At 42.6% G+C, this 124,603-nt stretch overlaps 5 protein-coding genes across 11 annotated transcripts in view; 1 reads left to right on the plus strand and 4 right to left on the minus strand.

Moving 5' to 3' along the window:
• Positions 1 to 8,454: 8,454 nt before the first annotated feature.
• Positions 8,455 to 25,982, plus strand: scamp5a (secretory carrier membrane protein 5a). 2 transcript variants are annotated; one of them, XM_084061116.1, is made up of 7 exons: positions 8,455 to 8,595; positions 12,160 to 12,218; positions 12,632 to 12,751; positions 18,900 to 19,056; positions 19,848 to 19,949; positions 21,359 to 21,476; positions 22,592 to 25,982. In XM_084061116.1, exons 2-7 carry the CDS (start codon positions 12,212 to 12,214, stop codon positions 22,793 to 22,795), a joined length of 708 nt encoding a protein of 235 aa, XP_083917242.1. In that variant the 5' UTR covers positions 8,455 to 8,595; positions 12,160 to 12,211; the 3' UTR covers positions 22,796 to 25,982. The 2 variants fall into 2 exon arrangements, with proteins under 2 accessions (XP_083917242.1, XP_083917243.1); XM_084061117.1 differs by lacking the exon at positions 8,455 to 8,595 and having other exon boundaries at positions 12,146 to 12,218.
• A 3,531-nt stretch (positions 25,983 to 29,513) lies between these two features.
• LOC311046790 (disintegrin and metalloproteinase domain-containing protein 10-like) lies at positions 29,514 to 71,224 on the minus strand. 3 transcript variants are annotated; one of them, XR_014600928.1, is made up of 17 exons: positions 71,083 to 71,224; positions 62,737 to 62,887; positions 57,090 to 57,208; positions 55,665 to 55,823; positions 53,527 to 53,663; positions 52,468 to 52,611; positions 50,742 to 50,834; positions 48,940 to 49,123; positions 48,327 to 48,490; positions 46,984 to 47,167; positions 45,330 to 45,480; positions 44,563 to 44,746; positions 43,617 to 43,725; positions 42,499 to 42,719; positions 41,414 to 41,540; positions 39,919 to 41,273; positions 29,514 to 31,211 (listed from the first exon to the last, which is right to left on the minus strand). XR_014600928.1 is itself a non-coding variant. In XM_084059351.1 (16 exons), the coding sequence occupies exons 1-16, from the start codon at positions 71,135 to 71,137 to the stop codon at positions 41,044 to 41,046; spliced, it is 2,412 nt and encodes an 803-aa protein (XP_083915477.1). In that variant the 5' UTR covers positions 71,138 to 71,224; the 3' UTR covers positions 38,203 to 41,043. The 3 variants fall into 3 exon arrangements, 2 of the variants coding, with proteins under 2 accessions (XP_083915477.1, XP_083915478.1); XM_084059351.1 differs by lacking the exon at positions 29,514 to 31,211 and having other exon boundaries at positions 38,203 to 41,273; XM_084059352.1 differs by lacking the exons at positions 29,514 to 31,211; positions 62,737 to 62,887; positions 71,083 to 71,224 and adding an exon at positions 62,666 to 62,682 and having other exon boundaries at positions 38,203 to 41,273.
• Positions 71,225 to 72,316: 1,092 nt separating this feature from the next.
• On the minus strand, positions 72,317 to 99,007 carry fan1 (FANCD2 and FANCI associated nuclease 1). 3 transcript variants are annotated; one of them, XR_014601041.1, is made up of 15 exons: positions 98,766 to 99,007; positions 93,949 to 95,319; positions 93,533 to 93,673; positions 92,625 to 92,826; positions 83,765 to 84,001; positions 83,560 to 83,691; positions 83,211 to 83,319; positions 81,689 to 81,808; positions 81,338 to 81,502; positions 80,056 to 80,209; positions 78,921 to 79,024; positions 78,548 to 78,742; positions 77,443 to 77,571; positions 73,972 to 74,494; positions 72,317 to 73,260 (listed from the first exon to the last, which is right to left on the minus strand). XR_014601041.1 is itself a non-coding variant. In XM_084060532.1 (14 exons), the coding sequence occupies exons 2-14, from the start codon at positions 95,264 to 95,266 to the stop codon at positions 74,357 to 74,359; spliced, it is 3,144 nt and encodes a 1,047-aa protein (XP_083916658.1). In that variant the 5' UTR covers positions 95,267 to 95,319; positions 98,766 to 99,007; the 3' UTR covers positions 72,317 to 74,356. The 3 variants fall into 3 exon arrangements, 1 of the variants encoding a protein (XP_083916658.1); XR_014601042.1 differs by lacking the exon at positions 98,766 to 99,007 and having other exon boundaries at positions 93,949 to 95,323; XM_084060532.1 differs by having other exon boundaries at positions 72,317 to 74,494.
• LOC311047886 (integrator complex subunit 2-like) lies at positions 88,223 to 92,059 on the minus strand (the record flags this gene model as incomplete). The annotated part of the gene is made up of 2 exons (XM_084060835.1): positions 88,223 to 88,894; positions 89,084 to 92,059. The coding sequence occupies 2 exons, from the start codon at positions 92,057 to 92,059 to the stop codon at positions 88,223 to 88,225; spliced, it is 3,648 nt and encodes a 1,215-aa protein (XP_083916961.1).
• Positions 99,008 to 119,321: 20,314 nt separating the features above from the next.
• Positions 119,322 to 124,603, minus strand: part of duox2 (dual oxidase 2) — a 10,318-nt gene continuing 5,036 nt past the window's right edge. The window contains exons 5-8 of one of the 2 annotated variants that reach the window (XM_084059272.1): positions 121,443 to 121,650; positions 120,766 to 120,980; positions 120,374 to 120,567; positions 119,322 to 120,229 (exon numbers count right to left, since the gene is read on the minus strand). In XM_084059272.1, coding sequence (XP_083915398.1) covers positions 120,218 to 120,229; positions 120,374 to 120,567; positions 120,766 to 120,980; positions 121,443 to 121,650 — 629 coding nt within the window. In that variant the 3' untranslated portion in view covers positions 119,322 to 120,217. Of the gene's footprint in view, positions 120,230 to 120,337; positions 120,568 to 120,765; positions 120,981 to 121,442; positions 121,651 to 124,603 lie in introns of both variants that reach the window. The other variant, XM_084059273.1, reaches the window with a different exon arrangement.

Raw genomic sequence — 124,603 nt, forward strand, 5'->3', positions numbered from 1 at the left:
TGCGAGAGAAACAAGCAACATCTATGAAACAAGCCCAAAAGGAGCAACAATAATAAGGCCACGTGACCAGAGACCTTTAAACCAGAGTGTAGAAGAGGTTGTATATTATAGTATATATTATAGTATATCATATATTATATATAGTTATATGTATTATATTATATCATATTCTATATATATTATATCATATTCTATATATATTATATCATATATTATATTATATCATATTCTATGTATATTATATCATATATTATATTATATATAGTACACATGTTGTCATCCTGAAACAAAAGAATAGAATAAAACAGAAGTCAGGATGCCTCTAATTCTATTCTATGGACTGTGTCGCCCTCTAGTGGACAAACTCTATTTATGGATATTTAGTCCATTTAATAATTTTAGAAAGAGCATCATCATCATAAGATGATGATTTGTATTATTAGTTCCTCCTACACTCGTTGGTTTGTTAGTTTGTTTCTGCATAAAGCAGCTACTAGCTGCTAGCTAGCATCTAGCTACATAAACAGACACACGTCACACATGACGTCAGCAAACCATGGCTAGAAGAATTATTGACAACTACATTTCCCATACTACACTACGCCATGGGTAGCTATGAGGACTACATTTTGGGGAACTTCATTTCCCATCCATCATGCTGTATATCACTATCACGCATCATGCATAGATAGACAGATAGCTAGAAGAACTACATTATAATATGGGGAGAGCCTCAAAATTATTTGTGAATCCAATTCCAAGATGCACAAATATTCCTTGATTTGCAAATGTGTTTCCATGATTTACAATGTGTTTTGCAATCTACAAACACAAATTATTTATTTGTGACTTTTGTAAATATGAATTTGCAATTTTTACAAAAGATAATTATACTTGTGTGTGCATTTATCATTAAATATCATTTGTAAATCGTCAATTCTGTGTGTGAATTGTTGAATGTGCATTTGTGAGTAGACCAACACACGCATACATTCCTTTTTCCTGTTACATCATTTTGAGACAAACGTCACACTTTTTTAAGAACATTTTTACAAATGTAGTTTCCTATAGACCCCTTAACAGACGACGTCATACTGGCTGCGTGCAGCCAGTATGCGCGCAACGAAACCCATTATATCAGGTCTCGTTAGGACGCGTCTCACTAGCCAACACACACAAGAGGGGGTTGGGGTGTGCTGAAACCAGTGCACCCCGAAACAGGTTGGGAATTGATTGCGTGAAACAATCACCTGTGCGTCCAGGCTCAATGTTAGTAAACAAATAATTGGTCTATGTGCAAACTTACTTGTAACTTGTAAGTTAGTATTTAAATACATGTGCTATGCTTTGTACAAATATATGACTATTTGTAAATATATCATTTGCAATTTGTAGAAATAATGTATACTTGCAGGCGCATTTATCATAAAATATCATTTGTAAATCTAATTATGCGTGTGAATTGTTGAATCTGCATTTGTGAGTACACCAACACACGCATTCAGTTTTGAGACAAGCTTCACACTTGTCTCAAATTCACTCACAACCTGCAGTTCCACACGTGTACATAGACTGCCCCACCCCCACCCCATGGCAATTACAGCCAGGTGGGCACTGCCTCTAATCAGTTAAACAGGAGGCATTTGGGGGTAAAAGTTGGGAAGCTGACTATTTTACATAATTCAAGGGTGCTGAATCTGAGTAACATGGTTCCCAAACGAATGTTATCGTTTTTAACCTTCCAATTTGCGTAAACAAATGGCTGCCAAATGCCAATGTTGAACAATTTCTTCAATAACTAAATATTTCTGCAAACTAAATATGCACATTAGAGGCCACAATTACAGAAAACTGTTTAGTAAAGAAGTGGTCCATACGCACCCCCCTTATTTTCTGTTCTTTTCTACTTATAGTATCTGTATTTTTGTGTGCACTTCAGATATTTGATATTAATTTAATCAGTTGCAGGTGTTCATGCTACATACATACATATATACATATATACATACATACATACATACATACATACATACATACATACATACATACATACATACATACATACATACATACATGCGTACTGTACATACAGTACATACAATACATACATACGGTCAGCACCAAACTTGGAACAAACTAGTCAGGGCCATCAGAATAGTCACACTAGGGGCCTCTACCGTGGATCCCGGTGGCCACAGGCACAGTGTTGCTCCAATCCTCACCAAACATGGCACTACATCAGTGTTACAGCAGTGTCTAACATTTCAAATGTTAGACACCATAACAACTCTGGACTGGATTTGAACACCACATAGCAGGCTGAAAATCGAGTCATCTATATTTTCCAATGCTGGATGGTTTGGTTATATTGTAAAGCACATGCCTGCTTATGTCAGCTTGTGCTGGCATGCTAGACTGCATTAGCTAGCAAGCTCTCACTTAACTTGTGCTGATGATTTGGTCAATATCTGTGTTTCTAGTGTCGGCTTAAAGCTGTATGCACTATGTAACTTTCCTTTTCTTTATTACCATTGAGCTAATAGAGCCTGCCTGCTTGCTCAGGGAATAAAATGAATCTTGACCATCAGGTCAAAATTTGTGTCAGATCCTGTGTCTAGGTGAGACATAACCTTTGACACGATCTAAATGTCTCAGAAGAGCAGCAGGCAACCACCCCAATTGTATAGTTTGTAAGTTATATTGTGAGCAGAGGTGGACGAAGTACTCGACCCTAGTACTCGAGTAAGAGTACAGAAACTCCTTGGTCAAATTTACTCCACTATAAGTAAAAGTAGCTCAGTCAAAATGTTACTCTGTAGTAAAAAAGTCATTGCTTTTAAATATACTTAAGTATTCCAAAGTACATGCTTTGAAAAATACTTAAGGTACAAGTAAAAGTAAAAGTACATTTCTTCATTTTTAGATCAATGAATTGCTGTAATGTTTTCACAATGAATTTATAGGACCTTGTAACTCTTGTTTCAGATAAGTACTGTAACTCAGCACTGAAACCAGCACAGCACTGCATGCACTGATGTGCTTGTAGAACCACTATGTTATACAAAGCCTGCAGAAACACCATATAAAAACATAGAAAAGACTGAGGAACCAGAACTAAATACTTCTACTCCTATACACCCATACAAGATGTAACAAAGATAGAGGCGAGCGGAGGGGGAAGACAGAAACACGGCCAGTATGAGAGCAGAAGTTAGGCCAATTGCATTTTAGGGAAGACAAGAAAATAGCCAACCTAAAGGACAAACCGCACCAAGAAAATGAGTCGCAACCCCTTGCAACAAAACCGTTTTAAGGTCAACCGCACCAATGCAACTCCTTGCAACTGCCATTGGGGGAAATGGTTGCAAGACAAGTAGTTGCAAGTAGTTCCATGTTGCAAGGAGTTGCATGGCGAATCATTGGTGTGGATGTGGAGTGGGCTTAAAAGTAAGTAAGAGTAATAAGTAGCAAACAAATCTAATACTCAAGTAAAGTACGGATCCTCAGAATCTGTACTCAAGTACAGTACTCAAGTACATTTACTCCGTTACTGTCCACCACTGATTGTGAGTAGAAATCATGGAAACACATTTGCAAATCAAGGAATATTTGTGCATCTTGGTATTGGACTTACAAATAATTTTGAGACAAATCTCTCCTGATAGCATTTGGGGGTAAAAGTTGGGAAGCTGACTATTTTACATAATTCAAAGGTGCTGAATCTGAGTAACATGACCCATAACTCGGTGCCCATTGCTCTGATCATCAGTGCAATGTTGTCAATGAACCCCATGTTGTTAATTATCATTCATATAGCTATTAACTATATTTAACTATTTGCCATAACTCTAATAGACATTCATTCAGAAACCCATGACATTCTATTGCATACCATTTATTCCCATGTCAAAAGTGCCATTCTCAGACTCCCTAAATGGTTCTTTTTCCATCTACACCAAATCTGTAAAAAAATAATAATCAAAGAATAGCAGATCTACAAGCTCACAAAGTCGCATTGAAACACATTATGAGCTTGTAGATCTGCAATTTTTGATGAATGTTCCCCCCAGAATAGGGATGCTGGGGTTCAAGTGGTTAAATGTCAAGTATAAAGTTATTTTCAATCAGTCATAATGGGAATGGATATTATAATGGGAACGGATGTTCTATAAAGTGAACTAGATTTAACCACTTAAACTCTATATGGTTGGCCGGAGGCAGTGTTTCTCCTAGCCAGAAGCTGAAGGTGTGGGGGAGGATGCGTGGCGTGCCAAAAAATTTTGGGTTCTCAAAATACATATTTGTGCTCAAACACGAAGACATAGTACATGTGCACAGTAATGAGCAGGAAAATATCTGTATAGTTTACATATGAATTGTCTCCAGATTTAGGAAAATATACTTTTATTAGACCAAGTAGTATAGACAAACTGTCATACATAACAAAAAAGACAGTGGTGGAGGAAGTACGCACACTTCTTATTTAACACATTACCTGCCAATCACAGATATGTCCATTTAAAAAAAAAAAAAAATAATTGTTGTTGAAAAAATCATACTGTGGCAGCCAGATTTAAGGCGTGGCGGCCCACCACTGCTTAATGCATATAGGGGAAACATTGGGAGGCCCTTAAGGCTTTATACTAGTATCTTTTCCCTGTTATCTAGTATTTTTTTCCCCCAGTTTTTGTGTTAAAGAGGCGCAATGTAACTTTTCTTAATGAATAGAATTTAATTTTGTCCAATCTACTCACAATCAGTGGTGGACAGTAACGGAGTAAATGTACTTGAGTACTGTACTTGAGTACAGATTCTGAGGATCCATACTTTACTTGAGTATTAGATGTTTTTGCTACTTATTACTCTTACTTACTTTTAAGCCCACTCCACATCCACACCAATGATTCGCCATGCAACTCCTTGCAACATGGAACTACTTGCAACTACTTGTCTTGCAACCATTTCCCCCAATGGTAGTTGCAAGGAGTTGCATTGGTGCGGTTGACCTTAAAACGGTTTTGTTGCAAGGAGTTGCGACTCATTTTCTTGGTGCGGTTTGTCCTTTAGGTTGGCTATTTTCTTGTCTTCCCTAAAATGCAATTGGCCTAACTTCTGCTCTCATACTGGCCGTGTTTCTGTCTTCCCCCTCCGCTCGCCTCTATCTTTGTTACATCTTGTATGGGTGTATAGGAGTAGAAGTATTTAGTTCTGGTTCCTCAGTCTTTTCTATGTTTTTATATGGTGTTTCTGCAGGCTTTGTATAACATAGTGGTTCTACAAGCACATCAGTGCATGCAGTGCTGTGCTGGTTTCAGTGCTGAGTTACAGTACTTATCTGAAACAAGAGTTACAAGGTCCTATAAATTCATTGTGAAAACATTACAGCAATTCATTGATCTAAAAATGAAGAGATGTACTTTTACTTTTACTTGTACCTTAAGTATTTTTCAAAGCATGTACTTTGGAATACTTAAGTATATTTAAAAGCAATGACTTTTTTACTACTTGAGTAACATTTTGACTGAGCTACTTTTACTTATAGTGGAGTAAATTTGACCAAGGAGTTTCTGTACTCTTACTCGAGTACTGGGGTCGAGTACTTCGTCCACCTCTGCTCACAATATAACTTATACAATTGGGGTGGGTGCATTTCTCCTTTCCGACATGTCGCCTTTCCGACGTTGACGAACCCTATACCTAACCCTAACCCTAACCCTAACCGCACGCGGAAGCCACTAGTCGGAGTGGTGAGATGTCGGAATGGAGAGTGAACACCAATTGGGGTGGTTGCCTGCTGCTCTTCTGAGACATTTAGATCGTGTCAAAGGTTATGTCTCACCTAGACACAGGATCTGACACAAATTTTTACCTGATGGTCAAGATTCAATTTATTCCCTGAGCAAGCAGGCAGGCTCTATTAGCTCAATGGTAATAAAGAAAAAGAAAGTTACATAGTGCATGCAGCTTTAAGCCGACACTAGAAACACAGATATTGACCAAATCATCAGCACAAGTTAAGTGAGAGCTTGCTAGCTAATGCAGTCTAGCATGCCAGCACAAGCTGACATAAGCAGGCATGTGCTTTACAATATAACCAAACCATCCAGCATTGGAAAATATAGATGACTCAATGTTCAGCTTGCTATGTGGCGTTCAAATCCAGTCCAGAGTTGTTATGGTGTCTAACATTTGAAATGTTAGACACTGCTGTAACACTGATGTAGTGCCATGTTTGGTGAGGATTGGAGCAACACTGTGCCTGTGGCCCCCGGGATCCACGGTAGAGGCCCCTAGTGTGACTATTCTGATGGCCCTGACTAGTTTGTTGACGTTTGGTGCTGACCGTATGTTGAAGTTTGGTGCTGACCGTATGTATGTATTGTATGTACTGTATGTACAGTACGCATGTATGTATGTATGTATGTATGTATGTATGTATGTATGTATGTATGTATGTATGTATGTATGTAGCATGAACACCTGCAACTGATTAAATTAATATCAAATGTCTGAAGTGCACACAAAAATACAGATACAGTAAGTAGAAAAGAACAGAAAATAAGGGGGGGTGCGTATGGACCACTTTTGTACTAAACAGTTTTCTGTAATTGTGGCCTCTAATGTGCATATTTAGTTTGCAGAAATATTTAGTTATTGAAGAAATTGTTCAACATTGGCATTTGGCAGCCATTTGTTTACGCAAATTGGATGGTTAAAAACGATAACATTCGTTTGGGAACCATGTTACTCAGATTCAGCACCCTTGAATTATGTAAAATAGTCAGCTTCCCAACTTTTACCCCCAAATGCCTCCTGTTTAACTGATTAGAGGCAGTGCCCACCTGGCTGTAATTGCCATGGGGTGGGGGTGGGGGTGGGGCAGTCTATGCACACTTGTGGATCTGCAGGTTGTGAGTGAATTTGAGACAAGTGTGAAGCTCAAAACTGAATGCGTGTGTTGGTGTACTCACAAATGCAGATTCAACAATTCACACGCATAATTAGATTTACAAATGATATTTTATGATAAATGCGCCTGCAAGTATACATTATTTCTACAAATTGCAAATGATATATTTACAAATAGTCATATATTTGTACAAATCATAGCACATGTATTTAAATACTAACTTACAAGTTACAAGTAAGTTTGCACATAGGAAACTACATTTGTAAAAATGTTCTTAAAAAAGCGTGACGTTTGTCTCAAAATGATGTAACAGGAAAAAGGAATGTATGCGTGTGTTGGTCTACTCACAAATGCACATTCAACAATTCACACACAGAATTGACGATTTACAAATGATATTTAATGATAAATGCACACACAAGTATGATTATACTTTGTAAAAATTGCAAATTCATATTTACATAAGTCACAAATAAATAATTTGTGTTTGTAGATTGCAAAACACATTTGTAAATCATGGAAACACATTTGCAAATCAAGGAATATTTGTGCATCTTGGAATTGGATTCACAAATAATTTTGAGACAAATCTCTCCCCATATTTTATAAAGGACTACATTTCCCGAACACCAAGTGTCATGCTTCACACAGAACGCCACGTGAACACTTCCGTTTTCTCTTCAAAATAAAACACATGTCAAGCCCTATGGTCAAGCCTCACACACAACGCCACGCGAGCGCTTCCGCTCTTTTTTCAAAATACCATTTTAATTCTTAAATACTATTCAACAACGGTGTCTCGCGCCGAAAATAGCCGACCTACAAGCTCACAATGCGTCTCATTGTGAGCTTGTAGATTTATTAATGTAGAATTAGTGTCATGCTGCGTTCATCTGGTTTTTAAGTGATTTATTGACTTCCACTTATATTTACTCGGTTTGTCCACATGAGGGCGACAAAGACCCTTGAATACAGACAGATGAACGGAGTCAGAAGAGCTGGACCAAAACCATCAAGATTGAGCACTTGGTTTTACATTTTTGGCAGTTTTAGATTTTTATAGTTATATGGTTATAATATATGGTTATATGGTTATATAGGTATACTATTGTTATAATATAATATATGGTTATATTATGGTCAGCAGCACCATATATGGTCATCTCAGCACCATGGAGAGCAGCCGTGAGGCCGGAAGGGGCGGGGCTATGTGACAGACGCAACGAGCTATATGGATGTTACACCGAAACCTATGACATAATAATTCTTGTGACGCCAGGGAGTCACTATTTTGTAATATTAACACATGTTACCATTTAAAGCTGGAATGAAAATATGATCCTTTTCACTATTTTCATATTTTATAATATCCTGATTTAAATCATACATTATAGTAACAGCCTGATTTAAATCATATATTATAATAACAGCTGATTTAAAGAGAAAGCAGGAGGTCCATCCTGGGTTTAGAAGCCCTGGCGTCACATAATTCGATAGGTCACCATTACGGTGTAACACCTTGACTGGCAGACTTTGCGCATCACGTGACTTTTACTCCCAACCGCTCGGTGAAGAAAGAGAGATTTATCAGATTTATGTTTTATTTTATATTTACTAACGATTATTAATGGAATGCAATCAAGAGAAGCAGAAGCACTGATTGATTGAATCTCGGACATTAAAGGGTAAGAATATTATTTTTCACACACAGCTGGATTCATAGATTAAACAGATGATTAATAATGATTAATAGTAATAATTGTTATATTCGTGCCTGTTATTCTATAGGTTCAGTCAGCGTTGATGAATTATTACATATTAGAAAAAATATAACATTAAGATGCTTCTCCTGTTTGAAGGACGCCTCCATTATGTTCATATTATTATTATTAATCATATTTAATCATCATTATTGCTGCATCACCGCCTCCTGAGAACAGAAAAACACAACAGTCTATAAATATATATGATATAAAAACACTAAGATCTACAATATGTTTATATTAATGTATGGATGGATGTGGAGATCAGATGTCCTTCATAGCAGCTTCACCTCCTCTTCCTTTCTTTCATTCATTCATTCATTCTTTATATAGATCATATAGAGATGAGAGATGAATAAAATACATGGTTTTCATTATAAAGAACACATTAATGTTCATATAAATACATCAACACGAAATACTCGGTGAAAACAGCATTATAGCCTACATGAGGCTATGGGGGGGGGGGTCTGAAGGCCTTCTACTATTATTATTATTATAGCCTATAGGAGTGATGCTTTAACACTGATCATATTATTATTATTATATTATAGGAGGCTATGGGGGGGGGGGGGGGGTGAAGGCCATTGTTCTACACCTTCATGCTTTTACACTGTTATTATTATTATGATTATATTATATTATATTATATTATATCATATTATATTATTATAGGAGGCTATGGGGGGGGGGGGGGGGGGCGATGCTTTAACACTGATCATAATATTATTGTTCATATTAATAGAATGTTTCTATTATATCAAACAACACCAGGTTCCAGAGAAGGATTAGGCATCAGTGTGTGATCTGTGTGTGTGTGTGTGTGTGTGTGTGTGTGTGTGTGTGTGTGTGTGTGTGTGTGTGTGTGTGTGTGTGTGTGTGTGTATATATATATAATATCTATATCTATATCTATCTATCTATATGTGTGTGTATATATATATATATATATATATATATATATATATATATATATATATATATATATATATATATATATATATATATATATATATATATATATATATATATATATATATTTAGAGAGAGAGAGAGAGAGAGAGAGAGAGAGAGAGAGATGTATTGATATGAGGCCTAGAGGTGGATTAAAGCTGGTCTCATGTAGCTACTGAGATCATCAATCTCCAAGGTTTTTCAATCCAAGGACCCCTTAGGTGTGAGAGAGATGAAACAGGGACCCCCACTACATATTGTATAGATGAGAGAGAGATGAAGCAGGGACCCCCACTACATATTGTATATATGAGAGAGAGATGAAGCAGGGACCCCCACTACATATTGTAGAGATGAGAGAGAGATGAAGCAGGGACCCCCAGTACATATTTTATAGATGAGAGATGAAGCAGGGACCCCCACTACATATTGTAGAGATGAGAGATGAAGCAGGGATCTCCACTACATATTGTAGAGATGAGAGATGAAGCAGGGACCCCCACTACATATTGTAGAGATGAGAGATGAAGCAGGGATCTCCACTACATATTGTAGAGATGAGAGAGAGATGAAGCAGGGACCCCCACTACATATTGTAGAGATGAGAGATGAAGCAGGGACCCCCACTACATATTGTAGAGATGAGAGAGAGATGAAGCAGGGACCCCCACTACATATTGTAGAGATGAGAGATGAAGCAGGGACCCCCACTACATATTGTAGAGATGAGAGAGAGATGAAGCAGGGACCCCCACTACATATTGTAGAGATGAGAGAGAGATGAAGCAGGGACCCCCACTACATATTGTAGAGATGAGAGAGAGATGAAGCAGGGACCCCCACTACATATTGTATAACAATGTGTTGCAGATTAAACCTCTTCATAGATTTCATAGATAGATTTATAGATAGTTTGACAGACACTGTCATTGTGTAACATTGTGTTGGATTCATATGTGTATTTTCAGACAGTTAGGCGACTCTCCACTAAACAGACTACAACAGACTGGTAGTCTGTTGTAGTCTGACTGTGGACTGTAACAGACTACAACAGACTGTAACAGACTACAACAGACTACAACAGACTACAACAGACTACAACAGACTGTAACAGACTACAACAGACTACAACAGACTGTAACAGACTACAACAGACTACAACAGACTACAACAGACTACAACAGACTACAACAGACTACAACAGACTGTAACAGACTACAACAGACTACAACAGACTGTAACAGACTACAACAGACTACAACAGACTGGTAGTCTGTGGTAGTGTTGGCAAAAGTTGGCGTTCAGCAGAAGCCGATGTTGTGCTACTGCCTTAGAGCTGGCAGGCTGGCCTGCGAGATCTAGCCAGTGTTGCCAGTGCTGCTTATTATAAGCGAATTTGGGCTTGTTTTCCTGCAAGTCGCTTAAATATTCATAGTTGCAGGTTGCTTTTGTTTGGGCTTGTTTCTGAAGTGTAGTTGCTTATTTGGGCTTGCTTTCAATATTCTTTTTGAAAATATCTGATTTAATGGGGCTCAAGTGGTGAAACTGGTCGCTTCTTTTGGGCTTGTTTTCAGACCTCGTTGCTTGTTTAACTCAAGCATTTTTGCGTATATCGTAGCCTACTGCTTTGCTTTGGAGTTGATCGATTGGTAAGGGTTGAGAATATGGTATCTAGTTCAAATGTGCGACGGGCAAATTATTTCGGCTTGCTTCTGCACCAGTAGTAACAGACGAGAGGTCCACTAGGAGCCTGTCTGATGAAACAAGCTCAACAGCCAATCAGGGTGCTCTACAGAGCTTCACCCCCCTCTCTCCCCCCCCCCCCCCATTCTACCAGTCGGCCCAAAGACTGAACATGCTCGGTTTCTCTGAGTCGGGTCGATAGAGGTCCGACTTGACGGAACGCGTTATCCGACAACAATTTGTCGGCAGCAGACGCTTTCCAACGCTTTCGGACGCCGAGTCACCACTTAAACCCTCAATGCTTAGAACACGTGTACTTGGTCTGCTCTTTTTTGGGCGGTGCAACCGCCCCTATATGTGAGGTTTGGACATCGACCCAATTGCACCCCCCCAACCCTGCGCTGTGATTGGCCACCATTGTACCCCCCTAACCCTGCACCATGATTGGCCACCATGACTCTATTCAGGACTGTGATTGGCTAGAAACACATGACACATGTGCATAGCCCTATACATAGGACTATGCACTTAAAAAAAACACTTTTATGTTTTTTTTTTAAGTGAATCACTTCCATCACTGTGATGACCACTGTGATCACACCGCCCACTTCACACTGGGTGTGATTTTTACCTCTACACTAAACTTCCTTCCAAAAATAGCCAATCTACAAGCTTGTAGATCTGCTATTTTCGGCTAATGTTCCCCTCAGAATAGCAATGCTATTTTTGGAGGACCTCCTGTAGTAACTCCGAGGACCCCCTAGGGGTCCCGGACCCCCTGTTGAAGACCCCTGCATTAAGCCATAGGTGATTGATGTTGTGTTTGTTTTTACATTTTGTTCTGTTTAGGTGTGGATAATAAAGCTGTGTCTGTTTTGAAGAGACTGACTGACTGACTGCCATGGCAGGTAATAAATTACCTTATTATAACCTTATTATAACCTTCATAACCTTATTATAACCTTATTACAACCTTATTATTACCTTACTTACTGTAAATAATTAATAAACTTATGAGGCATGTATCATTTTTGATTAAACTCTCATTTTATTGATTCCAGGTTGCTTGTGCTCTATGAGCTTGGGTTGTTGTTGCTACATAAATATGTTATTACATAGATATATTATTTTACAGTTATATGTTATTACACGGTTATATTTATTACATAGATATATTATTTTACAGTTATATGTTATTACATAGTTATATGTTATTACAGTTATATTCCATTACATAGTTATATTTTATTACATAGTTATATCTTATTATATAGTTATTACATATTTTAAGAAGTGTAACTGTGGTTGTTTTTTTGGACAGAAAATAACTTCCCTCCCCTGCCGAGGTTCATCCCTCTGAGACCATGTTTCTACCAAGACTTTAATGAGATCCCCGACCAGCACCGTGGTCTATGCAAGAAGATCTACTACCTATGGATATGTGAGTTATAGATCTACTACCATATGGATATGTGAGTTATAGATCTACTCCCTATGGATATGTGTGAGTTATAGATCTACTACCATATATTGTCTGTCCTTTTGACAAACGTTTCAGGGACGGTGTGTAAAGCAAACCTCTTTAAATTGTGATGTTAACCCTTCCACTGCTATGTGGACAATATAACCAGAGCCATTCAGAGAGAGAGTTCCGTCACGCTTTGATCTCACCACAAAGCGGGCTGCTATGGGCTGTAGTTCATTTATATTATAACTCTATGGGCTGTAGTTCATTTACATTATAACTCTATGGGCTGTAGTTCATTTATATTATAACTCTATGGGCTGTAGTTCATTTATATTATAACTCTATGGGCTGTAGTTCATTTACATTATAACTCTATGGGCTGTAGTTCATTTACATTATAACTCTACTAGAGTTTCGGGGGGCTACGCCCCCCTCAACCCCAGCCGCGCACGGGGCCCAGCGTGGTCGTGTGTATGTTGGGGGACCCAAATCGCCGGAGTGAAACTGTGGAAAAGTTTTTTTGAAAAAGGGAAAAATTTGAAGAAATAATATTTGTTATGTTTCAGGGGGTCCACAGGGGGTCCGCGGACCCCCTGATGGTCCACTGACCCCCTGTGGAGTGTTGGGACGCGCGGGGACACCCCTGGAACATTGCGGACCATTTAGGTGTTTTTTTTTTTTTCATGAAGGTGGTTGCTTGTTTCTGGCGCAGGCTGTGCAAACCTGGCAACCCAGCGCATGCTGCCGCACGTTTAAGTGGCGTAGCGTCATGAGGGTCAGTGGGGCCGTGGCTCGGTCAGTGAAGACCCTGTAGTGCGGATGATATGTGGCATAGAGGGGCAGATTGTAAATCCACAGAGGAAACATCCGTGGGCTACCATTGGTTCAGCGATGTGTGCGGTCGCCCTGCGGCCCCTCCTCCTCCACCAATGTGCAGTATTGAGAGCCGTGACGTCACAACAATTGGAGCGATGGGCACTGCACTGTGGTTGGTTAGGGTACACCTAGGGCCCAGGTAGAACCCAGTTAAAGCCTGCATGGGCAAACCCAGTTAGGACCCGCCTTGGTCCAACATAAACATGGCTAGTTGGGGCCCACCTAAGGGCCAGGTAGAAGCAACTTATAGCCTGCATGGGCATCGCAGTTGGGACTGAAGTGGATGCCGCTGACATTGCTGACATGGGGTCCATATGGTTTAGCCCACCTTGAAACCATATGGGAACTACGCTGGCATGCTGGCTGTAATGCAAACGCTGCATCATACCTGCAGTGTGTAGTTTGATGTTGTGTGTGTAGCAGATATACCTGCAGTGTGTAGATGAATGTCCATAGGAAAGTCAATGCCCAGCAGTGTTTTTTTTCCCCCAGCAGAGTTTCTAGTGTCTCTGTGTCTCTCTGGAAGAGGTTGCACATGAACTCTGCAGCCGCACTGAGGCGCTCCAACACAAACACTCTGACATTAAGCTGCTTCACACAACAAACATCAGCACCACGCTGCTGTTTGTCCAAAAGACACAATATCTCCTCTCCCACCGACGTCATGTGTTCATTTATCGACAGCCGTACAGACTCCTTTTGACACATTTTACGTCGTTTATCCAGCTCTCACTGACTCTCCACATCGGGCTGTTCTTTTGCTGCGATCAAGTCAACGATGTGAGAGATTAGCTATCACAGACGGACGGACAGGGGGTGAAACATAGTCTTGCGCCATGCCTTTCGGCCTGGCGGAGACAATAAAAAACCGAAAGTAAAGGAAATGGCCATTTCTGCAACAGAAGTAGTCAATAAACTATGCTATGAAAACATGGGCCACATTGGCAAAGAATGTAAGAAAGAGGCAATTATGTAGAAAATAGCCGATCTCCAAGCTTACAAAGCCTGTCAACGTGAGGCGTTTCGAGCTTGTAGATCGGCTATTTGCACAATATTTACTTGTGGAACGGAGTCAAACAGAATGGGGGGGTCCCAGATCAAGTACGTGTGTTTGGGGGGGGGGGGGGGGGGGGGGGGGGGGGGGGGGGCGGCGTGAAAGGGTTGATAAACACTGCTCTAATCGGAGCGAAATTATCTGAAATTACTACATCATGCCCATAATGCAGGCTAACATGCGTTGCACGGGGCGGTCCTGCCATTACGTTAGTTACTGTAGTTGCTGTGGCGCTACATAGTTCTCCAGAAGACACACACAAACATACACCATGTACAATGGACGAACTGAGCAGCAATATAGACATTCACCACACGAACGTGCATTGTTGACAAAGTGATTGCACAGCCGCTGCAGGCATGACAACCAGGTTAGCGTTAGCGACATGGCAGCTATCACAGCGCCCTGTCCGTCGTGCTGCAACTGCCTGTGATGGCTACAGCAGTAACAGCAAGCTGTCTGCGATGCCATTGTCTGGAGACTGCTGTTAGCGTGACACGACCAATGAGAGTGAGCGCTGTAGTTGTTGCTAAGATACGGTGGCGTCTCTGGCCCATAGCTTGTAGATCTCTCACACATGATTGGCGTAGGCTGCGTTGCCAGGTCTGACTTTGTGTCTAAGCAATGGTCGGCTTATTTTTGCGCGCCTTTGGGTTCGTTTGCATTGTGCGCACGGCAGCGCTTGTTTAGCGTACGTCAGCGCGACGTGGCAACGGACGTGGCAACGTGAAAGGTGATTGGCTGGTGAAAAGAAACACCCGACGTTACACCAGAAATGGTGCCTGGAGAAAATGGTGACCAAAAAAAAAGTTTGGAAAAAAAGGAAAAAACTCCCGCAGCGGCTGGCTGCTGTTGTGGTGATGAGGTGGTGCGCACGGTAAACGGTACGAAGCTGGCTCCCCTTCCGTTTTGTCCGACATTTGGTGAGTAGAATTAATTATGTTGCGCGGTGGAAACGGTGTAGTGAGCAGTGAGATGTCCCCTACGCGAGGCGTAAATTCCGCGCGGCCGGCGTGGCGAGTCAGTAGGCGACATGTGGTCTGGCGGTGCGTTGTTTATTCGATAACAGAGCTGTGGGGTGTCACCACCGAGGGTGCGGAAGTTGCTCGCCATTTATATAGTTAGATGGGCTGTTTGTTCATTTATATTATAACTCTATGGGCTGTAGTTCATTTATATTATAACTCTATGGGCTGTAGTTCATTTACATTATAACTCTATGGGCTGTAGTTCATTTATATTATAACTCTATGGGCTGTAGTTCCAAACATTAGAACTGTCTCATTGAGACAGACAGAGCATTTCCGCATTCCATTCTTACAATGGGAGTCTATGCTAGTGTCGTCACTCTCATATTAGATCACACTGAATATTCTGTGTCACTTTGTTTTACCCAAAATATTATGGGCTCCATGGTAAACATTACATTCTGGTAGAGCAAGGTTTTCAGGTTCTGAAATCATGACACAATCCCTGCTGAATATTTTCCTTTCTTGCTGTTAGCGCTATAATAGATTGTGTTGTATATTCACTGGGACATTTTAAAGACTTTGTTGGGGACAAATAGTTTATTTCCAATTTGTTTTGAACACATACTATTGTTATCAGCTAAGAGATCCCAGCTCTCAGAAACCGTTGTTTAGTAATATGATATATATATATATGATTTGTCATGCTATATCTGATGAACCTGCTGTTTGAATTCTCATCCTATTCATCTCTGTTGTTTGTATTCAATAGACAAATATATTTTAGTTAAACTATAACTACAAAATGTGTTACATTTTCACCTATAGGTTCTACCACTTGAACTTAAATGTAAGTCCTGCAGTAGTAGTAGTAGTAATACATTATTAGATTAGATTAGATTAGTAGCAGTAGTAATGCATTATTAGATTTGATTAGATTAGATTAGTAGCAGTAGTAATACATTATTAGATTATATTAGATTAGATTTGTAGCAGTAGTAGTGATAAATGATTAGATAGTCCTAGAATAGACACTAATACAGTAATATTAAATACAGTAGTAGTAATACAGTACATGATTAGATAGTCATAGAATAGACACTAATACAGTAATATTAAATACAGTAGTAGTAGTAAATTATTAGATAGTCGTAGAAAGACACTTTCTGATTTAAATGAACGATAGTAGTTTTAGAGTAGAAGTTGTTATTTTGGCCTAGATTAGTAAAACAGATCAATAGTGAATTGACATTTAACCACATGAACTCTAGCGTCCCTATTACGGGACAAAGTGAAAATAACTGATCTACAAGCTCAAGCGTTGTGAACTTATATAGGGCTCAGTTCTGTTTCTGCCTTCAATTCAATTCTTCTGGTTTGAATCTTCATGTTTGTCTTTGATGATGTGTTTCTGTTGGACCGTGAATAGATAGATAACAGATAATTGTCTCCGCCAGGCCGAAAGGAATGGCCGAGACTATGTTTTGCACCCTGTCCGCCCAGCCGAGTCCGCAAATCATGAACACAGCGTCTGATTTCCGCAAAACTTTGCACGCACATACCCACTAGGCCAAGTAAGAAATGCCACCCTTTTCACATTGGTCTGTTATAGCGCCACCAGCAGGTCTAATTTAGCAAAACACATTTTTGGAACAAAATGCCTCAAATCATGAATGCATTGTCCGATTGCCGTGAAAGGCCTAAGAAGAAATGGCACCAGGAGGCCACAATAACCTACCTGACCTGGCGGGGTTACATGTCGCCTTTCCGACATGTCGCCTTTCCGACGTTAACGAACCCTATACCTAACCCTAACCCTAACCCCACGCGGAAGCCACTAGTCGGAGTAGTGAGATGTCGGAATGGAAGGCGGTTACCCCTGGCGGAGACTTTCGGGCGCAGGGAAGCTGAAGGCACCATATACTGGCAAAATGCACGTATTTCCCACCTCCCCAGCTGGCCACAGAACATTTATATATATTATGATCGCGTGTCAGACCGTTGGTAAACACAAAGGGTCCAGAGAAAAGAAAATATAACCGGACAGTTTGTTAGACCATGTGAAAACTACGGTGTCTAGCCAAAACCAGGGCAAAGCCAGTTAACTCGAGATAGAGCCGTTTGCAGGAAACAAATAAACAGTAGGTGGACAGAAGCGGAAATCTTCGGATGACGTTATGTGAGTGGAAAGTGAACCTGATGAAAGGAGTGACAGAGACTTTCATAAAACAATAAAAAAATGAATCGGACGGGAATTCCCGTCCGTGGCAATGAAAGAGTTAATGGCTGACATATATAGGTTTGAAGTGCTCATGTGGCCTATTATAGTCACTTCTTTTGGGCTTGTATTCTTAGACCCTCGCAAATTCTGGCAACCGCAACAGCACACTGTGGGGATTTAACATGGACATGTTAGTGGCAGCGGTGGCCTAGTGGTTAGAGGGGCGGCCTTGATACCGGAAGGTCCCTAGTTCGATTCCCCAATTCATCACATCAATCATGAATCACCGCTGAATAGCCCTTGAGCAAGGCTTCCATGCAGGGTCCGGCTGGAAACAAGCTTCGTGCTTAGTCCGACACCCTGGGTAAACAACAAACTTTGCTTTGCTTTGCTTTACATCAAACACCTGGTTTCTAAGCTCTGGCCTTTGATTGCCTTTCAATAAAACCACATTTGATAGACATATATCACCTACATTTTACTGATTAGAGAGAATTTTATATTTTTGTAATCAGAAGTGTGTAATTTGGAGAGCATTGCATTGCATGACGCACAAATTGTCTTCTTTAAAATAGACTATAATCTTATATAAACACAATTGACACAATGAATTGACGCTCTCCCTTCTGCTTATTATAGGAAAATAATAATCACAGAGATTTGTTGCGAATGAGGAGAGAGAAGGAGCCTTTGGATGTTGTGCCGCGCTGTGCGCCCTGGCCGTCTCCAGACATCCATTGCAGACACGCTCTACCAAACCAAGTTGGCATTGCGGGCAAAATAGCAATTTTGGGGATAATGCAACAACACGCCCACGGCCACACCTCCAGGCGCAAATAGTGGAGTCGGCATAATGAATAGCTGGTATACAGGGCGCGAAATAGCATTTAGAGACAGTGCCAGCTGCCTTATCCGTAATTCACGGGTAATGGGACGAAATTCACTTCTAGTGGTCAGCGGGTGCGGGTTTAGCAGTGCCAAAAATGTGTTTTTGTTCCACAGTGAATAGTGCCACGTTGGCGGTGAATCTCATTGGCTGCCTGGCGTGGATGTGTGGTGGGGGTGGAGCCACCAACTTTGGTATGGCCATCCTGTGGCTGATCCTGTTCACGCCTTGTTCCTACGTCTGTTGGTTCAGACCCATCTACAAGGCCTTTAAGTGAGTAACTATTATAACTAGTACATTTACTTCTACTAACTCTACTTACTGCTGGTTCAGACCCATCTACAAGGCCTTTAAGTGACTAACTATGGACAATTTAGGCATTTTAGATTTAGACAGACAGTGTAGTGTCTCAGTAAACTATAGGATCATAGAATACAGAGACACAGTGTAGTGTCTCCGTAAACTATAGGATCATAGAACACAGAGAGACAGTGTAGTGTCTCAGTAAACTATAGGATCATAGAACACAGAGAGACAGTGTAGTGTTTCAGTACACTTTAGGATCATAGAATGTAGAGAGACAGTGTAGTGTCTCAGTAAACTATAGGATCATAGAATACAGAGAGACAGTGTAGTGTCTCAGTAAACTATAGGATCACAGAATACAGAGAGACAGTGTAGTGTCTCAGTAAACTATAGGATCACAGAATACAGAGAGACAGTGTAGTGTCTCAGTAAACTATAGGATCATAGAATACAGAGAGACAGTGTAGTGTCTCAGTAAACTATAGGATCACAGGTAAACCAAGAACCTAGCATCAGTCTAAACAATATACTATCAAAATAATAATGTGTACATTGAAACTATAGAAACTATAGGTTACCAGGTAAACAATGAACCTAGTATCAGTCTAAATAACATGCATCATCTAAATACAACATTTCAATTAGTGCATGGAGTATAAATTAAGCTTAAGCTCAGTTTATCATTGTATGATGTGATACTAGTCTGTGTTTGTCTCTTCTACTATTAACTACATGGTGTTAATATTATGTCTTTCTAGGACGGACAGTTCCTTTAACTACATGGCGTTCTTCTTCGTCTTCATGGCCCAGGTTGTGATCAGTATTATCCAGTGTGTGGGCATACCTGGCTGGGGAGTGTGGTAAGACGACGACTTCTTCTTCTTCTTCTTCTTCTTCTTCTTCTTCTTCTTCTTCTTCTTCTTCTTCTTCTTCTTCTTCTTCTTCTTCTGCTGCTTCTTCTTAGTTCTGGCAGGGGAGTGTGGTAAGACATGACCATAGATATATATAAAGGCTATATGGCTCAAGGGGGCGTCGCAAGCGCAGCTCAACCGCGGCCATCTTGGGACGGTCATTCATAACATTATGTCTATGGTGCATGTACTTTGAAATAACCATAGCGTGCTCAATTTTCATCCGATTTTCAAACGGTTTGGTGTTTTGTAAACACCAAAGATGTAGTTATGATACTACTGAAAATCGGATGAAAATTGAGCACGCTATGGTTATTTCAAAGTGCATGCACCATAGACATAATGTTATGAATGACCGTCGCAAGATGGCCGCCATGTGGCAGCGTCGTACTCCATTGGCCAGCAGCGCGGGTGAGTCATTTAGTGTTTATATATATCTATGAGACATGACCACTTTATTCTTTTGTTGAAATCGGTATTTAAAGGGTAAATGAATTCACTTTCTGTTTAAAACTCACAAACAATTTGCCTTCAGAAAAATCGCATACTGCAGGACAAAGCCTCCTTAAAACTTAGTAATGTGTCCACGTTCCAATATCCTGTTTTCTTTGCACGTCCCTTCACAGGTAGGATAAGGAAGTGACGCTACGCAGAGTAGACATAGAAACATACAGATTATAGTATTTACATGTAAATGAACGTACCAGTCATAATGCCAGTGTGGTTGCTATAGCTGTGATTCTCTGTCTAATAAGAACTGTCTGGCTCTCTACCACCTGAGTCCTGCTAATTACTGCACCTGTGCTGCTATATATAAACACCGTGTGCTGTCCATCTAAAGCCCGCCACCTAGTGTCCACTAATTACACTACATAATAACAAATAATAAGCCAACATCATAAATGTCTCTACAGCTTTAAGTCTGGAGTAATGTCTCTACAGCTTTAAGTCTGGAGTAATGTCTCTACAGCTTTAAGTCTGGAGTAATGTCTCTACAGCTTTAAGTCTGGAGTAATGTCTCTACAGCTTTAAGTCTGGAGTAATGTCTTTACAGCTTTAAGTCTGGAGTAAAGTCTCTACAGCTTTAAGTCTGGAGTAAAGTCTCTACAGCTTTAAGTCTGGAGTAATGTATCTACAGCTTTAAGTCTGGAGAAATGTCTACTGAGGTTAAATCATTCAATGAAAATGGGAATTTGGGCAAACAAGACCATGACTGAATAAACTGTTGTTGTTGTTGTTGTTGTTGTTATTGTTGTTGTTGTTGTTGTTGTTGTTGTTGTTGTTGTTGTTGTTGTTGTTGTTATTATTGTTGTTGTTGCTATGACAATAACGTTCCACCATCACTGTTTCTTCATCAGTGGCTGGCTGGCCACCATCACCTTCTTCAGCACCAACGTAGGCTCTGCTGTGGTGATGCTGATCCCCACCGTGATGTTCACCGCTGTGGCTACGCTGTCCTTCATCGCCCTCACTAAGGTTCTTACTCTGTCCTTTAATGACATATACTGTCCTTCATCGCCCTCACTAAGGTTCTTACTCTGTCCTTTAATGACATATACTGTCCTTCATCGCCCTCACTAAGGTTCTTACTCTGTCCTTTAATGACATATACTGTCCTTCATCGCCCTCACTAAGGTTCTTAATGTCCTTTAACTACCCTTAGGTCTCTCCCAGTACAACAGTATCAGACTGTGGTTCTACTGGTCAGCTCCACCCAGGTTTTAATGTGTGTCTATGTGTTCAGGGCGTTGCTGGAAATGAGCACTTGTGCTCAGCTACTACCCTGGGTAAATAAAGAACTACAAACAAAAATAAGAAAGACGAAAGCAAAGTGACGCTCAACACTGGGCGTCAAACAACATTGTCAAAGCATAAACAATGTGTACATGAGGGCTGGAATGCCTTAACATTATAGCTGTCTTTTCCATGTTTGCCTTTGTCCATCGAGATAGAACTGTTTGGTTGTGCAATCATTGAAATCTGGCGTGTGACATATAGGCTACTGATATATACATATATACTGATGTGTATGTACAACTAAGATAGGCTGCGTCAATAGGAGGAAGGATTATGTGCAGGATATAGATCCGAGGGGATTAAATTAATTGACCACATTTTATTACAAGATTTATTGTAAAAGACAAATCCTCTCTCTCAAGTATGATCCAGTGATCCAGTGATTACCCTCCTCTCCCAGGCCCAGGGTTGTCTGCCCCCTGTGGGTGAATACTGCAATAGCAGTGAATCAAATGAACATGAATGGTGTGATCAGGAATGAAAGCAAAAACGAATCTCATCATGACAGAACATTATATACATAACATTATATACTAAACACACATTAAACCACTTCAGCCCCATATACATTTCGGCCATTTGAAAATAGCCGATCTGCTATTTTCAAAAGATTTTTATACATTTGAAAACTTGTGAAATGGGACATTCTGCATAATGAGTACTTTCTACTTTGAAGTACCATTTGATACCAGTACTTCTGTACTTTTACTCAATTAAATTTCGAATTCCGGACTTATACTGTAAATGGCTCTGGATTAAGAGCGTCTGCTAAACGCCTACATTGTAAACTACAGGTTCATAACTTCTACCGCGGCGGTGGAGGCAGCATGTCCAAGGCTCAGGAGGAGTGGACCACCGGAGCCTGGAAGAACCCTCACGTTCAGCAGGCGGCCCAACAGGCGGCCATGGGAGCGGCGCAGGGAGCCGTGAACCAGCAGAACCAGAACCAACAGCAGTACTCTGCTGCTCCCACCTACAACTACGACGAACCCATGTAATGTAGGACCAAGAGAGAGAGGGACGACCAAGAACACGATACATCATCATACCAACCACCCAGTCGTTAAAGCGGGAGGATTACTTACTTTTATAGGAGCTGGTTGTTAATACTTACAGACCTATACCTGGTCCATGTCAGTGTACAGTATATAGAGACATATAGAATGTAGCTCCTTCATCTTGAATTAGCTTCTATAGGCCACATTATACTGACTTATATCACGTTTTTGGTTTAATAATGACTTTACTACGATAGGTTCTCAAGGTTAAAGGGTAACGCTCTGGAAAAGTAAACAGGGATGATTTACACGGTCGCTTATGAACATTGTCTTTGACTGCCACGGTTCACAATTTGATAAATGTTTAGTAACACGACAAGTAACGTTTAAGGGAATCCCCCGTTAAGCCCATAAGGTGATAAATAGATGCATTGTCCCTTTAACATGTGGTCAAGAACCTGGCCTGAACTTTATGAAAAGAAATGAAATGTTTTGTGTAGCTAACGTGAGAAAACAAAACATCCAAGTAAAAAAATGTGAGACGGATATTTAAACGACTTCAAAGCAGTGGCCGGTTAAAACTTTATCACAAAGTTTCAATCCTGACATTAATAACCGATATAGTTATGTCTGTTTCCCTCCTAAGATCCTCAGTGTTTAAATTGTACCTTTATGTTTTAACACTCCAAATGTCCATCATTGTCGACCTGTAGGGATGTTTTGTTTGCAGTTATGGACCAGATATGGTCATTTGTTGTTACAGTAAGTCCATATAGTCCAAATATATATAAAAATACATAAGGTGTTTATTGGGTAAAAACATCAAATCTAAAGTTGTACAGTACAGTCAGTGGTTCTCAAAGTGGGTTGCAGGGACCCCCATGGGGTCCTTAAGGGGGTTCCAGAGGGTCCCCAGCTAAATGTTTGATATAGGGACCAAATGGACCCTTACAGGTCTGTAATTGGGGGTTCTGGATGTGTTTCCATATTGTGGCTTGGGTTAAAGGGATAGCTCACCCCCAAGATGACTTTTTTTCTATGGATTAGTCACCCCATGGAGACTTGAATTCATGGATATTTTTTTGTTTTTGTCTCATTCTTAAGACAATAATTTGATGCCGCCGCCGGTCATCACATTATTGTCTTAGGAATGAGACAAAAACTAAAAAATATCCATGAATTCAAGTCTCCATGGGGCGACTAATCCATTGAAGTCATTTTGGGGGTGAACTATCCCTTAAAGTTACGTTTCTCAGAACCTGATTGGTTCTGCTCAGGAGGTTTGAACTAACCATACGTTCTGGAAACACAGAACTTTATAAGAAATGTAAAAGTTTGAGAATCACTGACCGACTCACAGAATACCCAAATATCTGTGGAGTGTCAGGAGTATATTATTATACATATATATCATATATGTATATATTTTATACATAATGAAACATGTGTCATTGTACTGTAGGTGGTCTTTAGTATCGTACCATAATGGTTGTTTCTCCTACTATTCCTACACCACTACTTGTACCAGGAGAGGGAATACTTTGTGTGGCTGTTGGTGTAATTTCATGACTAGATGTGATAACAGTACTTATGAGAAAGAAAAGAAACAGAGTATCTATTAAATTATTTCTTTAATGAGCTGAAAACCCTCTAAATCTGTTTAGAGACGATGTAATGTTTTCAAGAAAAAAAGAAAGTCTCATGTCACTTGAGTCACACGACAAGTGACAACTTGTTCAACTTTTAGGGGGTTATTACAGTAATACAGTGTTAAGATAATTATGTATCTGGATGCTTGTTGTCTCGTCTGATTGTGATGATGTGATATTTATTCAGTTTGACTTTTCAATTGTTTTTTGTACAGACCAATTCTTTTTTATGTGTGGGCGAGTCTGAAGTATAATGTGTTCCTCTGTGTCTTCCCATGGCTGTTTTATTGTATTATTTTATGGCTGTTGGTTAAATCCATCAATGAAAACCTTTATTTTATTATTTTAAGGCTGTTGGTTGAATCCATTATAAAAAACCTTTATTTTGACAAACTGAAACAATGTTCACTGAGGGAACGTTAATGAGCAATAAATACTGTAAGAATAAGGATCAAAAGGGTTCATGTTGCTGGCCAGAACTTCTGGGAGCTTAGATGAACGTTGCACAGGCTTTAGACACAGAAAAGGTTTTAGACGCAGGTTTTCTCTCCTAAAGGAACAAACAACACTAAAAGCATCATTTTATGTCCTGTCAAACTGTCCAGATGTTACAAACCAGCAAACGTACTGTTGACCTTCCTGTTGTTGACCTCATGTTGTTGACCTCATGACCTCATGTTGTTGACCTCATGACCTCATGTTGTTGACCTCATGACCTCATGTCCAGCAACGCTTTCATGTACGTCCAGTGGGCGGGGCCTATATGAGTTCAAAAATATTTAAATCCCCATCAGTGGATCACATTTTGGGGTATTTCAACCCCCCCCAAAAAAACAGGATTGGTATCACTTCTATATCTGATCTGTGATCATAGAATTATGTCAACAACAAATATAAGTGTGATTAATCACATCTTTGAACACCATAAATCCACTCAGATGAGGATTCAACATTTTGAACTCATGTGCCCCGACGATCAGAGATCTCACTGGCTCCTAAGGTCAGAGATCTGTTAAGGTCAGAGATCTGTTAACCTCTGGCTCCTAAGGTGAACAAAAAAACTGAAAGTTAAGCGTTAGTCTCTGGTGAATGTTGGATCAGTCCAAATGTTGTCATATTATGTACATATGACTCAGTACTGTCATATTAACATCATATTATGTACATATGACTCAGTACTGTCATATTAACATCATATTATGTACATACAGTATGACACAGTACTGTTATATTTCTCAGTATGTTGAGCTGAGCCCATCCGTCCTGGTTCCTGTTCTCGTAGGCTACTTCCTGTACGTCGGTTCATATTTATCATCCTGTACTATAGTATATAAGGTAGATATAAATACATTTTATTTTTACTTATGATAATTACTTATGGTGAAGTCAATTATATTGCCATGGAAAACTCATTCAAATACAATATCTGAGGAGGCTGTGGCCTTTGTGAGTATAATGATGTAAAAGAGGAATACATTTTGTGTATTATAACGTTTTGTATTATTTGGTCCGACCCTAATATTAAAGAGTTATTGTTGCTTCTGTGTTTATTTGATGAGCATTGATTTGACTAAATACGTTTCTTTCACATGCCATTATATATGGCTTTTGGGAAGATTATATTAACTTGGTAGCAAACAAGTTAGCCTTCAGTAAACTTCTATTCTACCGTATTCCTATACATTTACTGCAGCATTAAGACACACTTTATGAAGTATAATCTGTGTATACTTCATGTTTTTACATCTACTGTTAAATTAATCTGCACAATGTAAGATAACTGAAGGCCATATTGATACTAAAACAGTTGAAAGTTTGATTGAAAATCAGATTTCTACTCAAATACAGAGCAGTTATTTTACATGCTAAGCAGGAATCTCTAAGCCAAGGCATAGGTCTTCAACAGGGGGCCGGGGACCACTAAGGGGGTCCTCAGAGTTACTACAGGAGGGCCACCAAATCCTTGTGTGATAATCTAGGAAGCCATCTATGAAAAAGTTTAATCCCAAATTTCTAAAATAATGTAGTTGGGGTCCCTGCTTCATCTCTCTCTCTCTCAGCTAAGGGGTCCTTGGCCTGAAAAATGTTGAAGACCAACTACGTTAAGGTCTATAATGTCAGGTGAGCAGATCCTTGAACATTCATATTTGAGCCAAACCTAGAATATTATATTAACTGTTTGGTATTTGGTAGTGTGGAATGGGACAGTAAGCCTATGCCAGGCGATACCTGCTGACAAATAGACATTTTTAATAGTCCAAACCCAAACTTAAATAAGACTGAAACTGGTGAAACATGTAATATTCTTAAAATGATTTATTCATAAACTTGATGCATGTTTACAAATTACTGTACAAGGTAAAAATGTCATCTTTAAATGGAAAATGAAAATTTAAACCAAAACCAAAGCATGTCAGATGGTGGCAAACTTTGATCATCTGGTCAACCATGTGTCTGTGAGGGATAAACTATAGATCTACCTTTACATGAAGAAATGATAGATCTACCTTTTCATGAAGAAATGATAGATCTACCTTTTCATGAAGAAACTATAGATCTACCTTTTCATGAAGAAATTATAGATCTACCTTTTCATGACTGTCCAGTTAAACAGAAGACATTGTAGATCTAAGGAGCCCTCTAAACCAGTGGTTCTCAAACTGTGGGTCGAACCCCAGGAAGGTCCCAAGATGATTCAACACTCAACAGTAAACAAACCAACATACAGCATAAGTGACAAGTTAAGGACTTTTCAGACCTTTTCAATAACTCCAAATTAACAGTTTTTAAGTTGCTTGATTCAGTATTTAGATATTTGATCAGACACGCCCCCTTCCTATACAAACCCATTGTAACTTCAAAATCATGGTTAAAACCCATTTTAACCATGATAGATTAATCGGAAACACCCGTCCTTGGTTCAGGTGACTGATATTGTCCTTCTAATACCGTAATACGTGAGGAAACCGTGTTTTTAGATAATTTTTTTCATTTCTTTTACATTTTTTGGGGGGGGAGTGAAAAAAAATTAATACAATCCATTTTTTTTTTAATGGAAAAATGAATTGAAAAAACACGGACCCCTCGCGTATTAGGTTTGTTTCCTGCGCTCCAAACTAGCATTCTTTTTCTTTTTCTCAATCACAATCAGTACAACATCGTAGGTGCAAGGTTTCGCTTGACTTGAGACCATTTTTGGCGTTCTTGGAGAAGGGGCAGGTACTCTCAATAGCAATATAGCAATATACTGAGTCTGCAATGTACAGCTCTGCTGTCTGGAACAGCCCTACAGGCAGTAACGGCTGTTTTTTCATCAACAACAGGTGATTTGGCGTCAGGGGCTGAAGATCACTGGGATCATCTGACAATGTTGTGATGGGCCTGCTGTTAATGATGGCTTCAGCTTCACATAACACTGTCTGGAGTCACGTTCGTGAAGGGGGGTTGGTCGGCAGCACTCTGTCGGGCGGCAAGTTGGACATCTTTTGTTCCCCAACTTTTCCATGGTGTCTGCTATAGACAACGCACTCCGTTGTCTAAGAAGACAAGGAGTCTTCTTATTGCAGAGTTCGCTTTGGGAATCCAGAAACTTTGTCGTAATTCTGAAAGCATGTAATTTCGGCCGGAGTGTCCAATCCTCTCATGGATGTCTTGCAAGATGAGAGAGCAGCAATGTGCATGTCTTTAGACAGAATGACAGGATGCATAGCGAACAGTGAATCACTACTCTAGCTGTATAGTGAATCACCACTCTAGGAGCTGAATCACTACTCTAGGAGCTGTATAGTGAATCACTACTCTAAGAGCTGTATAGTAAATCACTACTCTAAGAGCTGTATTGAAGCCGACTTCACCCATTTTCAACTCTTCATATAATTGGTCCTCACTAATTCTCATTATAATATATAATGATATGATTTTTGTCTACTTGGTCTGTGTCTCAGAGGAGGGCTGTGGACAGTTCAGAAACCTGCCTACCAGTGACATCATCGATGAGGAATCCAAGCTAACAAAAAACTACAGCCTTTCTAGTTCTGGAAAGTTAGCATGCTATAATGGAAGCTATTGTTCTCGCCTTAATACAAATCTAAATAAAAAACTGTGAAATCTTGTTTAAAAAAAGAAAAAAAACCTGCCTAACGATGATGTCACAGGGAGGTGGGTTCCTGAACTGTCCACAGACACAGTAGATAAAATGGTACCATTCTATTATAATGAGCGTTAGTGAGGACCAATTATATGAAAATCGGTTTAAAATGGGTGAAGTGGTCCTTTAAGAGGAAAAGCATTTTTATTTTTTGTCACATATGAACATCTTTGAACAATTTACTCTGGAATTAGATACAAAAACATAAAACAAGACGTATCAAAAATGTAATTTCATTTTCAAATGAAATGCTAATTTCTCCAAGTACTGTACAAGTTTTACAACGTGAACCCCCCCCCCTTTGTACACCATATATGGACACAATATGAGCTCCTTCACCTTTAATCCCAACAGGTAAAACCATGGGCTTCAATTAGTGGTTATTTATTTATTCTTCAATATCAACAAAATAAGTTGGACATCTTTTGTTCCCCAACTTTTCCATGGTGTCTGCTATAGACAACGCACTCCGTTGTCTAAGAAGACAAGGAGTCTTCTTATTGCAGAGTTCGCTTTGGGAATCCAGAAACTTTGTCGTAATTCTGAAAGCATGTAATTTCGGCCGGAGTGTCCAATCCTCTCATGGATGTCTTGCAAGATGAGAGAGCAGCAATGTGCATGTCTTTAGACAGAATGACAGGATGCATAGCGAACAGTGAATCACTACTCTAGCTGTATAGTGAATCACCACTCTAGGAGCTGAATCACAACTCTAGGAGCTGTATAGTGAATCACTACTCTAAGAGCTGTATAGTAAATCACTACTCTAAGAGCTGTATAGTGAATCACTACTCTAAGAGCTGTATAGTAAATCACTACTCTAAGAGCTGTATTGAACACAGTAAGCAAGGATCTCTTTTTGAACGAGTCTTTAATTAATGCATTTCAAGTACTCCAAAAAATTACATCTCTTTGCACAATACAATTTAAAATGTATTTTTTATTTTTTTATTTTCTTTAGTAAAAATGTTCAAAGTGAACAAAAATGTGCGATACTGTATAGAACACAGTGAACAGTAGTGTTTTCGGGGCCTACGTCACCTACAACATTTTCAACTCAATTTGGACATTTCAGTGAAGCACGTTTATCTAAAAACCTTTTTTTTCTCTTTTCTTTTTTTTACCAAGACTACGAAATGAAAACAAAGTAAAATGTACAGGCATTATTCTTCATCTCTTCTAGCCAAACCAAACCATGCCACAAGATAACACAGACAGAAAATGAATATGTAACATTAACTCCACCACACTCACCATGATTTGCTTCTTTTTTAACCATTGATGATGATGATGAAGATGAACTCCATTTCAACGAGCACACAGAAATGAAATAACTTAAAAGCCGACTTCACCCATTTTCAACTCTTCATATTATTGGTCCTCACTAATTCTCATTATAATATAATGATATGATTTTTGTCTACTTGGTCTGTGTCTCAGAGGAGGGCTGTGGACAGTTCAGAAACCTGCCTACCAGTGACATCATCGATGAGGAATCCAAGCTAACAAAAAACTACAGCCTTTCTAGTTCTGGAAAGTTAGCATGCTATAATGGAAGCTATTGTTCTCGCCTTAATACAAATCTAAATAAAAAACTGTGAAATCTTGTTTAAAAAAAAAAAAAAACCTGCCTAACGATGATGTCACAGGGAGGTGGGTTCCTGGACTGTCCACAGACACAGTAGATACAATGGTACCATTCTATTATAATGAGCGTTAGTGAGGACCAATTATATGAAGATCGGTTTAAAATGGGTGAAGTGGTCCTTTAAGAGGAAAAGCATTTTTATTTTTTGTCACATATGAACATCTTTGAACAATTTACTCTGGAATTAGATACAAAAACATAAAACAAGACGTATCAAAAATGTAATTTCATTTTCAAATGAAATGCTAATTTCTCCAAGTACTGTACAAGTTTTACAACGTGAACCCCCCCCCCCTTTGTACACCATATATGGATACAATATGAGCTCCTTCACCTTTAATCCCAACAGGTAAAACCATGGGCTTCAATTAGTGGTTATTATTTATTCTTCAATATCAACAAAATAAATCTAAACAAATCAAGAAGACAATAGCGGGTCCCTTTTCCTCTAAACAGTATCTAGTGTTTTTTTACACCTTTTCCTCTAAACAGTATCTAGTGTTTTTTACACCTTTTCCTCTAAACAGTATCTAGTGTTTTTTACACATTCCTTTTTTAACCAAACGATAAAAAGACAACGAGTGACAACCTGCTTCAACCAATCACATGATTCTGCTTCACCGTTCTCAATGTAGGGTCCGGGGCTCCGGGCAGGGACGCCGATTTATGTGCGCGGCCGTGGGGGCTAAACTCGAACTGCACTAGCCCCGCCTGACATCTGAGATAGAGTGGGGGCTGATCAATGTGGTGGGGCCGTGGGGGCTTTGACCCCAACGCCCCCCCACGCTATCGGCACCTATGGGTCCGGGGACCACTGGGGGTCCAAATGGTCCCTTACAGGTCTGTAACTATGAGGGTACAAACAGAACCAAATGGACCCTTACAGGTCTGTAACTCTGAGAGTGTACACATGGAACCAAATGGACCCTTACAGGTCTGTAACTATGAGGGTACAAACAGAACCAAATGGACCTGTTTTTTACACCCCACATTGAGAACCAGTATTTTCTTCAGGAGCTCCGTGTGATTGGACCAGGTGGACGTCAATCACAAACTGGACCTCGTAGTCACGGAGACCCTTTTCCTTTTGCGTTGTTAAAGAAGTCCTGAGAGCACTAAAAAGAACTCCACGTTTTACAGTAGAAGTCCTGAGAGCACTAAAAAGAACTCTACGTTTTACAGTAGAAGTCCTGAGAGCACTAAAAAGAACTCTACGTTTTACAGTAGAAGTCCTGAGAGCACTAAAAAGAACTCTACGTTTTACAGTAGAAGTCCTGAGAGCACTAAAAAGAACTCTACGTTTTACAGTAGAAGAAATAGTGTCTTGTTGTTTTTCTTCATTTTTACGATACATTTAAATCTGTACAGTCACATGCACAAGACTGTCTGCATCTTTAACTGGTCCAAACTCTGTGTGTGTGTGTGTGTGTGTGTGTGTGTGTGTGTGTGTGTGTGTGTGTGTGTGTGTGTGTGTGTGTGTGTGTGTGTGTGTGTGTGTGTGTGTGATCTACCTTTTCATGACTGTCCAGTTAAACAGAAGACATTATAGATCTAAGGAGCCCTCTAAACCAGTGGTTCTCAAACTGTGGGTCGAACCCCAGGAAGGTCCCAAGATGATTCAACAGTAAACAAACCAACATACAGCATAAGTGACAAGTTAAGGACTTTTCAGACCTTTTCAATAACTCCAAAATAACAGTTTTTAAGTTGCTTGATTCAGTATTTAGATATTTGATCAGACACGCCCCCTTCCTATACAAACCCATTGTAACTTCAAAATCATGGTTAAAACCCATTTTAACCATGATAGATTAATCGGAAACACCCGTCCTTGGTTCTGGTGACTGATATTGTCCTTCTAATACGTGAGGAAACCGTGTTTTTAGATTATTTTTTTCATTTCTTTTACATTTTTTTGGGGGGGGAAGTGAAAAAAAATTAAATGAATTGAAAAAACACGGACCCCTCGCGTATTAGGTTTGTTTCCTGCGCTCCAAACTAGCATTCTTTTTCTTTTTCTCAATCACAATCAGTACAACATCGTAGGTGCAAGGTTTCGCTTGACTTGAGACCATTTTTGGCGTTCTTGGAGAAGGGGCAGGTACCCTCAATAGCAATATACTGAGTCTGCCTCCAACGTCGACGAGCGTACAGCTCTGCTGTCTGGAACAGCCCTACAGGCAGTAACGGCTGTTTTTAGCGGTGCCAACCGCTCTACGTTTGACTCTGTCTGCGTGTCCGTGGGTCCGTCCGTTTGTGTGAGCACGGGATGAGCACGGCAAAGAAGCAAACAGCTATAACTTCAGTTTGCAGCATGCCACCAAGTCCAAATTTGGTATGTGGACTTAGACCACCAATAGGGACGAGCATGCATTGATGACGTTATCAAAGAGGGGTCCAGGGACGCCCAGCGCCCGTATGAGCACGGGATTTTAAACAGCTATAACTCCAGTTTGCAGCATGCCACCAAGTCCACATTTGGTATGTGGACTTAGACCACCAATAGGCACGAGCATGAATTGATGAAGTTATCAAAGAGGGGTCCAGGGACCCCCAGCGCCCGTATGAGCACGGGATGAGCACGGGATTTTAAACAGCTATAACTCAACAGCAGTGTGTAAATTCAACAGCTGAAGGAACCCTGTATTCTGCCTGAGTCACCTAGAGACAGTTTGAGTATATTTTCTTATAATAGCAGGTTGCTTTAAGTAGCTGTACTTTGTTCTAAAGTGTCAGTGTTGTGTAGTTTGTATAGTTGTAGTGTTGTGTAGTTGTATAGTTGCTTTAGCTTCTAACTAGTTGTTATTTAGCTTGCTCTATTGCTCAGCTGACAGCCTATTAAAGGCACTTTGAACTGAAGACTTGTATAATTAGGGGAGGGGCATTCACTCCTGGCAGGTGATTAGCAATCAGTTGAAGTGGCTTTAAATACTAGCTTTGAAAGCGGCAGCTTTCAAGCGGCCAGTCGAACTAAGGGCAGCTGCAGGCGACTTTGTCAAAGCGCGACTTAGTCAATGTAAGACCTGGACCATTGAGTGCTTCTTCTATATATAGGGGTGTGATAGATATAGTAGTGTGTTTATGTTTAGTGATCTATAATGTGCTTTCTCCCTATTCCTGTCCTCTCCTCTTCCTGGCGGTCGCAAAAACACTGGGTTACACCCAGATGTCGCGAGACCGCTAATCTAATATATCCTACTATTTCAACTCACGTCAAGCAAGTGGTAACAGGGGGGCTCTGGAATTGCCGCTCGGCTGTGGTGGAAGGCAAAGCTGCTTTCATCACAGGCTACGCATCCGGGCTCTCCCTTAACTTCCTTGCCCTGACTGAGACTTGGATCCCACCAGAAAACACTGCTACACCCGCGGCTCTGTCAGATGTGTTCTCTTTCTCTCACACTCCCAGAGGCGTGCGGATAGGTGGTGGTGCTGGTCTCCTAATTTCCAGAAAATGGAAATACTCTCCTGTCTCACTGTCACAATTCTCTCCTAACTCTTTTGAATATCACATGGTCACGGTTTCTCATCCAGTCAAGCTCACCATTGCAGTTGTTTATCGCCCACCGGGCCATGCTGGTGGCTTCCTGGAGGAACTCGACCATCTAGTCTCTCACTTCCCGGTCGACGGCTCTGGAATCATCCTTCTGGGTGACTTCAACCTCCCGACCGAGAAGCAGCTAGACCCACTACTGTCGTTTCTCGCCGCCTTCGACATAGTCCTTTCCCCATCTCCCCCTACCCACGAGAAGGGCAACCAACTGGACCTGATCTTCACCAGAGGCTGCTCTACTGCTAACCTGTCCATCACTCCTCCTCCCAGTGAAAACGGTAAGAAACTCTCTGATCACTACCTCATGTCTTACTCTCTCTCTCTCTCCTCCCCCCCCCCACAGCCCCTCCCTACCCACATGATTTCCTCACGTCGCAACCTTCGCTCACTATCCTCCTCTGATCTTTCCTCCTCTGTCCTCTCTGCTCTCCCTGCCCCCGAATCCTTTGCCCTACTATCCCCCGACACTGCCACTGATCTTCTTTTCTCTACTCTATCCTCTTCCCTGGACCATCTCTGTCCCCTCACCACCAGGCCTGCACGCCAAACTCCACCTGCACCCTGGTTGTCGGACTCAGTGCGTACTGAGAGACGGAGCCTAAGAGCAGCTGAGCGTAAATGGAGAAATGGCAACCTCCCGGAGGACCTCCTTACCTTCCAATCTCTCCTTTCTACCTTTTCCTCCTCTCTATCAGCTGCTAAAGCTGCTTTCTTCTGCACTAAAATTCAGGCTTCTGCTTCTAACCCTAAAAAACTCTTTGAAACTTTCTCCTCTCTCTTGCAACCACCTCCCCCTCCTCCCTCCTCGTCCCTCGTCCCTGACGATTTCGCCAACTTCTTTGACAAGAAGGTGAACGATATCCGATCCTCATTCCCTCCTCCCCCGGCTGGTGCCCTGCGCACTACCCACACCCGTCCCTCTTCCACCCTCCCCTCTCTAGTTTCATCTACTCCTCTCTCCCCCCCCTCCACCTCTCTATCCCACTTTTCTCCCCTTTCTCCTAACGAGGTCCTTCTCCTTGTTACCTCTAGCCGCCCCACCTCATGCTCTCTGGACCCTGTCCCATCCCCTCTGCTGCAGTCCACTGCACCTGAACTTCTTCCCTTCTTAACCCACCTTATTAACACCTCTCTGACATCTGGTTACTTTCCCTCTACTTTCAAGACTGCCAGAGTCACCCCCCTCCTCAAGAAACCGACACTTGACCCCTCTGAAGTCAAGAACTACAGGCCGGTTTCCCTTCTATCCTTCCTATCTAAAACTCTCGAACGTGCTGTGTTCAAACAACTGTCCTCGTATCTCCACCAGAACAACCTCCTGGACTCCAACCAGTCTGGGTTCAAAGTGGGTCACTCGACAGAGACTGCCCTCCTGGCAGTGGCGGAGTCACTCCATGCCGCTAGAGCGAACTCTCTCTCCTCTGTCCTGATACTCCTGGACCTGTCTGCAGCGTTCGACACAGTGAACCATCAGATCCTCCTCTCCACCCTCGAGGGGATGGGTGTCTCAGGCTCTGCACTCTCCCTGTTTGCATCCTACCTGACGGGTCGCTCCTACCAGGTGATGCTGGGAGGGTCTGTGTCTGAACCACACAGGCTCACTACTGGGGTTCCCCAAGGCTCGGTTCTGGGTCCTCTTCTCTTCTCTCTCTACACTACATCTCTTGGTGCTGTCATCCGCTCCCATGGCTTTTCCTACCACTGCTATGCCGATGACACCCAGCTGATCCTCTCATTCCCCCCCTCTGACACACAAGTGGAGGCACGCATTGCTGCTTGCCTGGCTGACATCTCGGAGTGGATGTCGACGAACCACCTGAAGCTCAACCTGGACAAGACCGAGCTGATGTTCATCCCGGGGAAGGGCTGTCCTCACCGAGACATGGCCATCACCATTGAGAACGCTGTGGTGACGTCAACTCGGACTGCGAAGAATCTGGGTGTGACCCTGGACGATCAACTGTCGTTCTCGGCTAACATCGCATCAGTGACACGGTCCTGCAGATTCCTCCTCTACAACATCAGGAGAATTCGGCCCTTCCTCACGGAGAAGGCAGCCCAGGTGCTCATCCAGGCTCTTGTCATCTCCCGCCTGGACTACTGCAACTCCCTCCTGGCTGGCGCTCCGGCATCTGCCATTAGACCCCTGGAGCTTGTTCAGAAAGCTGCGGCTCGTCTGGTGTTCAACCGCCCCAAGTTCTCTCACACAACTATCCTTCTCCGTTCCCTGCACTGGCTCCCCGTAGCGGCTCGAATTCAGTTTAAAACCCTGGTGCTAGCCTATAGGGCAGTGAAAGGAACAGCTCCCTCTTACCTCCGGGTATTGGTCAATGCCCACAACCCTTCCCGACCACTCCGGTCGGCCACCAAGGGGCGACTGACTCCCCCGCCACTCAACGGTCCTTCTGGTCGATCGACACGGTCACGACTTTTTTCTGTTCTGGCCCCACAGTGGTGGAATGAACTTCCCACTGATATCAGGACAGCAGAGTCACTGCCCATCTTTCGCCGCAGGCTGAAAACCCACCTCTTCAGGAAACACTACCCTTCCTCTTTGCCTGGCCTACTTGTTGTTAACTAGTTTAGGAACTATTGTTGTATTGGATTGATTAGCTCGTGCTCATTTGATTTGGCTATTTTATCTCATGTGCTTGAAAGTAGATAGCTGATATATTGCACTTTTACCTTAGCGCTAGGTATACTCTTGGTTGCTTGTTTTTACAGGAAATACACTTAAGACCTCTGGTGATTAGTAGTTTCGTTCCCTACCTATGTTGAATACACTTATTGTAAGTCGCTTTGGATAAAAGCGTCTGCTAAATGACTGTAATGTAATGTAATGTAATGTAACTCCAGTTTGCAGCATGCCACCAAGTCCACATTTGGTATGTGGACTTAGACCACCAATAGGGACCAGCATGAATTTCTGAAGCCCCGCCCCCTCTGTCTTCCCATTGGCTGGCCTTCAAACAGCCATAACTCAAGTTCGCAGCATGCTATGGAGTACAAATTTTGTACATGGACTAAAGCCAGCAATAGGGACTAACTGTCATTACTTAAGCCCCGCCCCCTCTGTCTGCCCATTGGCTGGGCTTTAAACAGCCATCATTCCAGTTTGCAGCATGCTACCAAGTACAAATTTGGTAAGTGGACTCAATCCACCAATAGGGACGAACTGAAATGAGTTAAAGGAGAATTCCGGTCATTTTAAGTGTTATGTTTGATGTGTGTCAAATCACTTACCAACGTAGAAATGAAAATCGCGTTACTCGACAGATCCCCCTGTCAACCCCCACCGTTGGCATGATACTCCTATCGTGGATAGCCCAAATTCGCCTATTTTAACAAATGCAAAGTCTGTTTTTTTGCTTCTAGTACTCATTGTTGAGTCCCATGATAATGTAACAGGCGCTAAAACTCCCGACAAGCTAACGGCTAATAACAGAACGAGCTAATGCTGGTTGCTGGTTTCTCTCCCGACCTGGCAACCTGGGGCTGCCATGCAGAGATAAGCAGCCCCAGCGTTAGCTCGTTCTGTTATTAGCCGTTAGCTTGTCGGGAGTTTTAGCGCCTGTTACGTTATCATGGGACTCCACAATGAGTACTAGGAGAAAAAAAACAGACTTTACATTTGTTAAAATAGGCGAATTTGGGCTATCCACGATAGGAGTATCATGGCAACGGTGGGGGTTGACAGGGGGATCTGTCGAGTAACGCGATTTTCATTTCTACGTTGGTAAGTGATTTGACACACATCAAACATAACACTTAAAATGACCGGAATTCTCCTTTAAGGCCCGCCCCAAAGGCACCGCTTCCTTCACACAGGGTGTGATTTTTTCATCAACAACAGGTGATTTGGCGTCAGGGGCTGAAGATCACTGGGATCATCTGACAATGTTGTGATGGGCCTGCTGTTAATGATGGCTTCAGCTTCACATAACACTGTCTGGAGTCACGTTCGTGAAGGGGGGTTGGTCGGCAGCACTCTGTCGGGCGGCAAGTTGGACATATTTTGTTCCCCAACTTTTCCATGGTGTCTGCTATAGACAACGCACTCCGTTGTCTAAGAAGACAAGGAGTCTTCTTATTGCAGAGTTCGCTTTGGGAATCCAGAAACTTTGACGTAATTCTGAAAGCATGTAATTTCGGCCGGAGTGTCCAATCCTCTCATGGATGTCTTGCAAGATGAGAGAGCAGCAATGTGCATGTCTTTAGACAGAATGACAAGATGCATAGCGAACAGTGAATCACTACTCTAGCTGTATAGTGAATCACTACTCTAGGTGCTGAATCACTAGGAGCTGTATAGTGAATCACTACTCTAAGAGCTGTATACAGTAGTAAATCACTACTCTAAGAGGCTAGAGCTGTATTGAGCTACAAACACAGTAAGCAAGGATCTCTTTTTGAACGAGTCTTTAATTAATGCATTTCAAGTACTCCAAAAAATTACATCTCTTTGCACAATACAATTTAAAATGTATTTTTTTATTTTTTATTTTCTTTAGTAAAAATGTTCAAAGTGAACAAAAATGTGCGATACTGTATAGAACACAGTGAACAGTAGTGTTTTCGGGGCCTACGTCACCTACAACATTTTCAACTCAATTTGGACATTTCAGTGAAGCACGTTTATCTAAAAACCTTTTTTTTCTCTTTTCTTTTTTTACCAAGACTACGAAATGAAAACAAAGTAAAATGTACAGGCATTATTCTTCATCTCTTCTAGCCAAACCAAACCATGCCACAAGATAACACAGACAGGAAATGAATATGTAACATTAACTCCACCACACTCACCATGATTTGCTTCTTTTTTAACCATCGATGATGATGATGAAGATGAACTCCATTTCAACGAGCACACAGAAATGAAATAACTTAAAAGCCGACTTCACCCATTTTCAACTCTTCATATAATTGGTCCTCACTAATTCTCATTATAATATAATGATATGATTTTTGTCTACTTGGTCTGTGTCTCAGAGGAGGGCTGTGGACAGTTCAGAAACCTGCCTACCAGTGACATCATCGATGAGGAATCCAAGCTAACAAAAAACTACAGCCTTTCTAGTTCTGGAAAGTTAGCATGCTATAATGGAAGCTATTGTTCTCGCCTTAATACAAATCTAAATAAAAAACAGTGAAATCTTGTTTAAAAAAAGAAAAAAAAACCTGCCTAACGATGATGTCACAGGCCTAACAGATGTCCTGAACTGTCCACAGACACAGTAGATAAAATGGTACCATTCTATAATAATGAGCGTTAGTGAGGACCAATTATATGAAGATCGGTTTAAAATGGGTGAAGTGGTCCTTTAAGAGGAAAAGCATTTTTATTTTTTGTCACATATGAACATCTTTGAACAATTTACTCTGGAATTAGATACAAAAACATAAAACAAGACGTATCAAAAATGTAATTTCATTTTCAAATGAAATGCTAATTTCTCCAAGTACTGTACAAGTTTTACAACGTGAACCCCCCCCCCCCTTTGTACACCATATATGGATACAATATGAGCTCCTTCACCTTTAATCCCAACAGGTAAAACCATGGGCTTCAATTAGTGGTTATTTATTTATTCTTCAATATCAACAAAATAAATCTAAACAAATCAAGAAGACAATAGCGGGTCCCTTTTCCTCTAAACAGTATCTAGTGTTTTTTACACCTTTTCCTCTAAACAGTATCTAGTGTTTTTTACACCTTTTCCTCTAAACAGTATCTAGTGTTTTTTACACATTCCTTTTTTAACCAAACGATAAAAAGACAACGAGTGACAACCTGCTTCAACCAATCACATGATTCTGCTTCACCGTTCTCAATGTAGGGTCCGGGGCTCCGGGCAGGGACGCCGATTTATGTGCGCGGCCGTGGGGGCCAAACTCGAACCGCACTAGCCCCGCCTGACATCTGAGATTGATGTGGGGGCTGATCAATGTGGTGGGGCCGTGGGGGCTTTGACCCCGACCCCCCGCCACGCTATCGGCACCTATGGGTCCGGGGACCACTGGGGGTCCAAATGGTCCCTTACAGGTCTGCAACTATGAGGGTACAAACAGAACCAAACGGACCCTTACAGGTCTGTAACTCTGAGAGTGTACACATGGAACCAAATGGACCCTTACAGGTCTGTAACTATGAGGGTACAAACAGAACCAAATGGACCCGTTTTTTACACCCCACATTGAGAACCAGTATTTTCTTCAGGAGCTCCGTGTGATTGGACCAGGTGGACGTCAATCACAAACTGGACCTCGTAGTCACGGAGACCCTTTTCCTTTTGCGTTGTTAAAGAAGTCCTGAGAGCACTAAAAAGAACTCCACGTTTTACAGTAGAAGTCCTGAGAGCACTAAAAAGAACTCCACGTTTTACAGTAGAAGTCCTGAGAGCACTAAAAAGAACTCTACGTTTTACAGTAGAAGTCCTGAGAGCACTAAAAAGAACTCTACGTTTTACAGTAGAAGTCCTGAGAGCACTAAAAAGAACTCCACGTTTTACAGTAGAAGAAATAGTGTTTTGTTGTTTTTCTTCATTTTTACGATACATTTAAATCTGTACAGTCACATGCACAAGACTGTCTGCATCTTTAACTGGTCCAAACTCTCTCTGTGTGTGTGTGTGTGTGTGTGTGTGTGTGTGTGTGTGTGTGTGTGTGTGTGTGTGTGTGTGTACATTATAGATTCTCTCATTCATTCCTGGGCTTTTTTAAGAAATGGAAAAAAACTAAACAAAACAAAACACAGAAACATTTTCTTTTTCTCACCAGCAGGAGGCAGCCATGAGCGTGAAAAGTAAAAAGACGTCAAACACTCTAAAGCAAGTGGTCCTTATGGGGACCCTCAGGGTTCCTTGAATCCAAAGTGACCCTTAACAGGTCTGTTAACTATGAGAGAGTACATATGGAACCACATGGACCCGTAAGGGTTCATTTTAACGGTTCCATGTGGTTCCATCTGAACGCTCTCAGAGCTATGGGGGGGGGGGGGGGGGGGGCTACGCTTCCTGAACTCCTTGGCACTCCTTCAGAATGGAGGGAGGGGAGAGAAGATAAAAAGATGGCCGCCGACCACGCTTAGAGCCAATCAGAGTAGCTGCTACACGTGGGCGGCGGTCAAACACAAGATGGCCGACTTGTTGTTGGGCTTCAGTCTTTGGATGGAGTGACGTTTATTTATCCCACTGTAGGCACAAGGAGGAGGAGCCAAGGCATTGGGGGAGGGGGGGGGGCGTGTAGGGAGGGGTGTCAGCGCCTCAGCTGTCCCATCTGATAGTTCTCTCTGGGCTGCCGGTGTCTCTGAGGCTGGCTGGGTCTCTGAGGTCCGCTGGGCCTCTGGTTCTGGTTCTGGCTCTGTCTCTGGGGAGGGGGGCCGCCGGCCCCGTGCCGCTGCCCCCCGCCGTGACCCCCGTGACCCCCGTGGGGGGGCTGCACCTGGGCGGCGGCCGCCTGCTGAGCTCGCCGCCTCTTCAGAGTTCCTGTGGAGAGAGACGGTGGATCAGTAGAGATCTAGAGGATCATTAGAGATCCAGTGTGGAGAGACAGGGAGGAGGGGGTAGTTTATTAACACACTCGCCTGGCAGGGGCTTAGGAGGGGGTAGTTTATCAATACACTCACCTGGCAGGGGCTTAGGAGGGGGTAGTTTGGGGTTGCTGCTGGGTGTGTGGACGCTGCAGATCTTAATGAAACCAGCCATCAACATGATGAGAGCGATGCCCATCAATAGCACCGCCCACCAATGAGCCTAGAGAGCAGGAGAAACCTTGTTACTGTCCTTATAATATACATTACTGTCCTTATAATATACATTACTGTCCTTTACTGTCCTTATAATATACATTACTGTCCTTACATTACTGTCCATATACTCTGTTACTGTCCATACACTCTACCCCAAATTTAAAGTTGTTAATGCCCTTAATTTATCTCACCTAGACCACTGTAACACCCTCTACAACGGCTGCATGCAGAGCGCATGGGGCTGCATGCAAAGCGCATGCAGCCCCATGCCCCATGCAGAGCGCATGAGGCTGCATGCAGAGCGCATGGGGCTGCATGCAGAGCGCATGGGGCTGCATGCAGAGCGCATGGGGCTGCATGCAGAGCGCATGGGGCTCCATGCAGAGCGCACGAGGCTACAGTCGGTGCAAGTGCAAGGTTTTATTGTTAACTAAGTTCTTAACGGCCTGGACCTCCAGATCTATCTGAGCTGCTGGAACTCTGTCTGTCTGTCTGTAGCCTGAGGTCCTCTGATTCACCTCAGTCCAGGATGGAGACCACTTTAACCATTATTTCATACTTTGGCTATTCAAAAATAGCAGATATACAAGCTTGTAGATCAGCTATTTTTTTTTTAATCTTGAAAATGTGTGCAAATCTTTGAATATATACATATATGAGAGTGTACACATGGATGCATATATACTCTTAAAGCAAACATGTTTTACTCAAATCTTTGCTTCTGGGGGTCCTTGACATGAAAACGTTTTGAGCACCACTGATATAGCAACATACGTTTTTCAGAAAACTGTCTGTAGATCCGCCCTCAGGTCTTAATGGGTTTAAGTAAGAGTTCTAACTGATAAACTCTTGTTTATTTTTGTAATGGTAAAGCGTCCTTGGGTTTTTGAAAGACGCTATATAAATTCAAGTTATTATCATTATTATCATTACTATTAAAGCGGTGGAGACACTGTACGTACCACGATCCACTCAGCGATGTTCTCGTACAGCTCCGGGTTGAAGATGGCTTTCTTCAGCCTGGCCAGCGGGCCGTCTGCGTCCACCAGGCGACACTTCATGAAGACGTCACAGTAGCCTTTGAAGTCGTTGCACGGAGAGCCGGCCGGCAGCGTGGTCACCTTCTTACCGAAGAACCTCAGGAGACGCTCCGAACCCGTACTGCTGCATGTGTTGGGACTCACTGTGGACCACACCACAGTTCAGTCACACTATAAACCATTTAAATTCACTGTGGACCACACCACAGTTCAGTCACACTATAAACCATTTAAATTCACTGTGGACCACACCACAGTTCAGTCACACTATAAACCATTTAAATTCACTGTGGACCACACCACAGTTCAGTCACACTTTAAACCAGATAGACATGTTAAACCTATACTTCATACCTTTCAATCTGGGACAGCATCTGTGTCATTTATAATGTTGCTAAATAGGTATACAGCAACATTATTATACATGTTTTTAAATCAAACTCTGCTCCTGTGATGCTACGTACAGATATATTTACAATGATCCAGAATCTGACATCACAATAGAGACATGCTTCACTTGTCCACCGGGACACACCCCCTCATCTAGACTGAGTGGCAGAATATTGAGCAGCATTGAGCATTAGAGGTTGGAATTGCTCGTTGGAAATCACTCAACGGTCCTGCGTACCCCCCGTTTCTAAATGTCACATGATGCAGGAGGCAGCAGGACGTTATGTTATTGAAAACGAGCGCTTCCAAACTCTGATACTTAGAAAAATAATCACCTGCACAGAATGTATTGACAGAAAGTATCTCATAACATGTCTCTACGGTGGAATGTCATGAAACAAAACTTTGCAGATAGAAAGAGGATAATTCAAGCTTTCCGTACAGCTGCCATGTTGGTGAGTTTAACGTTGTTCAATACAATCAGATAGGACTTTTTTATTTGGATGTATGGGCTGGCAAGGCCAGTAAGTAGTTTTTTGACACTCAGTAGGCGTTACCGCATAACTTCCGGGTACGATGATGTCACGCGCATAGCCTCTACATCAACAACACCAAAACACAAGAAGAAGAGCTGAAGATGTGTGACTCACTCTTCTCCATACAGCAGACATGACACAGCTCTGTCTCATCCTTTCCATCCTGGCTGGCACATGTACACACCTCCAGACCATACTTCTCACAGATGGAGCCGGAACAGCCCTGCAAATACACGCACGCACGCACGCACGCACACGCACACACACACACACACAGTTACATCATTAGGACAACCATGGATTATTTTATTAGTAATTATTCTTTCAATGTGTCGGCCGGTAGAGCTGTGACCTTTTAGGCGGAGACTTGAATTCATGGATATGTTTTTGTTTCTGTCTCATTCCTAAGCCAATAACTTGATGACAGGCAGTGGTTCCTGTAGGAAACACAAAGAGTCTCCTTTGTGTCTCCTACCGGAACCGCTGCCTACCGGTCCACTGGTCATCACATTATTGGCTTAGGCTGCAAAAACATGAATTCTCAAAGTCTCCATGGGGGTGAACTATCCCTTTAATGTCTGACTGTACCTGAATGAGAAAAAAACTGAATGAGTTAAGTATTCAATCAATCAATCAATCAATCAATCAATCAATCGATCAATCAATCTCACCCTGTTGAGGCAGACTTGTCTCTCCATGGCAGTAATAAAGTATCAAAGTAAAGTAATAAAGTATTAAATACCACGTTGAGGCAGACTTATGTTTCTCCATGGCAGTAATAAAGTATCAAATACCCCGTTGAGGCAGACTTGTGTCTCTCCATGGCAGTAATAAAGTAATAAAGTATTAAATACCCCGTTGAGGCAGACTTGTGTCTCTCCATGGCAGTAATAAAGTATTAAAGTAAAGTAATAAAGTATTAAATACCCCGTTGAGGCAGACTTGTGTCTCTCCATGGCAATAATAAAGTAATAAAGTATTAAATACCCTGTTGAGGCAGACTTGTGTCTCTCCATGGCAGTAATAAAGTATTAAAGTAAAGTAATAAAGTATTAAATACCCCGTTGAGGCAGACTTGTGTCTCTCCATGGCAGGCGGTGAAGTTGGCCTTGGGTTCAGAGGTCGGGCACTGGGCGGAGCCTCCGTTGCACATTCCCTGGTGAGCACACTCTGACTCCTCCCTGCACTTCTCATTACGGCCTTTATACGAGCACTCTGGGGTACAACAAGGACCCTGGCTGGGACTGTGAGGGTAAAAAAAAAATCAGAAAGAATTCAAAATCCATTCAAATGTCAGACCCAGACATGTTTGTTAGAAAGGTCCTTTAACACACATAATGGACAGATGTGAAGGAGAAAGGTCCTTTACACACATATTGGACAGGTGTGTAGGAGCAGGCAGTCAATGCATGAGACAGGAACAAAAGGGAGATCCAGAACACTGTCTTTACTTTAATTTAATGCAAATATAACGTTTCGGTCCAACTGTGTGTGTGTTGCATCAGGCATCTCATGATACCAGATGAAGGTGCAGGTCAGTTGGAACGTTGGATTTGTATTAAAAACTAGTTTAGCTGTAAGTGAAGACAGTGTTCTGGATCTCCCTTTGTTCCTGACCCAGAGATCTGCCCTGGGTCAGACTCTACTAATGTGCATGAAGCTGTGACAGAGACAGTGTTTAGGTACTAATGTCTATGCATAAAGCTGTGACAGTGTTTACGTACTAATGTCTATAATATGCATAAAGCTGTGACAGTGACCGGGACAGGGGACAGGGGACAAGGGACAGGGGACAGGGGACAGGGGACAGGGACAGTGTTTACGTACCTGCAGCCTTTCCCAGGCTTCAGTTTACATTTCTTGTTGTCAGGCTGGTTAGCATCGTAGCAGCACTGGTCTCTGCACTGGTCACTGTATCCACAGTCACACTCCTCTCCTGGCTCTACCAGCCCGTTACCACAGATAGGCTGACCAGACTCTGTATTTAATATAACAATAATATACAGTTACCACAGATAGGCTGACCAGACTCTGTTAATAATAATATAATAATATACAGTTAATAATAATATACAGTTACCACAGATAGGTTAAATAACAGATCTACAAGCTCACAGTGAAAATAGCAGCTCTACAAGCTCACAAGGCGTCACATCCACCAAACAAGAGTTCTCAACGGGCCTGAAAATTAAGGCCGGGCCCTAACTGGGCCCTTAACTGGGCCGGCCCAGTTACCATAAATTTAGGCCAGAGAATCACGCATCCAACAAGTTTTTAACTGAGCAGATTGGACCTTCCGTTCCAGAGATAATGGCCAAAACATCTTGAACACAAACCAGATACCTGAGTAAAGTTCACTTTGAGCTGCATCCAACACATCCACTGCCTTACCGTTAGGCCGCTAGGAGCAGTTGTTTACCTTACCGTTAGGCCGCTAGGAGCAGTTGTTTACCTTACCATTAGGCCGCTAGGGGCAGTTGTTTACCTTACCGTTAGGCCGCTAGGAGCAGTTGTTTACCTTACCATTAGGCCGCTAGGAGCAGTTGTTTACCTTACCGTTAGGCCGCTAGGGGCAGTTGTTTACCTTACCATTAGGCCGCTAGGAGCAGTTGTTTACCTTACCATTAGGCCGCTAGGAGCAGTTGTTTACCTTACCGTTAGGCCGCTAGGAGCAGTTGTTTACCTTACCGTTAGGCCGCTAGGGGCAGTTGTTTACCTTAACGTTAGGCCGCTAGGGGCAGTTGTTTACCTTACCGTTAGGCCGCTAGGGGCAGTTGTTTACCTTAACGTTAGGCCGCTAGGGGCAGTTGTTTACCTTACCGTTAGGCCGCTAGGGGCAGTTGTTTACCTTACCGTTAGGCCGCTAGGAGCAGTTGTTTACCTTAACGTTAGGCCGCTAGGGGCAGTTGTTTACCTTACCGTTAGGCCGCTAGGGGCAGTTGTTTACCTTAACGTTAGGCCGCTAGGGGCAGTTGTTTACCTTAACGTTAGGCCGCTAGGGGCAGTTGTTTACCTTACCGTTAGGCCGCTAGGGGCAGTTGTTTACCTTACCGTTAGGCGGCTAGGGGCAGTTGTTTACCGTACCGTTAGGCCGCTAGGGGCAGTTGTTTACCATACCGTTAGGCCGCTAGGGGCAGTTGTTTACCGTACCGTTAGGCCGCTAGGGGCAGTTGTTTACCTTACCGTTAGGCCGCTAGAGGCAGTTGTTTACCTTACCGTTAGGCCGCTAGGGGCAGTTGTTTACCTTACCGTTAGGCCGCTAGGGGCAGTTGTTTACCTTACCGTTAGGCCGCTAGGGGCAGTTGTTTACCTTACCGTTAGGCCGCTAGGGGCAGTTGTTTACCTTACCGTTAGGCCGCTAGGGGCAGTTGTTTACCTTACGTTTAGGCCACTTGGGGCAGTTGAGATTTCTTTTTTGAGGGTAATAGAATTCTTAAAAAAAAAAAAAAAATCACGGAACCCGAGGCTCGGCAGTTCTTACCCACGAAGCAGTTTCCTCTCTTCTTCTCCAGAACCTGGCTGATGTTCCTGACGCTGCAGAGAGAGAACTTGTTGTTGTTCAGCTTGTCTCCTGACGTAGCTCTGGCGTACATGATGTAGTTCCCCTTCTCCTTCTTGTCCTGGCTCTTTGACTCGCCTGGAGTGCACTCTGAGCCCGAGTCATGCTGACCGCACACGCACACACACACACACACACACACACACACACACACACACACACACACACACACACACACACACACACACACACACACACACACACACACACACACACACACACACACACGTTAGGACAGCGGTTCTCTGACTGTATTCTATGCTGTTAGGACAGCGGTTCTCAGCGGTTCTCTATGCTGGGGACCCCCAAGGGTCCCCAGCATAGTTAATATAGCATCACAATCATTTTAACCACGTTAACCTGTTTTATACCTTGGCTATTCAAAAAGAGCAGATCTGCTATTTTTGAATAATCTTGAACATCTTTGCAAATCTTTTTTTAAGCAAACATTTTTAACACAAATGATTGCTTCTGGGGGTCCCTGGCACAAAACCCTTTCAGATGGGGGTCTATATGAATGTGGGGGTCCTTCACATGACAAGGTTTGAGAACCACTGGGTTAGGAAACAGAAAAAGGTCAAATGGAGACATTTCTATTGTGGATGGACTTATATAACAATAATAACAATTGTATAATATATAATAACTAGAAAAAGTGCTCCTCGGAGCACAGGTCTCCGCCAGGTCAGGTAGGTTAGTGTGGGCCAGCAATGTTCTGAATTTGCCAATCAGGCTGGAATGTGAAAAATCAGACGGATTGGATGATCCGTCTTGATCACTTGACTATAGAGATAATATGTACCGATTTGCGTAATGTTTGGACAACATTTGTAGGAGTAATATTTAAAAAATTGGCCTCCTGGTGGCTCTGAGAGGGCATTGTTGAAGAGGGTGGCAACAGATGCTGCGTTCATGATTTACGGCATTTTGTTCAAAACAGGCCACTCCTGCAAACTTTAGATGTCAATCTTTGCCAATCAGGATCGAATATGAAAAATCTAACAGATTCGTCTTGATCACATGACCATAGAGAAAAACTATTGTTTTGCAAAAAGCGGCCTCCTGGTGGCACATAACAGGCCCATGTGAAAAATGTGGGGCAGAGGTTCTGAATTGGCATCCAGGGAGTGTGTGTGCACAGTTTCGCTGCGATCAAGCCAACAGTGCCGGAGATTAGCTGTTCACAGACAGATTGACACACGGACGGACGGACAGGGTGCAAAACATACTCTCGGAGACAATAAATAATAAATGTCTGGACTCACCGGGGAACCGAAGTTGTGTCCCACTTCATGAGCGAAGGTGATGTGAGAGACCTTGGGGGGAACGTGGGAGGCGTAGTTCTGAACCGTTATGATCCCTGTGTTCAGAGACTTCTTCTTACCGTCAGAATACAGCTTACTCTTCTCACAGATCCCTCCTGAGCTGCCTGATACACACCCACACAGAGTACAGTCAGAATACAGTCAGAGTACAGTCAGAGTACAGTCAGAGTACAGTCAGAGTACAGTCAGAATACAGTCAGAGTACCGTCAGAATAGTCAGAATACAGTTAGAGTACAGTCAGAGTACAGTCAGAGTACAGTCAGAGTACAGTCAGAATACAGTTAGAGTACAGTCAGAGTACAGTCAGAGTACAGTCAGAGTACCATCAGAATACAGTCAGAGTACCGTCAGAATACAGTCAGAATACAATCAGAATACAGTCAGAGTACAGTCAGAGTACAGTCAGAGTACAGTCAGAATACAGTCAGAGTACAGTCAGAGCACATCAGAATACAGTCAGAATACAGTCAGAATACAGTCAGAGTACAGTAAGAGTACAGCTTACTCTTCTCACAGAGGTGTGTATCTAGGTGTGTACCACTAGGTGTGTACCTGCAGGAGCACCGACCCAGGCCAGGCCCAGAACTCCGTCATCAAAGTCTCGGTCAGTGAAGACGTAAGCCAGACAGTAGTCATCATGGTTCTGTTCTGAGTTCAGCTCCAGGAACTTCTCCACCCCAATGTTAGCGAAGCGGAACGGGTTGGACCGGTCCCTCTCATCACTGGTGGTGTTGATCTGCACACAAACACACAACATAATAACACACTGTTGATCTGCACACAAACACACAACATAACACACTGTTGATCTGCACACAAACACACAACATAACACACTGTTGATCTGCACACAAACACACAACATAACCAGGGGTGCATATAACTGGTGCGCATGCGTCATCAAAATGCATGCTGCGCGGCACATCAGACGAAGGGAAGGCACGAGTCGGCCCCATACACAGCCATTAGGCGGAGGGGACGCATGCTGCACGTGATTGTGTGAGTATGGCGTCGAATCCTGACATACAGACACAGTCAGTCGCGCGACTCGCACGCAGCACGCTGCTGGCTGTGTTACAGGCACTCATTACCGATGATGAACGCACCGTGGTGGTGCAAAATATGCCGTGAACGTCCCAATCTGGCGGATAAAATCAGCACAGCACAGGGCACCAACCTTGGGGGGGGGGCACCAAACGGCGTGAAGGAACAACAAAAACGGCGGAATTTAGAAGCAGGGGTTGACAAAACGGCGCCGGGGGGCACCGGACCATTTATTTGGTGAGCACCAAGCAACATCTCCAGGTGCACTTCTGAGTACTAGAACAAAAACGTTATGTGCACCCCTGGCTATAGCCACACAATGAATACGAATGGACCCAAATTGTTAATTTGGTTCCATTTTTATTCCTGCATTAAAAAGATTTAAAAAAATGTAAACCAAGAAAGAAAAATCACTTATCAATTAAAAACAACATCTCATCAACGACAAGCTCACAACGCGGCGCGAAGCGAGGTGTTGTGAGCTTAGATATGCTGTTTTCGCTCGTTTGGGTCCCGGGCAAACATTTTTCTTTACGGTCTTCAGCAAAAAACATTTGGGAACCACTGTTCTAGACGCTCCGCGACACCGCAGCTATGACTGCCTACAGGCAGCGCGTCTGTGGATTCGTCTATAGGAGCTACACCGTCTGTAAGATGTGTGGTGATAAACAAACAAACACAACACAATTCACATTTTAAAATCATATTTTTCTCTGAGGCGGCCTTACGTACTGATGTCATCACTGTGATGATGACATAATTCGTATAAAAGTAGGCAGGCGTTGTCAACATCTTAGTTATATTAAGCGATTAAATGGTGAGAGCATAGTTTAATTAGAGTTCTTATATGATGAGAGTCCATCTTTCTGTTTGGTTTATGGTAAGGTTAGTCTTGGCTTTATTGTACACTATCTGTTTGGCAAGGGCCTGCTTACAGTGTGACATATTAGAGTTTTAGAAGCAGGGCGCTACAACATTGGACGGTGAAGCGTCCTTTTTTCTCGCACAGCACCCCTGTTGATCTGCACACAAACACAACCTAACACACTGTTGATCTGTAGTCACGAACTGCCCATCTGACAGCATTCCCTCTCGCCTTCTTAACTCTTTTACTGCCATGGACGCATTATAAATAAACTTTGATTTGATTTGGTCTGTCACACTGGGCCAGAAAATACCAAAATAATTGAACATGTAATATCGACAACATGTTGTCGTGGGGCGTCGCAGAGGCTGAACGCTGGTCTTCTGACACGTCAAACTACATCGTTCAGAAACTGACATTTAGGGACACTTAGGCTCTGACTCACCCTGATCCTCTTCACCATGAAGCTGATGTTTCTGATGCCCATGAAGTCTGTTCCTTGATAGATGGCATCAATGGCTTTTACATGACTGGAGATCTGCAACGATACAATACATTAACAATACAATACAATACAATAGGGGCGGCAGTGGCTCAGGGGTAGAGTGGAAACCGCAAGGTTCCCAGTTCGATCCCGGGTTGGGGGGCTCCCCCAGAGTTAGTGCCGAAGTGTCCTTGAGCAAGACGCTGAACCCCTAATTACTCCCGATGAGCAGGTTGGCTTGCATGGTTTCCTCCGCCATCGGTGTGTGAATGTGTGTGTGAATGGGTGAATGTAATGCACAATCTATGTAAAGCGCTTTGGATAAAAGCGCTACATAAATGCACCATTTAACATTTTACCATTAACACTACACTACACTACACTATGATACAATATGACATGACTGGAGATCTGCAATGATATAATGAAATACAATACAATACGATATGATGATATGACACGACTGGAGATATGCAACAATACGATACAACGAAATACAATTACAATAGCGCTCAGGTGGCTCAGTGGTAAAGTCCCTGTCCACCACCACTAGGTGGCTCAGTGGTAAAGTCCCTGTCCACCTCCACTAGGTGGCTCAGTGGTAAAGTCCCTGTCCACCTCCACTAGGTGGCTCAGTGGTAAAGTCCCTGTCTATCTCCACTAGGTGGCTCAGTGGTAAAGTCTCTGTCCACCTCCACTAGGTGGCTCAGTGGTAAAGTCTCTGTCCACCTCCACTAGGTGGCTCAGTGGTAAAGTCCCTGTCCACCACCACTAGGTGGCTCAGTGGTAAAGTCCCTGTCCACCACCACTAGGTGGCTCAGCGGTAAAGTCCCTGTCCACCTCCACTAGGTGGCTCAGTGGTAAAGTCTCTGTCCACCACCACGGAGGTTGTGGGTTGTGGGAATCTATCGTGTTGCAACCGGCTTTGTGTAGCGTCTACACGAACACTATTGGCCCGGGGTGTTTGGGGGAGGGAAGGCGGGCGGGGAGGAGGAGGAGGGTGATATCGGTCATTGCACGTATTCCTATGGGCTGGGGTGGGTGGCACCTGTCAGCGGGGAGTGTTGGGCGGGAGGAGTAGGACGAAGGCTCTACGTCCTCCCGGTGGGGGCTCCTCACTGACAGTTGAGTCAGTAGGATACAACAGCAGTGACAACACAGACATGTGTGTGGGAAGGAATCAATTAGCATAATGACTAAATTGGGGAGAAAAAGGGGTAAAAAAAAGAATTGGCTACTCCAAATAAAAATTAAAAATAAATAAAAAACAATACAATATGACATGACTGGAGATCTGCAAAAGCAACGCTACACTGATTATTATGCATTATAAATGACAATTATTTATACCTAGATATCACAAATATATATATTGTTTTCCAAATAAATTAATTCTCCAAAATCCTCTTCCTCTCTCTCTCATAATCACACGTCTGACACAGAGTTGAAGACATCATGTGACAACATGGAGACATTAAAAATGACCGTTTGGTCCACAGACATATATGGCTGTTTGGTACATAAACATGATTAAGTGTGTATGTGTGTGTGTGTGTGTGCGCGTGTGCGTGCGCGCTTTTGATTGATTGATTGAATATTTTATTAGGCAAAAATATAAAACATCACAGTTACATTTAAAATACTTTGTCTAAAAGGTCTGTTCAAAAAAGTGTGTGTGACCTCTGACCTGTGCGATGACAGCCTCTCTGGTCTTGTAGTATTTGAAGAACAGGTGATCCGTCTGGATGAAGAGCTGACATGTGTTCTTCTCTATCTGAGCCATCCTCCTCTTCCTCAGCAGAACAGAGCCTGCAGAGTCTGCCTCTGAATGCTGCAACAGAAATAATACTGTTAGAAATGTAACCACCAAAAACTAAAAGTCAATGAAAAAACACGATCCCCCCCGCACCCCTCCCCTCACACATCAATACCACAACCAAGGACGGGGTGTTGTACCAAACAATATGAAACATTCTATATTGTGATTTTGACATCGAGCTTACATTAGGCTTCACACCATCATTATTCAGGAGACTGGGATCAACTGGTTTAGACTGGGATCTTTACAATAAATATATATATATGTTTTATTATGTGATGTGGTTCAGCTTAGTTCATCTTTATAATAAATATATATATATATATATATATATATATATATATATATGTTTTATTATGTGATGTGGTTCAGATTAGTTCATCTTTATAATAAATATATATATATATGTTTTATTATGTGATGTGGTTCAGCTTAGTTCATCTTTATAATAAATATATATATATATATATATATATATATATATATGTTTTATTATGTGATGTGGTTCAGATTAGTTCATCTTTATAATAAATATATATATATATGTTTTATTATGTGATGTGGTTCAGATTATTTCATCTTTATAATACATACTGGTATATATATATGTTTTATTATGTGATGTGGTTCAGATTAGTTCATCTTTATAATAAATCTATATGTTTTATCATGTGATGTGGTTCAGATTAGTTCATCTTTATAATAAATATATATGTTTTATTACGTTATGTGGTTCAGATTAGTTCATCTTTATGATAAATATGTATGTTTTATTAGGTTATGTGGTTCAGATTAGTTCATCTTTATAATAAATCTAATTCGGCGAAGAGATCCTTGAATTCATGGAGATTGTTTAGTTTTCGTCGCATTCCTAAGCCGTCTGAGGACCGCCTAGAGAGAATATCAATGTATTAACATTAAACAGACCTGGGGCTCATCTGGAACAGTTGGAACATCTGCAACATCTGGAACATCAGGAACAGCAGAACTCTGGTATTTCTTCATCCTCTCAAACACTGAACTGTCAGCACAGCCTCCCTCTGGGCCGTACTTATGAGGGTAATCTGAGGGGGAGCAAACATTACACACATTATGGTAAAGCTGTGTGGTGTTATCTGAGGAGGAGCAAACATTAAAGAGGTGGTGCCATGGTTTTGCACTTTTTCTGTTGTTCATGTGTCTATGAGGTTGATAGAACTTCATTAAGCCCCCTGGTGGTGTTTTTATGGTGTTTTATGTCTTCTCTGACTATTTTGAGTTTATACCTGGAGGCTGAAACCTTGAGGGTCAAACGTGCCAATAGAGAAACAGCGCTTTAGTGACATAGTAAAAACATACCCTCCCCCTCATTATCATAACACAACAGGTGTGTGCATGAGGAGGAGGAGGGACTAGGACAGGTGGGTGGTGCTAAGGTGGTGGAGGAGGTGCTAAGGTGAGAACCAGGTATACTTAATGAACTGGAGGCATGTCCACATAAAAACATAATTTTAACAATTTCTGTATACTTTTTTGAAAAAAATCTTCCTCCTAGTATAACCATAATACCTGATGATTATGTTTTAGGGGGGGGGGGGTGTCACTGAAAATCACGGCACCCCGTCTTTAAAGACATTACGGTACACTCTCTCTCCAATGTACTTACTGTACTTTTTAACACATTCAATCCGGGAATGCATCTGTGCACAGTCTAGATTTTTTGCTATAGTCTATAACCATTATTTTATACTTTGGCTATTCAAAAATAGCAGATATACAAGCTAGCTAAACATAGCACGACATAGTGGCATAGCATAGTGGCATAGCGCAATGAGCATGTGGATCTGCTATTTAGTTTTTTATCGTGCAAATCTTTATATATATTTTTGGAAAAAACATTTTTAATTCAAATCTTTGCTTCTGGGGGTCCCTGGAACAAAACTGTCAAGGACCCCCAAAATGATATGCATTTGGCCACGGACCCCACCCCCATCTTACAATATTTAGTTCCAGGACACATCACATCCTTTTCTCATCCCTTATTCTCTCCTTCCTCTCATCCCTCCATCCCTTCATCACGGTATATAAAGGTGTGGTGTTTTACTAGTGAAATAAACATGTTGTTAATAAGGACTCACTGACATCATCTTCAAGGTAGATGACTAAGTTAGTAGTACGGAGAGGCTTATTGTTGGCATCAGTCTATCCCTGTTATTCTGCACTAGACCAGAGGTCTTCAACAGGGGGTCCGGGACCTCTAGGGGGTCCTCAGAGCTACTATAGGGGGTCCGCCAAATCTTTGTGTGATAGGATTTAGTTTTTTTTACATTAACCACTTGAACTCTAGAATTCCTTTTGAGGGGAACATTAGCCGAAAATAGGCGATCTACAAGCTCTCAACGCCTCACGCTGCGAGGCGTTGAGAGCTTGTAGATCGCCTATTTTTGGCAAAGAGGCTATAGGTGTAGAGGGAAAAAAGAGCAGACTAAGAAAAAAAAAACTTTAATCTGAAACACAATTTTATACAATATAGAGTAGGGGGTCCCTGCTCCATCTCTCTCTCAGCTAGGGGGTCCTTGGCCTGAAAACGTTGAAGACCCCTGCACTAGACCCCTGGGAGATGGAATGCCCAAGCCGTGCTACTGATGGGATCGAACCCATGACCTGGTGGTCGATACGATAGGCGAGTGCTCTACCGACTGAGCTACCGGGTGTAGACTAGTACTACTATACGCGTGTCATTTTAAGATTTCTTTGGCTATTCAAAAATAGCTCAGCGGTATGAGCTTGTAGATCTGATATTTTTGAAAAATCATGAAATTTGTGCAAATCTTTGAATATATATATTTTTAAAGCGATGGGGTTGAGATGTTTTCTAATTCCTAACAGTATGTTGCTATATCAGTGGTGCTCCAACTTTTACATGTCAAGGACCCCCAAAATGATATGTATTTGCACACATTTTCCATGATTTTTCAAAAAAATAGCAGATCTACAAGCTCATATCTGCAATTTTTTGAATAGCCAAAGAAATCTTAAAATGACACAGATGCGTTCCCGGTCTTAATGGATTAATAAAGACTCACTGATATCATCCTCATGGTAGATAACAGAGTGGAAGGGAACATCCTTGTCTCTCAGGTGTCTCTCTGCAGGCTCAACGTAGAAGGTTCCCTGGTAGGTCTGGATGAAGCCCTCAAACCTCCCGTCCACCACAGAGCCGTGGCTCACGGTTCCCTTCTCACCTGGAATCATAATGCGGGCATTTAGTAGACGCTGCTGTGCAGAGACACTTACAGTAAGCAAGGTAAACACAAGGTAATCCATCACAGGCAGAGAGACAGTGTAGTGTCTCAGTAATCTACGATCACAGGCAGTGGTAGAAAAAGTACTCACATTTTTTACTTAAGTAAAAGTATCAATACTGCAACGTAGAAATACTCTTGTTACAAGCAAAAGTCCGGTAATCAAGAGTAAAAGTACAGAAGTATTGGTTTCGAAATGTACTTAAAAGTAACAAAAGTAAAAGTACTCATTATGCAGAATGTCCCATTTCACAAGTTTTCAAATGTATTAAAATCTTTTGAAATTAGCAGATCTAAAAGCTCACAATGCTTGTGAGCTTGTAGATCTAAACCAAGAACCTAGCATCAGTCTAAACATTATAATATCAAAAATCTATAATCTGTACATTGAAACTATACAAACTATCCACCTGTTTCCGCTGGAATTTACTGGGGCACAGGCCCTATCACAGGTCTGGTGGGGGACATATTTACTGGGGCACAGGCCCTATCACAGGCCTGGTGGGGGACATATTTACTGGGGCACAGGCCCTATCACAGGTCTGGTGGGGGACATATTTGCTGGGGCACAGGCCCTATCACAGGTCTGGTGGGGGACATATTTACTGGGGCACAGGCCCTATCACAGGTCTGGTGGGGGACATATTTACTGGGGGCATAGGCCCTATCACAGGCCTGGTGGGGGACATATTTACTGGGGCACAGGCCCTATCACAGGCCTGGTGGGGGACATATTTACTGGGGCACAGGCCCTATCGCAGGCCTGGTGGGGGACATATTTACTGGGGCACAGGCCCTATCGCAGGCCTGGTGGGGGACATATTTACTGGGGCACAGGCCCTATCACAGGCCTGGTGGGGGACATATTTACTGGGGCACAGGCCCTATCACAGGTCTGGTGGGGGACATATCCGACAGAGGCACCGCATATGTATAGCCTACAACCTGAACTGACGCCCACGCTCGGCTGGAAACTTGTGGATGGGATTCCAGATCTACAAATGAACCTGGGATCTGTCTACATACTGTAACATGCTATCTAAATGACATTGTAACCTTTACATAAAGCCTGCAAGGCCGTTAATTATACTTTGTCATATGACATTTGCCTGCTGAAAATAGCAGCTCTACAAGCTCACAGCGATGCATCACAGCGATACGCGTTGTGAGCTTGTAGATCTGCTGTTTTGGGGCCCTGAGCCTCACCATAGATTTCTCCTGTGTAGATGTGAGACGTGTCATAAGGCAGATCTTCTCCAGACATCTCTACCTTCAGGTCAGGACTGAATAAGGATGTGTCTCTCTTCATCCTCAGGTTGAAATGTCTGCAACACAATCATACTTATTATTAATAATAACAATAATGAATAAGGGTGTGTCTCTTCATCCTCAGGTTGAAATGTCTGCAACACAATAATACTTAATATCATCATCATTATTATTAATAACAATAATGAATAAGGTTTTTATCTCTCTTCATCCTCAGGTTGAAATGTCTGCAACATAATAATACTTATTAACACATTGACTGCCAATCGTGTAGACCTACGCGAACCTATTTACAGGGTCCCCACACATTTTTAGCAATGAATTTCCAAAACTTTTCCAAAACTTTTCCAGAATATTTAGCCCAATTTCCAGGCCTATATAACAATCATTCGGCGCAATAATGTCTCTTACTCCTATGTACAATGCCCAAAGATAGGCAGTGTAGCAAAAATAAAGTTTGAGACATACATTAGGCTGCCGTCACACAGCCCGTTCGGCGAAAAACTACTTATGTTACATATTTCGTGTAATATTATTCATGTTTATGAAAACGTTTTGTTTTAACAAAATCAATAGCCAAAAACAATGCATAGCCAAATATTTTTCCAGGACCCTTGATCAATTCCAGGACCTTTGATGATGTTTGATCAATTTCAAACCTTTTCCAGTACTGGATTTTTTTTTTTCTAATTTCAAAATATTTCCAGGAATTTCATGACCGTGGGGACCCTGTATTTAAAGCCGCCACGTGCCAATCGCGTAGACCTACGCGAAGTGGTCTTTTTTTTTTTTTTTGATAAAAAGTTCACATTGCATTGTAGGCCTTGTTCGACACGACACATTTCACTGTAGCACCACCGGAAACGGAATTATCCGGGATCCGGTTTTGCCGATCCCATCGGCCTCCATTCTAAAGCGGACACAAAAACGCCATTTTCTCTTTGTAGTTTTTCTCGTCGCTGATCGCTGTTTAACATAAACCGTTGTAACTACAAGATGGCGGATCCGTTTTGCATGGGGTTTTCACTGGTCGACGCAGTCGGATCTCCGCTGTGTTTACAAACAGTTTAGAGCTCAATCTTAAGGATTTTAACGAGGTCTATGGCGACGTGAAAAAAAACAAAAAAACTATAAAACGCTGGCACTGGTGAGTACATTATGAGATTAAACGCTGGCATGGAATGTGTAAATAATGAATAAGGTTTTGTCTCTCTAAGGGTGTGCGGTGTCCTGGTTTTACGGTTTAATACAGTTTAATGTGTTTTTATTAAATCTTGACTGTCTCGTCAGCCAAACCGTGTGTCACATGACGTGTGCGTTGGGCGCACACCGCAGTGATTATTGTTAAGGAAGCAGTATAGAGAATGGCAGAGCATGAAATAACAGCTGGAGACCTGCACTCCAATATGGAACACTTTAGTTTTCTACTAAGGTTGGGTGATATGCCAAAATATTCCTATTGCTGCCGTCAGCCCAAAAATAGAACATTAAATAAATGTGAGAACAGCTCCGCTCCCCCAGCACAGAGCTCCCAGCCGGAGTTATACTTCGGCATACAGCGGGCCGCATACAAGCTTACCACGCGTCGCGACCGTGAGTTGTGAGCTTGTAGATCTACTATTTTCGGCGCACGGCCACGTTCCAGGACAAAGTATAGACGCCTTATCACTTATCAGATAACGTCACACTGATAAGAACCAGTATAGGCGCGCAGGCCGGCACAAAATGAACCCCACCACTCATAAGATGATTCAATGGTAAAGTGGTCACAGCCTCACGTGTAAAAATGCATCCCATCAAACTTTCAGATGCTGTTTTTCTCCCAGTGTGGAGTAGGGCTGTCAACTTTCCTCAGAAATGATATTCGAATATTGGTCTTAAAAATGTGCAGATATTCGAGAGAAAAAAATAATCTTTTTTGACAGAAAGAGTACAAAAAACAATGTATCATGTGCTCGGATCCAATAAAACATATCTTTTGTTTCTTTTTATAACTTCATACATAGTTTTTTGTATTGTCCCTGTCAAATAAACATAAAAGTTTACATTTTTCTTTTTTAATTGATTCGAATATTAATTTTCATATTCGAATATACATATTTTCCCAATATTCAAATAATATTGGAATATCGAATATTTGTTTGACAGCCATAGTGTGGAGGAAGAATGCTTAGGATTTTTACTGTGATCTCTCGCTCTTCACATATATATTTCTTGGTTTCTGTAAGTGTGTAAACAATAATAACAATTCAAAGCAGTTGTCGCCCAAACCCGAGAATAGCAGACCTCCAAGCTCACTCCAGTCTCATCCGCGACGCGGTTTTGCGCTTGTATGTCAGCTGTTCTTGGCGCGCAACACCGTTGCGCGATGAAGTATATATGTCTTGCCAGGGCACACTTCACTAGCCAACACACAAGAGGGGGTTGAATGAACCGACACCAGCGCACCCCAAAACAACAGGTTTGGGGATCTGTTGGGAATTGATTACATGAAACAGTCACCTGTGCGTAGAGGTGCTGCGATCAAGGTTTTTGCAATCCGATCCGATTCCGATCAGGCACTATACTGCGTCTAAAAAACATCTACAATTTTGTATTTTAAAAAAATGTGTTGCTCTGTAAAGCACTTTGAGCTGCATTTATGTCATGAAAGGTGCTATATAAAGTAAAGTTTATTATTATTATTATTATCTAATGTTGCCCCCCCCCCCCCCCCCATGAGTCCATGCCTCAGTCCATACAGTACACATTGAGTACAAAGGACAAGCCATAGGCTTTCTTTGGTTTAAAATCCTCTTAACTCATTGAGTGCCATTAACGTGTTTCACGTGTTTTAGCGCTATGGTGTTGAGTGCCATTAACACATTAACCGCCAAGAACGTAGTCCTACGGTCCGTTAAATCCAACTGTTAAGCGCCGAAACCGTAGTCCTACGGTGCGGGTGTTTTTTCCTTTTTTTCAAAAAAAAAAAATCCGATTTTTTTTTCTTCCGGGGACCATTTTCAGTGTAACACCACCTGAAGTGACCTGGAATTTACCCGGAAGTAATTGTTTCCCGTCCGCCTCTATTCTAAGGCGCACACTATAACTCCATTTTGACTGTTGTAGTTTTTTCTCCTCGCATTTCACATGTTAACATAAACGGTCAGAACTCATACATCGCGCCTCCTTATGACACGCGGTCTCGACGAGTACACAAAGGGACATGTGGACGATGTTTACAAACAGTGGATCGCGGATTCTAAAGGATTTTAACGGGAGCTATGGCGACTTGAAAAAAACAAAAAACAACGATAAAAGCTTGGCAGTGGTGAGCACATTATGAGATTAGCCCTTGGCGGTGGATGTGTTAACGTGTTTCACGTGTTTTTGAAAAAAATAGAAAAAAACAACAAAAAAAAGTTTTTTAAGCCAAGATATCATCATCTGAAGATTTGCAGCTCCATCCACTCCTTGTTTAACGTATAACTTAAAAAGGCTGTATCTCGCTTCCTAAGCCCTTTTTTTTTTACTTTGAAAAAATAAAAAAACAAAAATTGTAATGGCCAGAAATAGATAATAACAATTTGGGCACTCAATGAGTTAACAGACCTTGTATTGAACTGTACTTTGCTGTGGCTTTTTATTGTATTGAACTGTACTTTGCTGTGGCTTTTTATTGCAAACTGCTAATAAAGTATTCAATCAATCAAATTGAATAATGGGACGTTGTTTATGTGTTCATTTTAGGCTCAAGTGTGTATTGGGTAAAGGAGCCATCTGGTGGCGATAGACTGTAATAACAGTCTCTGATTGTATAATTTAACAGCTGTCAGCTCAGACCGTTTAATGCGGCCGCTGGCCTCGTTAAAATTAACTAGACGTTAAACCGAGTACCGCAGGGTTTATTTTTGTGTGTGTCGGGGGGGGGAGGGTAAACCGTGGGTTAAAATTTAGCAAACCGCCCAATCTTATATGCCTCTTCATCCTCAGGTTGAAATGTCTGCAACATAATAATGCTTATTATTATTATTATTATTAATAAGAATAATGAATAAGGTTGTATCTCTCTTCATCCTCAGGCTGAAGCAGTGTCGGCACACAAGCATGGAAAGAAAGTATGAAGAGGAAACTGAATGAAACATAAATGAAAGGAACACAACAGAAGAATAAACTCAGGGTGAGCATCATTCTGAAGAGATGACACTTGGCGCATCCATGTGGAGATACTGAAAAACATACTTAAAGATACTCAAAGGTGCTTTATAAAGTAATGCCTGATAGAACATTCAGCTATGTTACAAGATGTGTCTCTGAAAAGTCATAGATTAATTTATCTCTAGTAGAACGTAATAATAATGATAATAAAACAGAAGCCTCAACAACATGCTAATTTAATTAGAGGTACCGTAGCCTATTCACCATATTCACTCGGCAGCCATTATGCTATTAAGTTAATGAGATAATGCCACCCCGGGGGGGCATTTCTTCCCCAACCGCAAATATGACGCGAGAGCAAAATGGCCGCTGTGTGAATATAGTCGATTGGCATTTCTGAGAGCTCGTTGCATCTTTTGATCTGAGGAGCAAGTCGGCCTAGTCCTGTCTTCCACTACGGGTGTGTTTCAGAAATGAGATGTGGGGAATAATCTGCTACGCTTCCACCAGTCTGAATTTATGAATGGATACAGGACATCTGGGCACCTCCATTCAATACAGGATAGGTGGCCACTAAGGACTTCTGGGCACCCCCATGTAATATTGGCCTTAAGTAATGTAAAGTACACATGATGTGAATACATGCACGGTACATTCATTATAATAATATTAATAAAAATAATGTTAAGTATACATGATGTGAACATACACAATACATCATTATCAGACTTAATTATATCCCTCAACTTCTTGTTTATGCCCCAAAATGACATATAGGTTGTGTAGCAATTTGTATCAATTGTAGAAATATCACTCCTTAATTTAGTTCCATTTGTACACTCTTAGAGCTACTGACACATAAGGGTCCACTTGGCTATTATTCCTAACTTTAATAATTTGGCAGGGGACCCCCTCAAGGACCCCTGGGGGTCCCCGGACCCCACTTTGAAAACCACTGGAATAGAGTGTAAGTTAGATCTACAAACCTACAGTGGACATAGAAGTCTAATAGAGTGTAAGTTAGATCTACAAACCTACAGTGGACATAGAAGTCTAATAGATTAGAAGTTAGATCTACAAACCTACAGTGGACATAGAAGTCTAATAGAGTGTAAGTTAGATCTACAAACCTACAGTGGACATAGAAGTCTATTAGAGAGTAGAAGTTAGATCTACAAACCTGCCGTGAGCATAGAAGTCTAACAGAGAGTAGAAGTTAGATCTACAAACCTGCCGTGAGCATAGAAGTCTAACAGAGAGTAGAAGTTAGATCTACAAACCTGCCATGAGCATAGAAGTCTAATAGAGAGTAGAAGTTAGATCTACAAACCTGCCGTAAGCATAGAAGTCTAATAGAGTAAATTAGATCTACAAACCTGCCGTGGGCATGGAAGTCTAACAGAGTGTCTAATAGAAGTGTTATAGAGAGTAAGTTAGATCTACAAACCTGCCGTGGGCATGGAAGTCTAAGTGCAGGAACTGCTCATGGTGGGACAGCGCCCTCTTGGCTCTGTGGTGGTTACTGCTCACCGGCTCTGTGTCATACGACAGACCCTCATAGTGACGGATGTACTGGTTCAGAGGATTCCCATAGTAACCTGCAGGGAAACCATTACTATTTACAATGTATTCATTTATCACACGCTCTTTATCCAGAGAGACCTACAGTAAACAATGTAAACACATATATAGAATATTTATAATACTAACATAACTTACAGTAAACAAGGTAAACACATATATAGAATATATATATATAATAATAGTATAACTTACAGTAAACAATGTAAACACATACATACAATACAGAGAGACAGTGTAGTGTCTCAGTAAACTATAGGATCATAGAATACAGAGAGACAGTGTAGTGTCTCAGTAAACTATAGGATCATAGAATACAGAGAGACAGTGTAGTGTCTCAGTAAACTATAGGATCATAGAATACAGAGAGACAGTGTAGTGTCTCAGTAAACTATAGGATCATAGAATACAGAGAGACAGTGTAGTGTCTCAGTAAACTAGGATCACAGGTAAACAATGAACCTAGAAATTAGAATAACAAGTCAATAATAATACTAATAATGTATGTCATGTAATTCTATAAATGTGAGTCTGTAGTTCATTTATCTCTAGAACTGTCCAACCGACTTCAAACTCTTTCTCCAGATACATTAAAGCTCAAGTAAACAGGGACAATTAAATAACATTCAAATAATTGTCTTTCCCCCCTAAAGGCTGCCTCTTATACAGCCATGTGCATTTATTTATTTTTAACAGTTTTTGTAGGTTTTTGATAAAACAACCCACACATAAAACACATTATTTTCCCCACTTCTGTTCAATAACATTATAGCAGGCTGCACACAATTATAACTAGCAGATTTCACACACATCAATGGATATTAATGTAATTAGATTAAAAAAAAACTCATGCTGGAAAACAAGAGAACAAATAAAAAAAACTGGATTAAAACTGTCAATCATTTAATCTAGATCTGCTAGATCTCTCACAGCCTCTCCACCAATAGAACGCCTCCCTCTCACAACCTCTCCACCATTAAAACGCCCCCCCCCCCTCTCCCACAACCTCTCCACCAATAGAACGCATCCCTCTCACAACCTCTCCACCAATATAACGCCTCCCTCTCACAACCTCTCCACCAATAGAACGCATCCCTCTCACAGCCTCTCTACCAATAGAACGCCTCCCTCTCACAACCTCTCCACCAATAGAACGCCTCCCTCTCACAACATCTCCACCAATAGAACGCATCCCTCTCACAGCCTCTCCACCAATAGAACGCCTCCCTCTCACAGCCTCTCCACCAATAGAACGCATCCCTCTCACAGCCTCTCCACCAATAGAACGCCTCCCTCTCACAACCTCTCCACCAATAGAACACCTCCCTCTCACAACGTCTCCACCAATAAAACGCCCCCCCCCCCCCCCCCTTCCCACAACCTCTCCACCAAAAGAACGCCTCCCTCTCACAACCTCTCCACCAATATAACACCTCCTCTCACAAACTCTCCACCAATAGAACGCATCCCTCTCACAGCCTCTCCACCAATAGAACGCCTCCCTCTCACAACTACCGGGTGGGTGGATATGCATGGATATGAGTCTGGTCAAAGATTGTTAATTTAGCAAGATACGCATTCTCCATTGGAGCCACTAGAGGCGAAGTAGTACACAATCCTACAAATGGTCTCCTAAGTAGGCATGGTTGTCTTCTCCCCCAACCACCCCACCACCCTCCCCCCTCCCCTCTCCCTGGCTGACAACGTCATATGGATGTGTATTTGTGTATTTTCTTCATTAAAGAAAATAAATGCTTTACATGTTTGAAAGTAAACTGTTATTGGCAAAGATGCTTTTAAGAAACCTATGAAATTCACACTACAAACACACATTATTCAGTCTTATGCTAGATGTGCTCCTGTTTCTGCTCAATGTTAACCATATATATATATAGAGAGAGAGAGAGAGAGAGAGAGAGAGAGAGAGAGAGAGAGAGAGAGAGAGAGATCTTATAAATATCTTATAAATTAAAGGCCCTTATTTATAAGGTATATATTTTACCACTATAGACCATAGTATGTTTAGAAAATTAGCATGAATGTTATGTTTAGCAAAATGTTATGATTCCCAAATCATACCCCATCAACCAAGACAGTTAATAATGGAACATTATATTATTGAGCATTGGAACACACATTTTATTTAATGTTTAATATGTCCATAATGATTTTCACATACTATATTCACATATAATCTCAGTTAATCAGTTTTTAGAACATCTTATAGGGACAGAGCATAGAGTTAAAACATAAGGGACAGAGCCCTCTATGTCTCGTCCGTCAGACTGCAGATGGACTCTTCAGATATCTTCCCAAATCTCGCGAGAGTGTGTTGATGGGCTAGAGAAAGGTCGATAACGAAGTAGATTTTCTCCTAATTTGTGTCTCTAAAAAAAGCCATTTTAGTATGAAAATCTTGTACATATTGTGTGGCTTGTGATGATTGGGTCCAATATTTAGTTCAGTATCCATGGAGCTAAGGAATGGTTCAGAAGCTGTGTTCACGTTGACTCTTCCATTGGAATCGATAGACTCCAACTTGCTTCCTGTCTCCTAAAAAGGTGTCCACCTACGTCACGCAGAAACGGGAAGTAAACCGGTGATTGCGTATCTTGCTAAATTAAAAAATCTTTGGTCTGGTGCTTCTATGAGGACTTTTTTTGGGGTGGGATCAAAACAATGGCTCTGGACGCTGGTTAGACCTACAACCAACTACCAATTACAGTCTCCCATATTTGAATACTAGGCCCTGATTGGTCACCCCAGACTTCGGGAGCAGGAAATGGATTCACAACGGAGCGGGGCCAGACCCAAATCGCAGAGGGCGATTCTTTTTTTGCACTGGCAGATTCGTCTGGTCCCAGGCTAAAAACTTCACCCCTCACTGTTTCCTGGAACAATGCAACATGGAGGTCCAATGTACTGTAACACAGTGGTTCTCAAAGTGGTGTCCGGGGACCCCCAGGGGTCCTTGAGGGGGTTCCAGCTAAATGTGTTAATCACAATCATTTGAACTCCTTTATCCATATTTTACACGCTGGCTATTCAAATATAGAGAGCTTGTAAATCTGCTATTTTATCAATTTGGGGGTCCTTCACATGACAACTTTTAAGAAACACTGGTGTAACACCTGCTGCCTTTTTATGCTATATGTATGAATGTACATACAGAATCATTGATTTGTCTTTCCCATGTTTTTCCTCATCTCTGCCCCCTCCCTCCCCTCCCCCTCCTAAAACTACATGATGGATGTTAAACCAAAATGTATTTCATCCACTTATTTATACCTGGAAACCTGTGATGTGACAATAACATGTATTCTGAGTCTCTTGTCTCTCACACACACACACACACACACACACACACACACACACACACACACACACACACACACACACACACACACACACACACACACACACACACACACACACACACACACACACACACACACACTTCTGTTAGGTATGAGATGCCTGTGTGTGCCAGGTGTGTCTCATTGTAAAAGCACATAAATAAAGTGTGAAAATACAGTTATGGAATAATAAGCTACCGGCTAGTGATGCACTTTAGATTAGAGTTTGTATGGTTTCATATTTGGGATTTTAGATGTTTTTTCAGTGTTTAGTATTGTGTAGTTCATGTGACGTGCTATGTGCTACGATGTCATTTATTGGACTATGTATTTGTATTTTATGTTGCGGGACCACATTTGGAAACAAGTGTTTTATTACACTTTCATGTGTTTAAGTTATATTGTGTTTTACTCATATTTATTTGACCAAAATCACCAAAATCAAATCAAATGAAAAGTCCAGAGATGGAATACTTCATTATGTGTTTCACAGAAAGACATTCAGTAGACATGATGCTGAACAGACTGGAGACAAGATCTATTATACTGTATGTTCTAACCAAGGGGCCAGCTTGAGATTTTTACATTGACTCCAATAGGGCATCGCAGTTCCCGCCCACTTCCTGGTGCCACTGCAAAATACTCAATGCATTTTTCCCATTGACTTTTCCAAAAATATTTATATCAATTAATTTAAGCCTAGAATCAAGCCATCCAGGATCCTGGTGAATCATGACCATTAAACGTTTGTTTCTGTGAAAAAACTTTTTTGAAAACGGCAAAACAAAGGGTATTTATTAATTATAGTATATCATATAATTAAATATAAGATTTTAAAAAACAAGAAATGACTAAAGTCATAATATAGCCGCTAGCGGCAGGCTTTTTTTCCCCCAATCTGCCGTTGAAAAAATGAAAAAAAAAAAAAAAAAAAACTTTTGAAAAAATATATGTCCTTTTGAAAGAAAACAAGAATAAATATGATTTGATATTCATATTATTAGCAGCTGTATTGTGTGTGTGCCCCCCCCCCCCAACTACTCAAATTGAAGTATCAATACTGCAATGTAGAAGAACTCTGCCAAAAAATGGCATACCTCAATATGACATTTTGCGGCTATATTATGACTTTGTCATTTCTTGGTTTTTTATAGTGCTGTAACATGTTATGGCCTAATCACTGTCATTCAAGCATAAATGTCTTAACATTAAAATAAAAATAAGTAACTGGTATAGGACTAGCCTACCTATTGTGGTACAAAACAAGTCCTTCTGCAGTGAAGTACAACATTAGGATTGTGCAGAATGCAAGAAGCTTTATTTGTTACTGACTCATAAAGATACAAGCAGCTAAATGTTGTTGGAACTTGTACCACAGATGGTTCTACATATAATAGATATAATGAAGAAAAGAAAATATTAAGCAAGAAAATAAAATGGACAATAATAAATAAATGAAAATAGCCTACAGATATATACAGTTTTAGGAATACTCTGGGACTTGTCTTAGACAGGCATGTCATCAGTGGTGTAAAGTAACTACATGTACTCAAGTACTGTATTTAAGTACAATTTTGACTTTACTGTTGTATTTCCAGTTTTCAGTACTTGTACTTCTACTCCACTACATCTCAGAGCCAAATATTGTACTTTTACTCCACTACAATTATTTGAAAACTTGAGTTACTAGTTACTTTACAGATATAAATGATTACATTATAAAACATACATTAACCACTTTAGCCCTATTTTATACCAAGGCTATTTGAAAATAGCTGATCTACAAGCTCACAACGTGTTGCATCGCGACGCGTTGTGAGCTTATCCATGGTAATAAGCTTATCCATCAGCATATTCATGTTATCCTGATGGATAGGTAGATAATGTGAATTTGTTTGTGCTGAAGTACTGTACAAATTTGAGGGGTTTTAACTGTACTGGAGTATCTGCAATTTTCTACTCCACTACATCTCAGAGGCATATTGTCCTTTAGTAAACTGTAGATGTGTATAATTATTACAAAACCTGCATTAACCACTTTATCCCTATATACTTGTACACGTGTGGCTTTGCGAGTTGTTTTGAGCTTGTAGATCAGCTGTTTTCTAAAGATGTGTATATTGTGTGTATCGCGACGCATTGAGAGCTTGTAGATCGGCTATTTTCAATTGATTGCAACCTTTATTGTGAAGGAACGACCGGAAGTGCTAAGCTATTCAATTCCGTGTGACTTAACACTCTGAGTTGCTACAATGTCACAGAAAGCCACAAAAGACACCAAAATAACACTGTTCAACGGGCTAATTAGTTAGCATTGATGACATTGACCACACTAACGTTCATACAGGTTGTTGATAAGATGTTTAACGTAGCCGTTTGAGTGACGACAGCTGCGTTGTGTAACATTAACGTTAGCCGCATGCTACGCTACCCGTGGCTTAGCTACACACTGACGGCCCATTATAGGCAGCTGTTGGCTTAAACCCAACTAACGGCAACACAGTATTGGACATAAGCATTCACATACATGCTTTAGACAGTATTAGCAACAACCGGTAGTTTGTTTACATGGCGCGGGACGTCGCGGGTGGCAGCGCGCCGACATCGTCGGGCGGCCCGGCGATATTGGGGTAAAAGGCCCCACTCCCAGGCGAGGCTTATGTTTGCGCTAGGCCGCGACTTACGCGGGGCCGCTGCCTCGTCTCCTTCGTGTCTTGTGACATTTGTAATGGACAGAAACCATAACATGGTTAATACATTTTATTGTGGGATGTACAATACATGAAAATTACGGGTGTAATAACGCGACTTGCGTCGAGAACTAATGGAGAGCGGACATGACCGCGTTTGGCTAAAAACGGTTAGTTAGTTGCTGTTACTATTAGCCAAAATCGGCTAGCGCTGGAAGGAATCCACTTCACATTAACACATTTATATCATATTTACATGCCGAGTTAAGCTCTGACATTTAAGTGATATGTAGCCTGATATTACCAGATTGCTATAGTGGGTTTAGAATATTTTAGACGTTTTTTTTCATTTGCTCATTGCTCATTTCAGCTCTTCTGGAAAATCAGCCAGCCCTAGAAGACTGTCTTCATAGGCAGTCAAAGGCGTGTCTAGTCCCATAGCTTGGGAGGACGAGGCCGGCCGTTCAGAGTATGGGAACGTATCCCATTGGCTTAAGCGACAGCCAATCACGCAAAAAAAGTGTTCAATACATGTCGGAAATATGTCGGGTCAGAGTCAGAGTGAATATAGACCCGCCAGCTTTCAGCTAGCGGCTAAAAATCACAGAAAAATATGTTTAATGGTCATGATTCACCAGGATCCTGGATGGCTTGATTCTGGGCTTAAATTAATAGATATAAATATTTTTGGAAAAGTCAATGGGAAAAATGCATTGAGGATTTTGCAGTGGCACCAGGAAGTGGCCGCAACTGCGATGCCCTATACGGAAGAGACAGTTCATATGAATGGACTGTAGTTTCGCTGTTTTACCCCTGCTAGTGTCAGAAAGAATATTCTCTCAATGTAAGCGGATGGGTTTTTGACTTAACTTTGGACTTAATTTTCTTACCTTAATAAACATTGTCATAAATACTACATGCTTCCAGTCGCTAGTTTAAAGTCTCCTTTCAATCATCATATGCGTTTATATGCGTTCGGGTTTTCCAGTTGTCTATGCACGGAATGACACCTCCGTGCAATGTATACTAAGTGTGAGATCCGGTTGAGATGATAGTTAAATAGATAGATGTAGATGATATATATATATATATATATATATATATATATATATATATATATATACAGTATATAGATGATAGATCAGATGTAGATCAGATGGTTGTGAGACTCATAGATAAATAAATAGATAGATGTAGATGATAGATAGATAAATAGATGGTGAGACTCACACAGATAAATAGATAGAAGTAGATGATATATAGATGGTTGAGACTCTCATCACATCAATCAGTCTTTGTTCAGAGGAATAATATGCATATGACTGACATTCTCTACCAGACACATTACAGTCAGATATCAAACATAAACCACTTCAATAACCTATAAATATGATCATCCTGTAATCCAAGCACTGAGTGTTTAACATGAGACACTTATATTTATGTTTATAAGCTTTGATTTAGAAAGAATGCTAGACTATCATAGAGCAGAAAGGTTCCAACTATAAAGTCTTATCCATGTCTATAATGTAACAAACATTGATAATAAAGCAGATCTAAGGTGTTTCCAGACAGATGTTAATGTTTATGATTTAGTTGTTTGTGAAGCAAAGCGATGAACAAGAGTAAAAAGCTACGTTTAGCAGGAGTTACACCAAACTATGTGACCCATCGAAATATGTGGCTCCAGAGGCCACTGTCACTCAGCTGTGGCTGTATTATATTTAATAGCCTGTTTTATATCATAATGTGATTAATCTGATCTATAAGTCCTCTAGATGAGAACACTGATACTAACACAGCCTGGTGTTCGGGTTCTTAACGTGAACCACCGAACACAGCGCCCTCTAGAGTCACACATTTCCATAGGTCACTAATGTACACGTATCACCCCAGTCGGGGCATCTTCTCCATCTTCTCACAACAATGGCTACACAACAACACAACTACACAACACAACAATACAACAACACACACCGTGACCATAAAGCACCGTGATAAACACAATAACCCTTTCATCATCCTATAGGTGTATCTCCTTCATTAATCATTAATCTCTCTTTATTCTTTCATCCATCCTTCACAACAAGGCTAGGCCATGCTAAGCTAAGTGCTGCTAGCCCGTTAGCTTCATAACATCATGTTTACATTTATGAATAAACTCACCTTGTGTTTGATGACAGAAACACAGCATTAATGATGCTGTGAGCACAGACTCCATGTTTACAACATTAATATATTATATTATATTATAATATAACGTTCTGTCTCTGCAGCCTGACTGTTGATGCAGCTTCCTCTCATCCGCCTCCCCACACCCTGGGGTACTTTATTTTACCTTGATTGCACCCTGGGGTACTTTATTTTACCTTGAATGCACCCTGGGGTACTTTATTTTACCTTGAATACACCCTGGGGTACTTTATTTTACCTTGGATAAACCTGGGGTACTTTCTTTTACCTTGGATAAACCTGGGGTACTTTATTTTACCTTGAATACACCCTGGGGTACTTTATTTTACCTTGAATGCACCCTGGGGTACTTTATTTTACCTTGAGTGCACCCTGGGGTACTTTATTTTACCTTGAATACCTTGAATGTACCCTGGGGTGATTTATTTTACCTTGAATACACCCTGGGGTGCTTTATTTTACTTTGAATGCACCCTGGGGTGCTTTATTTTAATTTGAATGCACCCTGGGGTGCTTTATTTTACCTTGAATACACTGTACTCTGAACATGTACAAATTAAAACATACTTCTACTTGATATTTAACCACATTCTACCTGCCACCACAACTATTTTGGGCACAAACAAAATAAATCATGATTTAATTCAAACATTTTCTTATTAAAAAATACCAGATCTACAAGCTCACATCAGACTTCTCTATCATGCTTTACTATTTAAAATGACAGTCAATCACTATAAATATACAATGTTGTTTATGTAACAATGTGGTAAGATTAAGAACTGGCTAATAATGTAGTAAAAAGTTACTATAATCAAGACAAAGTAGCAAAGAAAAGTCCAAAAAACGAAACAAGAAACAAACAAAAAACATTGTACCTTGATTTTATATACATTTGTAATATTTTAATTTACTTAAATCAGTATTTAAGTACCTACCTACCTACCTACCTTGGTTTCAGTCGTTTTGTCTTTATCATGTAGGCCTAATAAATAATTATGCATATGAAGCACATTGCATTATGCATAACATACATAATAGTTTGACATATAGATGAAGGCAAAAATGTACCCTATGCCCTCCACCCAGTGATGTCAGAAGCCCCCCCCCCCACACACACACACACACACACACACACACACACATTATCTTGATATCAAAGTATACATGAAAATATCAGCACTTTTATTATGGAGTTCTTGCCTATCATAAATAAAATGGCAGTCCTATTGTCATACAATACAATAATACATATTATGGTAAGGTACATACGTATATATGGCACATACATGCATCCACCTTTTACATGACACAATAGCTGAGCTTCATTGCTTAAATGATGGTAATATGTCTCAATAATTTATTAAAGGGACCGTTCACCCCCAAAATGACTTTTTTTCCTATGGATTAGTGACCCCATGGAGGCTTGAATTTGTGTTTTTTTTTTTTTTTTTTTTGTCATCAATTTAATGAACGGCAGCGGTTTCCGGTAGGTGACACAGAGAGTCTCCTTTGTGTCTCCTACCGGAACCGCTGCCTACCGGTCCGCTGGTCATCAAAAACAAAAAAAATATCCATTAATTCAAGTCTCCATGCGGTGACAAATCCATAGAAAAAAAAACATTTGTTTGGAAGAACTATCCCTTTAAGGCACATGAACATACTCATTAATATTCAGACTGCTCAGTATCAGTAATCCTGAGAATGTACATAGTGTTATAACAAAGTATTTAACCCCAATAGTGATGACAGTGTTAAATAGCTCTATATTGTGATAGTAATCATTACTATACAGTGTTTGTTCAGTAACAGGAGTCTCCACGTCTCTCCAGCTCTTTAGGAAACAGAAAATGCAACTCATACAGGATACAGATTAAACAAATGAAATTGGAAGTGATGACAGAAATGAGCAGAACAACATCGGAACTGGAACACTAAAATTGAAGCAGATAAATGGGTACTCTCTTCTGACTGGCTGGAACTGGCAACCCACCTAAAACAATATGTTCTGTTTATTAAAGAGCTGGAGAGACCTCTGTTAACTGAACAAATACTTTATAGCAACGATAACTACCAGAATACAGAGCTTTAACAAGCTTAATAGAATAGAATAGCAGTTACACAACCTTTAATGATTCCATGATGTATGGCCTTAGCCTGGTAAACCCTCCCTCCGGAAATCTCATTTCCATTTGATTTCAGAAAGGAGTCTGGTCTGAAACGCCTTTCTGCAATAATCGCTGTGGGCTGGAGTTGGGCGGGAGTAATACCGTTGACTGACAACCCCTTCAACCAATGATCGTTTTCCCCTTCAGCCAATGAGCAGTTCATTTTGACGAGCTCCAGACTATGTGACGCAACGGGACTTTTGGGACGGCCATGCCGAAAATAGGTTGCCTTATTGGGATACATGCGTGTCACTCCCCGCCCCTGCCGGTTCTCTAAATTTATATTTTTAAATAGGCTCTGTCATGATTAATTGACCACATATATGAAGTTAAACAACTAAATTCTATCCAAACGATATCTTATAAGTAAATTCCGTGCCTCAAAAAAGAAGTTTGAAAGCGTTATAAAACTGAAAGTAAGAAGTGAAGGCACTCGCACAAACAACAATGGCTGCCGTTCGTCTTTTTTCGGCGGCTCTCAGGCTGCACTCGGGTTCATTCGGGCTCACTCGAACTCGCCACCTGATTGGCCAACTGTCGCTGTCAATCACAGAACAATGAGCGACGACGCTGATAGGCTCGTCGGCTCGGCGAGCAGAGCGATTATTGGAGAAAGGCGTTTCAGACCAGACTCCTTTCTGAAATCAAATGGAAATGAGATTTCCGGAGGGAGGGTTTACCAGGCTAGTATGGCCTTGCAACAGTGTTTACTGGTGCTAGATCCTGTGAGATTGAGTTGCTAGGACAGAGAAAGGTCGATCATAAAGTAGATTTTCTCCTGATTTGTGTCTCTGAAAAAAGCCATTTAATATGAAAATCTTGTAAATATTGTGTGTCTTGTGACGATCGGGTCCAATATTTAGTTCAGTGACCATAGAGCTAGAGAATGGTTCAGAAGCTGTGTTCACGTTCACTCTTCCATTGGAACAAATAGACTCCAACCTGCTTCCTGTCTCCTAAAAAGGCACCGCCTACTTCACGCAGATACGGGAAGTAAACCAGAGATGGTGAGTCTTGAGTAGATCTTCAGCAGTGTGGTCATTCCAGACAGGCTCCTCTGTAGATCTTCAGCAGTGTGGTCATTCCAGACAGGCTCCTCTGGCGCCCTGAGAGGTCACGTGACAGACCTCCACCTCTGCTCCCAGCTTACTCAGCTCATCCAACCAGATCTGCTGCTTCTGGGAGAGACGGTCGCTGGGTCCCTTCACCTCCACCAGCTGTTAAGGAACACCAGGTTCATCATTATACCATTCAATTAAAATCAATCAAATCAATATACAGTATAATCATTATGTTCTTAAAATGTGCACATGGAACACTTCATTAGGGATGTAACCATACCAGAAACCCATGATACCATAATATCATCGTGTTCGTGCTCAGAATAGATATGCCATGGTTCATGTGATTAATGAGATGCACTCTGCTAGTTTGAGACTTTGTGCCAAGATAAACTGCCCACAATTTTTTTGCTGTTATTTCTCCCCTTTAATAATACCAATTGGTATTGTGTTTTATATCATTTTTATCGTTGATTAGTCACCTTTACAACAAGGTACAGCTTGTAAGGATCGGGCATTCGTGGAATGAGCAACACAGCTAAGCGTGTGGGTAGCGCCCCCCAAAACATTGCCAAAATATCCCAATATGCTTCTGTTGGTAATCGCTCTCGTTTTGAGCGACCTGCCAGCAGCACACACCTGCTGAGAGGTGTGTGACTGACACCTGAACATGGGTTCTGCAACTTTGTTGAGTTAGTGTTGATGCTCCAAGCAGCAACACTGCCCTCATGGAAAGATGCCATGTTTATCCCTTCAGGATAAGGCCCATGGTGCAATAGGGCAAGTGAAGCTGGTGTTCCGTTTTGCAGAGTGGCATTATTTGGTGTCAGTCCTAGTAATTTTTCATCTCAGGGACCCCTGGCTTGATGCCACTGTTTATCTCCGGGACCCCCAATATACACAGTAAAATCCTTAACTCTGAGAGAGTCCAAATGGAACCAAATGGACCCTCGAGGGTCCATTTGGTTCCATTTTTGACACAACACAAGGAGTTGCAACTTGCAACAGAATCCTTAAAGTGTGGTTTTACAACAACAACAACATAAAACTAGACAGTCCAGTATAATAGAGTATATCTGATCTCATCTCATCCACACCCAGACGCCCAGCTGTGACCGGCTGCCGTTTCCACAGCAACGGTATTGTCACATTCCCTCCGGGATATGGGATATAAACAGCACTGTCCCTCAACTGACAGATGGTGACACATCAAGACGACTTTACTGTTTAAATAGCAGGTCAACCTATTATATAACATTACATTACATTACTATATACGCTTGGACATTATACAAATATAAAAAATATATCCGTGGGTATATGTTTTATGTTGTTGGTGTTGTTTGTCTGCTTTGCACCTGCTTTTAAACTAAACTATTCGAATCTAGGTGTGTGAAAGGTTTTCAACAATTATGAAAATATGAAATGGTTATACGGTACGCTCTCCTTTCCTTTCTCCAGTACATGTAGGAGCTGGAGTTCCACCCCATGAGGTCAAGTAATAATAGTAATAATATTATTATTATTATTAATAACATAATAATAATAACCTTGTACATGTAGGAGCTGGAGTTCCACACTATGGTTCCACACCATGAGGTCTATTAATAATAGTAATAACTAGAAAAGGTGCTCTTCGGAGCACAGGTCTCCGCCAGGTCAGGTAGGTTATCAATGTTCGAAATTCACCAATCAGGATGGAATGTGAAAAATCAAACAGACCCGTATTGATCACATGACTACAGAGATCATGTGTAGCGATTTGGGTGAAATTTGGAGAAAATCTGAAGGAGTAATATAAAAATGTGTTTTACATGAGTCGGCCTCCTGGTGGCGCTATAAAAGGCAGACGTGAAAAATGCAGGGCAAAGGTTTTTCCTTGGCCCTCTAGGGAGTGCACATACAAAGTGTTACACAGATCGATGCAGTATTGCAGTTATATGTAAAAACACGAATCGGCCTGTTATAGCGCCACCATGAGGCTGATTTGAACATTTCAAGTGGCATTTCTTCCTTGGCCTAGTGAGAATATACGTCCCAGGTGCATCCATGTGATGTTTTCTTTATAGTTAGTGATTCTATTTATAGTGGCTCATAGGAATTAAGACTACGTGACAACGAAGAATAGTTTGGTGACCACTGGAGAGACGGTTGACAGCCGGAATGTAAACGGCATCCCAGGAGCAGTATGGGTTAGCGCTCCAGCCTGTGTCTTCCGTGAGGAAGAAGCCCAACAAATCTACGGTGAGGCCTTTAAGGAGGGCCATTCAAGCAAGCCGCAAGTGGAGCCTGCAGTACCACCACGCCGAAGGAACCATCACGCCAGAAGGAAATGTTTGGATCGGGGTGGTGCAGCGGATCTGGTACAGCGCTCAGGTCCTGGACCTGGTGAGATGAAGGAGGAGCCCGGCCAGGAGGCCACCCACAGAGCCTAGTTCCTCCACGTGCCAGAGCCTCCCCGAGTTCCGGCAGAGAAGTTCCGGAGAAGCGGACTGAGTGGCCCTGTCTTTCCCTATAGGACTGACCGTGGGTAGCTACTGGGACGTAAGTCGGGGCTTGATCAACCCTGGCTGGGTCACCTGGGCGAGGGTGTATGTTGTTGAGAGACCCAAAACACCCATCAACCCCAGGCTACAACACTGATGATACGTCCCAGGTGCATCCATGTGATGTTTACTTTATAGAATTAGTGCACAATTTCACTCCTGCAAACTTCGGAAGTCATTTTTAGCCAATTAGGATGGAATATGAAAAATCTGAAAAACCTGTTTTGTTTAATGACTATAGAGATACTGTGTACCGATGTGTGTGATGTTTGGATAAAATCTGTAGGAGTACTCTCAAACAATGTGTTTAGCAAAAAGCGGCCTCCTGGTGGCGCTATAACAGGCCCATGTGAAGGGCAGAGGTTCTGAACTGGCATCCAGGGAGTGTGTGCACAGTTTCACTGCTAATCTCCGTTCAAGCCAACGGAGATTAGCTGTCCACAGACTGAGGGGGCGACGGACACACGGACGCATGGACAGGGGTTAAAACATACTCTCTCAGACAATAATAATATTATCATTTATTAATAACATGATAACAATGATAATAATAATAACCTTGTAGATGTAGGAGCTGGAGTTCCACACCATAAGGTCGGGTAAACCTCCACGACAGTGTCTGTAGTCCTTCATCATCCTCTTCATCATCCCTGCTAAGAACACGCCTCCTAGGCAACACACCACACTCTGCGCACACACGCACACACACACACACACACACACACACACACACACACACACACACACACACACACACACACACACACACACACACACACACACACACACACACACACACACACACACACACACACACACACACAAGTGTAAGCTCCAGTGTAAGCTCCACTGATCACATCCAACCCAGATTTGGCACAAACAAGGGGTTGAATTTGTTCTCCTGCTATGCAACAAAAATGTGGAATGTCCTACCAAAAGGAGTAAAACCCTACTCTCCTTCAAAACTTCAATGTGGCTTTTCTGGGTTTTTTTATACTCTGTATAAACCACTACCACTGTCTAGTGACTAGACAGTCCCTCAAGGGAAAGGAAACACCTGGTGAAACACCTGGTGCCAAGACTTGGGGACAGACTTTGGGGACAGACTTGGGGTCAGACTTTGGGGACAGACTTGGGGACATACTTGGGGACAGACTTGGGGACACTTGCCAGCTGGAGATGTTGTCTGAGGACTGAGATGCTTGGAGTAGTGGAGTAGTTGGATATCAGTATTTACATTAAACAGGAAGCAACAACACATTCAGTGGTGCTAACAGAGAGTATAACGTTAGTCACAGTCAGCAAGATGTCACTGTCAAAGTACAAAGAGATTAATCTGAGCCATAAGGCCATACAACAATAACATTCATATCACATAATCTGGACCATACAACAATAACATCATTCATATCACATAATCTGGGCAGAACTATAATACCTTATAGAGTAGAGAAGTATAATACCTTATAGAGTAGAGAAGTATAATACCTTATAGAGTAGAGAAGTATAATACCTTATAGAGTAGAGAAGTATAATACCTTATAGAGTAGAGAAGTATAATACCTTATAGAGTAGAGAAGTATAATACCTTATAGAGTAGAGAATTATAATACCTTATAGAGTAGACAACTATAATACCTTATAGAGTAGAGAACTATAATACCTTAGCCTGCTGTAGAGAGGAGAACAGCTCCCAGGAGACCAGGGAACACATGGTCCCTTCATGTGTTCTCCACACCTCCTCCAACATGTCACACAACGTCTCTACACACGCCTCCTCCATCACCTGCACACGCGTGTCAAACGCCTCCTTTCTGTTGTCATAGAAACAGTCCGTAAACAGGTCCAGAGGACAGGTCTGTCGGGGAAGAAGAAACGATAAAGCATGAAGATGAACAGATAAAACCAGACCTAGGATAAAGCATGAAGCTCATACAGATGAACAGATAAAGCCAAACCTCCCACAAAGCATGAAGCTCATACAGATACAGAGATAAAACCAAAGCTCCAAGGCAGTAAGGAGAACGTTGCTTTACCTGGTAGGGGTTTCGGAACACATCTGGGAGCCCCTCCATGAAGATAACGTCCCATAGCAGAAGACCCAACAAGGTGGAGAAGGTCCCGCCCTCTCCATGTATCCCTGTTGTCACAGGATTCATGAGGATTAGAGCAGTGCTTCTCAAAGTGGGTGCTGTGACACCCTAGGGTGTTGTGACGCAAGTCCAGGGGTGCCGCACAATACTTTGATAATATTTGGAATGTATCCATATCACTTCAGTTTAACCACTTTTACTAACCCTATTAGTAAGACGGCCCTGCCCCTGAGTTGCACTTTGCTTCACGTTCTTTTTCCATCTACACCTTTCTTGAGATCTACGAGTTTATCTTCCCTCAGAGTGGTTTAACGTCAAGTATAAAATGATTTTCAATCTGTCCTGATGGAAACTGATCTTCTCTTTTCCTCATGATATGCTGTATCTGAGGGGGAAAGAGTTACATGTTTACGTAGAGTAATGTGACATAGATGTAAGGTGCTATAAAGTCACAATGTCATTCAGGGGTGCTGTGGATGAAAAGGTTATTTACAGGAGTGACCTGTTTGAGAACGACTCTATTAGAGAACTGAAGACAGCACACATGTAGTGTTGATCTTTTATCTGGTACACTATGTCAGAACACTGGATTTGATATGAAACAAAGAACTGTTTATATCAGCCCGTAACACTAGTCTTGACGACCTTTTCAGGCTTTTATGCAAGGCTAATGTAATTTAGGTAGCATGTTATGTAGACAGTTTTTTGGTTATTCTACGGTTAGACTGATGATAGGTTCTTGGTTTACTTATGTGTTTATTATTAGATTACTATTTCTATGCATTTGATGTATTATCTTGTGTTGTCCTTGCTTACAGTAAATCGCTCTGGATTAAGAGCGTCTGCTAAATGCCTACATTGTAAATGGTATCATGTACACCAGGTTATTTAAAAAGAGAATATTAAATATGATAAGACAGTACCTTGGTCAAAGCCTTGTCTGTGGTAGTGTGTATTTTATATGATAAGACAGTACCTTGTAGTGTGTATTTTATATGATACGACAGTACCTTGTAGTGTGTATTTTATATGATACGACAGTACCTTGTAGTGTGTATTTTATATGATAAGACAGTACCTTGGTCAAAGCCTTGCTTGCGGTAGTGTGCCAGCGTCAGTTGTTCCACAGAGCACATGACAGTGGCCTCGTCAGCGCCTTCATCTGGCTGCATGAGGAACACATTCTTCCCCATTCCCCCCTCGTGTGGGAACAGCTGTCCACAGATAGTCACCTAGAGAGTTAACATATGTCCACAGATAGTCACCTAAATAATAATAATAACTAATTTAACGATAAAGCAAAAAAAGAAAAGCAAAAGCATAAAACATTAAAATAATAGCAAAACAGTGAAGACATGAATAACAATACAGAGATTTAAAAATCTACCAAAAGCATGAGTGAAGAAATAGGTCTTGAGCTCTGTGCTTTAAAGCTATCCACAGAGGCTGCCTGTCTTAGGTGTAATGGGAGTTTATTCCACGCTGTCGGCCCGTAGAGGCAGAATGCTGCTTCACCGTGTTTTTTATATGTCATTGTAGGCACCTCGAGCAGGTCGGGGGCCAGTTTGGAACATATCTAGGCAGGCAGTCATAGAGGTAGGAAGGTGCCAGACCATTTAGAGCTTTATAAACTAGTAAAATAATTTTAGAATCAATCCTAAAAACAACCGGGAGCTAGTGTAGTGAAGCTAGAACTGGAGTAATATGTTCTCTCATCTTAGTTTTAGTTAAAACTCTGGCTGCAGCATTTTGAACAAGCTGTAAGTTGTTTTCTTTGGCAGGCCAGAGTAAAATTCATTGCAGTAATCAAGCCGAGAGAAAACATAAGCGTGGATCAATGTTTTTGCATCGTCCAACGACAGATAGGCTTTAATTTGTGCAATATTTCTAAGATGAAAGAAGGCAATCTTGGTAACATGATTAATGTGTGCATTAAAATAGAGTTAATAGAGTTAGGATGTCCACATATAGTCACCTAAAGAGTTAATAGAGATAGGAGGCTTATTACTCGGCTACTTAATAAATAAATAAATAAATACATTGACCCAAAATAAATAAGTGTGAAAGGCAGCAGCAAACAGATGGGTGTTTTAAAAGGTGATCTAAATTAACTAAGAGTGGCAGCCGACCTGCAGTTTATATAATATAAGTATAAATATAATAATTACGTCGCGTCGTCGCCTTGATATTTAACGGCGCTAGCCTTAGAGCCTTGTGCGGCGTCATTTGAAAGCACGCCTCCACGACACTCCTCCGTTTTTCAGTAGTGCAGTAACAGGTCAAACAGCAGTATGATGGTCAGGACAGTAACAGGACAGTAACACGTCAAACAGCAGTAAAGTGATGGTCAGGTGACTCACATGTGGGACGTCCTGGACAGTCACAGTGGGCAGGTCTTTGAGCTGTAGACGGAGCTTCTTAAAGGAAGGAGACTCCTTCATCCTGACAGCTCTCTGGTGCAGAGACAGCTGGTGACCGGTCCGTACCAGGGGGTCCCTGAGACCCTCTCTGATGGCCTGGATGGCCTGGAATGAGAAGATGTGTGTTAACACACCTGGTCAGGTATTAACACACCTGGTCAGCTATTAACACACCTGGTCAGGTAGTTTGAGGTGAAACAGTGTATGAACACTGGTCAGCTATTAACTCACCTGTTCAGGTAGTTTGAGGTGAAACAGTACATGAACACACCTGATCAGCTATTAACACACCTGTTCAGGTAGTTTGAGGTGCTGCTGCAGGTTCAATGCCAGCCTGTCCCACCAGCGCCCTCTGCTGTCCAGACAGTAAACACTCTGAGCCAGTAGAGACCTGAGCTCACTCACAGCTTCCTGTAAAATAATTCATCATTTAATCATTAACATCAAATACATTTAATTTTATATATTTTTTCCACATGGGGCGCTCTAACGCAACGTAGGAATGATCCGTGGACCCTGGAAAATGGAATGGACGGATGTGAATCCTGTCCAAAAAACATACCTCCCGTCCACTCCAATGATAGGATCTTGAGAAAAGGGCCATATCTCCATATCTTTTTACCGTGGTGAAAACTAGCCATTTTCGATGCACGATCACTCTGCAATGGCGGATCGCGTTAGAAATATTATTGTTCCAGGCGTTAGACGGGACCCACGACCATCGCGCACGGACCCTTTGTTTACATCCGCGCCCTCGTCGTGGCGTCTACAGCACTAAACAGATCAGCGTAAACGGTAAGAAATGCTGGCACTGGATGTACCCTGTTTTAAAAAACCTCTGGCACTAAATGTGTTAATCAATATCAACATCAAGTACAAAGATGCTATTGACAAAATTACAGACGTAATCCGGTATTTTTTTTTAAAGCTGTATAGGGTCATATTCTTAACACCACCAACTAATATGTGCAGGTTAGCCTTAGCCTGTAGCACCTGACCTAGTTTTAACGTGATCAGCACCTGATCCTAGTTTACTGAGACACTACACTGTCTCTGCATTCTTATGTGTTTACCTTGTTTACTGTAAGTTATATTATATTATTATATATATTCTATGTATGCGTTTACCTTGTTTACTGTAAGTTATATTATATTATATTGTTATATTATAATTATATATTTTCTATGTACTGTATGTGTTTACCTTGTGTACTGTAAGTTACTCTGGATAACTCTGGTCATAAATTGGAAAATTGTAAATTGTAGGTTCATCCCAGTAGTATTTTCTTCCCTGAGCAGCATCTGCTATTACTACTAAATGATCTGTTTTATACTCTATCTGTATCGGCTGTGGGCCACATGGTTCAGGAAACATTGGTTGGAGGCTACTTACTGTACTAACTGTACTTACTGTACTGTCTGTATTTACTAATCAGCAGATCATTGTGTGATAAGTGTTGATAACGGTTGAGAAAGCAGATGAACCAGAACATGGTATTTGGTTGATGTGACACAAGGTTTGTTGCAGGTTTGTTGCCGCATTCAGGCTGCAATTCAAAACTGGCCCCTGTAAAAGTCATAACCTTCTTTTTTCTTATTTTTCATTTTGTAAACTGTTCATATGATGTTCTGCATAGTAGTGTATATCTGTCTGTCATTTAATGTCACTATGAATTGACTACAAAAGGACCCCATTTGAAACAAGCCATTAGGCTTTCGTGTGTGTGTGTGTGTGTGTGTGTGTGTGTGTGTGTGTGTGTGTGTGTGTGTGTGTGTGTGTGTGTGTGTGTGTGTGTGTGTGTGTGTGTGTGACCTCATAGCGACGCAGACGCTGCAGGATGTCCACTCCTCTGGAGAGGATGCGAGTGTAAACCCACCCTGTGGTGAAACAACGTAGAAACACAGGCAGCGCCACCTGCTGGCTGCACCCACACACAACAGTGTGTTAGTTAGTACTGTTCAGGCTATGAGATAAACACGAGAGTGCTGTTCAGCCTATGGGATAATATGTGAGTGCTGTTCAGCCTATGGGATAAAATGTGAGTACTGTTTAGCCTATGGGATAAAATGTGAGTGCAGTTCAGCCTATGGGATAATATGTGAGTACTGTTCAGCCTATGGGATCAAATGCGACTACTGTTCAGCCTATGGGATAAAATCACCTGAGGTCCTGGGTGTCTCTGATTAGCTGCCAGCTGCTTTTAGCTGCACAGTAAAGCTCCAGAGACTCCTCCCACTGCCCTGCCTGCATGGATGACCTCACTTCCTGCTGGGCGTGGACTGCTGCCTCATACCTGTCAGGATGGATGGATATTAGTACTATGATAGATAGATAGATAGATAGATAGTCAGGGTTAGAGTTGTAACCTGATGAGCTCCTCTCTGTCCTGGAACAGTCTATCACGGCGCTGGATGCTGTAGACGGGGAAGGCCAGACGTCCTGAGTTGACCAGCAGCATGGTCCACAGCTGACCTTGACCTCCAGCTGCTCCTCGCTCATCATCCTCCATGCTGTCCGTCAGAGAGAAGAGGAGGAGCAGGCGGCAGAACACGGCTCTGGGGTTTCCATGGAGACGAACACAGGGGCCCCCCAGCTGCTTGGCCCTTCAGGGACACATGAGAGGAATACTTTATTCATTCAATCAATACTTTATTCATTCAATCAATACTTTATTCATTCAATCAATACTTTATTCATTCAATCAATACTTTGTTCATTCAATCAATACTTTGTTCATTCAATCGATACTTTGTTCATTCAATACTTTATTCATTCAATCAATACTCTGTTCATTCAATCAATACTTTGTTCATTCAATCAATACTTTGTTCAATCAATACTTTGTTCATTCAATCAATACTTTGTTCATTCAATCAATACTTTGTTCATTCAATCAATACTTTGTTCAATCAATACTTTGTTCATTCAATCAATACTTTGTTCATTCAATCAAGCGGTGACTAGTGGGAAACGGTTTACAAATTCATCATCTTTAGGGTTAGGGTCACAATACAATTACATAATCGTCCGGTAACAATTATTTGAGATAATCACAATGATTTTGCATAATTTTTTAGAATTGGTTCCTTTCATCTGTATGAGACAACATCTGTATGAAAACATCTGTATGAGACAACATCTATATGAAAACAGCTGAAACATCTGTATGAAAACATCTGGATGAGACAACATCTGTATGAAAACAGCTGAAACATCTGTATGAAAACACCTGTATGAGACACCATCTGTATGAAAACAGCTGAAACATCTGTATGAAAACATCTGTATGAGACAACATCTGTATTAAAACATCTGAAACATCTGTGTGAAAACAGCTGTATGAAAACAGCTGAAACATCTGTATGAAAACATCTGTATTAAAACATCTGAAACATCTGTATGAAAACAGCTGAAACATCTGTATGAAAACATCTGTATTAAAACATCTGAAACATCTGTGTGAAAACAGCTGTATGAAAACAGCTGAAACATCTGTATGAAAACATCTGTATGAGACAACATCTGTATTAAAACAGCTGAAACATCTGTATGAAAACATCTGTATGAGACAACATCTGTATTAAAACAGCTGAAACATCTGTGTGAAAACAGCTGAAACATCTGTATGAAAACAGCTGTATGAAAACATCTGTATTTAAACAGCTGTATGAAACAACATCTGTATGAAAACAGCTGGTGAAACAACATCTGTATGAAAACGGCTGTATGAAACATCTGTATGAAAACAGCTGGTGAAACAACGTCTGTATGAAAACAGCTGTATGAATCAACATCTGTATGAATCAACATCTGTATGAAAACAGCTGGTGAAATTAACATAAATGTCATGTTTCAATGGTTATTTACACCCTGTCATTGTCAACTCTTTCAAACTGGCGTCCCCATTCTGGGATGCCAGGTTCAACATAAAAAAAAATATATATATTATAACACATTGTGAGCTTTTGAAAGTAACTGGCAATTCTGATTCTCATATTTACTGATCGCTTTAATAAATATCAATAAAACAAAAAAAAAAGTTTGTCCCTTTCCCAGTCTCAGCAAAAAAACGAAGTTGAGGGTTTTCAAGAGCAGCGTCCATAGGGTTCTCCTGTACGGGGCAGAGTGGTGGAAAGTGACACAGGCCATCTGTCACAGACAGACAAGATGCCTTAGGAGAATACTGAGGATATTTTAGAACAAACATGGGCAACTGGCGACCCGGGGGCCACATGCGGCCCCCACCTTTACTTAATGTGGCCCTTAGGTTAATATGGGAATACTGATATATTATTGATTTCAGCTGTTACAATTCCAAACACGCAAATATGACCGGCTTTAATTACTTCAGTCTATATTAGTAGCTTAATGAATAGTATTACAATTCTATTGTCTTTTTTTATGTCCAAAGTATTTGTATTTAAGTTCATAAAGTTAACATAAGTATAACTAAATGCATTTGAAATTGAATAAAAATGTTACTTTTCAGGATTCCAATTCAAAAATAGCCAAAATTGCTGATCTACAAGCTCAAAACGCGCTTTGAGCTTATAGATCGGCTATTTTGCTACTTTTGTGTGACATACTGTAGAATTGCCAAGTACTGCATTCATTTACGGGAAAAGTGAAAATACGTAGATAAGAGGTGTCTGCCCGACAGTATATGCAATGTGGCCCACTGGAGTGAGTGTGGAAATATAGTGGCCCTCTCCATCATCAAAGTTGCCCTCCCCTGTTTTAGACCCTTTACAGGAGAACAGGCCTGACGTTCTGAAGGTCAGAAGGTGGATTGGACATGTACAGCATGTGCAGAGTGGACCCAAGGGAATAAGCATACTTATAATGCATTATAATGTGATTATAACACTATATAATTACAGTTATAAGAACTCATAATCACAATGCTTTATAACAATAATCATGACACATTATAAAGTATTCTATAATTACTTATAAGGTCAAGTATCGATGCAATGTAATTAGCTTACACCACAGTATAATTACAGGTATATAAGCAATCATAAGCACACATAATACAATCATAACACTTTATAAGCTTCAGCTTCAGAAATTGCAGCTCGTCCCTATTGGTGGTCTTAGTCCACATACCAAATGTGGACTCTGTAGCATGCTGCGAACCGAAGTTATGGCTGTTTAAAGGCCGGCCAATAGGAAGACAGAGGGGGCGGAGCTTCAGAAATTACAGCTCGTCTCTATTGGTGGTCTTAGTCCACATACCACATTTCAAATTTCTCAGTGACCTGCGTGAGGTACAAATTTGAAATTTGTACTCGGTAGCAGGCTGCGAACCGAAGTTATGGCTGTTTAAAGCCCAGCCAATAGGAATTGTAGACCGGCTATTCTCACTTCCTGTTTGGCGTTGAAGTTTCACGGTTTCACGGTCACGCCGTTTTACGAAAACTCTATCTTTTGATAACTTTTCATCGTTAACGTCTTTTGTGTACTCTGAGCGAATTTGTAGCGGATCCGACAATCCGCCTAGTTTGTTGAAGTACAATGCGTGAAAATGGCGTGAAATGCACAAAAACGCCACTATCAATTAAAAATGGCCGACTTCCTGTTTGGATTTGGTCATTGCTCCAAGAGACTTTTTCCTAAGTCGGGACATGATACAGGTGTGTACCAATTTTTATACATGTAGGTGAAACCGTGTTGTCGGGTTTTGTAGGGGGCGCTATTGAGCCATTAGGCCACACCCATTTTATTTTTATTTTGTATGCGTAATTTTTCACCACTGGTAATGTGTGTGCAATGTTAAGTAACTTTTGGAGTACGCATTGCCCCTCAAAAACGCGATTCATTTGTGCAAAGAATAATAATAATCATTGCCGTTTCAATAGGGCTTCGCACTACTGTGCAGTGCTCGGGCCCTAATTATAATACATTAAAAGATTACTATAATGTAAAGAATTACAATGGAAACAAGTCCCAGGACTTTTTAGTGTTTTTAGCTTTAATGTCTGACTGTACCTCGTGCTGTTTACATTTCTGACTAAAGTATTCAATCAATCAATCAATCAATCAACAACTATCAATCATAATTACAATACACTGTGAACCTTGCCAAAAAAAACTCTGAGTGTCCAGTCATTATGAAGTGTTATAATAGTTGACCTTATAAGTCATTATAAAATGCGTTATAATGTGTTATGATTATTGTTATAAAGCAATGAGTATTTACGAGTTCTTATTACTATAATTATAAGCAGATTATAATGCGTTATAAGTAACTAATGTAGTGGATCACTGAACACATCTGAATGAAAGGAAGCTTTTAAGGGCAGGGATCTCATCGTCTTCCCTTAATGTCTGTTTTCTCTGCCATCGTCACCTTTTAGTTTTAGTCAGCTCCGTGTTGTTTTTATTTCTCTGAACGGCTTTGACAAAATGAGTTTAACCCTTTCCTGGGAATGTGAATCTGACTCAGCCACCAATGCACCTCTCCTGCCTGTGTGTGTGTGTGTGTGTGTGTGTGTGTGTGTGTGTGTGTGTGTGTGTGTGTGTGTGTGTGTGTGTGTGTGTGTGTGTGTGTGTGTGTGTGTGTGTGTGTGTGTGTGTGTTCTATATAGGATGGAGATTAGAGCTGCGATGGCCATGAAGGCGTGTTCTATAGTGGATGGAGATCAGAACTGATGATGCTCATGAAGGTGTGTTCTATATAGGATGGAGATTGGAGCTGCTGATGGCCATGAAGGCGTGTTCTATAGTGGATGGAGACAAGAGCTGATGATGACCATGAAGGCGTGTTTTATTGTTTTATACTGGATGGAGACTAGAGTTGATGATGACCATGAAGGCGTGTTCTATACTGGATGGAGACTAGAGCTGATTATGCTCATGAAGGTGTCCTCCACACAGTAGCAGAGCTGGACGTCTGGGTCTGCTCTCTCAGGCTCCTTTGTCGTTCTCTGAGGAACACTGAGCTTTAAACAGGCTCCTCCCCCTGGAAACAGAGCCTCCTTGGGGGGCGTGTCTTTCAGACGCTGCAGTCGTTTGACGACGGGGTCAACGCCCCCGGCCCTGGGGGCGGGGCCTCTGGACACCACAACGGCGGCGCACACCTGAGCCAGCTGCACCAGTAGAGCCACCACGTCCTCACACAGCGGAGGGAACGCCTGGCAGAAGGCCACCAGGCAGGGCAAGGTGGGCGTGAAGAAGGCGACGCGCTTGGCACGGGGCAGCTTGGTGAGCAGGGTGCCCATGAGGCTGACGGCCACCTGGGCAACCTTCATGGCCTTGAGGAGGGCGTACCGCCCGCACAGATGTGACAGCAGCTGGACGCCAAAGATCTGTTTCTCCAACTGGGGCTGGAGCAGCAGCTTGGGGATGAAGTCCAGGCAGATGTGGATGGAGGGGATGCCCCTGGTGGTCAGGGGCAGCAGGGCGGCAGGGTAGCCCTGGAAGTGGACCAGCTGGGCAACGTTGGGGTCGGCCAAGAACATGTGATGCAGCCAGAGGCAGACCAGACCCTGCACCTCATGCAGGTTACTGAGACTCTGTACCTCACGCAGGTCACTGAGACCCTGCACCTCACGCAGGTCACTGAGACCCTGCACCTCACGCAGGTCACTGAGACCCTGCACCTCACGCAGGTCACTGAGACCCTGCACCTCACGCAGGTCACTGAGACCCTGCACTTCACGCAGGTCACTGAGACCCTGCACCTCATGCAGGTCACTGAGCAGAACTCCCTCCGTCTCCGTCTCACCACCGGCCACCTCCTCCTCTTTCTCCTCCTCGTCACTCTTCCTCCGGCCTGTTGGCCCGTCTCCCGGTACTCTGGGCCTCCCGGGAAGAGGAGCCCTCATGCTCTGCAGGAGGCTCTTCTCTGAGTTCCCGGCGGCCGCTAGCTGCTGCTGCTCCTGGGAGGTGGGGAGACACACCTCCAACAGCAGCTGCACGGCCGCACTGTCCTGCACGGCCAGGAGGGCGTTCTTGTTGTGCTTCTCCTCCCAAGTGGCCTCCTCGGGCGTGTCCGGGTTGGAGACGGCGGTCTGACTCTGCCGCTCCAACTCTGCCTTCTCCTTGAGGTGGCAGTGCAGGTAAGCCCTGGAGGCCAGCAGGTAGCCGTTCAAAACGTTCAGGACGATGTCCATGAAGGGAGGACACCTGTAGACCCTCCGGTCACAGCACAGCACGGCCAGAGGGTTCAGCACCAGGTCCTTCTGACCGTACGTCTGGTCCGCGGCGGCAGGCGGCCGCAACGCGTTCACCGTCATCACCCACAGCCTGCAGGGCATGACGGTACTGAGGGCAAGCCACAGCTTGTTGAGGGTCTGCAGGACGCGTCGGGGCACCCCGGGCTCCAGCAGCAGGCCCATGCTGTCGGTCAGCGGCTCGGCGTAGGGCATCAGCTCACTGGGCGACAGCAGCGCCAGCTGCTCCAGGATCCGGAGGAGCCTGGGACCGCTGGATGGCAGCTCCTGGAAGGCCTGGTGGAGCTGGCTCTGGGTGTATCTGCCAACCAGCATGCTGCTCCTGAGCAGGGGCAGGGTGCCCGTCACCTCCTCCTGGCACATCCAGGCCTCCGGCAGACACAGGTGGGGGTAGTTGGTGACCAGCAGGCGCAGCAGCGCCGAGTGGAGGACTCCCAGCTCCTGCTGTAGCCCGTGGGCCTGGGTCACCAGGTACTTGATGGGAATCTGATCCATGAGAGCGGCAGAGTAGCACCTTGGCTTCCACTGCATGGAGGCCAGTGCCTTGGTGCCGGCCAGGAGGTTCTCCTCGTAGGTGAGGACGTAGTAGAGGATGAGAAGCTGGGCGGTGAGGCTGTAAGTCTCCTGGCTCCTCTTTTGGAAGACGTTGAGTATCTCCTGCTCTGTGATAGGCTGGTTGGTGGCCTGGGAGGCGGGCGTCAGGATGGAGTTGATGTAGGCGTCGATGAGGGGCAGCAGCTGCGGGTGGAGAGGGGTGGTGGTTTCACACAGCTGACGGTAGAGCCAGTCCTTGATGGAGACCCTGTGTGTGATGAAAGCCTGATTACGTAGCAGCTGGTAGACGCAGTGAACGGGCAGGAAGCCCTTGATGTTTCCACTCAGGCGTTTAGTCACTGCGACCCTTGCAGCGTGGGCGGTCACCACCTGCTCCGTGAACACTTCCTGAGTGAAGATGGTCTTCATTTTGTTCAGAGTGCCGGGCTTCATGGCCATCTTCATCCCCAGAGTGGAGCATACCAGCTCCATGACGGAGGCGAGCTGGTTGCTGTGGAAATACATGGCAACCAGTAACAGCATTTCCCTGAAGGAGGCCGACACGCCGGCAGCGCTCGGAGCAAAGTATTCCTCCTCGTTAATCATCCATCTCAGCCATGTGGCCGTCAGCTGCTCCTGCTGCGGGGTGCCGAGCAGAGCGGGAGACGCCAGCAGCGTGCAGAAAGAGAGCGACACGAAGCGCACACCGGCAGGCGTGGCCGGGGGTCGGCTGGTCATCAGCCGGAGGACCCGCTCAGCCTCCTCGTCCGTGGGCCTGAGTCCGGCGACGCCCATGAGAGCGCAGTAAAGGCGGATTAGAGCGCTGGCCTTCACCGTCTGCTCCTCTCCGAGTTCGTCTGCCAAGCCCGAGGAGCCGCTCTCCTCCGTGTTGCTGTCACCCTGCACATGGGAGGTGCTGCAGCCTGGCAGGAGCTCCACCAGCTCCAGCAGCAGCTGCGTGCGCATCTGGCCCAGCACCTCCTCCCTCTTACCGGCCTGCTGCTCCTTGTGGACCAACATGCTGAAGGAGGTACGCGCCTTGGCGTTGTTGCCCAGCAGCAGGCTACTGACGTAGGAGACCAGGGAACTGACGGCCTCCTCGCTGTGGTCCGTAGCGTTCCGCTTGTAGTCCAGAGTCAGGGCTACACCCAGACGCGGCAGGAGGAACTCCTCTACCGCCATGCCACGGACGTTGAGAGCCTCCGACGGGTTCATCCGACACAGGTGTCTCAAGGCCTGGGCTCTGCGTCGCGCCGATACGCTCTCCTCGTCCGGGCGCTCTCCTCCGCTCCTGACCAGAGCCCTGCAGACCCGGCCAAAGCTGTCCGGGACGTTAGCGACCAGCCGGCACAGGAACCAGTCGCCGTTGCGGATGTGAAGCAACGCCAACGCCACATCCACGACGGGCAGCAAGGAGGGCAGCTCTGCTTGCAGGATGCAGAGCGTGTGTGCCACCTCCTCCGAGTAAACGCTGCTTTCAAATAGTTCGGACAATTTCAAGGACAACTCTTGGTTTGAATCTGAAACCTTGGAGTTCATGACGGCCAACAGTTCACGAAGGGTCAGGCGGAGACGCCCGAGAGGGTCACTGTGTTCGAACTCCAAGGCCAGTTCTTGTTGGAGGCCCCTCTCTCCATTAGAACCTCCTGCCTTGGCTCTGAGCTGCAGCTCCGTGTGTGCGTCCTGCTCCAGAGCACGGAAGTCCACGGATAACAAGGCTACGATAGAATTGACGGCCTCCACCCCGGCCAACAGGCGGAGGATTCTCTTCCTGTCCTCGGCCCAGGCGTGGCTCAGGTCGGCCGGGGTGCAGAGAGCCATCCTGACAAGACATGGCAGGAGAGGCCTCAGCTCTGGGCCGCTTAAAGCAGCGAGCCGCGATACATCGGTTTTCTGCATGGCTTCAAAAGCACCGGGGCTAACAGACCACATGTCTGCACTGTGGGACATGCTAGCCAGATGACAAACTAACGTGTTTAGCTGGATGGTTAAAGCCCACAATCACCTTTGCTTTGCCTAACGGTTAATTTAAGCAAACCACAATATCGCGTGTATCATCAGCAGACATGTTAGCCGCTAAATGTGTTTGTGTGTCTTTTATCTCTGTCTGTTTTATCTCTTTCTCTCAACATCTGCAACACCTTATAAGGGCATACCAGGGCTCTAGTCTGACATCACAAACAACACAAACTAACACGCATGTCCAACAACAACGGCCCATAGGAGATCTAATCTGTATGTTAAAGTCTGTCAGATCTAATCTGTACATGTTAAAGTCAGTCAGATCTAATCTGTACACGTTAAAGTGAGAGATCGCTGGTTGTCCAGAACTGACATTAGTCAATCTATTAGGGCATATCCATATATGGAGATGCCCATATTGATGACATCAGAGATGTCCATATATGGAGATCCATCCAGCACGTGGGTTCTGGACAACCACCGATCCTCTGTGATGCACAGACAGACAGACAGACAGACAGACAGACAGACAGACAGTGTTATATCTACACACCTTCTGAGGATGACAGCCCGGATGCTGTTGTTACCAGGACTGTGAGAGAAGAGGGACTTCTGGGTGCTCAGACGGACGAGGCCCTCCACTAGGTCACGTTTGTGGCTCCCTGACGCCCCCAGGTGGAAGGTCTTAGCCAGACCTTTGAGTTCTGGAGCAGCCAGCAGGTCCAGGACCTCCCTGACATCATGGAGCTCCATCTCTGTGTGAGAAGCACAATAACAAAGAACACACATCAACACATGACCTAGGATCAGGTTCTCATACCCACTGAAACCCTGCTTACTTTGTTGTACGATAAATAGTGAGAATAGCTGTCACATCGCGTGAGCTTGTAGAGTGGGTATCTTTGCTATGGGGGGTGTATGTAGGTGCTTGTGTGTGTTCTTCATTGTCTGATGAAGAGTCGGTTAGGCTCCAAACGACACGTCCAATGATGGTGTAAAGGAACTAATACATGTTAAAGGACAACTGGTAGAGGTTTGGGTTGTGAAGTTACCTTATAGACCACTTTAGTAGAGGTTTGGGTTGAGTAGTTACCTTGTCATGATGTAACTCCAAAGGACAAGAAATCAAAACTAATTGCTCCATTGATTATAAATTGATAATTCAAAATATGTTCCTCATTGACTTACATTGTACGATGAAACTAGTTTGTTATAATAAAAAACGTTGTTTTTATCTGCTCTGTAAAGCCACTTTGAGTACCTAGAAAAGCGCTACATAAATCGTATGTATTATTATTATTAGTTTGTATTCATATTATTAGTTACCTGTCTGTAGAAACAGATCCCAGGTCAGTACAATAAAGTGATAGATACCTGACCACAGCTCCCAGGTCAGTAGATACAGTAGATACAGTAGATACAGTAGATACAGTAGATACAGTAGATACAGTAGATAGATACCTGTCTGTAGAAAAGCCCCCTCAACCAGCTCCAGAACCACAGGTCCCAGGTCAGAGCTTATCTCCTCATAGTCCAGCTTATTGACCTGCAGCCATTTCAGTTTCCTCTGGAAAAGTCTCACATACAGCTTCTGGGCCGTCACTATGACAACATGTCATTAAATTACATTACAGTTATTTAGCAGTCATAAACAAGTCATTAACAAGGAAACATGTCATTAAACATGTCATTAAACAAGGAAACATGTCATTAAACATGTCATTAAACAAGGAAACATGTCATTAAACATGTCATTAAACAAGGAAACATGTCATTAAACAAGGAAACATGTCATTAAACAAGGAAATATGTCATTAAACAAGTCATTAAACAAGGGGGAAATGCTTTTAAAACACGATCAGAATGAACCTACAAACCTGAGAGCTTCTTAAAGGAGTTGATGACAGACAGATCATCCTGGTTAAACAGACGTCTGTCCTCCTCATCGTCCAGAACTCTGTCCACTACGGCCTGGAAGTTACACAGGTAGTAGGGCGTCCTGTAGGGGTCAGTAGTGAGCTCACTGTCCATCACTGGCATGCTGCCATTATCTGATGTCTTCATTTGGCCGTCGTCCTTGTCTCTCTCTCTCTCCGTCTCTTCCTCTCTTCTGGGTGACTCTCTCTTCCTCTCTTCCTCTCTTCTGGGTGACTCTCTCTCCCTCTCTTCCTCTCTTCTGGGTGACTCTCTCTTCCTCTCTTCCTCTCTTCTGGGTGACTCTCTCTTCCTCTCTTCCTCTCTTCTGGGTGACTCTCTCTTCCTCTCATCCTCTCTTTTGGGTGACTCTCTCTTCCTCTCGTCCTCTCTTGCTCTCTTGCTGAAGGCGGTGGTCTTGCTCCTAGACGCCTGAACCTTCTTTCTCTTTGTTAGTTTGGAGGAAGCAGAAAGGACTGGGGGGTAGATGATGATGGTGGCCTCTTCATGAAGTTCTTCTGGTCCGTTCTGGAGATGTTCTGCTGGGTTCCTCACAGGGCTGCTGGCTGTGGGCTCAGTTACTGTCAGACACTCTTTATGGTGTAATCTCTGAACCAGGTGGTCAGTTACTGTCAGACACTCTTTATTGTGTAACCTCTGAATCAGGTGGTTTTCTTTCTGGGAGCTACTCAGGGCCTCAGAGCCTTCGTCTTCCAGAACAACAACATCATCATCATCATGATGTTTCTGTGTCCTTCCAGGAGGACACCTCCTCCTAGATCTGGACAGCTTGGAGGACAGGCTCCCCAGGTCTAAAGTTCTGACCACAGTTCTGCTGACCTCTCGTGGCGTCTGCTGAGTGTTTGGTTGTTTGAAATAAGGGCTGGTGGAGGTGGTGGGGGTTTCCATGTCTTTGCTCCTGTCCCTTGGAGGTGATGCCAGGTGCTGTTCTGGGGTGTTGGTGGGGTTTATCTTGGGTGACAGCTTTATGTTCTGTGGCTCCACAGCCAAGCTGCTACTGGACGAGACCACATGACCAGAACCCTCCCTTTCAAACTGTGGACACTGCAGGTCGATGTGTTCATTGATGCTGTACCTCGGTACCATCTGACCGCACAGCGGACAGGCCAGCCTGGGCGGGGCGGCGTTAGTGAAGAAGGAGGTGATTGGAGGAGTGGTGGTTGTTGTTGAAGTCCCAGCAGAACCTTTAGAACCTTTAGAGATTCCTTTCCTCTTGGATGAAGATAAACAGCGTCTCTGTCTGGGTTTATCAGCCATCATGCAGCAAGATGATCCTATAGCTGGAAGGAATGGATGGATAGATACTCCTATAGCTGGAAGGAATGGATGGATAGAAGAGGAATAGAGAAGTTTAGCTCAGTGATTCTCAAACCTTTTTCATTTCAAGGCCCCCAGTTTGGTTAAAACTGTATAAAAAAACATTCACATTTGTATCTCTGGGACCCCGGTCTACAGTGCAAAGTCCTCAATAACTCTGAGAGTGCACAAAAATAGAAAGGTGTTTGTACACTGTGAGGGAGCTTAAAAACACCTCCTCACTGTGAGGGAGCTTAAAAACACCTCCTCACTGTGAGGGAGCTGAAGAACAGCTCCTCACTGTGAGGGAGCTGAAGAACACCTCCTCACTGTGAGGGAGTTGAAGAACACCTCCTCCCTGTGAGGGAGCTGAAGAACAGCTCCTCACTGTGAGGGAGCTGAAGAACAGCTCCTCACTGTGAGGGAGCTGAAGAACACCTCACTGTGAGGGAGCTGAAGAACACCTCCTCACTAAGGTGGAAAACACACTGTTGTGATGCTAATGCATGGAGTTCATCTGGGTCATTGAGTTATGTTGTATTGTATGTATTGTTATTGAGGGAATCCTACTAATCCTCCTCTCTTTGAGGTCTGCTTCCTGGAGGCAGGGGGGAGGGGCTTACAGACCCATCAGGGTGTTCAGTGGTCAGGCTGTACCAAGGGAGCAGGGGGGGAGGGGCTTACAGACCCATCAGGGTGTTCAGTGGTCAGGCTGTACCAAGGGAGCAGGGGGGGAGGGGCTTCCAGACCCATCAGGGTGTTCAGTGGTCAGGATGTACCAAGGGGGCAGGGGGGGGGCTTCCAGACCCATCAGGGTGTTTGTTCAGTGGTCAGGCTGTACCAAGGGGGGAGGGGCTTCCAGACCCATCAGGGTGTTCAGTGGTCAGGCTGTACCAAGGGGGGAGGGGCTTCCAGACCCATCAGGGTGTTCAGTGGTCAGGCTGTACCAAGGGGGCGGGGCAGGGAAGGAAGAGAGAACAGAAGGGTTCTGTTGGTTTGAGTTTCTTTAGTTGATTAGATACGTGTCTGTAGATGTTGCTCTAAGGGTTTATCAGAGTTATGACAGAGCCTTGTACTGTGGAGGTGATAGTCTGGAGGATAGCTCTGGTCCATAGAGTTAGAAGGAGTTCTATTCTAGCTCTATGGTCCATACAGTTAGAAGGAGTTCTATTATAGCTCTATGGTCCATACAGTTAGAAGGAGTTCTATTATAGCTATATGGTCCATACAGTTAGAAGGAGCTATATTTAACGCTATGAGACTGTTCAGCCGTTGCCAGCACACCTCCGGCTGTGCAGCCTCTCGACTGTAGTAACAATAATAAATACACTTTAGCTACTGACCAAAACAAAGACGTTTTTAAGATGTTGAAAGCCTATACCTTCCTCGGTGGGAACACTCTGAACTCACTTCTAACTCTATTGACCATAGAGCTATCATAGAACTCACTTCTAACTCTATGGCCCATAGAGCTAGAATAGAACTCCTTCTAACTATATGGCCCATAGAGCTAGAATAGAACTCCTTCTATTCTATATATCCATCCCAAAACAAATTAGTAAGGCTACTTCTTGGCCTCAATCACAAAACCCATCTAACCCTTGCTCATTTTGCTAATGGCTTAAGGTTGAGGACAGAGTACAGCAACTTGCTATGGGCCTGGTCTTGAAGATACACCTCAACATTGGGATCCCCCTGTATTTGTCAAAATACTTCCAAAATGTTAATAAAGTCCACGATCACCACCAGAGGCAGCTCCACGAATCATGTTCAACCCAGATTTGGCTCAACAAAGGGAATGAACTCGTTCTCATGCTATTCATCAAAAATGTGGAATGCCCTACCAAAAGGAGTAAAGGAGTGTAAAACCCTACTCACTTTCAAAACTGCCCTAAAGATACACCTTCAGGAGGCTACAATTCGAAAATGGCCCCTGTCTAAGTCTTAACCTACCCCCCCCCCCCTTTTCTTTTTTTTTCTCTTGTACATTTTTTTTCACTCTTCATACCAGTAACCTGTAAGCTGATTGTATGACATTCTGTATAGTAGTGTGTATATCTGTCTGTCTCTTATATGTCATCATGATTAGTGCGCATGGGGATCTCATCTTAAACAAGCTCAGTGCTTAATGAGTCTTCCAGTTTAGTAGACCTTGTATTGTGAATTTGTACTTCCATGTACTGTTGTTCTCATGTCTTACTAAATACAGTACATCAATCAATCAATCAATCAATTCTAACTCTAGGACCATAGAGCTAGAATAGAACTCCTTCTAACTCTATGGACCAGAGCTATCGGGGGGTTATATTATATTATATTATATGTACCAGCTGGGGGCGATGGGGGCGGGTCTGTTTATGTATCTGCCACCCTGAGGTTATGAGTGACAGGTTGGTATGGTTGGTTTATCAGTAAACTGTGAAACCAGCTCATCAGGTCATTCTACACCTTGTTGTACTGAGTCATCCTGTAACATCCTCCACCACTAAACCTTATATGGAATACACGACTACAGACCTGTAAGGGTCCATTTGGTTGCATTTCTAAACTCTAATTTTGTCGATGAATTGAGTACAAAGGACCCCAATGGAAACAAGCCATAGGCTTTCTTGGGTTTAAACTCCTCTTGGTAGACCTTGTATTTAACTGTACTGTATGTGCTTCTTGCAAACTGACCTATAAGGGTCCATTTGGTCCCATGTTTACACTCAGAGTTACAGACCTGTAGGGGTCCATTTGGTTCCATGTTTACACTCAGAGTTACAGACCTGTAAGGGTCTATTTGGACCCCCAGGTGGTCCCCACTCCCCAGATCCAATGTTGAGAAACAGCTGGTTTAGCTCAGTTAGCTAACGTGCTAATTCTAGTTAACATGACTGTAATATCATGTCAGTCATGGCGGAACTTCTATCTGGTTTTGGTACTTTCTCCATTTACAACACGCACATCTACATAACGTTCACATTTACAATATAAAACGCTGACCTCATGGCCATGGATGTTACAAGTTGAGACGGGTGGGTCGAAGTACCCGTATCTTCCGTATTGTTCAATAAAAAGCATTTTAATCCGATCGGCAGTCATTTCTTTCGATTTCTTTCCACATGCTTTCAACAACGCGACCCTATCGGTTGGGAGGTGTATTGCAAGCTGATACATTATAACTCTATGAGAAAATGGCCACCAATTAGATTAAAATGCTTTTTATTCAACATTACAGAAGATACGGGTATTTATACTCAGGCGCTTAAACTTGTAACATCCATGTCCATGAGGTCAGTACTTTATATTGTAAATATGAACGTTTATGTAGATGTACGGGTTGTAAATGTAGAAAGTACCAAAACCAGGAACAAATTCCGCCATGACAGTCATATTTCAGGACTATAGTTCATTGATAGCTTTGGAATTATTATAATAATTATTATGATTGTGATTATGATGATGATGATGATGAACTGACCTGTTGAAGAGGCTCCACGTGTCTACAGATGAGATGTTAATATGTTTCATATAGACATCAGATCCATTGTTGACAGAATGTTAATAGTTAAATAATAAATACAAAATAAAAAAAGCCACTTCCTCACAGACTTTACAACATAAACCTGTGTGTATGAATAATAATAATGTTACAGTTTAATGTTAAATAACTATTAATAATAAACTATAAGTATTTATTTATTCTCCCTCTACGACACTGTAACAGACCTGACTAGTAGATCACAGAACCCAGCGAGGCTTTAAGGCTGAAGTAATGGATCACAACTGGATCGATGTTACTGAATCACGCACGCGCGCGCGCACACACACACACACACACACACACACACACACACACACACACACACACACACACACACAATAGAAAGACTTGTAAAACTATAATCTAGGCCTAGTCTTTTTTTTATATATATATTTAGGACAGTAAAGTAATTTGTAACGTTTTCTTTCTTTTTTTTCTGACGGTGTCGTGCTCCATAAATAGCAATAGCTAGCTAGCTGTTAACTAGCTAACAGCTAGCTAGCTCACTGATGTAAACACCACAGATATGGTAAACACAGTCAGGTCGCAGAATCTAATAGAGATTTCTGGTGTGTTACACTGCAATTGATGATCTATCGAATTCTGTGACTGGGTACTGCGGCTGCGCTGTCGTCGAAAATAGCCGAGCTACAAACTCTACAGATCGTCTATTTTCGGCGCTTCGTCGCCGTACGGTGAATAAGGCTCTATTTACTGTTCTGGGCTCACATCTGGTCTACAGCCCGCCTACTGTATCCGGTCATTTGTTCATACACACAGACTTGCACACACAACCCATTTTCGTATCCCTTCTAGACCGGATGCACAGTTTATGATGGAACATCAAGTTGGTTCAGTAACCGGAAGTTCTCTTATGGTTTTTAGCGTTTAATGTGACAGAATTTAGTTTTATTTTGAAGAGCAACCGGAAGTTTTATAATGGTTGTCAGCGCTGACTTAACAGACGTGTTTGCTCATTTTCACCACAAGGTGGCAGAAAAGCCTAGATTCTGCTGATATATTATGCATTGAGCTGAAAATGAGGATAAATAATGTTATAATAATGTAAGTCTGTGGCAATTTAATAATAATAATAATAATGATGTAAGGAGTAAAGTAATTTGTAACGTATTTACATTTATACGAGAAAACCTGAAAACATATTCGAGATGAGATTATAATTATTTATTTATTTTCGCAAATATGTTAGAACAAAGGTGTGATATGGATGATACTTATATCTGGGAATACTGATAGATAAATAGATTCCACGTTTTATCATTCATTTAATATCTCATTGTGTCTCTTATCATTTCACCAGTGGTGTAAAGTAACGAAGTACATTTACTCAAGTACTGTACTTAAGTACAATTGTGAGGTATTTTTTACTTTACTGAAGTATCTCCGATTTTCAGTACTTTTACTTCTACTCCACTACATCTCAGAGGCAAATGTAGTAATTTTACTCCACTACAATTAATTGAAAACCTTATTTACTAGTTACTTTGTAGATTTTGATTATTATTACAAAACATACATTAACCACTTTATCAGACAGTCATGGAACAAATTGTTCCTGGCTTTGGTACTTTTTACATATACAACCCGTACATCTACATAAACGTTCATATTTCAAATATAAAGTGTTTTACCAAAGCCATAGATTTAAAAAAGTCAAAGCGCTTAGGTCTAAATATCTGTATTTCCTTCTTGTTCAATAAAAAGCATTTTAATCCAATCGGCAGCCCTTTTATCATAGAGTTATCATATATCAGAGTGCAATACACCTCCCAGCCGATAGGGTCGCGTAGTTGAACGCATATGCAGAACATTCTGAAAAGGCCGCTGAACGGATTGAAATGATTTTTTTATTGAACAATACGAAAGATACGGGTACTTAGACCCACCCGATTTAACTTATAACACCCTTGGCTATGAGGTCAGTACTTTATATTTGAAATGTGAACGTTTATGTAGATGTACTGGTTGTAAATGGAGACCATTTAAAAAACAGGCACAAGTGGTTCCATGACGCTTGTGACAGACGAGCGTCATGTGAACCATGGCTACATTTGAAAATAGCCGATCTACAAGCTCACAATGCGTCTGCTATTTTCAAAGGATTTTTATGAATTCTATAAGTTTGAAAACTTGTGAAACGGGACATTCCGTGTAGTACTTTTACTTTTTATACTTTAAGTACAGGTTGATACCAATACTTTTGTACTTTTACTCAAGTAAAATTTGAATTCAGAACGTTTACTTGTAATGGAGTTGTGTTGTTGGAGTTGGAGTACATTGTGGTTTTGATACTTTTACTTAAGTAAAAAATGTGAGTATTTTTTTCCACCACTGTGTTGTTTTGCCATTGGAGGCGCTCAGTGGAATAACGGGCTTGGTATTGTTTCTACTCACGTTCCGGGGTGCTGCTGGAGGAGCCGTTTTATTGTAAAAGAAAGGATCCTGATCATCTTCAATGTGATCTGGAGGATCAGATCCACCGGGAGGAGATCAGATCAACACAACATCCATATGCTGGTAAAGTGACTCTTTGATTACATTCATATAATAATAATAATAATAATACATCTGTGTGTTTTAGAGACGCATGAAGGGCCTGTTTGATGATGTGATAAAAACAAGAGCTGCAGCTGGATGTGGATGTGAGTCTAACATGCACCATCGTGAGGGTGTAACATGCACCATCATGAGAGTGTAACATGCACCATCTGCACCATTATGAGGGTCTAATATGCACCATCTGCACCATCATGAGGGTGTAACATGCACCATCTGCACCATTATGAGGGACTAATATGCACCATCTGCACCATCATGAGGGTGTAACATGCACCATCTGCACCATTATGAGGGTCTAATATGCTCCATCATGAGGGTGTAACTTGCACCATCATGAGGGTGTAACATGCACCATCATGAGGGTGTAACATGCACCATCATGAGGGTGTAACATGCACCATCATGAATGAAGGTGTAACATGCACCCTACGGTCTGGCTGCAGTAATAATGAAGGTCGAGGCTGATCTGCAGCAGTAGGTTAATGTGATGCTTGTCAGTAATCTCAGTCTGATGCATCCTTTATGTTTGGAATGAATGAATGAATGCTGCAGAGTGCATGGAGATGACATTATCATCATCATCATGATTACACTGGATGAATGTGGCGTTGGTCGCTGTGGATGCTGGGGAACAACAGGGAGCAGAACCCCCCTATAGGGCTGTAGATGCTGATGCTGCTGCAGTTGCTGCGGCAAAAGTTTGGCGTAACGATTTATCCTCTTTGGTTCAGAAACATCGACGCTTAAAAGGAGCCGCAGAATGAATGAACGAATGAAGAATTAACAGCGTTAAAGATTACAGAACAATTAAACCGTTACTTTGTCAGTTCAGCACCGCGAACAGTTCATGCTGTCTGTGTGTTTGTTTATCTTTTAATGTTTTGTTGAGACATTTTATTTTGAAGCTTTTTTTACGTTTTGTATTTACAATTACGAACAACAAATGTATGCATCTAAGCAGTCAGTCACCTGTAGACGTAACACTGTAGCCTACTGTATACAGTATTATACAGTATATATACTGTATACAGTATTATACAGTATATATACACTGGATGGATGGATGATGGCCTGTGTCGCATCTGTATCTCTCTTTATATTACTGTACTATTATTAGAAATATCTAAAACAATGCTTCTCAAAGTGGGGTCCAGGGACCCCCAGGGCTCCTCGGTCCCCACTGTGGGGGTCCCCACTGCCCAGCAAAATGAGGAACAGTTTAAACTCTTAAGCCCTATTATTTTATCAAATGTTCACGTTATTGTGTGCTTGTAGATCGTGTAGGTTTTCGATGCTGTGAACCAGAGTTATGGCTGTTTAAAGCCCAGCCAATAGGAACAAAGAGGGGGCCGGGCTTAAGCAATTTCAACTTGTCCCTATTGGCCGTCTAAGTGTACATAGGAAGTTTTGTAGGTTTTCGATGCTGGGAACTGGAGTTATGGCTGCATGTTTAAAGCCCAGCCAATAGGAACACAGAGGGGGTGGGGTTTAAGCAATTACAGCCTGTGCCTATTGGCCATTTAAGTGTACCTAGGAGGTTTTGTAGGTTTTCGATGCTGGGAACTGGAGTTATGGCTGCATGTTTAAAGCCCAGCCAATAGGAACACTTAGGGGGCGGGACTTAAGTAATTTCAGCCTGTCCCTATTGGCCGTCTGAGTGTACCTAGGAAGTTTTGTAGGTTTTCGATGCTGGGAACTGGAGTTATGGCTGTTTAAAGCCCAGCCAATAGGAATTGTAGATCGGCTATTTTCACTTCCTGTTTGGCGTTGAAGTTAAAATGACTTCAGATCATAGTTTTCATTCTCTCATTGCAGAATTCTTACTAAATTGAATACAAAAATATTCTGTTATGGGGCTGGGGATCCCTGGGGGTCACTGGCCCTAATGCTGAATACTTCATACTTACAGTTTGACAGGAAAGCATTGAGAACCACTGATGTGGTAAAACACATAATAAATCTTGAAAGCATTAAATTAAAAACAACAACTTTCTTTCCAGGACTGAGTGCTCGGTGGGCTCTGTGGTCCCGGCCACCATGGCTCATGGAAAGAGACCAGGACCCATCAACAGGATCCTGGGTCCAAACCATCCTCCCGGTCCCAGTAAACCAGATGTTTCTGGTGGGACCACCACCAACCACCACTACTTTATGAACTGTGAGGCCGGTGCAGAAGACATGGACGAGGACACCTGCTCAGAGTACGATAACGTAGGTTCTGACGTGGAGCAGGACTACACCGAGGTTCTGCATGTGGTCCGAGACGGTGTGGTGGACAGGAGGTACTACAGCCAGTACTGTCCTGAGGACGGCAGCTACGTCAAGTGTCACGTAGACACTGCCGGGTCTGTGGATCCGGTCCTGCCGCAGGCTTCACCACAGGACGGGTTGGGTTCAGGAGAGGACACCCAGAAGGTCATGTTCTACTCTGGTGGTGGTGGTGACCCAGAGGAGATGGAGGAGGTGCTGGATGGAGCCAGGTTCATAGAAGACTTGGAGGAGAAAGACGAGAAGGTTCCTTATCGCATTAACGAGGGAGACAGGATCAGAAAGGGAGGAGATGGCAGGATTAGGGAGGATCGTGCTCCTCCTCGCACCACTAGATACCCTGAACCCCCAGGGGGTAGTAGGAAGGCAGGGTGTGAGGCCTCCTCTTACAGGCCTCCTTCATGTGAGGCCTCCTCCTCTCAGAGGCCTTCATGTGAGGCCACCTCCTCTCACAGGCCTTCGTGTGAGACCACCTCCTCTCACAGGCCTTCATGTGAGACCACCTCCTCTCACAGGCCTTCATGTGAGGCCACCTCCTCTCAAAGGCCTTCATGTGAGGCCACCTCCTCTCAGAGGCCTTCATGTGAGACCACCTCCTCTCACAGGCCTTTAAAGGAGAAGGAGAGACAGACCAGGGGACGGGGGAGGCGGGCAGCAGTGGAGGACGTCTCACATCTAAAGATGATGTCCAAAGACGGCAAATATCCAGCGGCACGGACCAAACCTAGACCAAGTAAACCCCCTTCTACCCAGACTAACCCTAACCCTTCTACCCATCCATCTAACCCTAACCCTTCTACCCAAGGCAAGACCCAGACCCAAGGCCAGACCCAGAACCAAGATCAGACTCATACCCAAGTCAAGACCCAGACCCAAGGCCCAATGCAGCCCCAAGGCCAGACCCATATCCAAAGCCAGGCCCATATCCAAAGCCAGGCCCTTATCCAAGGCCAGATCCAAGGCCAAACGCAGAACCAAGGCCAATCCCAAATCCGAGGCCAGACGCATACTCAAGGCCAGACCCATATCCAGGGCCTGACGCAGACTAGAGGCCAGACGCAGTCCCAAAGCCAGAGCCATACCCAAGGCCACACGCAAGGCCAGATCCAGCCCCAAAGCCAGACACAGACCCAAGGCCAGACCCAAGGCCAGACACAGACCCAAGGCCAGATCCAGCCCCAAAGCCAGATGCAGCCCCAAAGCCAGACACAGACCCAAGGCCAGAACCAAGGCCCAATTCAGTATCAAGGTCAGACCCAGACCCAAGGCATGACCCTGACCCAGGGTCAGAACAAGACCCAGGGTCAAACACAGACAAATGTTCAAGCCCAAGGTCAGACCCATTCCCGCACCCAACCAGTCCAGCAGCACCGTAGAGAGACCCCTCCCCCTCCCAGACCTGCTGCCGCTCCACAGAAACCACCCACAGCTCCACACCACAACACACCGTCTCCTGAGGACCTCCAGAGACCTCCCACAGCTCCACACCACAACCCAGCGTCTCCTGAGGACCTCCAGAGACCACCCACAGCTCCACACCACAACCCACCGTCTCCTGAGGACCTCCAGAGACACCACAACCCACCGTCTCCTGAGGACCTCCAGAGACACCACAACCCAGCGTCTCCTGAGGACCTCCAGAGACACCACAACCCAGCGTCTCCTGAGGACCTCCAGAGACACCGCAACCGAGCGTCTCCTGAGGACCTCCAGAGACACCACAACCCAGCGTCTCCTGAGGACCCCCAGAGACACCACAACCCAGCATCTCCTGAGGACCAGATCCAGAGACGGACAGAGACACATCCAGAGGTAATTGATGCAAATGCTTTCTAGTCTACACACTCCGCTAGGCTCCGCTAAAAACAGTTAAAACGGCGAAGGCGCGTCGTGTGAAGCGGACTTGAGCCACCAGAGGCACCGCCAAGGGAGCCGTTAGGCGAGCGAGTTGCCGTGCCGAACGTTCTCACTCAGGGCCGTTGGAGTTACGTCCCGATAGGGACAGAATGGTAACTCATGTCTCCCCTAGTCCCCTAGCCTAGTCCCTAACCCTAACCCGATAGGGACAGAATGGTAACTCATGTTATATGGAACATATATAGGGACATATATATGTTATATCTCTGCTGTCCAGCCCGAAACTGCTAACTACAAAACGCTCATTGTTCAGGAAACGAAAAAAACAAGATATACGTTTTTCAGAAAATGAAGAAAACCTTATATTTTTAAAACAAAGCAATAGTACCTCATCAAAGTTGGTATAGTGACTGTATATATTGTGAGATACTTGCATGTGTCATTATATTATCAACACTTTACCCAAATCGTGGGTAAATCAACACTTTACCCAGCGCGAGTGGAGTTAGAAGTTTCAGACGAGCAGAAATCAAGCTGAAATGGAGTTAGGTGTCCAAACAACAGTAGCTCCACTCGCTGCTGAGAGAGGTTTCAAAAGGGTACAGATTCCCAAAAGCTAACAATGGATCTCCAAGCTCACAATGCATCACAACAACGTGTGAATTAATGCCCTGATGCTTCATGACACTTATTATATAGGCCTACAAGAATAAACAGGACTTTAAATATTACAATAACTTCTGCTAAGAGGTAGTAGAACACTAGCCTGGGTGCCAGCCTGCTCCGCTGCGTTCGGCGGACTTTTTTTCTCTCTGCGCTTCTCAGTCTGGAATGCACCCGATTGACTCGTCTTTCAGAACTACACAGGAAGTACACAGGAACTACATATGTTACGTTCGGCAACGTCGTTGCTGATTGGATGTTGTTCAAACGAATGACGAATCAAAACGATCACACCGTTTTTTTTGTCCCGCCCCGCACCACAGACCAATCAGAAGCCACGGTAGGTTTGGAACCTTGGCTGCTGTGTCCCGCCTCCTGGAGATAGGAGGCATTCCAGACTGAGAAGCGCAGAGAGAAAAAAAAATCCGCCGAACGTAGCGAAGCAGGCTGGCACCCAGGCTAGTAGAACACTAGCGCGACAGAAATGCTATGAACGTCTTTCTTCTTATCACAATGCTCTCCTCATTAAACACTTCATAGATTTTAGAAATATAATTACTTGTTTTCATAACATTAGCGTCAGTGCTGTTTGATAAACAGGTACACTGCATAGTTTTAACATACTACGGGGAGTCTATTTACGTGTTGTTCCTCCTCGTTCACTGCGCACCGCGCACTGCTAATGCTGTGCTGTAGCACTGTGTAGAGGAGAGGGGGGAGTTGTTTGTTTTTGACGGACAGTTTGAGGATCCAATGGAGTTGGGAGTTTTCGTCTGAGGCGCTTTTTAATACTTTTCATTGGTTCAAATGTTTAGATTTTTTACACAGATGTGAAGGGTGTTCAATAGCGTCGATTTATGAAAAAAAAAAAAAAACTGAAAATGGAGTTAGCTGGTCCCGGCTGGACATGTAGCATATATAGTTACAGTATAAATAACATATATAGGGACAGAATGGTAACTCATGTAGTCAACATGTGCCGTCACTGGGACCACCCAGACGTCAAATGTTTGGTCAGATCGGCCCTGAGCCGTCTTGGGAGTGAGAATGCGTTGTTCTAGATCACACTTCATCATCTGCTTGTTAACAACTTAAACCCCTATTTACTTTGTTGACCGGGGGCCCGCAGAGCTCTGTACTTGGGCCCGTCTTTTCTTCCCTCTAAACCAAATCGCTGAAAAGAATCGATCTAAAAGCTCACTATGCACCGATGTGCTGCGATGCTTTGTGAGCTTGTAGAATTCTCTCCTATTATGACATTTCCCAGGTTTCATGTGGTTAACCTGCTCTCACTGTGTCTGACACATAATGAAAGATTACAATTACATGATATTATGTCCTGTAATGTGCATAGAATTACACAGTGGTGGAAGTACATTTAAGTACTGGAGTAGTTAGTCAGGAGTATAGTTCACCCAAAAAATGACTTATTTTCCATCAATTACACACACCCCATGAAGCCTTGAATTCATGGAGATTTCTGTTTTGTTTTTGTCACATTTCTGAGCCAATAATCTGGCTCACCCTGAGCCAATAATCAATAATTGTGGTATTACTACTTTAACTACCTTTACACCACTGGGATGACAATTGACTATATTCACACAGCAGCCATTTTCCCCACATATTTGCGGGTTGGGAGGAAAAAGAAAACAACCTGGGGTGGCATTATTTCATTGACTTGATAGCAAAATGGCCGCCGTGTGAATATGGTGAATAGCATTTAAAGCAACTGAAAGCATTGTTGATGTAGCAGGGTGAAGAGCCCCCTCTGCAGGTCAGGACAGGAGCTGCACCAGCACCTGAGGTGGAGAACAGAAACCACACCCCCAAGGTAAACCACACCCCCAAGGTAAACCACACCCCTAAGCTAAACCACGCCCCCAAGGTAAACCACACCCCCAAGGTAAATCACACCCCTACGCTAAACCACGCCCCCAAGGTAAACCACACCCCTGAGCTAAACCACGCCCCCAAGGTAAATCCCGCCCCCAAAGTAAACCACACCCCAAGGTAATATATTCATTAGTCTCCCATCTTGTAGAATCATCCCTGGTTCTCAAAGGTTATAATTTCAAGGAGGAACCCCAGTTCCACAGACCACAGACCCCCATAACTCCTGCAGGGTCCATATATACAGTAACTATCAATCAGATAGCTGGGGACGCCCTGGATCTCCATCAAGGACCCCTGGCGGTCCCTGGACCCGACTTTGAGAACCACTGATGTAGGCTATGATAATTCTTTTGGAAACCAATTAAGCTCGTCTGCAAATTATCTATCTATAAGACATTATATTAAACTCTGCTCATACAATATATTAAAACACCTAAATAATGACATTGTGTAATGTGTACACACACACGCACGCACGCACGCACGCACGCACGCACGCACGCACGCACGCACGCACACACACACACACACACACACACACACACACACACACACACACACAGGAGGTTCAGCTGTACCCTATAGATATAGAAAGTGTGCTTTTAACACGTTCGTAATCTATATTTTAACCTTTTTGCAGAAAACACAGGAGGCTGCTTCTTTCCCCAGCTTTGTCGATGGTAAATACTTCTTATTCTTAGATTGTATAATCGTTATACAATATTTATTTACATGAAGTTCTAATATCTCAACACGAGGATGTGTTGTTGTTGTAATAAGTTCTAATATCTCAACATGAGGATGTGTTGGTGTTGTAATAAGTTGTAATATCTCAACATGAGGATGTGTTGGTGTTGTAATAAGTTGTAATATCTCAACATGAGGATGTGTCGGTGTTGTAATAAGTTGTAATATCTCAACATGAGGATGTGTCGGTGTTGTAATAAGTTGTAATATCTCAACATGAGGATGTGTTGGTGTTGTAATAAGTTGTGATATTTCATCATAAGGATGTGTTGGTGTTCTGTTGTTGTAGTCCCCGGTCCGTGTGAGCCAGAGGACCTGATCGATGGGATCATCTTTGCTGCAAACTACCTGGGCTGCACTCTGGTTCTGTCTGATAAGAACCCGTCTAAATCCATCCGCATGACGCAGGCCCAGGAGGCTGTGAGCCGGATCAAGGTTCGAGAGGGGCAGACATTTTCCTATAAACCCCTTTAACCACGGAATATATTAATGATATACTATATAATACTATATATATAATAGTATATCATTTATATATTCCGTGGTTAAATATATGTATATATATATATGTATATATATATGGACCCATCCAGGCTTTTCCAGCTACATTACACACGCCTACCACAGAGTGGCGCTGTTGCATATTTTATTGATCTGCCAGTATTTAGACAATGAGCTGGAGCTGTTTGCATAGCATAGGCCTCTACTGTGACACACACACACGCACGCACGCACACACACACACACACACACACACACACACACACACACACACACACACACACACACACACACACACACACACACACACACACACACACACACACACACACACACACACACACACACACACACACACACACACACAGACAGCTGATGAATTAAAGCAGTATTTTCTTTATTTTTCCAGAGCCAAGATGAAGACTGTCAGATGGTGACAGAGGTTGATCTGTTCATTTCTACAAAAGCTGTCAAAGTGCTCAACGCAGACACACAGGTGTGGAAGTACACACTAATACACTACACTACACTACACTACACTACACTACACTGTCAAAGTGCTCAACACAGACACACAGGTCTGGAACTACACACAAACTGTGGTTTGTCTCCATGTAATTTGATATCTGATATTAATACTGATATACTGATATCTGATATCTCCACCTTTCCACGAGATTCACACGTACATCATTCTCTGTCCGCGACGAGGCTGGACCTGTAATGACTGCTGGACCGAACATATGAAAACGTCCTTGTGTTTGGGAAGCACAAACGAATGGGGCACACAATTGACAGGTGCGTTGATTGGTGCGGGGTAATGAATCACACCACCTGCCAATTGTGTGCCCCAAACATTTGTGCTTCCCAAAGTAAGTTTAGATATATTCAGTCCTGCACTCATTCCGGGCCCCTCGCCCGGACAGAAAGTCATCCGTGTGCAGCTCGTGGAAAGGTGGCGATATTTTACTAGACACGCGTTTTCTGGCAGAACCTTCAAATGGATATGGAACTAGAGGACAATATCTGACTCCAAGTCTTAGGAATTAATTAATGGGTGAGTACAGACGCAGCACGGAGCACTTTTATGCTGCGCAGATTACTCTGCTAACCATAAGCAGGTGGGACCAATCTATGGCTATGTATTTGGAACACATGAAACGTATGTAAGATCACAGACATCCTAGGGCTACAGTAACACATACAAATATGAATCATAGTTACAGTAAGTAAGTTTTTTTTTTGTTGTTGTATGAATGTATGTTATGTGTGTCCTGTCCCTCAGGAGACCATGATGGACAGTACGTTGAGGACCATCTCGTACATCGCAGACATCGGGAGCATCGTGGTGCTGATGGCGAGGAGGAGGATGTCCCAGTCCCCCTCTGATGACCTCACAGAGGCCCCGCCCCTCTCTCCCAGCGAAGGAACCAATCAGTATAGAATGATCTGTTACGTCTTTGAGTCAGAGGACGTGAGTATCATATTTCTTCCAGGCCCAGTTCATTGTTCAGTATATTTCTTCCAGGCCCAGTTCATTGTTCAGTATATTTCTTCCAGGCCCAGTTCATTGTTCAGAATATTTCTTCCAGGCCCAGTTCATTGTTCAGTATATTTCTTCCAGGCCCAGTTCATTGTTCAGTATATTTCTTCCAGGCCCAGCTCATTGCCCAGTCCATCGGCCAGGCGTTCAGCGTAGCGTACAGAGAGTTCCTGAGAGCCAATGGAATCAACCCTAAAGACCTGAGTCAGAAACAATACAGTGACATCATCAACTCCCAGGAAATGTACAACGATGACCTCATCCATTTCTCTAACTCTGACAACTGTAAAGAGGTGTGTGCTATATATTACATTACATTACTATTGCTATTCTTTTGGCTCAGTTGGTGTCCAAAACAGGAAATTGCAAAAAAAGAACCTTGTGTTCTAATGGTTATTATTTAGATTATTTACACAAGCTCTTGTTTAATACTTTTCATTGGTGACATATTAATAAAACCGACACAGACTTTCACTTTCAAGATAATAGCAACATTAAATTACAACAGGTTGTGAGCTTCTTGAGTGGCTGTTCATTGTGAACTTCTTGATTGGCTGTTCATTGTGAGCTTCTTGATTGGCTGTTCGTTGTGAGCTTCTTGATTGGCTGTTCGTTGTGAGCTTCTTTATTGGCTGTTCGTTGTGAGCTTCTTGATTGGCTGTTCGTTGTGAGCTTCTTGATTGGCTGTTCGTTGTGAGCTTCTTGATTGGCTGTTCGTTGTGAGCTTCTTTATTGGCTGTTCGTTGTGAGCTTCTTGATTGGCTATGTTTGCTACTTTGTGTAACGCTGTTGTGCGATGAACTATAGACCAATTATTTGTTTACCAACATTGAGACTGGACGCACAGGTGACTGTTTCATGTAATCAATTCCCAACAGATCCCCAAACCTGTTGTTTTGGGGATCACTGGTTTCAGTTCATTCAACCTCCTCTTGTGTGTTGGCTAGTGAGGTGCGTCCTAGCGAGACATATATATACTTGTATGTATATATACATACAAGTTCACAACCGCGTCGCGGATGCGACCGTTGTGAACTTGGAGGCCTGCTATTCTCGGCGTGTTCTCTGCGCGCGGGACAGAGCATAAATTAGGCTTGTCGGGCTGCAGCTGCGCGAGCCAAGCAGGTTCTGGTGCCATGACCATAGAGCGCTCCCTCCGTTCTTATGACAGCCACTGGAGGTGTGGTTTGGGGGAAAGCTGCTTTGAATTGTTATTATTGTTTACACACAACAGAAATTATTAGAAATTATATATTTCAAGAGCGAGAGATCACAGTAAAAATCCTAAGCATTGTGTGTGTGTCTCCTCCAGCAGAAGGAGGTGATCATCATATTGTGTGTCTCTCCTCCCAGCTGTACGTAGAGAAGCAGAAAGGAGAGAGTCTGGGGGTGGTGATCGTGGAGTCTGGCTGGGGGTCCATCTTGCCCACGGTCATCCTGGCCAGCATGCTGAACAGCGGACCGGCCGCCCGCTCTGGAAGGCTGAGTGTAGGAGATCAGATCATGAGCATCAACGACACCAGCCTGGTGGGGTTGCCCCTGGCAACGTGCCAGGGCATCGTTAAGGTACAGTTCATATATATATATAACACCATAACAATATATATATATATATACATAACTCCAGCCTGGTGGGGTTGCCCCGTGCCAGGGCATTGTTACGGCACAGTTCATATACGTACATATAGTAATGACTCATTAACATACAGAACACACACACGCACGCACGCACGCACGCACGCACGCACGCACGCACGCACGCACGCACGCACGCACGCACGCACGCACGCACGCACGCACGCACACACACACACACACACACACACACACACACACACACACACACACACACACACACACACACGGGCAGTAACTGGTTGTGCAAGAGACCGTATACACAACATCAAAACAAACCCCCCTCACTTCACAAGGGAGTAACCACCCAGCACCCAACACCTCTGCACCCACAACAACAGCTCCCACCCAGCACCTCTGCACCCACAACAACAGCTCCCACCCAGCACCCAGCACCAGAGCACCCACACATCACAAACAAACACAACAGTGAGTGACAGCGGTGTAGCTACAACCAAGAAAATGAAAGCAATTCCAAGAATTTAACTTTAAAGAAAATAATGTTTGCCAAGAAACACATGAGGTCAGGTGTGGCTCTGAGACTCTGAGACGACTGTTGAAACGTCTAGACATGAAGCACTGGATCTGAACACATCTGAACACATCTGAACAAGTCCCTTCAAGCTGTGGGCTGTCAGTAAACTATCAGTAATCTGTTACTGCCTCTTTTCCAGCTCTGCTGTACATTGAGGGAAGAATCAATGGCTGCTGAAGGGAATAATATGCAACATTAATGTCATCTCTGAGGGACAATTCAGCATTCTTTCATCTTGGCTTTTTCCAGCTTCTATAAATCAAGGCTGTCCTCATCAAAGTGAAACAAAGACTAAAACCAAATATAAAATCGCTGTAAAACTAGTCAATTCCTAAAACTAAAATTACAAGTTCTGATGCACTCACAAATCTATAACAAGCTATCCCAAATACGTTCTTAATCTCCTTTTCTTTCATAATCTCCCCTTCTTGGACCACATGAGATGACTATACATATAAAGTTATTATTATACATACCACAGCTATTCATCCATTTATATATGTATATATTTATACATTTATATATGTATATATGTATATATTGGGTCATGACTACATATAAAGGTAATTGATACATACCCCAGCTATGTATATATTCCACACACAATGGAGAGTATAGGATCATATTTACATTGAATAGCTGGGGTTAGTCTGTGAATAATCTTGTATTGTTACAGGATTTACTGTATTGTATAATTTTCTTTGCTATTTTATTTCTTTGCTATTTTCTTTGCAGCTTTTGTACGGTAGATGTTCTATTTTTCACTATTTCTGAACATTTCTGAAAATCTTTGAACAATTTTCAAACCTTTTTGAAACCTTTTTGACAATAATTACATGAAAAATAATCATAAAAAAATAATCTAATGAACAGTTTGTGACATTTTCTATATCATCTTTTTTAAATTATATATTTATTTAATTTAACTTTCTTTTCCATTAGACCCCCTGAGGGCCGCAGACCCCACTTTGACCACCACTGCAACAGAGGTTGTGTTAAAGGTCGTGTGGGGTCGTTCCAGGGACCCCCGAGGGCTCCTTGCCCCCAGCTAAATTATTGAGATTTATGAACCAAATACCCTTACAGGTCTGTAACTCTTATGGGGTCCAGGGCCTAACGTTGTTGGTTGTGTCCAGAACCAGATGAAGGTGAATTTAACTCTTTGTGTTCCAGAACCAGATGAAGGTGAATTTAACTCTTTGTATTCCAGAACCAGATGAAGGTGAATTTAACTCTTTGTGTTCCAGGGCCTGAGGAACCAGCTGAAGGTGAAGCTGAGCATAGTGAGCTGTCCTCCCGTCACCACGGTGCTCATCAAGAGACCTGACCTCAAGTTCCAGCTGGGCTTCAGTGTTCAGAATGGAATCGTAAGTGTTTATGACATTTTTTATTTGTCAACAATGACCGGCTAGCCGTCAATTATCCTGCTTATTACACAGCTACTTAATAAATAAATAAATTAATAATTCATAAATTGACCCAAAAGAAACAACAAAACAAAGTATTACCTTGCTTACGGTAATGAAAGTATTCCAAGTGTTGCATTGGGTGGACACGGTCGCCTCAGAAAACAAGAAAGTGTTGATAAAATGTTCTGTTACTGCATCATCTATTTATCGCTTCAAATGTTTTCAGTAACATTCTTGAGAGCAACGTTTAGTTGTAAATGACATGGTGTGTTTGTTTACATGGCTGTCATGTTGTATTAAGTATTTGATTACACAGGTTGATATGAGCAGGTGCTCTGAGTCTTTGATTAGACAGGTTGATATGAGCAGGTGCTCTGAGTCTTTGATTAGACAGAGGTCTGTTATTGAGCTCATCGGTCATTGTACAGAAATAACACAACGCTGAATTGAGCGATAGACCAATCAGAACCAAGCATTCAACCAAGCCTTGTGAATAAACCCTGATAAAAAAACATCTGTACTGCGTGTTTGGATACCAATTTTATCCAATCAGGGAAGAGTACTCCGCAAAGATCTTTTATCAGCTTCAATGTTATAGTGTTCCTGCTCATTTGTTTTGTGTCATCACCTTTTTATCCTGTATCCTTCATGAGGTCTCTCTCCTGATTGGATAGAATTGATATCCCGAGCTGAAAATGTGTTTTCTGTTTATTAGTAAAGAGCTGGACACTGTGTGTGTGTGTGTGTGTGTGTGTGTGTGTGTGTGTGTGTGTGTGTGTGTGTGTGTGTGTGTGTGTGTGTGTGTGTGTGTGTGTGTGTGTGTGTGTAGATCTGCAGCCTGATGCGGGGGGGTATAGCGGAGCGGGGTGGGGTGCGTGTCGGCCACAGGATCATAGAGATCAACGGACAGAGTGTGGTAGCCATGCCTCATGAGAAGATCGTCCAGACTCTGTCTGTGTCTGTGGGAGAGGTGAGACACGTCTGTCTATCTGTCTGTCTGTCTGTCTGTCTGTCTGTCTGTGGGAGAGGTAAGACATTACTTTAACAAATAAATATCACTTAGACTAGAGGACAGATCTGTCTATTCCTGGGTATTTAGAGAAAACAAACAAAAAAACATGACAATGTTTTCAATACTCTTTCCTGTCCTGTGTGACTTGTCCTACAGATCAACATGAAGACCATGCCGGCAGTGATGTTTAGACTGCTGACAGGACAAGAGACGCCCGTCTACATCTAGTAGACACATCTACATCCTCTGGAGACACGTCTACATCTAGGATGTCTCTCTCTAGAAACACGTCTACATCTAGGATGTCTTTCTCTAGAGCCACGTCTACATCTAGAGGTTAATGTCTCTGAGACACGTCTACATCTAGAGGTTAATGTCTCTGAGACACGTCTACATCTAGAGGTTAATGTCTCTGAGACACGTCTACATCTAGAGGTTAATGTGTCTGAGACACGTTTACATCTAGAGGTTAATGTCTCTGAGACACGTCTACATCTAGGATGTGTGTCTCTGAGACACGTCTACATCTAGAGGTTAATGTCTCTGAGACACGTCTACATCTAGGATGTGTGTCTCTGAGACACGTCTACATCTAGGATGTGTGTCTCTGAGACATGTCTACATCTAGAGGTTAATGTCTCTGAGACACGTCTACATCTAGAGGTTAATGTCTCTGAGACACGTCTACATCTAGAGGTTAATGTCTCTGAGACACGTCTACATCTAGAGGTTAATGTCTCTGAGACACGTCTACATCTAAAGGTTAATGTCTCTGAGACACGTCTACATCTAAAGGTTAATGTCTCTGAGACATGTCTACATCTAGAGGTTAATGTCTCTGAGACACGTCTACATCTAGAGGTTAATGTCTCTGAGACACGTCTACATCTAGAGGTTAATGTCTCTGAGACACGTCTACATCTAGAGGTTAATGTCTCTGAGACACGTCTACATCTAGAGGTTAATGTCTCTGAGACACGTCTACATCTAGAGGTTAATGTCTCTGAGACACGTCTACATCTAGAGGTTAATGTCTCTGAGACACGTCTACATCTAGGATGTGTGTCTCTGAGACACGTCTACATCTAGGATGTCTGTTTCTAGAGACACGTCTACATCTAGGACGTGTCTCTAGAGACACGTTAATGTCTCCACTGGGACAAGAAGGACACAGTTTCCAGATCCCAACGTCTGACCTCCCCTCTCGTTGTTTCCTCACGCCTTAGTTAACCCCCCTCTGAGGGAGGAGGCGAGGAGAAGGAGGCGAGGAGAAGGAGGCGAGGAGGGGGAGGTGAGGAGGCGAGGATAAGGAGGCGAGGGCAGCAGAGGAATCGATTGGGTTCTCTCTAAGGAAATGGAACGGAATCATTTAGAATCAGTCTTTTTGAAGTGACGGAAAATTAGGAGAATTTATGTTAGGAATTACGCCTCTCCTGTCTCCTGTCTCCTGTCTCCTGTCTCCTCTCTCCTGTCTCCTCACTAAGGAAGCTTTGGAGGACCTAGGAGGCGAGGAAGCAAGGAGGCGAGGAGGCAGACATTTGAGTGTTGGGATTTAGTGACTCAGTTTATCAGTTTATCAGTTTATCAGTGGTTCTCATTTCAAAGACCCCACAACTCTGAGACAACAAACGGCTTTATACAGAGTTACAGACCTGTAAGGGTCCATTTGGAACCACCTGAGGGTCCTTGGACCACACTTTGAGAACCCCTGGCCTCAGAGGATCGGTGCAGAAGGACCATTTATTTTTCTATCATCTTATTCCGGCCTCCATGTATATATATATATATATATATATATATATATATATGTAATTAATTATGTATGTATGTATATATATATATGTATGTATGTATATATGTACGTACGTATGTATGTATGTATGTATGTATCATCTTATTCTGGCCTCCAGTTGAAAAGCTGAAACAAAAACATACGCTTTTTATTTTATTCTATTTTATTTATTCAGGTTTTATCTCTAAATGTACGCGATCATAACCTGTCCTGTGAATATCAATATGCAGTGTTTCTGCTATATATATACACACACACACACACACACACACACACACACACACACATACATATATATATATGTATGTATGTGCGTGTGGAGGGGGGGAGTAGTGAAGAATAAATAAGGTTGTGATTATTTTCTTATGAAAAAGACAAAAATAATAACATTTATTTTTTATTTACTCATTTGTTTTTATAATGTGTTTAATGTAGGTTTAAGATGTAATTTAACTGTAAACGCTTTGTTTTAATGTGCGTTTAAGATGTAATTTAACTGTAAATACTTTGTTTTACATGAAGATGGATCATAATTATTCCTACTGTATAATTATGCATATTCATATTCAGTAACTTACATCCAGCATTACAATGACACAATACACTGGGTCAGGGGTCTTCAACAGGGGGTCCAGGACCCCTATTGGGTCAGGGGTCTTCAACAGGGGGCCCAGGACCCCTAGGGGGTCCTCAGAGTTACTACAGGGGGTCTCCATATCTTTGTTTGACAGAAACTTTTTTTCTTCTTTTTTTGCATTAACCACTTGATCCCCAGCATCCCTATGCTGAGGGGAACATTCAGTGAAAATAGCAGATCTAGCTTGTAGATCTGCTATTTTCGGCAAAGAGGCTTGGTGTACAGGGAAAAAAGAGCAGACCAAGTACAGAGGCCAAAGGTCAAGTTTACTAAGTATTGAGGGTTTAAATGGTTAAACGTCTGAAAATTCACTTTAACATGAATCTAACATTCATAGAAACAGTACAAACCAAACCAAACTAATTTACACCCTGATGATCAAATCTATGAAGATATCTATGAAATCTATGATCAAAGTTTAATCTGCAACACAATGTTATACAATAGTGGGGGTCCCTGCTTCATCTGTCTGTCAGCTAAGGGGTCCCTGCTTCATCTCTCTCTCAGCTAAGGGGTCCCTGCTTCATCTGTCTCTCAGCTAAGGGGTCCCTGCTTCATCTCTCTCTCAGCTAAGGGGTCCCTGCTTCATCTCTCTCTCAGCTAAGGGGTCCCTGCTTCATCGCTCTCTTAGCTAAGGGGTCTCTGCTTCATCTCTCTCTCAGCTAAGGGGTCCCTGCTTCATCTCTCTCAGCTAAGGGGTCCCTGCTTCATCGCTCTCTCAGCTAAGGGGTCCCTGCTTCATCTCTCTCAGCTAAGGGGTCCCTGCTTCATCGCTCTCTCAGCTAAGGGGTCCCTGCTTCATCTCTCTCAGATAAGGGGTCCCTGCTTCATCTCTCTCAGATAAGGGGTCCCTGCTTCATCTCTCTCAGATAAGGGGTCCCTGCTTCATCTCTCAGCTAAGGGGTCCCTGCTTCATCTCTCTCTCAGCTAAGGGGTCCCTGCTTCATCGCTCTCTCAGCTAAGGGGTCCCTGCTTCATCGCTCTCTCAGCTAAGGGGTCCCTGCTTCATCTCTGTTTCTCAGCTAAGGGGTCCCTGCTTCATCTCTCTCAGCTAAGGGGTCCTTGCTTCATCTCTCTCAGCTAAGGGGTCCTTGGCTTGGAAAACGTTGAAGACTACAGGTCTACACTAAGGGCCCTAACCCTATAGGGCTCTATGTACTAAGGGCCCTACCTAGTATCTATATGCTATATAATCTATACCTAGGGATACCTACTTGGTAAAACCGATACTTTACTACGGTGATGCTGGAGGCCAAAGACAGTGCTGCAAACGTTACCTTATATGGTATAAGAATGACCTTATATGGAATAAAAATGACCTTGATGATATAAGAATGTATCCAAAATGTACATGAATAAAATGAATGTATTATTATCCAATACTTACAGAATACACTGTCACTGCTGAATGCAACATCTTGCCTTTTTGTTTTTTGTTTTATTGAAATATAAAGTGACCAAAAACAAGTAAATAATAACTTTCAATCAAGCATTTTTCTATTTTCTCAAGTTGTCACATTTATTGAGCTGCCAGAATGATCACAGGAGGACGGTGCGACACGGAACACCGCTGCTGTGAAACCAAGACTAAAACAACAGTTCCACACAATCCTGAGTTCCTACCAGGGTGAATTCGAATAAAATAGCTAAAAGAGCCGATCTACCGTACAAGCTATTACAACGTGTCATACGGTGAGGTTGTAGATCAGCTGTTTTTGCTATTTATCATACAAATACGTATATAGAGCACTGCAGTGTGACACCACTGCTGCTAGAGGGCACTGTCGCCCCTCTGGGTCACTGAGGTTGTTGTTTTTACATTGACAATACCATAAGGTTTCATCTTAGATCACATCTTATATGAACTGTGTTCCAACAATAAACACAGACAAACCACTGGTTTTCAAAGTGGGGTTCGGGGACCCCCAGGGGTCCTTGGTTCCAGGGGGTTCCCAGCAAAATGTGTTAATGTAGCATCAGGCTTATAGTGTTTCATAAAATGAACCCTCTGTTTGTTTGTTTGATCCTCTGGTTCCTTTAACCATCACATTCATTCATAATAAACTATTCATACTCCACTGACGAGAACGGAGCTAGTAATTCATGTTAAACAACATCGTACGCATGAATCAGGAACATTTAAAACAGACATAACGGTATTCTATTATGTACATTTCTTTTTACAAAAACAATGATTATATACAGTAAGTACATAATAGGCTCAGAACATCACATTCCCTCTGTAACACATTCGGCAAAAAAAAAACATATTTTCAAGTATCATCTGGAAAAGTTGAGGGACGGCGTGACAGCTTCATATATTCTCCTGGAACAGAAAAACAAAACAAATACAATAAATAACAAATAACAGAGATGAGGTCAGAGGTCATGAACTTACAGGAATGTGTACGGAGGTCAGAGGTCATGAACTTACAGGAATGTGTACGGAGGTCAGAGGTCATGAACTTACAGGAATGTGTACAGAGGTCAACGTTGAGGCGTTCACTCCGTCCAGGAACAGAGAGTTCAGGTAACCTTCGCCGTAGTGACACTCATCCTCGTCTTCACAGCTGTCCACCGCCACGCTGAAGGCCTCTCTGATCTTCTCTGGTACGACCAGGTCAAACATGACCACCACGCCCCCAATGAGGCCACACAGAACACCTGGAATAGATCACATGACCAGGTCAAAGGTCAAACATGACCACCACGCCCCCAATGAGCCCACACAGAACACCTGGAATTATTACATACCTGTAGCCAGGGCCAGCCAGAAGGAGTGGCTGAACTGTATATATAATGTACTGTATATTTACTGTACTGTATGTATGTGTACTGTACTGTGTACTGTATATTACATACCTGTAGCCAGGGCCAGCCAGAAGGAGTGGCTGTACTGCGTTTCAAAGGAAGCCACTCCTATGGAGAAGATGCATTTGGGAAGGTTCATGATGGTGGAGAAGGAGGCGATGGAGAAGAAGATGAAGGCGGAGGTGGCCAGCATCATGTATCCAGCATACAGGATGACAGGCATGCTGAACAGGATGTTAGCCAGCAGCCAGCAGCAGAACGCTGTCCTGTTAATAATAATTGAAGTAATTTAAATGCTTTATCTATCAAAGGTTATTTGTGTCTATCAGAACAATGATAGACACAAATGCATTGGTGCATATGGTTGCATTGGTTTGCTCATAAGTTAAAACGTTCTCAAATAGAAAATTAATTCAAATAGATTTAGAGCTTTTTTTTAATGAAATATCGGCGCCCAGGGAGCAATTAGGGGTTATTAAGAGTCTTGCTCAGGGACACACATCGACACATTGCTGGCCTGCCGGCCTGGGTTAGGGTTAGAGTTAGTTACCAGAGCGTTGGGTACTTGGGTCAGGGTTAAGGTTAGGGTTAAAGGGGCAGTTAGTTACCAGAAGGTTAGGGTTAGGGTTAGGGTCAGGGATAGAGTTAGTTACCAGAGGGTTAGGGTTAGTTACCAGAGGGTTGGGGTTAGGGTTAGGGTTAGTTACCAGAGGGTTAGGGTTAGTTACCAGAGCGTTGCGGAGGCATAGCGTCCAGAGTATCGGTACTGGAAGATCAGCCCACAGGGGTTGTTGGGGGTGAACTTCTCAGCGATGTAGAGGATGGGGTTTGGTAGTCCTCTCTCCAGACCCTCCTCCAAGTCCTTCTCAATAGAATCCTCCCAACTAAACATCTCATTGTAGTCAATGGTCTCGTTCAGCTGCACCACAGGGGTCCCTGAAGAGCAGAATGAATCATCATCTGTCTGCATTGGAGGAATTCATCATGTATAATGTAAGAAAACACAGATATTACATGTTTTAAATAGCTGAACGGTGAGAGATAGAGAGGGAGAGAGAGTGAGTGAGTGAGTGAGTGAGTGAGTGAGTGAGTGAGTGAGTGAGTGAGTGAGTGAGTGAGTGAGTGAGTGAGTGAGTGAGTGAGAGAGAGAGAGAGAGAGAGAGAGAGAGAGAGAGAGAGAGAGAGAGAGAGAGAGAGAGAGAGCATTACTGCAGGTGAGTGTTTAAAGCAGGGGTCTTCAACAGGGGGTCCGGGACCCCTAGGGAGTCCTCAGAGTTACTACAAGCGGTCCGCCAAATCTTTGTATGATATGATTTTTGGGGCGGTGTAGCCGCCCCCTATAAGTGAGTTTTGGACACTGACCAATCCTGCACCGTGATTGGCCAATAGTCTACAACGCATTGTATACCCCTAACCCTTCCATTGTTAATGCAAATCGATACTTTTGCAAAGTCAGCCAATCACATTACAGCTAGTGTCATCACCACTAACTGTAATGTGACTGGCTGACTTTGCAAATTTAGGACTGTGATTGGCTAGCGAAACACATGACACATGTGCAGCCCTATGAATAGCAGTATGGACTTTAAAAAAAGGCATTTATCCTTTTTTTAAAGTGAGTCATGTTGTGATGACCACACACCGCCCACTTCACACTGGGTGTGATTTTTTTTATAATGCCACTTGAACCCTAGCATCCCTTTTCTGAGGAGAACTTTAGCCAAAAATAGCAGATCTACAAGCTCACATATAGGTGAGCCCTATAGGTGTAGAGGGAAAAAAGAGCAGCAGAAGTTTATCTGAAACCCAATTTTATACAATAAAGAGGGGGTCCCTGCTTCATCTCTCTCTCAGCTAGGGGGTCCTTGGCCTGAAAACGTTGAAGACCCCTGGTTTAAAGGGATTAGACCATTTAGGATCATTTGTGACGCAGTCTGTCTTAGTTATCAGACTGTTATGGATATGTGGATATCGAATGGGAAACATACAGTAGGTGCACACATCAGTCACGGTATATATAACATATGGTATATATATATAAGACATATACTGTATATATATGTGTGTGTGTGTGTGTGTGTGTGTGTGTGTGTGTGTGTGTGTGTGTGTGTGTGTGTGTGTGTGTGTGTGTGTGTGTGTATATATATATATGTGTGTATATATATATATATATATATATATATATATATATATATATATATATATATATAAAAATAACATATGGTGCACCATATGACCAGTGGAGAGTCACCATCTCTACACAGGCTGTTACACGGCTCTCCAAAATAAACAATGCAAGACTGGCTCAGATACAATTTCTCATTAAATGATAAATAATGAGAAAGTGTACCCCCAGACCTCCCAGCATAATGATCATCTCCACCTACTTTCTGCCTCAAAAGTACTTGATTGCATTATTGAGAGTTAGATTTGTAAAACTATAGCACTAGCAGTGCAAACCAGCTGTACCTGGTTGGGGGATTACGACTGGTGTGTTGTACTGGGTCTGGGTGTAAGTACAAACATGTATTTAAAAAAATAAATGTCTTCGCATGCGGTGGTGACTCCATGCGTGATCAAATAATAATAATAATATTAATAATAATTGCTGCACACGCCACCAAATCTCACTTCAAGGTTTTCTGAAAAATTGACAGCCCTGAATTTACACACACTGTACATGAAAGGACCGCAATCAGGGGCTCGGCCATGGGTGGGCCTGGGTGGTCCGTGGCCCACCCACATAGAAAGCTGGCCCACCCAATCGATATTGCAACATTTTTTGGGGGGGATTTTTCTTTAATTTATTTTTTTATAATGATTTTTTAAATAAAAAAATCGTCAAAATCAGGCAAAAATAAGAATTAAATGGCATAACCCTGACCTAACCCTAACCCATTTTTTTGTGCGCGTGCACGGGCCCACCTGCTCCTGCCTAGGCCCAGCCTATACTCCCATTCTGGCTGCGCCACTGAACGCAATGGAAATAAGCCGCTGGCTTTTTTTGTGTTTTATCCTTTTGATATTGGTGTGACAATGTATGTGATGTTACGTATGTTTATTATAAATAAAAGAGGTGTTATGGCTGGTGTGCATAGTATTGCTGTGAGTTTCCCAATCACTGACTCAAGACTCACCTGTCTGTCACTCCAGGCTGATTGAGTTGATTGGCAGTCAGAATGTTTGTGACACCTGGAGAGTGTGACTGACAGGCTAGTCTGTGAATGTGATCAGAGACAGACTACTGTAGAACCTTGGTTCTCAACATGGGGTCCGGGGACCCCCAGGGGTCCTTGGTGGGGTTCCAGGGGGTCCCCAGCAAAATGTGATAATATAGCGTCACAAAATATTTTACCTTTTATATTTTAGCTATTCAAAAATAGCAGATATACAAGCTCATTGTGCGGCACCGAGTGCAACGCTATGAGCTTGTAGATCTGCTATTTTTGAAATTTGTGCAAAACTTTGAATATGTTTATATATATATTATTTTTTTTAAGCGAACATTCGAAACTCAAATCTTTGTTTCTGGGGGATCCCTGGAACAAAATATTTGAGATGGGGGTCCACGGTCAAATACATTTCAATTTGGGGGTCCTTGACATGAAAAGGTTTGAGAACCACTGCTGTAGAAGATAGAGGGTCTATATCTCTGATAGTGCTGCATGTGTGAAGACCTGGACTGAAGGTAAGAGAGTGTTTCTATTGAGGATGAACTGTGTGAAGAGCTGGACTGAAGGTAAGAGGCTGTGTTGCTGTATCACTGTTTGACTTTACTTTTTGAGTGGTGCTAGCCACTCCAAGGACTGACTTTGTCCGTGTGTGTGTGTGTGTGTGTGTCTGTCCGTATGTATGTTTGAGCACGACCTGAGCATGACCTCAACAGCTG

This window comes from Gymnoscopelus microlampas, assembly GCF_963454915.1.
Source record: "Gymnoscopelus microlampas genome assembly, chromosome: 6".
Taxonomy (NCBI): Eukaryota; Metazoa; Chordata; class Actinopteri; order Myctophiformes; family Myctophidae; genus Gymnoscopelus; species Gymnoscopelus microlampas.

Coding starts and splice junctions, on each gene's coding strand:
- scamp5a (XM_084061116.1), top strand. Junction 19,057..19,847: donor CCCATCTACAAGGCCTTTAA/GTGAGTAACTAT, acceptor ATGTCTTTCTAG/GACGGACAGTTCCTTTAACT. Junction 19,950..21,358: donor ATACCTGGCTGGGGAGTGTG/GTAAGACGACGA, acceptor TTTCTTCATCAG/TGGCTGGCTGGCCACCATCA.
- fan1 (XM_084060532.1), bottom strand. CDS start 95,266: ATGATGGCTGATAAACCCAGACAGAGACGCTGTTTATCTTCATCCAAG. Junction 83,320..83,559: donor AGAGACACCCAGGACCTCAG/GTGATTTTATCC, acceptor GTGTGGGTGCAG/CCAGCAGGTGGCGCTGCCTG. Junction 80,210..81,337: donor CTGTCCAGGACGTCCCACAT/GTGAGTCACCTG, acceptor TTAACTCTCTAG/GTGACTATCTGTGGACAGCT.
- LOC311046790 (XM_084059351.1), bottom strand. CDS start 71,137: ATGGAGTCTGTGCTCACAGCATCATTAATGCTGTGTTTCTGTCATCAA. Junction 49,124..50,741: donor TCATGGTGAAGAGGATCAGG/GTGAGTCAGAGC, acceptor GTTTGTGTGCAG/ATCAACACCACCAGTGATGA. Junction 45,481..46,983: donor GAGAGGAAACTGCTTCGTGG/GTAAGAACTGCC, acceptor TATTAAATACAG/AGTCTGGTCAGCCTATCTGT.